Source organism: Rhineura floridana, chromosome 2 (assembly GCF_030035675.1).
Source record: "Rhineura floridana isolate rRhiFlo1 chromosome 2, rRhiFlo1.hap2, whole genome shotgun sequence".
NCBI lineage: Eukaryota > Metazoa > Chordata > Lepidosauria > Squamata > Rhineuridae > Rhineura > Rhineura floridana.
This window is the reverse complement of record NC_084481.1, coordinates 216,868,357-217,011,469: the sequence shown is the minus strand read 5'-3', so window position 1 is coordinate 217,011,469 and position 143,113 is coordinate 216,868,357. Positions and strand designations below refer to the sequence as shown.

At 41.9% G+C, this 143,113-nt stretch overlaps 5 protein-coding genes, 1 long non-coding RNA gene and 1 other non-coding gene across 28 annotated transcripts in view; 4 read left to right on the top strand and 3 right to left on the bottom strand.

The window, feature by feature from the left end:
• ANKRD9 (ankyrin repeat domain 9) overlaps positions 1–3,837 on the top strand; it is a 12,697-nt gene extending 8,860 nt beyond the window's left edge. For 2 of the 3 annotated variants that reach the window (XR_009760774.1, XR_009760775.1), the window contains exons 1-2: positions 1–499; positions 2,717–2,792. The exon at positions 1–499 is cut by the window's left edge and continues 5,562 nt beyond it. Coding sequence is in view for 1 of the 3 variants with exons in the window: in XM_061612203.1 (XP_061468187.1) it covers positions 2,801–3,688 (888 nt within the window). In the remaining 2 variants the exon portion in view is untranslated. Of the gene's footprint in view, positions 500–2,716 lie in introns of all 3 variants that reach the window. The other variant, XM_061612203.1, reaches the window with a different exon arrangement.
• Positions 3,838–8,092: 4,255 nt separating this feature from the next.
• LOC133378436 (uncharacterized) lies at positions 8,093–13,240 on the top strand. Its single transcript, XR_009761027.1, has 3 exons — positions 8,093–8,228; positions 10,268–10,317; positions 12,846–13,240. It is a non-coding gene; the product is annotated as an uncharacterized LOC133378436 (long non-coding RNA).
• A 13,056-nt stretch (positions 13,241–26,296) lies between these two features.
• Positions 26,297–93,707, bottom strand: TECPR2 (tectonin beta-propeller repeat containing 2). Of its 4 annotated transcripts, none has more exons than XM_061612190.1 (21): positions 93,445–93,707; positions 88,150–88,217; positions 84,292–84,565; positions 82,720–82,848; positions 82,103–82,234; positions 81,342–81,499; positions 79,887–80,199; positions 77,801–77,933; positions 75,709–76,197; positions 71,903–72,879; positions 70,457–70,640; positions 69,186–69,359; positions 66,131–66,311; positions 62,074–62,215; positions 59,117–59,357; positions 56,212–56,301; positions 51,611–51,844; positions 42,260–42,408; positions 31,354–31,495; positions 29,702–29,851; positions 26,297–28,461 (listed from the first exon to the last, which is right to left on the bottom strand). In XM_061612190.1, exons 3-21 carry the CDS (start codon positions 84,517–84,519, stop codon positions 28,304–28,306), a joined length of 4,404 nt encoding a protein of 1,467 aa, XP_061468174.1. In that variant the 5' UTR covers positions 84,520–84,565; positions 88,150–88,217; positions 93,445–93,707; the 3' UTR covers positions 26,297–28,303. The 4 variants fall into 4 exon arrangements, with proteins under 4 accessions (XP_061468174.1, XP_061468177.1, XP_061468176.1 ...); XM_061612193.1 differs by having other exon boundaries at positions 84,292–84,539; XM_061612192.1 differs by lacking the exon at positions 88,150–88,217.
• On the top strand, positions 93,450–100,961 carry CINP (cyclin dependent kinase 2 interacting protein). Of its 3 annotated transcripts, none has more exons than XM_061612201.1 (5): positions 93,450–93,649; positions 95,014–95,173; positions 95,393–95,519; positions 99,832–99,952; positions 100,610–100,961. In XM_061612201.1, the coding sequence occupies exons 1-5, from the start codon at positions 93,643–93,645 to the stop codon at positions 100,810–100,812; spliced, it is 618 nt and encodes a 205-aa protein (XP_061468185.1). In that variant the 5' UTR covers positions 93,450–93,642; the 3' UTR covers positions 100,813–100,961. The 3 variants fall into 3 exon arrangements, with proteins under 3 accessions (XP_061468185.1, XP_061468183.1, XP_061468186.1); XM_061612199.1 differs by lacking the exon at positions 93,450–93,649 and adding an exon at positions 93,682–93,848; XM_061612202.1 differs by lacking the exon at positions 93,450–93,649 and adding an exon at positions 94,755–94,823.
• Positions 100,610–116,050, bottom strand: ZNF839 (zinc finger protein 839). 6 transcript variants are annotated; one of them, XM_061612196.1, is made up of 9 exons: positions 115,474–115,735; positions 113,554–113,617; positions 112,373–113,284; positions 111,090–111,320; positions 108,029–108,121; positions 107,242–107,385; positions 106,654–106,791; positions 104,877–104,997; positions 100,610–103,070 (listed from the first exon to the last, which is right to left on the bottom strand). In XM_061612196.1, exons 1-9 carry the CDS (start codon positions 115,653–115,655, stop codon positions 102,637–102,639), a joined length of 2,319 nt encoding a protein of 772 aa, XP_061468180.1. In that variant the 5' UTR covers positions 115,656–115,735; the 3' UTR covers positions 100,610–102,636. The 6 variants fall into 6 exon arrangements, 5 of the variants coding, with proteins under 5 accessions (XP_061468180.1, XP_061468181.1, XP_061468178.1 ...); XM_061612197.1 differs by having other exon boundaries at positions 112,373–113,281; XM_061612194.1 differs by lacking the exon at positions 113,554–113,617 and having other exon boundaries at positions 115,474–116,049.
• A 188-nt stretch (positions 116,051–116,238) lies between these two features.
• Positions 116,239–140,075, top strand: MOK (MOK protein kinase). 10 transcript variants are annotated; one of them, XM_061612179.1, is made up of 14 exons: positions 116,239–116,366; positions 117,218–117,314; positions 117,832–117,932; positions 122,957–123,071; positions 125,077–125,166; positions 126,811–126,881; positions 131,563–131,641; positions 133,446–133,494; positions 134,052–134,230; positions 134,689–134,790; positions 136,400–136,573; positions 137,033–137,144; positions 139,074–139,277; positions 139,361–140,075. In XM_061612179.1, exons 3-14 carry the CDS (start codon positions 117,887–117,889, stop codon positions 139,439–139,441), a joined length of 1,302 nt encoding a protein of 433 aa, XP_061468163.1. In that variant the 5' UTR covers positions 116,239–116,366; positions 117,218–117,314; positions 117,832–117,886; the 3' UTR covers positions 139,442–140,075. The 10 variants fall into 10 exon arrangements, with proteins under 10 accessions (XP_061468163.1, XP_061468165.1, XP_061468173.1 ...); XM_061612181.1 differs by having other exon boundaries at positions 116,239–116,713; XM_061612189.1 differs by lacking the exon at positions 139,074–139,277 and having other exon boundaries at positions 137,033–137,140.
• TRNAI-AAU (transfer RNA isoleucine (anticodon AAU)) lies at positions 116,792–116,865 on the bottom strand. The gene has a single exon. It is a non-coding gene; the product is annotated as a tRNA-Ile (tRNA).
• Positions 140,076–143,113: the final 3,038 nt, after the last annotated feature.

The following is a 143,113-nucleotide window of genomic DNA, read 5'->3' as shown; positions in this document are numbered from 1 at the left end:
AAACCATAACACTATGCTGCAGAGGTGGTCCTGGGCCCTACAGGACTATCAAGTGGACTTCCAGTTCATAAAAGGCAAGGACAGTGTACTGGCTGATGGACTTTCCAGGCAAGTGGCTGGGACTGCAGTGACGTGACCAGACAGAGGAACAAAGAAAGACATTTTCCCCATAGAGACTTTTATTTGTTAACTTGACGTATAAATCCTGGAACAGGAATTATACTCTGCTGTTGTTTAAGGGGGGGGGAAATGTGATGTTCCTATATTAATGTATATATGGTAAGTGTTGGTTGTTTAGAAGATACATGGTAAATGGAGTGAAAGAGGGGGAGTGAATGGGCAGTAGAATGCGAGATGATTGGCTGAGTGTTTAAAATGGCTGAATGTATAAAAGGAAGAGTGAGAGTGGAATCTGGGGGGGAGAGAAACCATAAGAGAGAGCAGTCCGGACTGGTGGAGTCCCTGGTGGTGCCTAGAGACAGGCAGTAACCACGAGCAGGTAGGAACCTGACAGGGAGAGCCAGGGAAGGACGCATCACAAGGAACCCTTTCCCCTTCCCAAATTCCTCTACAACTGGATGTCCTGATGATAAAGGGTCAGGGCCGTAGCTCAGTAGTAGGGCATCTACTTTGCTTGCAGAAGGTCCCCGGTTCAGTCCTCAACATCTCCAGGTAGGGTTAGGAGAGACCCCTGGCCTGAAATCCTTAAGAGCTGCCTCCAGTCAGCGCAGGCCAGTGGTTCCCAAACTATTTTCCTATGGACCACTTGAAAATTGCCCAGGGTCTTGCGGGCCACTTAATGATTTTCCTTCCTGCTGTAGCTGTTCTAGATGCTGTATGGTTTTTAGTTGTATTTTTATTGTTTCTAACATAGAAATAAAGTGTATAGAATTCAAATTGTAATGCAATAAAAATACAGTATAAGAGATAAAAGAAGCAATAGAAATACAGTTAAAGATCAACATGAATATTTAATACCTGCATGCCACAGACCACCTGAATGTAGCTCACAGACCACTGGTGGTCCATGGACCACAGTCTGGGAACCCCTGGAAAATATTGAGCCAGAGGGACCAACGGTGTGACTCTGTGTGAGACAGTTTCATACCTACCTCCATAGACACATTGCCCTTTAGTGGAGGAGCATCTACAAAGGGCTGTAGCTCAAGTACAGAGCATCTGCTTTGTATGCAGAAGGCCCCAGGTTCAATCCTCGGCATCTCTAGGTAAGGCTAGAAAAGACTCCCTGTCTGAAACCCTGGGGAGCCACTGCCCGTCAGTGTAGACAGTACTGAGCTAGATAGACCAAGGGTCTGAATCGATGTAAGGCTTGTGCCTGGCATTGCTCAGGAATGCTAAGAAATAAAAAAAAATCAGTGCACTTTTGATATAAGCAGTAATGTAGTAGCAAATTCAGAAGTGCAGGATCCCTTCATGACAGTTGCAGCCACACTCCCTACTCCCCCCCTTTTTTTTACAGCTGGGTTGAGAATTAGATCCTTGTTAATGCCTTCTCCCACAACAACCATCGCTAAGAGCCAATCAGCATGAAAGGGGAGAGCGTTAGCTGCTGAAAAGACTCTTTTAAGTGGCTAACACACTCCCCTTTCATGTTGATTGGCTGATCAGATGCTGAAGATATAGGGACCCTGCTGAGACCCTACCACCCCCACCCCCCGACCCTGCCTGTCAATATCCCTGGATAAAAGCAGTAGTGTAGTGGCAAATTCAGAAATTCAGGGTCCCTTCATGATAGTCACAACTATGCCCCCTTACTAAGATTATACAACCTTCTAAACTTGTAGAATAATCTGGCCAGGCTGGAATACTGCTTTCTGCTTCTCTATCGCTCTCACCATTTGACTGTCCTTTCTCACTGTCAGAGATATTGCTTGAATTACTGAATTCAATGTCTACACATTTATCTCCTGGTACTACCAAACTGCTTGATGATGTAATTGGGATGCTATCCTCAGGATTCACTTCCTCTTCTTCTGCAGTTACAGGATTCTCACTCTCCACAACCTGTGTTGGCATTTTGAAATTGGAATTAAGGCTTGCTTGCAATTCACAATCATTGGGACCCTTTTCAGTGGCTGACACACTCCCTTTTCATGCTGATTGGCTCATAAGATGCTGGAGGCAGAGGGATCCTGCTGGGACCTGTCTCCCAAAAAAGGAAAGGGTCTAAGACTCCCCCGGACCCTGGACAATTACACCTCTGGATATAAATGTTTAAAATCAATGCATGTTTGAAAGGTTCAGTCCGCCATCTTGATTCAAAATGGTGCCCAACTGTATCCAATCTTAGATGAAAATCTGCTCCTTGGTCTCAGGAACCATCATGAAAAAATCGGTTACAGTACCTTAAGATGTGTCCAAATGCATAGTGAACAAACAACTTTCCAAAATATATGGTAGATGAGGAGACAGAAAGAGAATGGCTTGTCTAAGGCTAGCTAGTACATGGCAAAGGTGAGATTTGAACTAGAGATTTGCAGATTCATGTCTCAGTCTCTTAGCCACTACGCTACATCAGCTCTATGGAACTTCATTAGAGAGTGGGAAGGTGAAGACTAGTGAATTCTAGTGTTTGCACAAAGCTTTGATGAGAATTGCATGATGGACACAGAGAGGTTGGCTAAGGAGGAATGTCTGCGTGGGCAGCCCCTTTAATTGTGTATGTGTTTAAACTATGGTTGTTTTTCTTTCCCAGCATTCCCTTTGCTCTCGGATCTTCATGAAGAAACGGTTTGGTAGCCAAGAGGGGAGCCATCTTCCTTGAAACGCAACCTCAGCGATGCCCTGGAACATCAAATGGTTGAACAGCTACAGCAGCCACGGCTCCCAGTCCCGGAAGCAATGCAAGAAATCCTCCTTTGCCTTCTACCAAGCAGTGAGGGACCAGCTGCCTGTGTGGCTCTTGGAGGACATGCGGCGCATGGAGGCTTTCCATTGGCAAGAAGGAGGTCAAGTCAGCACCTACTCGCCTTCTGAGGCCCTTCTGTATGCCTTGGTGCACAACCACCAGCCTTACGCCCGTTACCTGCTGAGCACGTTTCCGAAAAGTGCCCTGGCCATCCCCAGCCTTCACTTCAGCTGCTGCCATTCATCGGCACCCCACCTGGCCATGGCTGTCCGGTACAACCGCGTCCATATTCTTTTGGAGATTTTGAAGGCCATCAGAGACTTCCCGGTGAGCGATCGGGCCAGCTATTTGGACCGCAGAGGGTGCAGCCGAGTGGAAGGCGGCAAGACTGCCCTCCATGTGGCTTGTGAACTGGCGAGGCCTGAGTGCTTGCTTTTGTTGCTGGGCCATGGGGCCTCACCCTGCCTCATTGACTGCACTGGGAACACACCCTTAGACCTCCTCTTGCAGCAGATCTGGGAGAGCTCGGCGTCAAATCTGTGCACCAAGCTGCTCCTCCTGGACTCCCTGTTCCTCTTCACGCCTCAGGGCTTCCCTTTGGCAATGAAACAGCAGCTGCTGGACGACCCAGAGCAATGGCAGGACCTTTTGGGTAAGAACAGGTTCCAGTGGCTGGCAGGCTTAGCTCCCTCTTCCCTCTTTGTTCGATCGATGCAAGTCTTAATTGGGACCATTTCGCCAGATCAGTTCCCAGAGGCACTAGAGGACCTGCCTTTGCCACACTTCTTGAAGCCTTTGGACCTGAAACTGAAGAGTTAAGAATTTTTTTCCTAGAGACCTCTTTCCCCTACAGTCCCTGCTTGTGTGATGAAAATAGGTTTTGGCTCTTGTGTGATGAACTGATGTGTTTAACGTAAAAACTGTGTGGGAGAGGCATTGGTTTCCATTAGAACTTGTTTTTAAAAAGACTCTTGACTGTGGCATTGTGTTTTATTTAAATGTTGTTGGGGCCGGGTGGAATACCTACAGCACACACTAAAGAAAATGTTTTGCTTTAAAGCAAGGATGGGGAGCTGGTGGCCCTCCAGATGTTCATGGACTCCCAACTCCCATCAGCCCCAGCCAACGTAGTCAAAGTCCAGCAATATCTGGAGGGCTACAGATTCCTCACCGTTGGCTGAGAGCATCACTTAGATGTTCAGAACTGTGTTGCTGGACTCCAATTCCCATTATCCCCAGCCCACTGGCCATTCTGGATAGGGCTGATGGAGTGTTAACAACATAAAGGGTACCATGTTGGCTGTCCCTGAAAAGTGAAAATTAAGCATTGTAAGGAATGAGAGCTGTTGCAGCCTATACTTAAGTGTTCCATCCTTTTCGGCTCTAGGTTCCTCTTCTCTTAGACTCAAAAATTGGTACCTCACAAAACTAGTAAAACCTTATAGTGATTTCCATGGCAAATTAACAAAAATTATTTGGATTAGCTTTGCACAATCCTTTCCGCCCTTATCCTTGAAGGATGAGGCCGTCAGTGGCTACTAGTCACGATGGCTATATTGCCTCCAATATCAGAGGCAGCATGCCTCCCAAACACCATTTGCTGGAGGCCATGAATGAGGAGAGGGCCGTTTTGCTCATGTCCTGCATGTGGGCTTCCCACAGATACCTAGTTGGCCAGTGTGAGAACCAAATGGGACCTTGCTCTGATCCCACAGGGATTATGGTTTTGCCAGCAGATCACTACCTATAACAGCGTCCTTTACCTTTAAAAACAACAACATGGAATTGAATATAGTTTTAAACATAGACACAGGAACATGGAATGCATTCCAAAGAGGGAGAACACAGAGGAATATTTATGTCACATCATAACACGGTTGTTAAATTATTATAAATAACTGCTCTGCCTGGTCCCTTTCATTCTTTTTTCTCTTTCCTTCTCTCTTTACATTCTAGTACACTGAGAGGAAAAAACAGGTCCATTTGCTGTTACAAGAGTTACTACTTTCTTTGTCTTCACTAATGTGAATAGCAGCATGGTCCCAAGCAAAGCGAAGTGTACTTAGGATATGGAACATGGGATGCTGCATTGCACAATTGATCCAGCTATCTCAGTATTGCTCACTGTTTCTATTCCGATTACCATTGGCCCTCATATAGGACTCTTTCCCAGCCAGTGCAGGATAATGTGGGATATTGTACCTGGGACCTTTTGCATGCAAAGCATGTGTTCTGCCACTGAATTATGGGCAACTGAAATCAGTGGAACAGAGAGACAAGTGCTGTCATTCCAACTCAACACGGAGGCATCTGCCAGGGATAGATAATGAGCAGTAGCGCCTTTTAGATGTCCAGAGGCGTACTAAATCCAGTGCCTGGCAGTCCCTCCCTCCTGAACAGCTGCTTGGCAGTATCACTCATATTTTGACCAATGAAGTCCCGGCAGTTGGATCAAGCCAGGAGCTTCATGTGCAATATTCATTTGCATGTGTGGTTCATCGTCCAAGTAGAGAGAGGTGGGGGGAAAAGGCACTAGAGAAGCCAACAAGTCTGTAATGGTTAAAGAGTAGCATATTAGCCGATCTGCTAGTCTGAAGACACTATCACAGAACAGGATGGAAGAGAAGTGCCACACCCCTACCAAACTGTAACATGGTTTCTCCTTCCTAAGAAAGTTTGCGAGATGCACCAAGGTAATCCAGGTGCAAAGATATGAAGCTTAACACTTTCACAAACCTGGATGATTTTGCCCTGGTGAAAGCAGAGCTTTCTAATGTTGGTTTGCTTTGACCTTCAGTAAGGACCATAGTATTGGCACTTGAACACTCGAACTGTGCTATATAAATGCTGATTGTCAGTGATTCCTTGTTTCCCCATGCAAGGAAGATTAAGGCTGGATCCTTACAGCACAGATATGGAACCTGTGGCTCTCTAGATATTGTTAGACCTAAGCCCCATCATCTTTGACCACTGGCCCTGCTGGCTGGGACTAATGAGGACTGGAGTCCAATAACCCCTGGAAGGCCACAAGTTCCTCACCTCTGCCTTACAGGATTGAATGATTTCGCTTTGAATCATTGCCTAGACCAGAGATGGTGGATCTGTGGGCCCTCTGATGTTGGACTACAACTGCTACAGGTCCTGGACAACATAGTTAGTGGTCAGGGATGATAAGAACTGTACATCAGGAGGACCACAGGTTCCTCACCCCTGGCCTGGAAAGTCTGCAATTCCTCCTCCTCCACTGTGCAAATATTTTTACTATTATTGATAAGATTTATATTCCCCAGCCCCTTTCTTATATCATGGACCTCTGCCAGCATATGTAAGTTCCTTGGGTGGTTTCCCATCCATGTACTGACCAGATCCAGACTTACTTAGCTTCACCAAGGCTGCTGAATCATATATCTTCAGACTGTACCAAAAACGTATGAAATTGCATCTGTTAAGATTCTTGCTATATAAATATTAAAGACAGGGACGTCTGGCCCTGGACAGAATTACTGATGGATCCTGGTTCTTAGCAACTGGTTGCTACTTATCTGTGGTTCTTTTCCTTGGACCAAGGACTGAATTGGGGACACATTGGATAAAACATTGCAGAAAAAATGATTCTCTTTTTTTCATGGCAGGCTCCTTTAACTGCTACCTGGGAAGCAGAAATTCAGGTGAAGATTTTCCATTCTGCATGCTGGAAAAACCATGCTGAATTTCTGCTTCTTATGCAGCTCTTGAAGGCACAGGAACTCTGCCAGGGAAAAAACCCAACAACCTACAGGAAAAATACACAATTTCTCTATTTTAGCCCAGAGCTGACTAGTACTTTGCAGACTTTTGATAAACAAACAAAAATGTAGGTTGGTAAATAGCTGTATGCGTCTGGGTGATTCAGTGAAACTGTCTCCCAAAACCCTTCTGAAAACTGCTGAAAAAACTTGCCAGCTGACCAGAAAAATAAACAGTCTGGGCTGCTTTTGTGTCTTCAATGGCAGCTTGATGTGCAAAGCTTCGCATATGAGTTTCTGTACAACACAAGAGAGAAACAGTCATCACCTCCTGCTTTCTGCATATCAAGCTGAGAAGGTGGGGATGGACCATAGTTTAGTGGCTTTCTATACAGATGGTTGCAGGTTCAGTGGCAGGCGTCTCCAGTTAAAATGGTTTGTTTCCTTACTTAATTTATTATTCACTTGCCACATAAGGCGTCTCCAGGCAAATTACAAAGTATTAAGAGCATAAAGCATAATATAAAGTAAAAAAAATACAATACAATAAAAGCAATAACCCATGCATAATCCAATAAGCCACACAAAACAAAAACAAAAGTCAGATCCATAAAACATCATTATCATTGATAGACAGCAAAATCATCATAATCCATCAAAAGGCTAGGAGAAGAGATAAGTTTATGATGTTAATTATGGAGCCAGACAGGCCCGGTTCCAGGTGAGGCACTGGCCAATGGCCTAGGAGCTTAAGAGAGGCCCCTCACTGGCCCCAGTCCAGCCTCACCGGCAAATTCAGCTTGTGGATGTTACAATATCAAATATTATATATGTATTTTGCCTGTAAAAAAATGCCAGAAAAGGAATTGTGAAATCAGATTACAGTAATACCTCAGTTAATAAAGAAGATGCGTTCCTGGACAATACTTCATTAACAGAAACTTTGGTACCAGAGACAGGAATAACATAGAAAGAATAGAGATAGGTTCCTATACCCACTCACAGGTGATGGGGCAGCTTCAACAGGCGCTTTAAAGTGTGCCTGCCTGGCACATCTCCCTCCCCCCTCCTTCTCCTCTTCCTCTGAATTCTATTGGATCTTTCCCTCCCCAGCCCTGGGAGAAAGCAATAGATCTCTTTAATGCAAAGCAAACACACAGCCTGGTCAGTTTCACCTTAAAGCAGAGACACAGGTTTGAATATTTATCCATAGCAAAGCAAAGCTGGTCAGTTTCACCTTTAAAAAAAGCCTTCCTTAAAAGGAGCTTCTTCCTGGAGGATATGTTAACTGAGGTATTACTGTATAGTAGAGAAAGGCTAGGTTAATGCTAGACCGGTGGAAGTGGTGTACCCATTCAGTGATTAAGAAATGCATTCATCATTTCAAAAGTTCAAAATTTTGTGTAGTTTTTCGTTGACAATAGGGGGTTGCCATATCAGTCAAGATTTATTTTACTTTAAAGGGGTGGAGCCAAGAGGGAGGAGGAGTGTGGTTTGAGGAGATAAGGAAGGGGAGAAGGGGCCTACTGCCTATGCGCAATGGTCTCCAGAAACTTGGAACTGGCCCTGGGCTGCCAGGCAGACCTCACAGGAGAGAGCACTTCACAAGCGGGGAGCCACTGGCCAAGCTGCAGGTGATGGTAAAATCCTCTACCTAAAACCCTGGATAGCTTCTTCCAGTTGGAGCAGACTGTACTAGGTGCTAGATGCACAAAAAGGATGTCCTGGTATAAGGTAGCTGCTTAGGTGGAGGGCTGTCATGCAAGCTCCTCCAGCTGAAATCCCCTCTTGTACACAACAGTTAAAAGTGCAGAAACCCCATCCTCTTTACATCTGACCACTCTCTGTGTCCTAAGCAGCTGTTGAAGGCACAGATGCTGGTGGCTTGATGATGCTGGTGACCCATTTCAGAGTACAATCCGATTTGCTAATAGTTTCCCCTCCTCCATTTCTGACAAGCAAACCAGCCAAGCAAGAAAACCTGATAAATAGGAACAAATGTCAGATAATCATGGCTAAATTCCCTATCCTCATCAGCTTCAGAGGGCTGTGGGAGAAAATACTTTTTTAAAAAAATGTGGACAGGATAATTGGCTGAGGCTCATCAGAGAGTGATAATCAGATTTTTAAAAAAACTGCAGAAAGCTGACTCTTGAAAGGTGCAGGCAGGCTTTCTCCTGCGTGGCATTTCCACTTTATAGCTCTCCTCTGCCAAGGCCCATCTAGAGTCATTCAAGGCACAGGGTTTCCTAGCAATTAGAAACTGTTCTTCGAAGTGGATTAAATATTGATTTGAGAGAACAGTTTTCTGTAACCACCTCATGATTTTCCTCCAAACCAGGTTGCAGGTTGAGAAGATCAGTTTTGAATACTCTCATATATTTTAAAAAAATAATCATGCAAGAAAAAAACCTGTGCACATCAGGGAGCAATGTTCTAGTTCAGCCCAGTCCCCTTGGGCTAGTTTTCTACTTTCATGGAGTTTGTTTTGGACTGTAAAAATGACCCCTCCCTGCAACTGAAGTGGTGTAGTCCATTCTTCCTCTTCCCAATTCTTTCACTTCATTCTGCTGCCTAAGCCATAACCATCACATCTTGTGGCAAGTCCACAAATTAATTTGGCATAAAGTGGAGAAGCACTTCTGTTTGGCTTTCCTGAGTGACCCTACTGCCAGTCAACTTTAATTATCTATGTGTGGTGTAGTGGTTAAGGTGTTGGACTACAACCTGGGAGACCTGGCACAGAGATGAGCAGCACTGATTGTGTCAGCAGATCAACGTGCTGGCAACATGTTAGAAAGCTGCCTTATATTGAGGCAGACCAATGGTCCACCTAGCTTTTTGCAGAAAGCACCTTGGACAGCTCCTTGAATGTTTGGATTAAAACTCGGAGCGGATTCACTGCTCCACTAACACTGGAGCCACCAGTCATGTGTGTGTGAATGAGAGAGGGAGGGGGGAAAGAACAGTGTTTCTGAGAGGAATTCACTGGACAGTTTATTTTATTTTTATTTATTTGACAAAAATTATTTACCACTGGATTGTAAATAGAAAACTCTTAAGTAGTTTACAAAAAAGAAAAGAGGTGGAAAAACAGCAAGAATTGTTCAAATAAAGGCCTGCTTCTCACATTAAATATTAAGAATTTACATCATTGTGTTTGAAGCAGTAGCTCAGCATATCTATGAAAGGTGTTTTGTAGAGACTAAGGCCGCATCTGCACTATACATTAAAAGCCTATCCTGGCTTTAAACAGTCCTGGCCTCCCCCAAAGAATCCTGAGAGCTGTAGTTTTTGAAGGCTGCTGAAAGCTGCTAAGAGCCCCCTATTCCACTCAGTAGTGTAGTGGAAAATTCAGAAGTGCAAGGTCTCTGCATGGTAGTCATGCCATGCCCCCTCACAGCTCAGTCCCCTCACTCTCTTGCTTGCTCTCCCTCATTATCTCCACACTCCTCAGTCCTTCCGGCATGTGTCTTCTCCCACAACAACATAGATCCCTGGGAGCCAATCAGCATGAAAGGGGAGTGTTAGCTACTGAGAAGAGTCTTCTCAGTGGCTGACTCTTCTCCTTTCACTCTGATTGGCTCCAATCTGCATGAAAGGACAAGGAAGCATGTTAGAAAATTATTCTCAGTGGCTAACATACTCTCCTTTAATGTTGATTGGCTCGTAGGATGCTGGAGACATAGGGACTTGGCTGGGACTCTTCCTGCTCTCCAAAAGGTAAAGGGTCTAAGACCCCCTGAAACACCAGATAACTACACCTGATTCCCCTAAATGTGCTGCTTTTCTCAGAGTGGTTTTAATGGTCAATCTCCTTTCTCAGGAAACTCTGAGAATTGCAGCTCTTTGAGGAAAATACATGTCTCTTAACAACTCTCAGCAATGTTGACAAACTACAGTGCCCAGGATTCTTTGGAGGATTTCCTGATTCTTTAAAGTGGTATCACACTCCTTTAAATGTACGGTGCAAATGTGGTCTAACTAAGCCTTGAAGCCTCTTGCTCAAATCCCAGCTCATGCCAAACCCACTATTTTTCCTAAACTTGATGCAAAAGCTAAACAATTATTTGGAGGTCATTTATGAATCCAACAACAATTCAACCATAAACACATACACACAGAGAGATCTAGATTACTGGTTTCAGGGGGAAAAATAGCATTCAGTGTTAATCCTACTCAGAGCAGACCCATAGAAGTTAAAAGACATGACTAAGCTAGATTCATTAACTTCAAAGGCAATGATGTTTTCTTCCAAACGGCCACATTTACCAGCCCCACAGTAGAAGCAGTACATTAAAAAATATAAGTGGGCAAAAAGGCTCATATACAGCAGGCAGAATCAGTGTTGATACAAGACTGCTTTCTGCTACCTTCTTGGACTCAAGGCTGGGCACTGCACCAGACATCCTGGGTAGGGTTGCCAGGTTCAGGTCCTGAGACTGATCCTGTAACTTTAGGAGAAGATGAAAGTCACCCAAGTGCAGGTGTTCTTGCAACACTGTAATGGGAAAAACCACAAGGTGGAATTCTCCCTTCCCCCTGCACAACTTTTAAAGATACAGAAGACCTCTTGGTTGCCAGGCCCAGCCTCCAAGAGGTCTTCTGTATCTTTAAAAGTTGTCCAGGGGGAAGGGAGAATTCTACTTTGTGGTTTTTCCCATTATAGTGTTGTAAGAACACCTGCACTTGCCTGACTTTCTTTTCTTCTAAAGATACAGGATCAGTCTCAGGACCTGAACCTGGCAACCCTAATCCTGGAGCAGCTGCTAGGTCCCCACTCCCTCCAGCAGGGTGCCACCACAGATCCTCCGTTTAATCCCCACCCGCAAGCCTGGCACTCAGAGCAGTGTCAAGTGGCTGAGTCTAGCCATAATTTTAATTTCCCATTTTAAGTGTACAGTCCAGTGGTTTTTGTGTTATTTAATGGAATGTATTCTTCAAAAGTTACAGATGTTTAGATCCACACTTTAACTTGCACCAGCCATTTCTTGCAAAATCAGCATAATCAGATGTTGCCCTTTACCTAGGAAACAGAAAGTAACTGCCAAAAGAGATCCTGTCTGTTCTTTGGAAAGAGTTGCAAAAAGGGAAGTACCCAGAGCACAGATGCTCTTTATGACAACTCTCAGAGCCACGCCCCTTCTAAGACTATACAAGAGAAATACACTTATGACCAGTGCAGACACTACGGCTTAAATACAAAGTCAGCTTTTTTTTCTCAACTCCACCCTTCCTGTATTGCTTAACATCCACCCTGATAAAGAGTTCTGGTAGACTCAAAAGCCTGCTCACTATTTTGTGACATTTGGTTGGCCATAGTAAAGGAGCTTTTGAATGTCTCCAAAATCAAGGTGGCAGTTTAATTCTCAGCCATGCATGCTAATGGAGCCTTCCTTTTCCTCTGCTTAATTGATTGGGTGAGTTTCTCTCTGATTATTTATTTGGCAGGCAGAGGACTGGCAAACAGCTCCTGTCCCTGTTGTGAAATAAGTGGTGGTGCTTCCTCTCTGCTTCACTTCACTACTGGAAATACCTTGAGAAAGGGCTGTAAACTTGAAACACATCAAGCAATTTAAAAACCATCATTCAAAAGCCAGTTTTCTACAGAAGCTTTGGATTTTTATCACTTGTTTTGCCCGTTTTTCTGGACAACAACTTCAGCATTATACCAGGGGTGGGGAACCTTTGGATGCTGTTGGAGTCCAACTCCCATCAGTCACCCCCAGCCATCATGGGTGGGGGGGATGATGGGGGGGAAATAAGGAGGCGTGAATGGAGTGGGGGTGAGTAGGAAGGAAAGTGCTGGGGGAGTGAGGGGGTGGGGGGGTAGGAAGGTGCTGGGGGAGTGCCATCACAAAGGCCTGCCCTGTGATGTTACTGAGGCCTGCCCCTGAAATCTCAGGGTTTGAGATGCTGGTAACCTGACAACCCTAATTGGAGTTTTAATCCAACAACATCTGGAGGGCCACAGGATGCCCATCCCTGCATTACAGTTGAATCCAAAACATAATTGAACTAACAGTTATCCCCCCCCCAATTCCTTGTTAATAACTCGAATTCATGATTGCTTTGGAAAATGCTGACTGCCAGACATTTTGAACAAGAGGCCTACTGTTCAAATACGGGGTATTGCCTCACAAGCAACAATGTCGTTTCCTAACTCTTGACAACATGCCCAAATCGGGCCTTTCACGGAGGTCAGTGCTCCTGGCACTTCAGTCATTGCCATCATTCTGGCCTTTCTGCAGGGGTCTGCTGAGAAAAAGAAAGAGCCTACTAATGCCCATTATACAGGAGCTGTCATGCTTAATAAAGCAATGTGGGATTGCTAGGTCAACCAAACGAATAGGCAGCAAGGTTGGATTCCAAAAATGGCAATCGCAGAACAGAAGAAAAAAAAGAAAAGATCCTGTTTACCTGCAAAAAGGAAAGAAGGGAAGAAAACTTGTTTTGAATCAAAATTCATTAAGAGTATGTTGAGATCCTGTTTTCAATAAATTCAGCCCTGGGATATATGAAGTATATAAAGAAGACAGTTACTCTGACCATGTGCAAAGTGTCTTGACTTCACCATTGAGTAATGATCAAACTGTGCACACGCAGGAGTAGGCAGACGTTTTGCATCAAGTATAGACTGGATGATTTACTTATTTAACAGGATTTATATACTGCTTAATCCTCAAAACCTCAAAGCAATTTACACAAAATATAAAATATACATTAACGTTATACCAATAAAACCAGATATTAAAAACAAATTAGCCAACAGTTTAAAATATATTCTTTGTAAAAAAGTAATAATAAAACATGTCAGATGTACATGTCTGGGTAGGCTTGAACAAAAAGGTCTTTAGCAGGTGCCAAAAACAGTGCAGTGAAGGCAGGGTCCTGCCTAATATCAATGGGCAGGGAGTTCCATAATCTGTGATTCATTCCTATCAGACCCTTTTTGGATTTGGAGCAAAAATTAACATTAGTGTTAGAGAACAATACATTTTGGTTCTGTCCCTTGTATAAATATTGAGGGCATTTTGAAAATCCAGTTCCAAACCAAATGGGTGGAGGCTGGAAGGCAGTAAACAGGGAACTGCAAATCCCTTTACATCCATGACAAACCAGGAAGCCCCCTCCTGGATCAGACTGAAGATCATTTTGGTCCACGGAGTCTAGCGTCAGGATTGAGACAGACAAATTGGTTTAAAGAGAACAGTCCAGTTAGCACCACATCTGGTTGTGCCCACACACTATACTACCTATATTCCAGCCTGTGTCAACCTGAGGAAGGTCCTAGAACTGCTCTAGAATTAGCCACACAATCAACTTGCTCCTGTGACATTTTGCAATAGTTTCTATGCAGTCTGGGTGATGTGGGTCACGTGGTTCTGACCTTGCTTGACTGAGAAATATTCAGCTCAGCTGATTTCAGAAAGCAGTTATCTTTCTAGGCCAAGAGGCATTGCATCATTCTTCTCCTATCATAATCGCAGACAAAAAAAAATGCAGCAAAGCATTGAGATTAACTGGCAGGCACAGAGGGCAGGATATGTCAACATGGACTTGGAGTTTAGACATGCATTAACCCACTGAAATCACCAGTCACTGAAATCACTGAAAACATTGAAACCACACTAAGATGTTTAGCACTGGAATCCTGTACCCAAAGTGAATTCTGTACATGCATATGAATCACTTCCCATGCGGCAGAGGCAGTATGCTTCCAAATACCAGTTGCCGGCAGCCACAAGAGGGGAGAATGCTTTTGCACTCAGGTCCTGCTTACAGGTTTCCCATGGGCAACTGGTTGGCCACTGTGAGAACAGGATGCTGGACTAGGCTATTGGCCTGATCCAGCAAAGCTCTTATCATCTTCTTATGAGGCATCCTGCAGTGATTTACAATATGACCACACATATATAAAATAGTTACATATATAAAATCAGTTAAAACTATATATATATATATAGTTTGAAACAACAACAGTGCACACATAAAATCAATTCAAATCCAAGACAGAAAGCAGCAGGGATAAATATTTTAGAAGGTTTGTTGAAATAAGGTCTTCAGCAGGTTCTGAAAAGACAATAGAAGAGGCACCTGTCTGATATGGAATGGGATGGAGTTCCAAAGGGTAAGTGCTTCCCATTGTCCAGATGTGCATCTTGATCGTGTGGAACCCCTATGCATGAGCATGGACCATGCATGGATATCAGAGGGTGGGGCTAGCATAGCCATGTGATGTCAGGGCTGAGGCCTCAGCATAGGCTTGCTCCTTCTATGTTTAGGGCTGTAGCTCAGAGGTAGAACATCTACTTTGCATGCAGAAGGTCCCAGGTTCAATCACTGTCATCCCCAGACAGAGCTGGAAAGGGGTCCCCTGTCTGAAATCCTTCAGAGCTGCTGCCAGTCAGTGTCAACATGGCTGAGCTAGATGGACCATTGGTGTGACTCAGTATAAGGCAGCTTCCTGTGTTCCGTGTGAAAAGGGCTACAACTGACACAGAATGCCACCATGTAAATTGACTTTGTCTAGAAGAGACTACCATTGTTTAAGAAAAAAAGTGAAAGATCATTGAGAGAGGCATAACTTTCAATGGTATACCCCAGAGATAGCCCAAGAGATTTTGATGCCTGGGGGGGGGGAACACAACAAAATGGTACCTGCCCATGGTGGTAAAAATGTAATAATAAACTAACAGGCATTTTACTAGCATTTAAAAATGCTCTCACTGTGCCTGATGGCCAGGCCAGGCATTGGTATGCACACATTTCTTTTGTCAGTTTGGGCCATACAGGTCTTGTAGGGTTCTTAAACAAAATAAAAGACCCTGCAAAACCTGTTTATTAAATATAAATGTAGGATGAGTGGACACCACAAGGAGTAATCCTTCTTCAACTACCCTCAGTTCTTAGGGGGGGAAATTACTGCCTCTAGTCTTATTAAGTTCTCTGATTCTTCAGTGTGTTTTTCTGGGAAGACACATAACTTAGTTTGGCTTTTGGCAGAGCCATAATCACTTAAAAATAAAATCGCCATCCTGGCATTTGGATACCTCATGCCTTCTATTTTCACTAGGGGCCCCAACTGTTATTTTGTGTGCGTGTGATATTCTGCAACATGCCATGGATGCAAGAATAGCACATTAGTGATGGATTTATGCTGGACCGTCCATACACCATTTAGCTACATTAGTAGTTGTGTGATGCTTCCCCAGAGTTACTGCATTATTGCCATCAGGAGGAGCAACAGAAGCAGGACACACGCACAAAAGACACTGGGACATTTGTGGTATGGAAGGTTACAAGATTTTAGCAGGAAATTATGGGATTTGCCTCAAAGCAGAATGTCTACCTCAGAACTTTTGCAGGTATAAACAGTACTTGAAAGCAATAACCAGCCTGATACCATAATGAGCAAAAATAATTGGGAAAGCACATGAAAAAGAATGTTTCAAGGGTGCCTAGGACATAATGCCTTGATATTCATGTATCTGTCTGTAAAGCCTGAGCTGTACAGGCAATATAGACGTATTTATTTATTTATTAAATTTATTGGTTGCCCATCTGGTTGGTTGTCCAGCCACTCTTGGCGACGCACAACATAAAAACATACAGTTCACATTAGAGCCTTAAAATTCCAACAATAATACTAAAATCTAACCCACCCCAAAGGCCTGCCTGAAGAGCCAGGTTTTCAGGGTCTGGCGGAAGCTCATCATGGAGGGGGCATGGCGGATGTCATTTGGGAGGGAACTCCATAGAGTGGGTGCCACGATTGAAAAAGCCCTCTCCCTAGTTCTCACCAGCTGTTTTAACTGGTGGGACAGAGAGAAGGTCTTTTGAGGCTGATTTTGTTGGGCGGCAACATTGATGATGCTGGAGGCACTCTTTCAGATAGACTGGGCCGAAACCGTACAGGGTATAGACTTATCGCATCAGTCACAATCCTTACAACTGAAGGTGTGAAGCCAGCAGTTAGTTACACAAGAAATTACACTGTTTGCATCATGTTTGTGTGCATGCAATAGTCCAGCCAGCTGGGAAGCCAGTTTGTTCTGGTCACCGATTGCACCTATGAGAAACCTGTCTCGTACAAGTACAAACACGCAGTATTGTACAAACACATAGTCTTAATCAAACACATACTCTCTAGTCATACTTGTTTAGTAACTACAAGTCCCACCCCCGAAAGGCAAACTAGATGTGATGGTGACAGACCTGTGCGTCTAAATCATGTCACTGTCTATTTTCTTGATGGTGGAGGAATGAGGGCAATTTAAATTTTAGTATAGGTCAGCAGGAGGGGCTTCTAAATAATCCCCCTACCCATGCTTTCCCCTTACAATTTCTCCCCAGCCATTTTTCTTCCGGAAGAAAAAGTAATTGGTGGGGGTGAGGTAGAAAGAGAAACAAAATGGACAGGGAGTACACCCCTCTTCCTGGTGCTCTATAGGAAACAAGCATGGCCACCATTATGACTTTTGATTCTTGCCACTATAAACTGTAGCTTGCCCTTCAGTTTCAGGTTGGCTCTGTGTACTTGTACATGCAGACTTATCTCTCTACAAGAATCAGTGCAGGTTTTTCTGTTCTGGGACAAACCGTGCTCACCTACACCTTTGCTGACACAGCTATCTGGCTCTGTCTGAATACAGTTCCAGTGCATATTTTTCCCCTTCCCACATATGTCAGGCAGCCTCTAGTTTGTTGTCGTTGTTTTTTTAAAAAAAACTTTTTCAGGTGCCCAACAATTTTCGAGTTAAATGTTTATTTGATATCATTTTAAAAAGCCATTTCCTCCATTTTAAAAAATGAAACTTTTTCCATTTTAAACACTGCTGGGAGGGGGAGGCTGTCATTGCTAGGAGGGCATGCAGTGCCAACCACTGGATTGCTACAAGGGCCAGTCAGTCAGCACTCTGTCTGCATACCTTCATTCTGCTGGAAACAGGAAGAACCTATCGCTCCTGGATTGCATTCAGTTTGGAAGTGGGTAAGTTTGTTCCAAAAGAGATAAGTAAGGATCCAGAGTAGGTTGACTACGGAATGGTCTGATTTAGCGTAAGGCAGATCAGTTATATTTGTTGGTATGCAGACCTGTCAGATATATTTATTTCATTTATATCCTGCTTTTCCTAAAGGAGTCCAAGGCAGCATTTATGGGTCTCTCCACACCCCCAATTTATCCTCACAACAACCCCGTGCAGTAAGTTAGATTGAGAGATGGTGACTGGCCCAAACTCTCCCTGTGAGTTTCATGGCAGAGTGAAGATTTGAACCTGGGTTCACTGCCTCACAAATGTACCTATGAATGTACTGCACCAGCTGTATTTTGCAGGGCATGACAATACATGCCATCTGCACCACGCCCTGTAAGGAGTCCTGATTAGCGTTCCACAGGAGAAGTAATGCCTCATTAGAGAGGAACTTGCCTTTCTACAAATGTTTTCATGATTTATGGAAATAAATGGTATTTACTTCTTTTCTTTCTTTTTTTGAAATATTGTTATGCATACTACACTTCCCTGAGTGGTGAGACGTTGCAGGGGCATAGCATATTGTTAATCTAGGCTTGGTTTTAGGGAAGGGCTCTAGGTCAGTGGTAGAGCACCTGCTTTGCATGCAGAAGGTCCCAGAAGCAATCCCAGCATCTCCAGGTAGGGCTGGGAAAAACTAGTCTGAAACCCTGGAAAGCCGCTGCCAGTCAGTGTGGACAATACTGTGCTAGATGGAACAATGCTCTGACTTGGTATAAAGCAGCTTCCCATGTGCCTTTGAAAGGAAGGACCACTGACTTATGATGTTTTGCAACATTTGAATCTATTCACAAATACAGTATACAGGTTGAGCACAGATGGAGGCAGGCTACTTAAATACTCCCAACATCAAATCCCCCCCACACACATACATTAGATCAAAGACAGGCACATATTTCATATTTTTCTGCTGTTTCCCATTATCACTTGAACATCTCAGGCCATCACAATTCCTTGGAAAAGTCTAAAACTCTTGCAAGGTATTTCCTTAAGCCAGGGATGTGAACCTGTGGTCCTGCAGCTGTTGTCAGACTATACCTCCCATAATCCCTGACCATTGGCCATGCTGGTTGGGACTGATAGGAGTTAGAATTCCTGCAACACCTGGAAGGCCCAACTCACCATCCCTGCCTTGAGGCATCTCCATCCACAATGATAAGCCTCCGCCCATACAAATGAGTGCAGAGTGCACCATGCAAGGGGGGTGCGGAGGGTGTCAACAAGAGAGTGGGCCTTTCTTGGTGGTAGCTCCTGTCTATGGAATGCTTTCCTCAGGGAGACACGTCTGGCTCCAGGCTAAGACCTTTCTATTCATTAACCAGCTCTTTGGTTAATGTTGCCTCCTGCAACGGTGCTCATCCTTCAGTGGGGTGAGTAGGACTTGGTCCTTATTAATGTATTGCTGGATGAGTATTTTATGGATTTTGTATTGTCACTGGTTTTTTTAAATTGTTTTTATGTAATGTATGTTATTTTGTCAAGTCACTTTGAGTCTTTTTATTGTATAAAGTGTCTGATAAATGAAATAAATGATGATGATAAGCCTGTTCAAATTAATCAGATGGAAAACCTGTAACAATTTGATTGGGATCAGATGAAATACACTCTAACCATGCTCAGAGGCCTCTTCACTATTGTTACTTGACATGTTCTAGGGCTGAGTCCTGGGACTGAAAACAGGATGTGGGACTATGCTCTGTTGAGCCCAAGCGAAACCTTAGCTCTGCTCTTCTACTTTATTTATTCAGAATAAATTACGTTATAGTTTACAGCTTGATTGTTAAGGGTTTCAGGATTCATAGCACTGAGCAGCACAGAATTCAGGGTGTGCTAGTAATAGAATGTTTGCTGGCAAAGGATTTGCATGGCTGCTGTCCTTCCACACTATACATCACACCAAAGTGCGCTGCATTTATGCTCCAGCTGGGTGGTAGGAAGTAGCGCAACAGCCTTGAGAAATCTTGAGTCAATGTAATCTGCGGCCCTTTGTCTTGAAGTCAAAAGATTCCTTCCCTGCCTCCCATTTTGGCATGGATGCGTTAGAAACAGTTGCCCAGATACCAGCAAAATCTTGTAGAGTGTTTCCATGCGCATGGTGAAAAAACATGCAAAGAAAGACCGCATTCAGCACTGGACTGCCCTTGGAGTGTGATCTCACTTAACCTCAAATGAGCTTTACAGGCCCATGAGCCTGTGTTGGTGCTCAGATGAGAGACTGCCAGGGAGCAAGAAAAGCTTGTGGGGGATGACTCAGAGGTTCTGCTTCCTGCTGCTGTTGAAGGAGACTCTCTTTTAATGGGAGAAAAGCTCTCAGCCGCAGCACAAGAAAGGTCTCCTGGAGAAGGTTGATTTTACAAGTAACTGGTAGAGATGACAGATCCAAATATGAAGCACTGAATGCTCTGTGTAGTTCAGTGTTAAAACATCTGCCCTGCATGCAAAAGGTCCCAGGTTCGACTCCTGCCTGAAACTCTTGGGCTGATTAATCAGGCATTCAGGGTATCTTTTTAGCTTATAAAAACACTTTGAATCAATTTGTAGAAGTGTCAGTTGACTAAATAGTACAGCCCTACTAAGAATCAAAGTTAACCGGTGTTATCAAAAATTGGACAAGAAAACAGAAGGGCCCAGGCTTCTGTGATAGATGAAGATGTTGCACATTTATTGAGCGTCTATTAAGATGCTTCCCCACTAGTGCTGTGTGGAACATTTCTGGTGCCTCTTGTATGGACCTTTCTTTGGGCTCCAAGACTGACTTTGAGCATTCAGCATGCACCAACCACTGAAACTTGGATCATCCTATGCTGTGCTTTTAAAGTGAAAACTGAGTGTCTATTGCCCGGAGCAGGAACCTGACAGCTTACAAGGAACAAGCTCCTGTATGAAACAGAAACATATACACAGACACACAGTTTTTGTCCATTGGCACACTCAGGGCAGGACTTTGGAGCAGAAGTACAAGCCCCTAGTCAGCAGAAGGGCCCCCCAAACACAGCAAGGCTGGGTTATTCATTCATTTATTTATTAAATTAATCCCTCACCCTTCTTCCCAGAAGGAGCCCAGGGCGGCAAACAAAAACACTAAAAGTGCTCTAAAACATCTTAAAAATATAAGACTTTAAAACATATTAAAACAAAACATCTCTAGAAACATATTAAAACAAAACATCTTAAAAACATATTTACAAAAATCTTTAAAAACATATTAAAAAGCAACTCCCACAGACACAGACTGGGATAAGGTCTTTACTGAAAAGGCTTGTTGAAAGAGGAACACTTCAAATAATTAAAACAATACATATTGCCATCTAAAGAGCCCTACACAACATGAGATCGGTAAATCCAGAGTCTAAAACAAGAGTGGAGAATCTCAGGCCTTGCACTTTTTACTGCAGTCTATTGCATTGGAAATGATGGGACCTGCAATTTCATCTATCAGTCACCATTAATAATGTTTCCACAGGCTCGAGAAACTAATATAAAATGGCAGCTACTACATCTCCAAACAGCTAATCTGATGAGATCCTTTTTCCTGGGAAACTATAGTAGTACATCATATAGCCAAATAAATCTCAGAAGGCATAAATCAGTAATTTCAGGGAGAGAAAGAATCTGCTTTGAGCTCTGCCAAGACGAGCAGCCAATCTTGGTAGGACTTGGCGCCATAATTCAATCGGCGTGAGAGATGAAAAGCCAAATTGTATGTGCAGTTCTTATCTACAAACTAAGGTAGGTAGAAGCCACTGGAAAATGAATAAAGGAAGCAGGTGAAGTCATCTATAGTACCTACTGTACAAATCAGCCAGTGTTGTGCCTGAGGCTCTCATAGTTTTCTGTTGCAATTCCACATCAAACACTACATTACCGTCTCAAGATTGCGCAGCATATTATATAGAAGTAGTAGAAGATAGCTGAAACCTGTATTGCACATTTTAGACAGCAGTTGGGAAGTCATTATGTTGGAGGCTCACGGGTGTGCTAGCTTTCTATATGCAGGGAGGGTTATTTTTTAAAAAAATGTGGGAGAACATTCAAAAATGTAACAAACACATGCACCCTGCCACGGTAGTACAGTCAAGAAATCTGCCACAGACTACCACATTGAATGTAGTGGTTAGAACAGCTATCAGTGTCCTGAACTCTTAAATCTGTTTGGTGAATCATAGTGTTGGAATAGGCAAATGTCGCATGTTCCCTTTAAGGGATATTTGGGGAAATATCCCATGTACCTGTTTTACCATGATGTAACTTCCTAATGGGTGGGGTTACTTACCTGACTTCCTCCTCCTTTGGCCTGGGGGATTTTTGAATATTCTCCATTGTTGATCTTCCTACCTTTGAGAGAGGCCGCATGGCATGATGCTCTCTGCTAAGAGCATCAATACAAACACCAAGATGGACTGAGACTTCTGTATTTTCTTTCTTCTAAGCTAGAGCCTATGTTCTTAACATATGAGGTCGTAAGTAAACATTCTTTTCTTTTACCTAAAAGATTGTGTCTGTTGTTTATATAGAGAAAGGTGGGGCTGGTTTATTCTCATTCTGCTGCTTGTATTTTTACAATCTCTGCTAAGAAATAGGACCAACCAAATTAGTTCCTATTTCTCTCTGGTATTTTTATAATACTGAACACATAGTAGAGTTGGAAGGGGCCTATAAGGCCATCAAGTCCAACCCGTTGCTTGATGCAAAAAATGTTTATGAACATGCTTCACTTACTGTGCGTGTGGGTTGCCGTTGACCTACCTTGTCCTTTGCTAATCTGAACCTGGAGCCCATCAGGAGGGACACAGGCTCCCCAGCATTGCAGTAGTTCAGCCTTTTCGAACTGGGATCCACAAGGCTTTGGGGGATCCACTTAATTTTTACTGTACATATTGTATGGTGGTAGCATGAGGCTGCAACTCAGTAGCAGGTCTTCCTGACCCACTAGCTAAAGGGCAATGAAAGCTGTACCCAGAGGAACTGTAAGAGTGATACAGAATGAGCTGCAAGGGGAAAGAGGAATTGGTTAACTTCGCCCCCCCAGTGCCCCATCTCATCCCTCCAGCATGAGAGTCCAGCATCTAGATTCCAACTCTTTTGTCTTCAAAGCTGACTGATAATAAAGCTGAAGAATATCTGCAGGTTCCTTTCTTCCTTAAGAGTGGAGCAGATTTAACATATCCTATACCTGATTCCTCTTTATTTACAATGGGTTGAAACCTAAGGGACCCCTCGTCTGATGGAGGAAGGCATTTTTTGGAGCTAACCCAATATTTTGATGTTTCCAGCTTGAGTTCGCAAAGCCAGTGTGGCGTAATGGTTAGGGTGTTGGACTATGGCCTGGGAGACCAGGGTTCGAATCCCCGCTCACCTCACTAGGTGACCTTGGGGCAGCCAGTCTCTCAGCCTAACCTACCTCACAGGGCTGTTGTGAGAATCAAATGGGGAGGGGAGAACCATCATGAGCTCCTTGGAGGAAAGCTGGGATAAGAATGTAAGAAAATAATAATAATAATAATCAGTCTGCTGTGAATCTGGAGAACAGTAAAGGTGATGGTGTATGGAAATACAATACGGCAAATGGATTTTTGATCTGTTTTATGTCTAAAGTAGAGATTCTACAGAACTTATAGAAATCCTTTCATTAGATAATACAATGCCAAGACAGTAGGTCAGAGACAGGGAACTTCTGTGCTCCTCACCCCCGATGATGCTGGACTACAACTCTCATCATCTCTGGCCACTGCCCATGCTGCCTAGGCCTGATGGGAGTTAGAGTCCAACATCATCTGCTGCGCCAAAGTTTCCCCATCCTTGCAGTAGACAGACATTTCACAAGCAGCTTCTCCATAAGCAGGAATGGAAGTGCTTCTTTTTTCCTGAAATCTATCTACTCAAAAGAAAATTTCCCCAAGGAAGCAGAGCAGCTATCTGCTCACCTGACCTTTCTTGCTCCCCAAACTGAGAACAAGGATCTGCCATCAACACTATATTTAAACATCTGTTCTTTGCCTGTGACAAAAAGCTTCCTTTCTGCGAGTTTATTTGCAAAGGTATACATGGCTGGGAGATGTTTAAAGCCATTATTAATTCACTTTACAGTTATAGTAACAGTGTTGGCCTCATTAGATATTAATGTGACTGCAATTATTAAGCAGCATTCGTACAAGATTGATTGTACTTCAGGCACTCAATTGCCATTTCTCCTATTCAATCCCGGCCCCCGCCAAACCCTCTGGCTTCTTCCTTTGTAACATTGCTGAAATTCACTCTTTTCCAACTGTTCCCTCCCCTCCAACATCGCGAAACAGAGGAGGTTCATTCTGCACAATACAGGAAACAGAGCTTTAGTGCGGCGGCACCTGCCCTGTGGAATTCCCTCCCCTTAAATATTAGGCAGGCGCCATCTCTGCTGTTTTCGGCGCCCTTTGAGGACTTTCCTCTTTCAACAAGCCTTTTAAGTTGAGACCTATCCCAATCAGTGTCTCTGTTAGAATTGCTTTTTAATATATATATTTTTAACAGTATGTTTTTAACCCTTTTTAAAAGACATTTTTAAAGCTTTTTTTGTTTGTTTTTAATGTTGTTTTGTTTTTAATGTGTTTTGGGGTTTGTTTTTGTGATGTTTTAAAGTGTTTTTAGCATTTTTGTTTGCCGCCCTGGGCTCCTGCTGGGACGAAGGGTGGGATATAAATCAAATTAATAATAATAATAATAATAATAATAATAATAATAGTAATAATAATAGTAATAATAATAATAATGTAATTGAATCCCTAGGGTCCTTTGGTTATCTATACACCCTGATTACAGTTGGCACCACAAATGTAGAGATGTTCTCCCCTAGACAGAGGATCAAATTGCAATGCTTCTTTTTCTTCAAGTATCTCCAAATATTTTGTATCAAAAGTGAAATGCTACTTAAGCAGATAAAACAGGGAAGCCTACATCTCCCCTGTATTCCAGCCCCCAAATGTGTCTTTTTTCAGACACAGCTTAAATAGCTGCATTAGGAGGAAGATACAGAAGAGTCTCATACAACATGGACTGGAAACGTATAGCCCTCTGGGCATTGTTGAACTTCAGCACCCATCATTCCCGACCACTGGCCATGCTGGCTGGGACTGATGGGATTTGGAGTCCAGCAGCATCTGGAGAGGTTCCCTAGCCCTGCCATACAAGAATGACTGAGCCCTTGTGACACAGGCACAACAGAATCTTTGGCCCATGCTCAATTTGAATTGGCCATATGGCCTTATTTCAAGTATGCAGAAGAAACAATAACTTTAGACTAGCAACCTGCGGCTGCACCTTCCACACGGTTAGTAAGGGTTTACAAGTTGTCATTCAGAAAGCTTGCCTTCCCATGAATGTATCTGCAAATCACGGGCTTACAACATCCTCAAAGGATATACAGAATGACAAAGTTAGATTCAGAACGGGAGTAGCATAAAATATGTAGACTCCCCATTAAGTGCAGATGGTTTGCTTATGTAGAATTGGGCACCTGTTTTTTTGGTTTTTGTTTAAGGAGAGGCACATGGAAAGGAGAGCCACCAATTCAGAGTGCTTTTTTAAAGAGATACTCATCTAATTCTACATAGGCATGTATTTTGTACTAGAAATGCACATTCAAGCATGCAAAGTTTTTTTGAAGGGCCATGAAAATATCTGATAAGTTTTCAGAATAGCTTTTGAGTAGGGGTGGTTCACCTGTGACCCTCCAGATACTGCTGAACTACAACTCCCATCAGACCCAACCAGCATGGCCAATGACCAGATATGATGAAAACTGCAGTTTAGCAACATCTAGAGGGCCATGTGTTAGCTGTCCCCATCTTAGTAGACTGGGAAGCTGGAATTCCATTATGGAAAGGGACACATAGGCCTCCCAAAGGTTCTAGGTATTCCTATGTCTGGGCACATAAGCATCCTATCCGCTGGATCTAAACATACAGTAAGTTACAGGTAATCCAGAATAAGGTGTCGGCATGAAACCTGGAGAGGCTATTTTAAATACAGTGAACGTCATCTTTTTACTTGTTTCCTTGATTCAGATTCTTAGTAGTTTTAAAATTGCAAATCATTGCAGTGATGCTTCAACATTAGATGCCCTGGGCTCCTACTGGGAGGAAGAGCAGGGTAGAAATCTAATAAAAAAAATGAAATTAAATTAAAAACATTAATTAAAAAAGAGCTGGGTTTCTCAGGATTCTGAAAGCTCTCAAGGTAGAAACACACTCGCTGTTCTGCCAGTTCCAGTGTATCTCCACCTCTCTCTTCTGAAAACAGAGGCACATGACTCACTAGTCAAACCCTGCCCCTTTTTACTCTAAAACCTGGTGGGAGCAGCTTGAGTGCATTTTTTTTAAAAAAAATCAGCTTCAAAGAGATTTTGCAACTGATAGGCAGATCAACCCATTCCCCCTCCAGGTGTGGCTAGTGGAAACGCTTTGGGGTAGGTGACGAGTGTGTTCACAGTGTTAGACTGCAACAAAGTGTGGTCGGTTTCCAACTTATCTTTGAGTGCCTGGCTTATTGCAGTCTCACGCACTTTCTTTTGCTTCAATGAACATGATCATGCCCCACAAAAATCATCTAGTAACCTTATATTACCTTTAAAACATCCAAATGTAAAATTGTTTAAGAAAAAAGAGTTTATTGCACTTATCTGAAAGCACAACAGAAAAGAAAACCCTCACACAAAGGTGACAAGAAACTAAAGACAGTAAACATTTCAGATTGTTAGATGAAACAACATTTAAAAAAAAATCTCACTGGCTTAAAGGGGCTGCCAACACCAGCTAGTGTTAATGAACAAAGAAAAGTGCACTATTGTACAGAATACAAACAACTAGCAAGCCAAGCCATTATCATTAGGTCTTTTTTAAAAAAGTGTAATGTATGTATATATTTTTAACAATGTCATTTATTTTCAGTATTGTAATATGAACACCTGGTTTTTGGCCAGGAGGAGTGCAAAACAGTGCTATTCCCACCCTCCAGAAGTTCTCAACTTCAGAGTAGTGTCTTGGACAATTTTGATGTTTTACTTGCCAGTGGGGCTCCACAAACAGCTCAAGTGAACCGGGTAAACTTCAGTAGCTGAGTTGGTTACAAATCCAGTGGCAGACTAAAAAAAGAAATTCTGAGGCTGGCTCCATATATAGATGCAGAGATCAAGCAAAACAGATCAGCTCTCAGAGGGAAACAAATACGACCTCTTAGTCACCCTAAACTGAAAGAGAAGAACCAAGCACTAATTATGCAAGTGCTTGTTGCAAAACAGGTATGTATGGTGACCAAAGTTAGCTCTTGATACACAGAGGCTCTGTATTCTTGGCATGCATTGGTTCTCCCCATAATCTACCAGAGGGTAGCTTAAGAAGAAAAACAAAAAAACATGTTCCTTGACCTGTGCGCCTTGGGTTTCCAAGCTTCTCCACTACCCCGATCCCCTGTTGGAAGCTGGCTCATCTGCAGATTCCTTAGCAGCTGTTTAAAAAATCCCAAAGATGCCTCTGTTCCTCAAATAAATAAAAGAACAGGACAAACTTTTCCCATCTAAGCCACTGGAATTAAGACCTCTCTTATAGGATTTTTTTAAAAAAGGAAATTAGTCTTTATGAAATACAAACTACAGTGGTTAGTAAATTATCCAGTTAAGCACCTCTGCTGTAAACATCTCAAATGTAAAACATTGCAAGATTTAGCTAATATAGCTAAAAAGACTACCATTCTGAAAACCTGATGAATACCACAGAGTCTCTTATGAGATAAATTCCTCTCTTTATTATCACTTTGTTTTCATTCTAAATTGTTGGTACAAAAATGGAAATTCAGTCTCCTCTGGTTACAGGCACAGTTCAGTCAGGCCAAGTGCAGTGCTAAATAGCACCCACAGAGCCACCTTCCTCTTATTAGCTTGACAACCTCTTACAAGAACATTCTGTCTAACTCCCTCATGGGATCTGTGAAACAAACACCATTAATGTCCTGGGGTTATGTATAAAGGGAAACTGGTGTCTGGATAAAGACTGGGACAAATCCAAACTCTTCAGCAATGTGTGAAATTTGCTTTTTAACCCATCACAGAGCAAAAGGTTTAGTGGAACCCTGAAAGTTATGATGAAAATGGTCCCAAGAGATTTTAAACTCAATACCAAACAGTGCATCATTGAGTTGGCTTCCGACTGAGAAGTGTTATCTTGTTTTGTTCCTTTCAGTGAAGGGCAAACTGAAATGTGATCTGCATCCACACTGCACCCATTTTCTCCTACTCAGTGTAAAAGTACAAGAAGTGAAAAATGTATTTCTGCTGTTGAGATACAGCCTAGGTAAGAGACATCCTTCCCAATGTTGTACAGGTATTAGTTTGCATGCTAGAGCAAAATAGTTTTGTTGCTAATGAGGTTAAATTGACACGTTATATTTAAAAAACGTACAGCTACAATAAAGACAAGTTTAACGTTTCCTTGAAGTCACATTGCCCATCTTACCCAAGAGATACCGAGACAAGACACCTCACTACACAGTTTGGGGGCTATGTGACACGTCAGTTTTTTAAATACCAAAGTGCGACTGTTGCCAAATGTCTGTGGCTCTAAAAGCCTGACAGCATGTAACAGGATTCCCAAGTGTGTTTTCTTGTTATTTTGCTATTTTGTTGCTCCAGAGCCGTGAGGCCCTCATATTACTTCCCACTCATCTTCAAAATCGTCTGAGTGAAATGACATAGAAGCATCACCGTGTTTCTGCAAGGCGTGAGAATGGTGGAACGTCTTTGTAAGACGCTGAAGGAGGTATCCTGAAGGACCAACGGCCCACAGGTCATCTAGAGGAGTAGCTGAGGAATGAAAAAAGTTGCCAGATTCAGTTTTAGAGTGCTAACAGGCAGGCTGTTAGCCAAGAAGCCCATTCCATCCACTGCTACAATACCCAACAGTACTGCCTGCTTTCCTTTACTATATAACCTATACCAGCCTTTGGGTCCCCAGATATTGCTGGACTACAATTCCCATCGTTCCTGACCATTGGCCATGCTGGCTGTGGCTGAAGGGAGTTGTAGTCCAACAACATCTAGGGACCAACTCCCATCAGCCACAGCCAGCATGGTGAATGGTCAGGAATGATGGGAATTGTAGTCCAGCAGTATCTGGGAACCCAAAGGTTGGGAAAAGCTGACCTATAAGGGCCTATTTGAAACAGAAAAGGTTCAGTTGTTCAGCTGAAGGCAAAATGGCATGGGCATTTGGTTGATAATATCACTTTCCATATGAACTGGTATTTGATTCTTCATGTCTGTTAGCAGCGAGTGACCCATAAGCTAAACACCAAGCAGCCAGGGCAAAGGTCAGCTAGCCTGCTGTCCCAACAGCACTTCTGTAACCCCTTCAGTTGTGCATAAAGGAGAAGGACAAAGACAGACTTATACTGGGTGCTGCCTCTAAGTCGGGGTGGGGAACCTTATTCAGACTGAGGGCCGTGTTCCTTTCTGGGCAGCATTCCAAGGGCTACATGCCAGCGGCGGGCGGGGCCAGAGGCAAAAGTGGATGAAGCAACACGTGTAACTCTTACCTTTGCACAGTTGGCTACTTTCTACACACATCCCTTTCTGTCCTCCATCCATCCAAACAAGAAGTGTTATCAGAGTTAAAGAGCACATGTCAGTCAGGCAAAAACAATGAGGATGTGATGCAGGGCCAGTGAGGGGTGTGGCCTGGGGTAGTTTCAAAGGTCAGATCCAGAGGCCTAAAGGGCCACAATTGGCCCCTGGTCCAGAGGTTTCCCACCCCTGTTCTAAGCAATAGCTTGGATTCCCCTCCTTCTGCTCTCTAGTAAGCTCTCTGCAAGGCTGTTCGTGAAAGCTCTGTGTTCATCTAAAGCCCTGTTTAAGAATCTCTAGAACAGGAGATTCCACACTTAAACAGATATTAGGCTCCTCCTTAGATGTGCGGCCTTGCGAAGATAAAAGCTAAACTGATTAAAAAAGCCAGCATGCTTCACCTTTCAAATACTGAACTAACAATTCCTTCTACAGGTCCCATAAAACCACAGAGCAGTTTTAAAAAAGAAAAACCACTTGCCTGCCAAACAGGAAACATTCCCTGGAATCTTCTTCCAATAATCTCCTGCGGGATTTTTATCTGTGATGCCGTACCGGCGTGCTATGTCCCCACTGAGACACCGTGCCCAAACAGTCCTTGTGCTTATTGCCAGCTGACATGCCTGGAGCCCTAAACCCAAAGACATGGGAAGGATATGCTTGGTCAAAGTATTTAGAAATGGGCACATACACTGTGACATTTCCCACTACTTGCAATTTCACAGGAAAGAAGAAACATTAAATATTTCTCAATAAAAGAAATGAAAACAAAAAAACAACCCAAACCCTAAAGAGCTACATTAGCTCTTATATTTATTTATCATATTTGTATCCTTTTCTGTAAGGCAGACTGCCCCAAACCTAGTGCCCTCCGTATGCTTTGGACTATAGTTCTCATAACCCCTGGCCATTGGCCATGCTGGGTCTGTAGTCCACCAACATCTAGAGGAGCACCAGGATGGGGAAGGCTGCTGTAGGGTTTTATTTAAAAAGTATTGAGATGGTGTACATAAGAGATGGGGAGCCTTTGTCCTGACCAATGTTGCTGGGACTCCAACATGGAGGGGAGCAAGGCTGAGCCCAATGGTGGAGAGGACACCGCCTGGTCTAGGAACTATGAAGTGCAGCTCAGGGAAGAGCAGGTGTTTCACAGAGCTGAAAGGGAGGCCATTGAGTCAAACCCTCCACCCCGAGAATGCAACCACAGCATCCCTGATGGGTGGCTGTCCAGCCTTTGCTTAAGCATCACCAGTGAAGGAGAGCCCACCACCAACTCCTGAGGCAGCCTGGTCCACTGCCAAGCAGCTCTTTCCGCTAGGAAGTCTCTCCTAAGGTTTTGCCAAAATCTGTTTCCCCGGAACTTCCACCCATTTGCTCTAACCCAGCCCTCTGGAGCAACAGAGACCAAGCCTGCCCCATCTTCTGCATGGCAGCCCTTCAGGTATTTGAAGACTGTTTTCATGTCTTCCCTTAATCGTCTCTTCTTCAGGCTACACATACCTCCTTGTGTTTGTCAAAGTATGCCAAGCATAAGACCTTAGGAATCCTACTGGATCAGAACAAAGGTTCTTCTAGTCTAGCTACCTGCTTCCCACAGTGGCCAATCAGGTGATTTCAGGAAGCCACAAACAGGGCATGAAGGCCATAGCCCTCTCCCACTGTTGACCCCGAGAAGGTGGTTTTCAGTGGCATATTGCCTCTGTCCCTATCCCATATATTCCACATGACTAGTAGCCACTGACAGACTAGACTAGCTTTCCCCAACTTAGCGCCCTCTAGATGTTGCTGGACTGCAGCTCCCATCAGCCTGGCCAACGGTCAAAGGATGTTGGGAGTTCAGAGTCCAACAACATCTGGAGGGCATCAAGGTGGGCTACGCTTACCCCCTGTGTGAATTTGTCTAAGCCACTTTTAAAGCCACCTAGCCTAGTGGCCATCACTCCACCTTGCAGCAGTGAGTTCCTTATGCACCGTATTGAGATTTGGCTGTGTGTGGGAGACAGAGATGCTTTCAAAGACTTGAATTTAAATAGCAACAAAAAGACCGACAACAAAATCAGCTGAAAATCAGAGAGAGACTGAGCTTCAATGATGTTTCAACAGCATCCGAATGTGCACGTTGAGTATTCCCACCTGGAACCTGTTCCCAATCTGTGCCTACAGGCATCTCCTCTGAAATCCCAGTGCGTACATGAACGTTGCATTTGTTGTCAATCGCCCACAGGCTCTGATCGTTAGGACTTGAGTACACGCTGACCAAGTTGACTCCGACTGGCTAGAAAAGATAATACAACAGTTTATGTTATCGTACGCCATTTGGCACAGATCCTCACTTACGGATCATTGCTGACTAAAGCGGAGGGAGGGAATTAAAGACAACCCTCGGAGGAGTGGAGAGAAAGTGCTGAATGTGCACGGCAGGCAAAAGCGCTTTAGAAAAAGTAACATTTGATCAGCTCTCAGAAGGCAAAGAAACACCCCTACCATGCGGGCTCAACTTGAGTTGGGTTTCTCCAAAACCAAATTATGTAATGATATTTATATGGAACCTCTATTTTAAATTTGAAATCTGAATTCAGTGCCACCCTTCCACCAGTGATAACAGTAAGCAAATTTGTCATGCAAAGAGAAATCTGCTAAGTGAGAGACTGAAAAGTCATGTTCCTTTTCCTCCAACCCATGTCTGTCTATCTCTCTCACACACACAGATGCAGAAAGTTTTAATTTTTCATGAATGCATCTTCTAGAAGTTTCCCATCATGCTTCAATTTAAATATCAAATAATGCACAATATGTCCATGCACACATCCCTTGCTATTTGCAATATTCGTGATTTTTGCTTCTTTGAACTCTCTTGTCATTTCTAAAATATAGAAAGTCCTGGCATTTATGCTCTGAAGTAAAAAAAAACCAACTCATCCAAATATTCCCATTCTGGGTAACTCCATTTGCATTCTGTATTTTAGCCTTCAGGGAAATTGCCATTAGTGGGAGAATGGATGCTGAGCACGTTAGAAGCTAAAGAATCTCATCTATTTAGGGAAGCTTGGTGGCTTTCCATCACAACTAGAATCCGATCAGAGTATTTTGAGTGGGGGTGAAGCACTCTCTTCCAACTCAGGCTGGCAAGTGACCCCCAAGAGATTCCCCTTCCCTTGTACTGTGAGATTTGAGTCACTTACATGAGCCACAAGACCAGTGCCCAACCCACGCTCTGGCTGGGTGATCTCTGCCCCTCTTTGCATTAAGCAAGAACTTGCCTCTACCCCATTACTTTGGCATTGCCAGGCTGGCAGCAGTATGCAAGTCTTCCTGAATTCTGCCCTTGCTTGGGCGGCTCCCTGAGAGCAACATCAGACCACATTTTGAACTGAGCAGGGAAAATTGGCTTCCCTTCTTGGCTTATGGCATGCTGTAATTGCAGAGAAGCTAAATGAATTCTTTGCATCTGTCTTCACAGTGGAAGATATAGGGCAGATCCCTGAACCTGAACTAACATTTGCAGGAAGGGATTCTGAGGAACTGAGACAAATAGTGGTAACGAGAGAGGAAGTTCTAAGCTTAATGGACAATATAAAAACTGACAAATCACCGGGCCCGGATGGCATCCACCCGAGAGTTCTCAAAGAACTCAAATGTGAAATTGCTGATCTGCTAACTAAAATATGTAACTTGTCCCTTGGGTCCTCCTCCGTGCCTGAGGATTGGAAAGTGGCAAATGTAACGCCAATCTTCAAAAAGGGATCCAGAGGGGATCCCGGAAATTACAGGCCAGTTAGCTTAATTTCTGTCCCTGGAAAACTGGTAGAAAGTAGTATTAAAGCTAGATTAACTAAGCACATAGAAGAACAAGCCTTGCTGAAGCAGAGCCAGCATGGCTTCTGCAAGGGAAAGTCCTGTCTCAGTAACCTATTAGAATTCTTTGAGAGTGTCAACAAGCATATAGATAGAGGTGATCCAGTGGACATAGTGTACTTAGACTTTCAAAAAGCGTTTGACAAGGTACCTCACCAAAGGCTTCTGAGGAAGCTTAGCAGTCATGGAATAAGAGGAGAGGTCCTCTTGTGGATAAGGAATTGGTTAAGAAGCAGAAAGCAGAGAGTAGGAATAAACGGACAGTTCTCCCAATGGAGGGCTGTAGAAAGTGGAGTCCCTCAAGGATCGGTATTGGGACCTGTACTTTTCAACTTGTTCATTAATGACCTAGAATTAGGAGTGAGCAGTGAAGTGGCCAAGTTTGCTGACGACACTAAATTGTTCAGGGTTGTTAAAACAAAAAGGGATTGCGAAGAGCTCCAAAAAGACCTCTCCAAACTGAGTGAATGGGCGGAAAAATGGCAAATGCAATTCAATATAAACAAGTGTAAAATTATGCATATTGGAGCAAAAAATCTTAATTTCACATATACGCTCATGGGGTCTGAACTGGCGGTGACCGACCAGGAGAGAGACCTCGGGTTGTAGTGGACAGCACGATGAAAATGTCGACCCAGTGTGCGGCAGCTGTGAAAAAGGCAAATTCCATGCTAGCGATAATTAGGAAAGGTATTGAAAATAAAACAGCCGATATCATAATGCCGTTGCATAAATCTATGGTGCGGCCGCATTTGGAATACTGTGTACAGTTCTGGTCGCCTCATCTCAAAAAGGATATTATAGAGTTGGAAAAGGTTCAGAAGAGGGCAACCAGAATGATCAAGGGGATGGAGCGACTCCCTTACGAGGAAAGGTTGCAGCATTTGGGGCTTTTTAGTTTAGAGAAAAGGCGGGTCACAGGAGACATGATAGAAGTGTATAAAATTATGCATGGCCTTGAGAAAGTGGATAGAGAAAAGTTCTTCTCCCTCTCTCATAATACTAGAACTCGTGGACATTCAAAGAAGCTGAATGTTGGAAGATTCAGGACAGACAAAAGGAAGTACTTCTTTACTCAGCGCATAGTTAAACTATGGAATTTGCTCCCACAAGATGCAGTAATGGCCACCAGCTTGGATGGCTTTAAAAGAAGATTAGACAAATTCATGGAGGACAGGGCTATCAATGGCTACTAGCCATGATGGCTGTGCTCTGCCACCCTAGTCAGAGGCAGCATGCTTCTGAAAACCAGTTGCCGGAAGCCTCAGGAGGGGAGAGTGTTCTTGCACTCGGGTCCTGCTTGCGGGCTTCCCCCAGGCACCTGGTTGGCCACTGTGAGAACAGGATGCTGGACTAGATGGGCCACTGGCCTGATCCAGCGGGCTCTTCTTATGTTCTTATGTAATTAGAAGGCGATTATGGATAGGTGGTTTTCGCATAAGGATGGGGAACCCTTTTCAGCCCGAGGGCTGCATTCCCTCAGGGGGGAGGGGACACCTACCAACGTGGGTGGCGCTGGAAAAAGTTGGGGGCTGGGAAGGGATGCGATAACTTTACGCAACAGGCTAAACTCCAGACACACAAAACCCCAGAGTTTTCTACAGACATGGACCTCTCTCCAGGCAAGCCAGAGGCATTACAGGACACATTCCAGCCAGTGTGGTGTAGTGGTTAAGGTGCTGGACTACGACCTGGGAGACCAGGGTTCGAATCCCCACACAGCCATGAAGCTCACTGGGTGACCTTGGCCCAGTCACTGCCTCTCAGCCTCAGAGGAAGGCAATGGTAAACCCCCTCTGAATGCTGCTTACCATGAAAACCCTATTCGTAGGGTTACCGTAAGTCGGGATCGACTTGAAGGCAGTCCATTTCTATTTCAAAAAACACTTTCAAAGAGGGTGCAGAGCAGGGCCAGCGGGAAACATGGCCTTGGGAGAGGTATTGGCCTAGTGAAAGTATCTGGCTCTCCGCCTGTTTTAGCAGGTGACATGGTTTAAATCAGCCTTTCCCAACTAGTGGGCCGCCAGATGTTGTTGGACCACAATTCCCATCTTTCCTGACCATTGGCAATGCTGGCATCTCTCTAAAGGACAGACAGCTTGGTTCTATTCATCAACATCTTATGTGGAAACGCATAATTTCTTATCACTTCATAGCACACACAGTAAGCTGGACTGATAGAGAGACAGCAAGCAAGTTGCTGCACGTAGCTGGTTGAGCAGGATTAATTCATATATGCATCTCTGGGGTATCATGCCCCCCCCCACTGCCTCGAGCCACTGCATGCTTGCATTTGAATTGTGAAATTTTATTTATTTATTATTTGATTTATATCCCGCCCTTCCTCCCAGCAGGAGCCCAGGGCAGCAAATCCCCCTAACCTATACTGTCAAGAGGAACTGCCTTGAAATACACCAACAGGTATGAAAACAGAGGTGAAGGAAGAGTTCCTGGTTCTTCTCCTCACAACACTTTACTAGCTACCTTGTGATTTCAAATGCCTGGACCCTGCCTTTCTATTGGATTGGGGTGCTTAAGCCTTCCCTGGTTCACCATTTCCCACCCTGCACCCCCACCCAATGCTTTTCTCCCAGGTGGGTCTCTGGAGCTATGTTTTCATCACAACCTCCCCCCCCAACTGATTTTAATGTCTTCTACCTCCTCCCCCATTCCATCTTAAGGCTGCAACCAGATGCAGACCCAACGACTACAATATCAGTCGTTATCCTCCCGCCCTGCCCCAAGTGCTGCATTTACCATCTAAACTGATTTAAGACTTCTGGAGATCTCAAAAGCTTGCACGCTATTTTATGATATTTTGCTTGGCCTAATAACAATATTGCTTTGAGATTTTTCTAATGGGTCAAACACAGCAACCTTTACTTTTTGTCCTCCTTCTGCTGTTGCTCCCCTACGCAATCATCTCATCTCAACGTGCAAGTGGGAGACCAGAATTCAAATCCCCACTCGGCCATGACGCTCACAAGGGTCAATGCCTCCCAGCTTAGCCTACCTCACAGGCTCATTGTGAGGATCAAATGGGGAGGGGAGGGAACAGTACATGCCACCTTGAGCTTCTTGGAGGAAAGGCGGGATATAAATGCAATAAATAAATAAATAAAACTAAATCAAACATAGTGTCAGCCAGACCCTTTTAACTCCAAGGCTGAGTTTTCAAGGCTCAGAGTTACGTGGTTGTGTAAACAGCACCTCTGAGTTGTTTGGGTTTATCTTAGCCCTGTAGCCACATCAAGCACTGTGGAGCTCTTTGCCCATGACGTGCTATAATTCAGGCATCTGATGAAGCGGTCTTTAGCTCACCAAAGCCACAAGAACACACTAGGTGCCGCATGACTCCCGTTATTTATGCTATAAACTTAGGTGTTCACAAGCAGGATCCTATTGTTCCAAACTTTGAATGATGGCTTAGAGATCCTTTCCAGCCTTCAATTAGCCACTCATTTCTAGCAGACATATTATGAAAACACGGCTGGAGGATGAAACAGATGTGAGCAAACAAGAGAAAGAAACAGCAGTAAAATATGGATGGTACAAGCAAGATGAGTTAGATCAAAAGACTATTTGCAATGCTACAAACGGGGGCTATATTGGAAATCACTTGAGAAGGGAGCTATGAGGAGGGCCCATCACTCACCTTTATCTTGCAATCTCATTTTACAGACTTCATTCCCAAAAGTACAACTCAGTGCCCTGAGGAAAAGTTAGTGGAGCAAGTCTGAACATGTGCTTAGACAGACATGTGTGTGTCCTCTTAAAACCCTGAAACAGATCTACACTCTGTTCTGTTGCATGTGGGTTATCTACCCACTCCACTAAAATAAAAAAATTGCCAATATATTGCTTTGACTTAAAGGCAATTTTATAGTACCTGATCTTTTTTACCCAACTCTTTAGCTGAAAAGGACTCCCAAAATGGATGACAAAGATAAATATCAGATCTGCAATATAAAAGACATGATACAAAAGGAAAAGGGGTTAGGAGGGAGGAGGAAAAACAAACAAACGCAGGCACTAGTGCTCCTTCTGGCAAGGAGGGGTGAAACAAACTCCCTATAGCTGCTCCTCTCTGGCCAATGGACAGGTCCAGGTTGGTCTTCTCTCTACCATGATGCGCTTCCTGGGAGGTAGCGGGAGCAGCCTCTTTATAGCCCTTGGTCTTGTGCTCAGTGACAAATAGCAGAATGTGCTTCCCTTCAGCTCCACAATCCCAGGGAAGATTTTGGTATGATGCACATTCGTCTGCTTGCAGCACTCATATATTTAAGCAACCACAGAGACTTGTGCATGTTCTGAAGCACTTGATACAACTGTATGAACATGTTTGGAACTGTCCAGCATCTGAATGGGAAAACACTTGGAAACTCTGTGCACTCTGATCTTCGAAGCAAGAAGGGGCAGGATGCACACCTAACGCAGAGACATTGCAGGCTGCCTTATATGAGGTCAGACTATTTGTCCATCTAGCCCAGTACTGTCTACTTTGACTGGCAGCAGCTCTTCAGGTTCTCAACAGATAGAGGCCTTTCCCATCACTTGTTACCTGATCCTTTCCACTAGAGATGCCAAATATTGCACATGGGATCTTCTGCATGCAATGCTTGTGATCTGCCACTGATCTATGCTGCCCCATCCCTATTAACAAATTGTATTCTTCTGTTATAGGCTAATCTGATAGAAACTGTCCTACTTAAGGCAGGATCCTGTCTTGTGACCACATTGTATATGAGATCCATGAAAAGGATGCCCCATTTTGCTTTGTGTTTTGAAGATCAACACAGTTGGGGAGATTCCGGTCAGCACTGCAGTGCTAGGGGGAAAGAAGAATTTTATGTGTGTGTCCCCCACATGCCTTTGATGCTATTGGGCAAGTTGCAATTTGCCCAGTTAAGGCAGAAAATATAGGTGCACATGAGGCAAGTGAGCCCCTGAGAAAACAGAGGCAAGTCACAAAAGAATATTTTCATAGATGCAGTTCTCTCCTGCAGCACTAGATAGTGTGTATTTCCTGACTTATTTATTTATTACTTGAATTTATATCCCACGTTTCCATATAAATATGTCCAAAGTGGCTTACAATAGCACAAAATGCAAATCACTACATCAATAGCAATCACTTCGAAAACATAACAATAGTTTGAAATCATTTCAAGACATAACAATCCAACAATAACTTCAACTGATTATCTAAATATTATCACTTTTAAAGTCATCATAAAACAAGACTTAAGTCAGCACTGAAAGACAAAAAGAAAAAAATGGATTGGATCCAAAGATAAATTAATTTAAGGAGCCCATGGAAGGAAAGTCTTCTGTCCCCTCCTTACCCCAGCAGCTCTTGCAGACCCATCCCACATTGTTCAAGATCCCCCCCCCAATTCTCTGGAGATGCTTTGGGGGAGGGCTGCAAGTAACTGTGCGTGTGGGGGGGAATAAAGGGACGAGAAACCTGCCTTCTGTGAACTTCTTTGTTAAACTCATTTTATTATCCAAGCCCATATAAGAAGAAATATCTTCAAAAAGTTGAAATGCCCATATTAAGAAAGATTGCAAGAGGGTGAGGGAATCAATCCTGATCAGATATCCCATTAAAAATGAACTGGGAACAAAACACATAGCAAACATTTAACGAGATAAGATTCTCCCAAGCCTCTGACAGACACAGGTTACTTGAATTTCTGAAGGGGGGGGGAGGAGAAAGGACTTAATTCTATCCAGTTGTTGTCATGTGCCTTCAAGTCAATTTTGACTTATGGTGACCATATGAATCAGCGACCTCCAGTAGCGTCTGTTATAAACCACCCTGTTCAGATCTTGTAAGTTCAGGTCTGTGGTTTCCTTTATGGAATCAATTCATCTCTTGTTTGGCCTTCCTCTTTTTCTACTCCCTTCTTTTTTCCCCAGCATTATGGTCTTTTCTAGTGAGTCATGTCTTCTCATGATGTGTCCAAAGTATGATAATCTCAGTTTCATCATTTTAGCTTCTAATGATAGTTCTGTTTTAATTTGTTCTAACACCCAATTATTTGTCTTTTTCACAGTCCATGGTATGAGCAAAGCTCTCCTCCAACACCACATTTTAAATGAGTTGATTTTTCTCTTATCCGCTTTTTGCACTGTCCAACTTTCACATCCATACATAGAGATCGGGAATACCATGGTCTGAATGATCCTGACTTTAGTGTTCAGCGATACATCTTTGCATTTGGGGACCTTTTCTAAAACGTACCCTAACATGCAGAGTTCAGTACTGTGTTAGCAATATTGATCAAACCTGGTATTTATAAGATGCACAAAAACTGATCTACATGGTAAAGGACAGAGATGCTATTGTACTGAACAAAAATAAAGAGTTACTTTTTAGATGCTCAAATGCAGGAGCAGAAAACAGACTTTCAATCCGAAAACAGAGATTTTAAAAAGTAGTTAAAGTAAAAAGGCATTCCGACAGCTTATTTATAACTTTTAGAAGAGCGGAATAGAACAGGCTACATTTTCATAAACAACTGTTCAATATTTTAACAGCTCCCCCGTCTGTCATTTTGCTGACCACTGTTCTTAGCTCAGCAGACAGCAAAACAGAATGGTAAAACAGGCAATCTGCTTTCACATGAGAGACATCAAGAGTCATCCCTCAAGCTGCAGAGAGGACACGATGAAAGGAACATGTGCACATTTATCAGTTATTAGTCAGCATTTAAACACCACAGATTACTAGCCAGGCTCAGATTCACAATGAGAGGTAAGATTTAGTTACTCAAAACACTAGTGAAAATACAAGGAAGGCGATGCTATTTTAGGTTGCAGATTTATTATCTGTATCAATCCTGACATAAGCAGTGTTACCCTAGAATTCTGGAGCATTACACAAGCGGCGTAGCTACAGATGAAAATGCAGCCGCTCTCAGGTGAACTTGTTGACTCATGAGTTCTGGGGAATGGCAAATTATTCGATCCCACCGGAGGATCAGACTGCTCTACCTCACTAATGGCAGTGACTATATTTTAAGAGCAGGTTTGTACCTTAAGCCAATAAAAACCTTGGCTTTACCTCTCTCCCACTCCTCCTGCCTGCTTTGTGCTATCTCTTATTTTGCCATTGCTATGAATATAATGTAACCTAACCTGCTAGGTCAAGTTAATGAGGTGCAGCTAAGAACATGCTAATCAGGATTCTGAAACGCTCATCGAATGGCTTGCTTTGAAGTCCCTCATCTGCTCACATCTGCTGGCCGAAAGCTAGATTTGTGCCAGTTTTCAGGGTGGTTTTTTCTCTTTTCTTTACAGAGGCAAGATAAAGTTATACTTTCACATTTTCTTGAAATATAGTGAAATATAATATAGTGGAATTCTTCCAGATACTATTATATAACCGTCTCTGGAGGGGGAAAAAAAGTTTGAATTCTTTGCTCTTTAAGATAAACCATATTAAGTTCGTGTTGTTGATGTTTGGCAAGAAAGAAAGGATTTCCAGTTTGAAAAAAAGGGACATCAAGTCAGGAAAGGAAAACCAAGTGTTCCCTCTGGAAAATATTATTAATATCATTTTCATCTTCAGCTATAAAGGCCAGTTTTCCCCATTATAGGCTATGCTGGACTCAAGTTTAATTTTACTCTTTTTCTAGGGTACTCAGTGCATGAAAACAGACTTCCTGATGGGTGTGCTGTGAGCATTTCCTAGGGAACCCCCTTCAAAAGAAACTCTCTGGTCACATTCATACCATACATTTAAAGCCCATGGCTTTCCTCAAAGAATCCTGGGAAATGTAAGTTGTTAAGGCTGCTGGGAACCGTAGTTCTGTGATGGGTAAACTACAGTTCCCAGAATTCTTTGGGAGAAGCCATGTGCTTTAAATCTATGGTGTGGATGTGACCTCTAGTATTTATTGTTCCAGGAAGTGTAATGCACACACAATCGCCACTTTCCTACCACAACATCAGCAGGCTATGAAAGCCAGGTATTCCATCACAGCTCCATAACTGGGGTGGCAGGGGTGGTGTTTTGCTTGGGCTAACTTCCTCCCCAAAGGCACACACTTAACTTCCTCCCTTCTGCTTTGATCTTTTTATACCTCACTGAGGCAATGGTGACTTTCAATAGCAGATGTCTGTCGACTCTGCTTAAATACTTCCAACAAAGGAGGATCCAGAACCTCTACAGTCAGTCTGTGCCACTTTCAAACAGTTCATGCCATTAGGAAGTTCCTCCTGTTTAGCCAAAATCTGCTCTCCTGCAATTTCTACCCACTGCTTTTCATCCTACCATCTACAGCAGATGTACAGAACCTTTTGGCCCTCCAGATGTTCTTGGACTACAACTTCCATCAGCCCCAGCAAGCAGGGTCAATGGCCAGGAATGATGGGAGTTGTAGTTCAGCAACATCTGGAGAGCCGGATTCCTCAGACTTAATCTAGAGCAACAGAGAACAAGTCTGTTCTGTCTTGTGCATGACAGCCAGATATCTGAAGCAGCCTATCATCTCTCCCCTTAATCTTCTCTTCTCCTGCTTGTGCTACAAATTTCATTCTGATAGCACAATCTTTAATGGGATTATCAGGTTAAACAACAACAAAAGGACAGCTTAGAAGCAGAATGCTGAACAGATGAGTTAAACCACGTTGCACTTTGCACAGCCCAAAAATTCAGTGAAGAGAGAGTGAGACCTTTCACACAGCTTAGGACTTACAAAACTCTCCAGGTTGTATCTAATATTAGTCATACTCAGAGCAGACCCACTGAAATTAGTGGACATGACTAACTTATGTCCATTAATTTCAATGGGTCTACTCTGGGCAGAACCTAGCTGCATAGAACAACCCTCTGCTTAAGATCCTTGGTAAGTGTGACACTCTATTATAGTAAGTTTTCACAACTTTTATAGATGAAGTTGCAAAGATTTTTTTTTAATTAAGCAACAGCTGAAAATATACTTTGAGATGTCCTCCCCAACACAGTATGTCCTACCCAATACAGTTGTCAGGGCTGTACCAACACTTCCAAATCCGTAATCATCTTAAGTCCATAAGTGAATCCTCCTTCCCCGTCCTTAGGATTCAAGGATGTGAGACTCTTCTCTTGCTATTACTGTACAAAAAGCTCTAGGAACTTTTCATGTCAAAAGGCACATGGATTAGTGGGTGAATTAAAACTGGGCTGCTCTTTTACCTGAACTGGTGGCTCAATCATGATCCATGCAGGCAGCATTAAACTTGGGTTCAGAGGCTGAGTTCCAACCCGGAAGTAGATACCACCACAGCTGTCACAGGCCCAGATGTGCTGATTTCCACATGCCAGACTTTTAAGGTTCACAGCACCTGATTAAAAAAAGAGAGACAGACAGACATTCAGCTAGTGAAACAATCATATTCAATTCTGATTGATGACACCAGTTAGGTTCAAACTACAAAGCTGCTGTATTTTTTGCTTCATAAACGAGCTTCAGGTGGACAGGATTTAGAAGAGGGAGACACTGGTGTGCAGAGCGGGCTGGTGGAGGGGGCTGCTGCTCCAATAAAGAACCAGACCCTCTCATGGACCCTTCAAAGTACAAAGAAAAACAATGAGACATCCAATTACTCGTTTACATGTAATTTGGGCCTCAGAATTAACAAGTGGAAGGGATGGTCTGACTATTGTACTGTTATCTTTCACGCTCTGCATGGAAAAAGTCAGGTGGAAGAATAGGGAAATGTGAGGAAAGGACCAAGGGGGGAGGGAAGAGAAACAGAGAGATGCATAGGACTCAGATGGGCTTGGAAGTTGTGGTACCCAAAAGCATGGGAAGCTGGGGCAGAAAGGGAAAGTGGAGATCCAGTCAGAGGAAATTGAAGCAGGGCCTTCAGCCACAACAGTGGATGCAAGGAATCAGGAGAGGCAGAACTTTTTAAGTTGTTTTTAAATTGTGTTTTTAAATTGTTTTTTTTTTAAATGTGTTTTTAAATTTGTATATTTATTTTTAATGTTTTTAATTGCTGTAAACTGCCCAGAGAGCTTCGGCTATGGGATGGTATATAAATTCAATAAATAAATAAACTGAGACAGAAGTACCCATGTGAGGCCACGGTAAGACACGCCCAGGGTGACCTCAAAGGCTGCCAAGGTTTTTGCCCTCAAAAAGAAAATATTAAAGCTCTCTTAACACAATACAACCCAATTGCTGTGTTTGGATGTCACAATAAACTATGGTCTATCCTGACAAGAATGAGGGGGCAGGTTCACAATCGTCACAAAAGCCAGCAAAGCAACACTCTAGCATAGTTCTAAAGAAGAACTGGTTGCTGCTGAGCTGGATTTGGTTTGGAAGCTTCTATGTCTATTAAAAAACAGTCATGTGCGGATGCACTGTGGTTTCACTGCTCAAGATACATACATTTGTACAATGGCTCAAATGCAGGGCTAGAATGGTACCAACTCAACCCAAAATGCCTAGAGCAGGCACAGCAATGGCCCGTGATCAAGAGATAAACTAGCTGCATATAAATATGGTAGAAAAAACAGGACTTAAGGTACTGGCTTCACTGAAATAAACGGGGAGTTAGGAAAGTCCAACTGTGGCTGGCTTTGGGCATAAGGTAAAACTATTGTTTAATTTTACATGTTCTCCACCCTACAGTGCAATCATGAGGAGATTAAAAACCTTCATTTCTGTTTTTAACTAACAACGCTTTGTCGACATGTACAAACTCAGGACTACGGTCTTAACTATGGTTTAGAGTAACAAGCCAAACCAAGGCTTGAAGTTGGCTCCTACTGAGAGGAAGGGCAGGATATAAATCTAATTATAACAACAACAGTAATAACAACAACAACAATAATAATTTCCCTGAACCACCATCAAGCTAACCAGTTTGTCCAGGTTTGCTCGTAGTGGCAAATGACAGCTAGTTGAAAAGGAAAGATTTCCTTTCTCTTCCTCATGGCCTAAACCTCATGAACAGAATGCTAAACAACAGCTGAGTGCTACATCCAAACCTAATCTATATCTGGAGTGCACCTAGCTGCAGGTGCAGGCCTTTTGAGGTTGCATGGAGAGCCCCTCACCATTTGCATCAGTGGAGAGGACTCTATACCTGCAGAGATATTCACACATGAAATGTTCTTCTCCATTAAAGTGGATAGGAAAGCTCCTTGTGTTGGTTCAGATTACCTCCTCAATTAGTAGAGCAAGAGCGGGGAACCTTTCTTCTGTCAAGGCTGCATTACTTCATATTGGGGAGGCTGCATATTCTCTTTCTCTTGTTCCATCTCCAACTCCAACCCCCCCTTCCCCCGGCTTCCTCTCTACCCAGGAGGCTGCCTGAGGGAGGGACAGATTGCTTTTGCCAGAGGTCTGAACTGATTGCTTTCAGAGGGCTCCCCCATTGCTGCTGCTTCCACTGTCCCATCTGTTTCGGCTACCCGTCTCCTTCTCTCCTTCCAGTCTTCCTCATATCAAAATTAGGCCAATGGCTACTTGCAGCCCTGGGATAAAAGATATAGGTTGTTGTTCTGACCAAAGATGCAGAACAAACGTGGTTGCAGAACAGACATAGGCCTGAACTTCATGACCGACATCCTGCACACCATCCAGGAAATAAGACAGATTTATTTGTCTACTGAACTTCCTGTTAGAGCGGTACGACAAGGGAACCAATGACCTGGGGGGGGGGGGGATCTCCAACACGAAAGGCATTCAAAGCCACCTGTCAGGTATACTTTAACTTGGATTCCTGCACTGAGCAGGGGATTGGACTCAATGGCCTTATAGGCCCCTTCCAACTCTACTATTCTATGATTTGGAGCAATGCTTGTGAAGATTTTACACATCTGACCTTTGTGCAAATGTTAGACCCGTGCACAGATTTTTGCAGAGCCTGAATGCAAGACAGGCATGCCTAGTGGGCGAGGAGGTGCCATTTATCCACCCCTTGCTTCCCACGTGTAGCCACTACTTGGGAAAATTCACCTGAATGGAACTATTTACACAAAAGGGGGCCATGCATGCCACAGAGAGCGTATAGAACATTTCACTATATTAACAATATAAAATGAATATTAAAATCAACAAATAGTAGAAAAATGAACTTCCCAGGAGGATCCCTCCGCCTGTGCTGCCTCTGAGACGGGCTCCCGTCTTGGATGAAACTTATCCAGTTTTAAATTCAGTCAGAAGGGTTTTTTCTGACTGGGGATGATTTCTTCCGGATAAGGAAGAAGCGTGAGATCTGCCACATAGTTTTGTTTTGATTGTTGGAGCCTGGAATTCGTCAGAATTGTCTGTCTTCCAGCAGTTCAGACAGAGCGAAGATTTTATGCTAGCTCAGCTGGATAAGTGACCCGTTTTTTTTTAACGGACTAGCAGGCAAACCTCCTGTCTACATTTATCATTTTCTTATCTATATAGCTAAAGAGACTTGTCAAAGTAACAGCAATTAAGATAACCTAGATGAGGTAAGACTTTCCTTCTTTATTTACGGAACTACGGGGGAAGAAAATATAAATAGCTTATCTTTTTTTTTTTTTTTATTGCAAAAAGCTGACATGGAAAATTGCGTTTTAAAGATTACAACGGATGAGAGCTTTCTGATTGGGAGAGATAAGAAATCTTTTTGATTTACAAGACTTTTGTGTAATATATATAAGGGACTATTTTTTCTGATCTACTTTTTTGTTGTTGTTGACAAATCTGCTCATTCTCTCTGCTACTAGTTATTTGAACGCTGTGAACTAAAAGCTGTTTTTGCACTTCTGGACATTTAAGAGATAAGGACTGTCTAGCGTGTGACGTTAGTTGGTTGGAAAGATTAACTCCTTTGTAACTGGATAAAGAAATAAACTGCTCTTTGCTTGGGACATTGAAAATTGAAGGAGTTTTGTTCTTTTGGTTTTAAGAATGGCAATTAAGAAGATCATGGATGTACAAGAAGGGACTTTATTTCTAGACATGCTTCAGAAAATAATGGATGGGATTAACTCAATAAAACAAGAACTGAGAAATAATAGACAAGCGTGGAGAACTGAATTTCATGAAATGAGACAGGAGCTGAAAGAAACTCAGGATTCTATGAGAAAGGAGAATAAAGATAGATCTGGAAAACAAAAAAAGGATGAAAGAGAAATTAAAGGCAAGGTTCAATCTATGGAGATTGGCTTAAATATGGACATGAAAAAAGATTTGGATTTCCTGGTTGTGACAGATCCTGGAGATAAATATTACAGTTTGGAATACAGCGCTGTCTCTGAAGGAATTGAAGAGATTGGAGATAAAGATATTATCGGTTCAAAAAAATTCCTGGACTGGAAGGATTTGATGGAACTTGAAATGGAGAAAGTTAATAGAATTAATCCCTGTTTTGTGTCAATGGAAAAACCTTCAAGAAATGTACTAGCGTATCATGTGGAAAAGAGGAGCAGAGATGCGGCTTTGAAACAATACTTCAGTGTTACGTTTGGATTTGATGGTAAGAAAATATCTGTGATGGAGGAAATTCCTATCAGACTTTTATTATATGACTATGACAGCAAGATTTTTGGGTGCGTAAAGATGGAAGATGGACCCAATATGGATAATGACAGAAGAGCGATTTGAAACTACTGGACTCAGTAGATTTGATGAGTTGGATTAATTGACATGTTTATTTAGAAAAAAAAATTGATTGACATATATCTCAAGGATTGGAAACTTCTCTTTGACTTTTTGTGGAAGATTAAAATGATATGATGTTAATGAGATTTGAAACCAACTAAGATAACTGCTGGAGGAAGGTGATTTTATAATCTATTAAGAGATAGGTCTGTTATATATTATAGATTTATAGTTGAATTATAGTGTTTTGAAATTACTGGATTTAGTAGATTTGATGAGCTGGATTAATTGGCATGTTTATTTAGAAAAAAAATTGATTGATATATATCTCAAGGATTGGAAACTTCTCTTTGACTTTTTGTGGAATATTAAAATGATATGATGTTAATGAGATTTGAAACCAACTAAGATAACCGCTGGAGGAAGGTGATTTTATAATCTATTAAGAGATAGGTTTGTTATATATTATAGATTTATAGCTGAACTATGACAAATCGGAAGTCAATATTTTTATATATATGTATTTTTTTTGTATTGTATTAGTTATTGATTTGTGTTGTTTTCTTTTTGTATTATTTTGGTTTTGAAAATTAGAATAAAAATTAATTGGAAAAAAAAAAACAAATAGTAGAAAAATGTAAGATTAGCAAGTCTTCTTTATGGAAACTTCATAGGACACAAAGTATTCTACAAATCACTTATATTTAAAATGATGATTTTGAAAGAGGAATGGGGGGAGCCCATGTGACATAACTGGACGACAATTCTATATATAGAGATGCAAGTTTTCACATGACCTCAAGTGAACTATCCCTGGGAGTTGGTCATGCTTACAGACCAGGCCTATAAATACATGTTAGTGCTTAACATTCCAAATGTTACTAGCAAACAGCGGTTGCCGGTCAGATCTACCGAATATTTCAAGGTTAGCCCGCTTTCATTCCTAGTAAGCAATGCAAACAAGATATTCTTTTCCAAAAGGATTGTACCGTCACGATAGTATTTTTATTTTCAGCCAAACAGCAGAATCAAAACGTTGCTGCTTTCCTGAGGACTGAAATAGAAAGTGTAAAGCTGTGAAATAATTCTCTCATGTCATTAGTCAGTCATCCGCCCACGGAGTATTTGTTCCTAGAAACTTCAGTCATGTTATTTACATTGAAAAAGGTGCTTTAAAAAAGAAGGAAAGAACACCTCGAGTTTCTAAACTGAGATCAACATCATTAGGTCTAGTGCTTCTATATTCTGTAATACTTTGGGAGGGCGAACACTGCATACCAATACAATGGCCAACAATGCAGTTATGCAGCACACAAATAGTATTCTGGCAAGATGCTGAACTTGAAAAAACAAACCACCCACACACCAAAGAGGATCTCACTGTTTAACAGAATGTTCTGCGCTGTGACGGGGATGGCCTATTACCAGATACAGCATTCCTGTTAAGAAAGGAAAGCCTAAATGTTAACTTGTATTAAAAATGGTAAGCTATGAATTTGTTCTGGCAAAAAGGTGCGTTTGTGCCCCATAATTCACAGGCAAAACTCCCTACAATCTGCCACTCTTGTCATTCTTTAGGAACTTTAGCATGCAACTGTAGCTTAACATTTTCAAATATTACAGAATTGGAAGTGGCATTGTACACTAAGCAAAAGCAACAAAAGCAAGGGTTTTTCTAGATTTCTTGCAGAGACCTCATTCACATGTCATGGTAAGCCCAACAACGGCTTCCTGTACAAGCTCAAGAGGAGTGTTTACAGCTGCTTTGCTGCTCCTCAGTCTATTTTACTCCCGTGCTGGGCTAAGCCAATGTTTGGCTAAGCGTGTTGACCAAAACCAGATTTGTGGTTAAGCTCTCTCTCCTCACTAACCACAAGCTGTAGCCAAGAATAAATCTTGGCTATAGCTTGTGGTTCCAGATAACACACTAAGCCAGCGGTGTGGGAGGAAAATAGACCATGGAGGAGCAAAGTAGCCACAAACTCCCCTCCAGGAGCCCACATGTTTGTGCAGTCCTGGTAAATCATAGTTTGGCTTACTGTGATGTCCAAACTGGGCCACTGAGAAACTTTGAAATGCCATTTGCTGCAGGATACCCTGGCTGGCCAGAGGCCAATAAAGATTACTCCAATCAGAGGCCGACAAATGAGAGAAGCCATTGCTACTCTTTCTTCTGCTAGCTTGTTTTGTACATTTCTGTGAGTGGGCGCAAAAACAAAGCCTGCACCCTTCCTTCTCCTTAAATATGGCCATGGCAGGATGTCAGTCCTTTCCCATCACCATCATAGCACTTCTTAAAGGAAAGTCACTGTGCTGCAGGTGTGCCGGAGAAAGGTAAGAAACCCAAGAAAATATAAACTGAATAAAGTAATAGATCTGAAGGAACAGAGAGAAGGTACACCTTAACTAGCAAGCAAGCAAGAAAACAAATCAGTGTGGGGTAGAGAATTCTGTGGAAAACTGAAATGGGAGTGGAAATTGCCACAATTCATATGCAATTTGTCTAAAGTCAAAGGAAATTATGAAAGTGAATATGAGTGGTATACACTATTGTTTTTTCGGTCAGCAAGCATTACGTAAATAATTACATTATTTTCTGCAATTTGTTTTGCATTTCTTTTTCACTGAAATCACATAATTAATTATCATTGTTTTGGCCACAGCAGAGTGAAATGAATAACGTAAGTTTTAGCAAAAGCCAAACTGCATCAGAACGGAAACAGCACTGAATGTGACTAACACAGGACAAGACAGAAATCACTGTCTCCTTACATCCCTACTGAGGAAAAAACCTTTCAGGAAAAAAATCTGCAATGTTGCTCTTGTAGTGGGCAAAAGACCTTAGTGAGAAAGCACCCACCTCATCTATCTAGACACAGGACAATGGCAAAACCTCCCCACTCAAGATGAGGGTCATGAGTGCCAGCTCCTGGCCTTGAGACTAGAAACTTCAGCGCTTGTGGAAAAATTCACATGTGCGCCAAACACAGCGACCACAAAGAAGAAAACAGGAGAGGGGAAGCCCAAAATAGGATGTTAAAGTATTGGAACTCTCCTAGATTATTCTCGCATAATTTCTTCTTGAATTTTGTGTCCATTTTAGCTCTGTTACATAAGACTTGCCTGGCTCAAAATAATGGCAGGAGTGGAGAGGGGGGAATCATCACCATAATTCTGCTGCTCCTCTGGGTTGACATTCAGAGGGACTATTTAAAATGAAGCCTTATTACTCCTCCCAGCACAAACATACTGGATTGCAGTGGCTTCAGTGCTCGATGGCTCAGCTGTTGGTTTTGATCTAACGAATCATCAGGGCTCTCTGGACAAGGATTCACATATCACCTGCATTGCTGGCACTTATTTGTATGTACAGCACAATCTGATACCCAAAGGTGCACTTCTTACATAACATTTTCAGCTTTTTTTTTTAAAACTCCACCTTGGTTTTTTTCCCTTTAATCAAGGCTGATGCTAATTGCTCACCCATAGAAACAAACCTTTCTGCTTTCTTGGACACTGCCAAAGCCAATTCTACTTTGTTTTAAGAATGTCGGAACGTAACAGCACAGCCCTCATCAAGTCAAATGCTGTGCTTCAGACTGTACAGAGCTGAAGTTTAAAAACTTATTGGTCCACTCTGTTAATCCTCTTACTTGCTAATGCCATGTCATCAGGAGTTACTTGTTTTGAGCTTGTTTTCCAGAGTGCCCATTTACAGTAGAAACGGTTTAAAAAAAAGAAAAAGGATGGTAACTTCAGACAGTTTCCATTTCAATACACTGTAGCTCATAGCCCTGCAATGGATATTGGTGGGCAGGCCACATGGACGTGGGAAGTACCATGCTGCTGACCCTTCCCAACTGTTCTCCCCTGTTTTATCACAGCTGGAGCGGTGTGGAATGGAGCCACAGGGAAGTGGCCGACATCCCACTCCTGTGTGGGCCAGAACAGCATTATTTTCTTACATACCTTGGCCCTGCAGGGCAAGGATGGAGAGCCTGTGGCTCTCCAGATGTTGCTGGACTCCCAGCCCTCATCAGCATCAGGCAGCATGGCCAAAGGTCAAGGATGATGGGAGCTGGGGTCCAACAGCATCTGGAGGGTCACTTCCTTGCTGTAGGGCTGGGGGGAGGGACTTTTTGGCTCCATGGGCCACATTCCATTTGACAGGAGGGCAAAGTTGTTCACATGTCAAAATCCCTTCTGCTTCCCCTTTCCAAGTCTTTGCCATCGGGGACTTAAAGGGGGGAGGCTTGCAAAAGGCTTTGAGATAGTCTCCGTGCTCTCATTTGAGCGAATGGGAGGGCAGGAGCTGTCTTATTCCCTTTGCAAAACCCTCTTTGAAGCAGCTTGCAGGGAGCTTTTGCAAGGGGCTTTAATCCCCACTCAGTTGATGAGCAGAGGTTAAATCCTGCTGCTTTGGCTGTGTGATCTTGTTCCCTGCTTGGAACAGGACTGTGCAGCCAATGCAGGAGTAAACCCTGCCTTCCTGCTCATCAGCTGACATCACTAGTGATGTCAGCTGATGGGCGTGGTTTGGAGAAAATGGACTCGGGGCCAAACTGCACCCCCTGGGGGCCATGACTGGTCTGGAGGTTCTCTATCCCTGGGTGTCCATACAAGGGACTCTGTCAAACAGCACATCACATCTTGCTACTTTGGTACTTTTATTCCTCTTTTTAAAAATCCAGATAATTTTTTGTCCATTCAGAAAAATCAGTCAAGTAAAATTTGTTTTCAGTTCTTTGCCCTACCCTTTATGTGGGACTATGATGGCAAGAATTCAGTAAAACAAAGCTACAAAAAGTTGTCCACATTTAGTGCTTTATCCATACGTTTCAAGTGTCAGAACAATTTCATGTGTTCAAATACCCATGCAGAGGAAATGCTACTTGTCAGTCTGTATTTCAGCTGGAATCTGTTTTTACCTGAAGAGCATGTAGGAGCCTTACCTAACTGAGCAAGGTCCAATTTGGTCCAGTGCATCCCAGTTGGGCAATTTGGTGAAAGTGTCCTTATGAAGACCCGTCCCAGGTGATCCAGGCTCCATATGGCATCCTGGCAGGCTGAATAATATTCCATTTCACCATCAGGCGGTAGTTGAACCGTGGAAGGATGGAATTGCGGATTTTGATCACTGACGCAAAACAGGTCTTTGCTACTTTGGCACAGCCATAGAAAGCTTCCTGTGAGAAGGACAAGGCTTCCATTGTTAAATCTGTTTTTCCAGAAACCTCCACTGTTACAAAATCATTCAGTGTTTAGGCGTTTATGGAAAAAGGAAGTGAAAATAGTATTCAAATAAGCTTAAAACCCTAGATTAAATACAGTTAGTAAGTACTATTATTAGTACTATTTCTTTTGTGTGCTCAATTCAGTTCACATACACCAGACATGGTGAACTTCAGGGCCAGGGGCCGAATGCAGCCTCTCCATATGGCCCTTGGAACTCTCCTTAGGCCACACCCCCTCTCCCTGGGCCACACTCCTTACTGGCCTGCTATGCAACTGGATATATTTTTTTTTTGCTGGAATGCACCTTTGAGCTCTGATAATGCCTCTTGCATGCCTAGATGTAGGATAGAGGAGTGTGTTGAATATGTGCAGAAACTAGCCTACTGAACAAGGGAAGAGTCACACCTGTTGCTCCATCTACTTTTGCCTCTGGCCTGGCCCACAGGTCGTACGGCCCTCAGAAGGTTGCCCAGAAATGAATGTGGCTCACAGTTTGAAAAAGGTTCCCCACCTCTAGCATACATTATCTCAGAAAGCACTAAAACAGCCCTGTTAGGCAGACTAGAATTATCCCCCTTATTGCAGGTGGAAGTTTGAGACTGACTGAATGAATGAATAAAATTTATTAAGGTCAAAGACCAGCATAGAAGTTCGAGACTGAAAAATAGTTGCTTCAGAATGTAAGAGTCCTGCTGGATCAAACCAAAGGCCTATTAAAGTGCAATATCCTGCTTCAGTGGCCAACTAGATGTCCCCAGAAAGCCCAGAAGCAGGACATGAAGAAATAGCCTTTTTCTGCTGTACTGCTGCTCCCTAGTAACTGGGATTCAGGGGCATGCTGCTTTTGATCCTGGAGGTAATATAGAGCCATTATGTATTTATTTTATATTCCACCCTTCCTCCCAGTAGGAGCCCAGGGCGGCAAACCAAAGCACTAAAAACACTTTAAATCATCATAAAAACACAGACTTTAAAATATATTAAAACAAAATGACTAGTAACCATTGATAGCCTTATCCATGAATTTGTGCTTTATCTCCTTTTCATGCTACCTAAGTTCATGGCTATCACCACATCTTGGGGTAGTCAGTTCCATAGTTAAGCTATGTGCTGTGTGAGATAGTACTTCTTTTTGTCTCTCTTGAATCTCACGCCATTCACCTTCAGTGGATGACCACACTGGGTTCTAGCATTATAAGAGAGGGAGAAAAGCTTCCCTGTAGTCAACTTCACAACATACATAATTTTTATAAACCTCTATCCTGACCTGCCCCCCCCCCAATTACTTGGCTTTATTCTAAAAACTAAAACAAGATCTAAATATTCACTTTTCCTCATAGGGGAATTGCTCCAGCTCTCTGCCTGGCAAAAGTAATGCAGCGATCATGTGTCTGAGCAGAGATCTGAACTGGGGACTTCTGGAACAGCTATTTCTTTTAGCTAACACACCACACCCAACTCTCACCTTTAGGACCGCATTTATTTTTATGCCTAAGAACAGAATCAAGTTGCTGTTTCCAGCATCGCTCTGCCGCAGGACAAAACAGAACACCCTTAATTAGAAAAAAAAAAGGTAAGGGGAAAATAAGAGCCCTTTGAACACTTTAGTGTGGCAGCATCTACCCTTTGGAACTCCCACCCATTACAAATCAGACAGACACAACCTCTATTGCCATTTTAGTGCCTATTGAAGACCTGCCCCTTTCAACACACCTTTTAAGGGGAGATTTTTATCCCACCCTGTATCTGTATTAGATCTGAAATTGTTTTTATATATGGAATTATTTTGTTTTTAATATATGGAATTGTTTCATATATGTTTTTATTTAGTTGGGGGAAAGGCCATAGCTCAGTAGTAGAGCATCTGCCTTGCATGCAGAAGATCTCATGTTCAATCCCTGGCATCTCCAGGCAGGAGTCTCTCAAATCCTGGAGAGCTGCTGCCAGTCAGTGTAGACAATATTGAGCTTGATGGACCAATGGTCTGACTTGGTATTAAGGGAGCTTCCTATGATGTTTCATAGGTAATGATTCATAATGGAAATAAATCATTTTAAAAAAATTAGAATTCCTTTCTGTTAACAAACTAAAAGATTTAAGATCTAACTAGAAGAGGTGATGGAAGACCAGCACCCTACAACACTGACATGCAGTGGGGCAGATGATTTGATTAGGAGGAACAAGGAAGAGTGTTCAGCTAAACCTGACTCCGGCCCACATATTTTCTCCAAAAACTGCCTCCTCCCAGCAGCTTTTCACTTGGTGTAGCTCATTTCTGGTATTGGAGTTCAGGCTAAAGAAAAAGGAGTTTTGGGGAGGCACTTTCAGGTAGAAAAGCATAGGTGGTGGTTGGGTTGAGTACCCTCTTCTTGAGTGTCAATTCTCTGCTTTAAAACTGCCCCCCCAAGCCACCTTTACCTTTTCAGCATTATTCACACTCTAACATGTTATGCCTAGTTAGACTATAAGGGGCTATATTACTGTCTTTGGAAAACATTTCAGGAATATCTATTATTTAAATTTGTATGCCACTTTCCCATATAAATACGCTTGAAGTGTTTTCCAATAGATAAAAAATGCAAATCAACACATCAGTATGTTACTATAAATACTAAACCATTTCAAAACATAACGACTGAACAAATCACTCAATTTCATTATACTATATGAACATCATAACATTTAAAGTTATCACAAAACAACCAATCCATCAATTAAAAGTATCAATTAGTGGCAAATATAATAGACATTCCAGTGCTATTACATGTCAATAATATAACCAGCAGCCCCTTCAAGGCAGTACTATATTAAATGGTACAAAAAATCACGAAGTGTATAAAATTTTTATAGAGGCTAACATTTTTTTTAAAGTGCACACAGTTCCTAGCAGCTTGATCATATATTACAAACCACATAGGAATGAATAAATCTATGCTATAAAGTGCATAAAGACTATATATAGAGGCTAAAAGTTATCATAGCAGCTTGATCACTTATTACTCATTTTATGATGATGATTAGCTGGGTTGTGAGAATGCATAAAGAACGCATATCATAGCAGCTTTTGGGACTGAAAGGTAAGGTGCAGTTTTTTAAAATTTAATAATGAAAAGAACGATTTCATCTCATGCTGCAATCTTTCTACAAGACCATTTACTGGACACACGCTTTGCATGCAGAAGGTCCCAGGTTTAATCCCCAGCATCTCCAGGCAGCGGTGGGAGAGACTCCCTGCCTGAAACCCTGCAGAGTTGCTGCCACTTACTGTTGACAGTACTGGGCTGGATGGACCAATGGGTCTGACTCAGTATAAAGCAGCTTCCTAAGTTCCTGAATTAGCTAGGTACTCTGACATTAGCACTGCTCTAAAATGATCTGCAATCCTAACCCTCAGATCCACTGGCTGAAGGGAGATGGGATGGAGTGGAGATGTTTCTCCACCGGTGCCCCCGCATCTGACACAGAGGCCCTGCGATGTCTGCAGAAAGCTCTGTGGGTGTAGACCTACTGCTGGAAGTATGTCCATCCACCAGCAGTAACCAGGGTTAATATTCCAACACAAGGCTTTCTGGTGGTGGGGTGGAGGCACAGCAGCTGCAGCCTTGGACCTCCGGTTCCCAAGTCTCTGTTCACCTGAGAGATGCCAGGACTGGGCCCATTATCTGTGCCAGACTGGAAGTGCTGTAATCCCGCTCCCAGCCGGTTTTAATAGCAGGAGGGAGAGAATTAAAAAACATGCACAAAAATGGTCAGGGCAGAAAGGAAACACGTCCCTCTCCTGCCCTGACTGCTGCAAGGCAACAGGGCTTTGGAAGTGGTGGACCAACCCTCCCATCCCACTCAGAAATGAAACATTGCTACCGCCCGGATAGAGCACCACCGTAAATACCATATAGAAATATGGACACCTGAAAATTAAGGATACACACTTTGTTTAGCATTTAATGCATTTAATATTGGAAGGGGATACCGAAAATAAATTGCAAAACTTTAATCCATAAATTTAGTTAATTGTTTGTGAACCTTAAATGTTGTTTCCAAGTTAATGATGATTTATGGGACTATACAGGATGGGCTGTGTGCTTTTTATTACCACGAGCAGAGCAAAGGCTACCACTGAAGTCAGGAATTGTTCAGTTTTGTATTTCCTTTCTGTTTGGTATGTATAAAGGTCTTTAGCACCAAAAACTTAAAAAGAAAACCCTGACCAATATTGCTCAACAGATATATCAATGTATCTGCAAAGAGCTTGTATCTGTCTCCAGGCTATCAGAAAATGCACCATACACTCCCAAGGCAGTGACAAGGCAGACTTTACCTTCTTTTGCTGGAGCTGCGGAAGCCAACACAAAAGCCCATTTTGTGGCTGAAGCAGTGCCACGAGGCACAACGTTATTCCAATATGTACCTGGAGAAGGAGAAGAATAGCATTAGCCTGGATGCAGCCACCACCACCAACGCAATCAATTTTGTCCCAAACTCCTTAGTTCTCTTGACATTTCAGTTCCAAGTTCATATTCCGTGCATTGTGGAATATGACTTCCATTCTCACTCAGATAACAAAAACTGCTATGGACAGGGAGGGAAGTTGCCATTCACAGCGATGATTCCTAAAAAGAGATTCCTCAGAATCTAGTGTGAACAACTATTCCATTCCCCCCGCCACAAAAACTGATTCACAAAGTGCACACAGTTCCTAGCAGCTTCATCATGTATTACAAACCACATAGCAATGAATAAATCTATGCTATAAAGTGCATAAAGACTGTATAGAGGCTAAAAGTTAAAGTGCTGACATATCATAGCAGCTTCATCACTTATTACTCATTTTATTGTGATGATTAGCTGGGTTGGGACAGTGCATAAAGAATTACTTATTTTTAACTGTTTTATCAATAATTGTAATGTCTTTTGTAAAGTGCTTAGATTTTTTTTACAACTGTGCTGTATAAATTTTAATAAATAAAAATAAAAAAAAATGATGAAAGATGAGACAGTGGAAACCAAGAGCACAGAAGTTTATGATTCCCTTGTTTTGTTCTGGGCGTAAGAGACAAAATAGAACCCAACTGTGTGTGAAGATCATCGAATAACACACAAATAAAGGCTACAGACTGCTGGGGGAGCAGGAGGAGAATGAAAAATTCTGAGAGTAGAAATCCAAATTCTGCACTCAGAACACATACAAAACTACAGGCTTTTTTCTCTTCAAGATTTACTTTGAGATATAAAGGAAGAAAGACAGCCAGTGTGATGTAGCGGTTAAGGTGCTGGACTACGACCTGGGAGACCAGGGTTCGAATCCCCACACAGCCATGAAGCTCACTGGGCGACCTTGGGCCAGTCACTGCCTCTCACCCTCACAGGAAGGCAATGGTAAAAACCCCTCTGAATACTGCTTACCATAAGAACATAAGAAGAGCCTGCTGGATCAGGCCAGTGGCCCATCTAGTCCAGCATCCTGTTCTCACAGTGGCCAACCAGGTGCCTGGGGGAAGCCCGCAAGCAGGACCCGAGTGCAAGAACACTCTCCCCTCCTGAGGCTTCTGGCAACTGGTTTTCAGAAGCATGCTGCCTCTGACTAGGGTGGCACAGCACAGCCATCACGGCTAGTAGCCATTGATAGCCCTGTCCTCCATGAATTTGTCTAATCTTCTTTTAAAGCCATCCAAGCTGGTGGCCATTACTGCATCTTGTGGGAGCAAATTCCATAGTTTAACTATGTGCTGAATAAAGAAGTACTTCCTTTTGTCTGTCCTGAATCTTCAACATTCAGCTTCTTTGAATGTCCACGAGTTCTAGTATTATGAGAGAGGGAGAAGAACTTTTCTCTATCCACTTTCTCAATGCCATGCATAATTTGATACACTTCTATCATGTCTCCTCTGACCCGCCTTTTCTCTAAACTAAAAAGCCCCAAATGCTGCAACCTTTCCTCGTAAGGGAGTCGCTCCATCCCCTTGATCATTCTGGTTGCCCTCTTCTGAACCTTTTCCAACTCTAGAATATCCTTTTTGAGATGAGGCGACCAGAACTGTACACAGTATTCCAAATGCGGCCGCACCATAGATTTATACAACGGCATTATGATATCGGCTGTTTTATTTTCAATACCTTTCCTAATTATCGCTAGCATGGAATTTGCGTTTTTCACAGCTGCCGCACACTGGGTTGACATTTTCATCGTGCTGTCCACTACAACCCCGAGGTCTCTCTCCTGGTCGGTCACCGCCAGTTCAGACCCCATGAGCGTATATGTGAAATTCAGATTTTTTGCTCCAATATGCATAATTTTACATGAAAACCCTATTCATGGGGTCTCCATAAGTCAGGATCGACTTGAAGGCAGTCCATTTCCATTTTTCAAGGCAGAAAAGAGGGGACACACCGATTGGTACTTGGGCACTGTACTGTGTATACATTACAAAAATAGGTAGGAAAACACATTGGGCTCATGGGGAAGGTGCAGAAAGTTAGAAGCATCCCTACTGACTACTAGGAGGCTCTTTTAAGTAGCCTCCATGAGACTACAGAGTCAACCATTTTCCCCTCGCAAAACCTCCAGTTCTGAAAAACCAAAGCAACTCCTGGTCTGGTGGGAAAGAAATGCCATTCATAAGAAATTTATACCATGGATTGAAAATCTGAAACATGCCAGGGAAGGAGCAATGGGGTATGCATGCCTCGTTATGGTACTGAGCAGGGGTGAGGACCCTAGGGACGTCCAGACGTTCCTACATCTCCCATCATCCCTGACCACTGGCTTTGCTGGAGGCAGCTGACGCAAGTTGTGGTCCAGCAGTATCAGGAGGGTCACAGGTTCCTCACCCCTGGTATAGAATTACTACTATTATTAAGATTTATATCCTGCCCTTCCTCCCAGGGTGGCAAACAAAAGCACTAGAATCAGGTTCTGCACTTGTACCTGACTCCCCTATGTGATCTGTTGCCTCTTCCCCATAAAAGGGATTGGGGGGGAAACCACACCCAAACACAGAGTGGTGTATGCACAGCAGCTTAACCTGGAATGGCACAATTGCCAAAGAAGTTGACCACTGTTGTAATTTTACAATACAAGTACAAATCACTGTGGGCATTTCTGGGAATTTTCTATTATTAAAGTAACTGGTATGAACAGAAACATATTGTTGTGCTGTGAAATATGTGCACATTTAGCTGGCTTTGCTTTTGCAAGCAAACACCAGCTACAAAAACGCACCTACCTACTAGGCTTCCCTTCGCTACGTGAAACTCGTTTTTCCCGGAGGAGATCCAGACGCCACTACTGTTGACAGCAAGAAGACTCGGCTGACACTGAAGCTGCTGTGACCGGAAAGCCGTGCGGAGCTTGTCTGCCACCTTCTCGACAGGGGCCTGGGCCACCGTGGCAACTGTCTGGGTTGCCTGGATTATGGTCTGGAAAAGGCTGCTCTGGTCGAACACTACATAATCTGTAATGCTTACCTAGGGAAAAATATACCAAGGGGGCGAGTTCAGTTGAAGAGAAACTGAGGACCAGACTAAGCACCCATCTAGTCCAGCATTGTTTCTACCATTCACACCCTTTGGAGGCATGAAAAGAGAATACCACCACAGGCACAATCCCAACAACAATCCATGAGATTTGTGAGTCTCATTGATTTCAACAGGAGAGAATTCTCCATTTGAAATCAATGAGACTTTAAGTGCTTCACTTTGGCTACATCACCTCCAATAAAAGGAATGAAAGAGGAAGGAGCAGGGTCTTGTTTGGCAAAGGGTAATGGTTGGGTGGGGAGACTTCCAAGATTCATCACACTATTGGGTAGGGTGCCCGTTCTTCTCCAAACTCTGGAAAGGTATGATAATACTCTCCAACTCTGGGCTTCCCAAGGTTAAATGATGCACTTGCCAATGGCAATCTGATGCCTGCATTTATGGACTCTTGCTTTTTAACCTCTTGAGCTTTGCTCATTGCCGAGTTAATTTTGTGCTTAGGATGGAGCCTGGCTTCCAGTGAAAAGGCCAGCATGTGGGGCAAAACAGATTTCCAGTCTGTACTAACCCTGTATCGATTTGATATTTCACTGAACATCAGGAAAAGCTTCCTAACTGTTAGAACGGTACGGCAGTGGAACCAATGACCAAGGGAGGGTGGTGGGCTCTCCAGCACTAGAGGCATTCAAGAGGCAGCTGGACAGCCACTTGTTGGGGATGCTTTAAGATAGATTCCTGCATTAAGCAGGGGGTTGGACTTGATGGCCTTGTAGCCCCCTTCCAACTCTATAATTCTATGAAAACAAAGGAAGCTGCCGTACCCTACATGAGACCATTGGCCTGTCCAGCTCAGTATTCTCTACACTGCCTGGTAGTTGCTCCCTAGGCAGGGGTCTCTCTCAGCCCTGCCTGGAAATGTCAGGGATTGAACCTGGGGCCTTCTGCATACAAAAAAGATGCTCACCTACTATGGCCCTTCCCACATATTTGTAGTTAGTCTGGCTACTGGCAACAAGCTGGTGGGTGGGGTGGCACTTTATGCAATAATGAGTTCTGCTTACTTCACACTTGAAGCTGTTTTTAGTTTTACGCTTCAGAACTAAAGATGTGACAAGCAAACAAACTACTAGATCCCCCATTTGGCATGTTAACCATAAAACTAAACGGCTCTGAAATATCCCAGCAAAAGGATGTGTAGATTAATGGCCCTTTGAGCATCGCAACGAGGAACCTCAATTCCTTTGACAGGATTGAATGTCATATCACAGACAAGCAGTCCAAGCTGCTTTTGGGAGATAGTATGCACAGAACAGGTGGAAATGTTTGTGTGTGTGTAAATTCTACATATGTAAAAAAAAAATTCCAAGAAACAGGAAAGATACTCTATAAAGGGAAAGCAGTAACATTCATCTCGTTCCTCAACCAGAGCTATGTGTTTCAGCACATAGTTAATGGAGATCTGTTTCTTTTTCTCTGCCTGCGCAGTTCAAATTCTTTATCCAGCTCCACACAAAACAAACACCACAGACTGAATTAGTATCAGAATTCGGTCTGTGGTGTTCGTTTTGTGTGGAGCTGGATAAAGAATTTGAACTGCGCAGGCAGAGAAAAAGAAACAGATCTCCATTGCTCCTGAGGAAGGATTACTCCGAAACGCGTTGAGCCTCAATAAATTTACCAAGCACCAGAGCCTGCCTCTCTTTTGTGTCCATTACGTGGTGCTTTTCCCTTTTGTTTCTGCTAGCACATGGTTAGCAGCGTAAAATGGGATTCTTCATCTTTCTTTTTTTGCGCTTTGGTGGCTTTCATGGAATCAAAACAAGAAAGGCTCCCTCCCTTGTGTTTGGGAACTAATTTATAAGGCGATTAGTCACCTTTAAAGCCATGTTTGTGGCAGTTTTCTACTAGGATCCCTGCAAAACCAGTAACATAATTTACCAGTGATAAGCCAGGATTAGTAAACATGAGAAGTGGTCTGATGCACTGTCAAAGCACTGTTTCATCAAGACAGCAGCGCAGTTCACACATAATGCTAAGTCAAACCATGGCTTAGTATGAGTGCCAAGCTCCTGGAGAGGAGGCAGTGGCTGCTTTGCTCCTTTCCAGTCCTGCTGCTGCACCGCTGTGAGTTAAACAAAGCTTAGAATGTTGTCTGAACCCAGGGTTGTGGTTTATCTCTTGCAGACATACCATGAGACACACCGTGAGCCATAAATCGAGACAAACAATGAATGTTTCCAGCTCTCTGACACTGGAGGCATTCAAGAGGCAGCTGGACAGCCATCTGTCAGGAATGCTTTGATTTGGATTCCTGCATTGAGCAGGGGGGTGGACTTGATGGCCTTATAGGCCCCTTCCAACTCTATTATTCTATGTGGGTTCGGAAGACATGCTAAGCCAAACCATGGCTTAACTCACAGCAGTACAATAGGAGGTAGTAGCAGCAGCAGTATTGGAAGAAGAGCAAAGCAGCTATGATCTCCCTTCTGGGAGTCTGTGCATTTGTGCTAAACCACAGCTTGGTGTCATGTGCTATTTCGGACAGTATCTAGTGGTTCTTCAGGGTCTCAGGCAGAGACCTTTCTCAGAACTGAGATGCTTTGGCTCTGATTGTATCTAGGACCTTATCCATGTAAATTGCATGTTTTTATCATCTAACCAGGGCCCCCTTTACATTTACTGAAAGTAGAATAGAAATGCCTACTTGCCACCAGTGGTTATCATCCCCTTGCGGTTTCTTTGAAACAACACCCGTTCTGAACCATAGATTCCCATGGATGTCTAAAACCCATATGGTCTGCTGGTCTCCAAGAGTAACACACACTGGCTCTAGAGCTTGCATTTCGCTGCAAAAATAAACAAAACACATTTACACCCAAGTGTTTCCATCCTCCCCAAAGATACAATCTGTACTATGTCCAGCTAACTTTCCTGATCTACTTATTTACAGCTCAGTGAATTTAAGTTATATCTGTTCAGTACAATGTTATTGTTTTAGCCTTGCACACCTCTCTGTATTTGCAGCCAGGCCCCACTGAATGAAATGGAATGGGACTTGGATAACCACAAATGGAAGTCCCACTGATTTCAACAGGATATAGCTGTACTGAACTAACGCTTGATTGGGCCATCACCTGACTCAAAAGATGTAAAAGGAGATACTACTTAGTGCCAACTAGGTATAGAGAACTGCTAAACTTAACATTTTAGCTAAAAAGAAATATAAGGTAAGATAGAAAACTAATCAAACTGCTAAAATATTCAGCTTCAGAGCAACCAGTACAATCAGCTGCACAATCTTTATAAATTCTCTTGATGAAGAGAATGCATGCAGATTGGCTCATTTTGTATAATTTCGGATCCCAGATTCTGCTTCTTAATGCAAGATCTGTAAATAGGAAATCTGTGATTATTCAAGATCTTATTTTGGATGAACAAGCTGATTTATTATGCATTACCGAAACCTGGTTAGAGGAGGCTGGCGGAGTGAACTTGATTAGTCTCTGCCCGCCTGGCTTTTTGGCCTTACATCAACCCAGACTTGAGGATCCTGGAGGTGGAGTAGCAATAATATACAGAGAGACTATCTCTCTGACTAGAGTGCCGTTTCCATCTCTCCCTGGGTTTGAAGACCTTAGTCTAAAATCTGGCAGCCAGGATGGTTTGGCAATTTTATTGATCTATCGCTCCCCATGTTGCTCTATGACCGCCTTGCAGGAGCTATCGAAGTTGATTTTGGAACTAATGTTGGTGTCCCCTAACCTGTTAGTATTGGGAGATTTCAACATTCATGTCAATTCCTCTTTATATGGTGCGGCCCGTGATTTTATGACGACTATGACCACCTTGGGATTATCTCAATTAATTAAGGAACCCACACATAGAGCTGGTCATACTCTTGATCTTGTTTTTTATACTGGCCCGGATGAAGAGGACTTGGCACTTAGTGATTTATCTAGTCGCCCATTACTTTGGACAGATCACTATTTGATTAAATTTAAAATACCACCATTACATACTCCTTTTAGAGGAAAGAATCCTTTAAAAATGATTCGCCCAAAAAGGTTATTAAATCCAATTGTTTTCTTATCTACTGCTGAAAAAAATTTTGTTCCTCGAACTAGTGACTCCATTGTTGATTTAGTAGATTCTTGGAATAATACAATGTCCAGGACTATAGATGCTATTGCCCCTTTACGTCCACTTACTCACTCTCGATCTAAGGTGGCCCCATGGTTTTCTAAGGAATTGGCAGATATGAAACGGACTTACAGGGGCTTAGAGCGTCGTTGGCTGAAGACACGGAGCCTTTTTGACCAACCTCAGGCCAAGAACTTTTTGAAGCATTATATGACATCTAGATCTACGGCACAAAGAGCCTTTTTCTCGGCTGCCATTTCGTCTGCCGACAGCCGACCAAAAGAACTCTTCCGGGTGGTTAAGGACTTGCTTAATCAAGACCAACATAAGCCGAATTTCGATCATTCTGCCTCCCGTTGTCAAGAACTAGCCACATATTTTAGTACTAAAGTTGCCCAGATTCGTTCTGATCTTGATACTAATAATGTTGTAATCGATGCTATGCCCTCTACTACAGTTACTATCTGCTCTTCCACTTTAGACTCATTTCAGCTCATCCATCCCGCTGATATAGATAATCTTTTGGAAGGGATGAGACCCACCACGTGTTCACTGGACCCATGTCCCTCCTGGATTATAAAACAGTCCAGAAAGGGACTCGCAGACCGGATCAGTGAGGTGATCAATGCTTCCCTCCAACAAGGCCACCTTCCAGGCAGCCTAAAGGAAGCAATTGTCATTCCCTTATTAAAAAAGCCTTCTTTGAACCCTTCCAGTTTAGATAGTTTCCGTCCCGTGTCCAACTTACCTTTTTAAAGTAAAATTATTGAGAAAGTGGTGGCCTCTCAGCTCCAGAGTTTCCTGGAGCTGACAGATTACTACGACTCATCTCAATCTGGTTTTAGGCTGGGTCATGGAACTGAGACCGTATTGGTGGCCTTAGTGGATGACCTCCGGAGAGAGTTAGACAAGGGGAAAGTTTCTTTGTTAGTCCTTCTTGATCTTTCAGCAGCGTTTGACACGATCGACCATGACATTCTCTTGGGCCGCCTCTCCGAGATGGGCTTACGAGGCACTGTTTTTCAGTGGCTCCGCTCTTTCTTGGAGGGCAGATCACAGAGAGTACTATTTGGGGATTTTAGCTCTGATCCCTGGCCGTTGTCATGCGGAGTACCACAAGGCTCAGTGCTTTCACCGATGCTGTTTAACATTTACATGAAACCGCTGGGAGAGATCATCCGGAGGTTTGGAATTCGGTTTCACCAATATGCTGATGACACCCAGCTTTATTTTTCCTTCCCTCCGGATATGAAAGATGCCATCCTTCCTTTAAATAATTGCCTAACAGCAGTTAAGACCTGGATGACACAGAATAAGCTGAAATTGAACCCAGATAAAACAGAGGTGCTGGTGGTTGGGCACCGAACCAAGTTGGAAATAGGGAATGTACCGTTATTAGACGGAGTTTTACTCCCTTTAAAGACCCAGGTTCGTAGTTTGGGTGTCCTTCTGGATTCGGCCTTGACTTTGGAGGCCCATGTCTTAGCAACTTCCAGAAGTGCCTTTGCCCGCCTAAAATTGGTTCGCCAATTGCGCCCTTTTCTGGAACTCTCTGACCTAACCATGGTTACCCATGCCTTGGTTACGTCTAAGTTAGACTATTGTAACTCGCTTTATACTGGACTTCCCCTTAAAATACTTCGTCAACTGAAATTAGTCCAAAGAGCGGCTGCCAGGATGTTAATAGGAGCAGGTTGGCAAGTTCACACTACTCCGCTCCTAAAACAACTACACTGGCTTCCAATTTCTTATCGAGTTCAGTTTAAAATCCTGGTTTTAACGTTTAGAGCTTTATCTGGTTCAGGCCCTAGTTATCTTTCAAATCATATTTCGTTTTATGAGCCTGCTCGTTCTTTAAGATCTTCATTAGACCCCGGCCTTAATATTCCTTCTTTTTCCCAAATTCATTGGACTGGTATTAGGAATAGATCGTTTTCGGTGGTAGCACCAACTCTTTGGAATTCTCTTCCGCAGGAAATTCGTTCTTCCCCCTCTTTAATTAGTTTTCGTCGCCAAGTTAAGACCTTTTTATTTCGGTTAGCTTTTGAATTGTAATGTGAGAGATAATTTTTTTTTTTTTTATATATTGTATATTGCATAATGTGTTTGCACTATGTTATTGTTTTGGCCGCTTAGAATTCTTTGGAACTGAAGCGGGATATAAACTTTTTAAATAAATAAATAAATAAATACACAGGCAGCAGAGTCAGCTTTTCCTTGGAACAGAATTTGTATTTGCCTGGGTACAGGATTTTAGTCTATTTATTTTCATTGAAAACACATACACACAGCTCTGAATATTACTAAAAACTTCTTGAACTTTGTAACTATTCACTGCAACACCACAACATAAATTTACAGCTGTATTAAGCTGTGCAATAATAAATGTCAGCTGGCACAACTTCCTCTGTTAATTCATGGGGATTTTTCTCCTCTGTACAGTTAAGTGTCATTTTTCTGCAATACAACATAAGGCCAATGAAATCCACTGCCCTGATTAGGAAACTGGCCTTGTCATATGGTGGAATATGTTCCCTAAACATCTGCAAGTTCAAACGAAGATGTTGCAAAATCAAGGAAAAACTATCACAGAACAATGTTTAATCAGTAAGTTTGCTTACCTGATGACATCGCATTTCCACTGCTCCCCTTCAGGGCAGAAGCTGCTTACACCCTCACGGTACAGAAGTGCACGTTGCTCAGTCAATGCCCAGACAACATTGTTTCTGGCTGTAACCTGTGCTAGCGGATGCGGACAGTCCACCTTCACTGCTCTGGCACAGGGACGATCCACATTTAAGCCTTTAAATAAAATAATATAGAGTAGAAATTAATGGCATTTACTCTGTTTTTACTCTTATGGTGCTCACTTTAAGGGTTTATTTTTATCTGTTTTCTGAGGAGTTTGAAACTTAATAGAGGAAGGATGCAGTCTCTCTTTATGGTGATATCTTTATACTCTGGCAGTGCTTTTAGCTCACAGTAAGCTTCTTCAACACATTTCTCTGTGTCCAGTTGAAACACTGGTTTCAATAACCTGAGTCATTATGTAACCTGGCAAGAGGGGAGTGAAGGGGGAAGAGATGGTACTCCTATCCAGAGCAGTGAGTAGGATATGGTTGGGGGGATGGGGAGGTTTCCGGATGGCTACGGACCATACCTCCCTCTGATCCTCCATCCACTGTGCAGGTACTTTGTGGCCAAGCAACTGAGTCAATTCCACCTTAAGATGTTTTCAAAGTGTGCTGTTGTGTTTTTCCTTTTCTGGGGATTTTATTGTTTCATTCGGCATCACAGCTCTTTTGTTTCATTGTCTGTTTTTATATACTGTATTCATTATCTTTATTTGACCATTACTACACTAACAAAGTGCACTAGATAAAAATGATACCTTTATAGTTGCCATTATTCACTAGAAAAGACAATAATGCTGGGAAATAGTGGAATGCTACGGTATGATCTAGTACTGCTTTGCCCAGAGTTAAAAGTGTAGTGTCTGAATGTGGCGTATTAGTCTTATAACCTTAATCTTAACAAGTATATAAATGGGGAGTTGTTCAGCTACACCAGCTACCAGCTGGAAGCCTATGGGCCAAGATTAGCATCCATGTGGTTGCTACATCAGCACTGAGAGATGTTGCCCAAGCAGCTGCCTCCTAAACGGAGGCTGAGGTTAAAAGGCTGCATAAACCTAATCTCTGTATTAGAAAAGGAGAAGACGAAAAGGAAACTGCAGAAACAAAAGCGGGTAGCTAATGCAGGCTCCTAGGTTCAAATCTTCTCTTCAGCTGCAAACTCACTATGTGTCCTGTGATGAGCCACTAATTGAAAACAGGGGGAGAACACAGGCCTCCTTGCAGCTCTGCTGCAAGAATTACTAATACAGGAATACCCCGCTGTACGGACCTTCCCTTTACGGACACTCGCAAGTACCTTACAGTAGCACCATTCTCGTTTATGTACTTCGTTTCGCAAGAACGGACACTTAACCTTTGGTTGTAGCCTGTTCTTTCGGTGGGGGGTGGAAAGAGACGCAATCGCAATCGAGAGGCACGGCAGCGCAGCAGCAGAGGCTTTAGCGCGGGGCTTTGAGGCTCCGCATGAAGGAGAGGTGGCACAGTGGCGGCGGAAGTGAAAAAAGGTAGTGCTTCATTTTAAGTACATTTTCGGTTTACGTACTCGCTCTGGACCCATTGCGTACGTTAATGCGGGGTATTCCTGTATACCCAAGGGGCTTTGAAAAAGCATGGCACAAATGATTAACATAGGCCAGTGAAGCCTAATCTGTGGTCCAGGTGTTGCTGGACCACAACACCCATATCCTTGACCATTGGCTATGCTGGCTGAGGCTGATGGGAGTATAACAGTTTATGAAAGGTCATGGATTAGCCATTAATTTTTCCTAATGTTCTGTACCTCAGCCTCCTCAAGGATCAGGCTAACCTGCACAGAGCAGACCAGCAGCCAAGAGAGTGTGAATATCACAATGAGAGTATCTCAGAGGAACTAAGACTGGGGTTCCCAAACTGTGGTCCGTGCTCTACAAGCTTCATTTAGGTAGCCTGTGGCACGTCGGCATTAAAGTATTCATACTGATTTTAAATGTCTTTGTATTGATTTTTTAAAATTTCTTAAATACTGTATTTTATTGTATTAGAATAATCCGAATACAATATGAATAGAAGCAATACAAATGCAATTTAAAAAATCATGCAGTACCTCGCACACTACATTACAATCGCTGTTACAGGCAGAAAAATGATTAAATGGTCCACCAGGACCCTTAGCAATTTCCAAGGGTCCGTGGGGAAAAAAGTTTGGGAACATCTGCTCTAAGAGACAGGGATGCAATCTACTCTGTTCCTGAATTATTCAGCACTGGCACCAAAGCTTACCAACTGTGATATCACTGGCTGCCTCTTGGAGATTTGTTTACTTATTTACGATACAATACCCCAGGTGATGGCAATAATCCCACAAAGGAATTTAAACAATGACTGCCTAAATGCAGATTAAAGGAAACTCTGTTGAGAGTCATAAATTCTCATGTCAGGAAAACACTGAGGAATCTTCTGTGTGCGTGTGCGTGTGTGCTGCACCTCATAACGCATGGGCATCACTCGGTGGAGGGGCAGTTGATCCTCCCCCGGATGACCAATAATCCCCAGAATTCCAGCTTTCATTTTTTTTAAAAAAGAGCATTTGTAGAATTTGAGATACAAAGCAAAATATCCACACACCATTCTTCTCATTTTTTATGAGAAACTAACCTGCTCCTCTACTTTCAGGGCTATACTTTGTCCACGCTGCCTGGTAATATTCCTGCAAACTATTAAACAACCTGTTTTTAATATTGAATTTTAAATTGTTGTAACCTACCCTGGGACCTCAGGGTAAAGGACAGGTGAGAAATCAAATTAACAACAATAACGATGATGACAATGTCATCATTCTGCATGAGTTGTAACTACACCCCACAATATTTCCAACACATTGTTAGGAGAAGACTGGCAACGGTGGTAAGATTTCTTTCAGAGAAAAAGGTCTACCTCACCTCGTCCCCTCATTGAGAATCCCCTGGTAAGCTTGCAAGGAAACACATGGATCCCCAAAATGTACTTTGCAAAAAAAAAATTGACACCACTCTACAAGAAGAAAAACAACCAACTGAGGTACCTGTCTGCAGATACAGTTCACCGTTTGTTCGTATAATCCAGGCAGTGTCATCGCTCAAAGAGACAAACGCCGTCTGGGGCAAAGCTTCGTACCAGTGACGTTTTCCTTTTATTGTTACTTTTCCACAGGCAAAGGCTTTATTGGTTTTTTGTTCAATCTTCCAGAGAAGAGTCCCTGAGGAAGGAGCCTCACATTAATACAGTGAATCACATTTAGAGCAAGGTTTTTACACGCTCCAACTTTGTTCTTTAGTTACAGTTGGTTTTAAAACCTGAAAGACCTACTTTCACCATGAATGCTTCTCTCATGTTTTAAAACCTTCTGACACTCTTTGTTTTAAATTTCTGAGATTTTAAGGTTCTGAGGTTTAATTCATGTTTTGAATTTTGTGCATTGCATATTGTTAGATGGTGAAAAGCGGAATATAAAATTTTAAAACCAGTGAACACTAGCATGTCAGAGGCAGGCAATCTTTCTTCAAAGATGCTTCTTTTCTTTGTGCAGAGATGTTACTCCTCCCCCTCCCCCACGTCGCTACCCAGAGAAATGTTCAAATATGCACCCTAACCAGCCCATATGGAGCCTACAGATGGAACACTATAGGGAAGCTTGACCACGTTTCCATGAAATGCAATGAGAAGGCCTTCCATGTTCAGCCTATTGTTTCTTCTGGTTTTCTACTAATGCAACTGTCTTTAGGCCTGGTCCCAAACTTCATTTTGGATTCTAGAAGGGCCATAGCTCACCGACAGATCATCTGCTTTGCATGCAGAAGGCCCAAGGTTCAATCTTCGGTATCTCCAGGTGGGGCTAGGAGAGACTCCAGCCTGAAATCCTGGAGAGCCACTGCCAGTCAGTGTAGACAATATTGAGCTAGATGGACCAATGGCCTGACTTGGTATAAGGCAGCTTCCTATGTTGCCTTCCTCACCATGAAGTGCATTTGTTCTGCTATCAACTTTGGTAAATTGCTCATAATGATATTAAGGGTCAGACACTGATCTTGTGTGCTGTAAGAATTATCTTGGTATGCAAAAATAAAAACAAGATTTAAGTAAACGAAGAGAAGCAATGAGGCTTTTGCAGCATGACGTAAGCCATTTTTCCAACCAAGTACAGAAGGAATAACAACAGGTATTCCGCACCAGTCCTGCTCAGAGTAGACCCACTGCAGTTGTCATGATTAACTTCATTAATTTCAGTGGGTCTATTCCATGTAGGGATTTGGTTGAATACAACCACATATTAATAAGAATACAAGGCTAACCAACCTGAAGGAGAGACTGCCACCTGCTGGACATTGTCTTCAAACTTCTGCCAGCGTAGACCAGCACTAGGTAAAGCACTACAGTACAGGCCACCCTTGTAATCCAGGCACCAGATGTATTTATCAGAGACAACCAGGCTCAGTATTCCATAGCCAGGCCCTGCATAGCCCATCCAGCTTTCTGCAAACTAAAGACTGGAGAGTCAGAATGAGGGGAGGTATCTTTACTAATTTGAGAAATCTGTTAAATTTCAGAAAAGGAAAAAAGTGTATTTTTTTGGTTCCACTCAACGTAGTTCTAAGGCGAATGTTTTGTCAGCACAAGGATTTCTCTATGCGCACTGGGTGACCTTGGGCCAGTCACTGCCTCTCAGCCTCAGAGGGAGGCAATGATAAACCTCCTCTGAATACCGCTTACCATGAAAACCCTATTCATAGGGTCGCCATAAGTCAGAATCGACTTGAAGGCAGTCCATTTCCATCACCAAGCTTGGTACCCATTTCAATCGTATGGATAGGATTTCAGGATAGCCTCATGGCCAGGAAGAGACTGCAAATTCCTGCTCACAGTATGATGGGTCCTAGCAGTGAATCCAAGAGCATGACTCTTGTGCTGATGGGAGCCAGATAAAATCTGAAAGTGTATGGATGCTTTCTGCCAAAGGTTCAAAAATGGTATAACGAATTTAACTGGCCAAGAAAAAGAGACAAGTGCTCTTCGCTACACTAAATGTCCAAGCAATCATCTTGTCCTTCATACCTACGACCTCCAATGTCTGAGGACTCTCTTCCTACTTCCGTAAACAAAACTTAGCAATGTGCCAGCTCACAGGAGACTGGCTCCAATATCGCAAACAATGTGCTTCACTTAAAAGATGCAACGCAACTTTATTTGTGGATTGGATTCAGAGAAGCATGAGTGGAGTTCAATTTGCACAGTATGGCTTCCCTGCTTCCTGGTGCAGCTGCTTATGCCCCGCCCCCCGGAAAAAATCTCTTGCAGGTTGCAGGCAGCGGTGGCTGCTCTGTTAGGGTGAATGGGGAGCTGCCCCACCAACTTCAGTCTGCTCTCAGCCAGCCCCTTCCTGCCTGCCCTCTAACTTACAACTAGTCCAGGCGGCTAGCACCATCTATCAATTTCCTCCTCTATAGTCTCAGTGTTGCCTTTGTAGAACTCAGCATGGAGGAGGATTGGGACAAAACTAAAACTAGCTGGCTCCGCCTGTCATTGGCTCTGGCTCCAGCTACTGTCTGGGCTCCTTGCCTTCCGCCCCACCTGTCCAATGGGTACCAGCCACACTGGTTGCAGGGAACCTTTGGGAACAGTGTGATTATGGGGTGGGGGCTGCAGCAGAAATGAGGGAGTCTGTGGAAAAGGAGGAGGCTAGCAGGAGTGCAAGTACCTTCGGCTCATGCTAGGGACCTTCTCGTGTGTGTCGCAAGCACATACCTGATCGGACTTTAAAAGCGCCCCTTCCTCTCTGCTTGTTCTGACTTTTTCCTGGGGGGGAAAGCAGCCCCCAGCTTCTGTCACACTAGTCTCTGAGGATGAGTAAGGCAAGCCATGCCCATAGATATCCTCTTCATCACTCGATGCAGATCTCTCAGCTCTCACATCGCAGGTGTTGCTTATCCGTTCACTGCCAGTGTTGGCGCTGGGTTTAGCTTTCAGTGGATCCCTGAAGCCCTGTCCAGGTAACAGACTCTCTTGGAGGGACACCTCTTCTTTAAAAAGGGGATTTGAGAGGATCGGCTCCATTAGAGGAAGCTGCTTCTTCTGTTCTGTGTGGGTTTCAGCTCCCGCATCCTGACCAAATGGTTCCCCAGCACTAGAGCTGGTTTTCACATTTTCAGACACCCCTTTCTCAGGGCTTGTCTCCTCCACAGAATCTAAAGTACACAGCAGATCTAATTTATCTAAAGTGTCCTCCGTTTTACATGGGAGAAGGCAAGACTCTTCATCTTGGGCTAGTGGTTTTGACTCGACTTCACTCCGCTCAGATGTAGGGCTCCAATGACGTTCAACGTCATCACTAACTGCTTTGTCTTCTGCAAGAAAAAATGGGGAACTGGAAGCCAAGGAGTTCATAGGAGGTGATGTGCCAGCTTCACTCTCACCGTTAGAAAGTTTCAGGAGTTCAGGTGCATCCTCATCCTCTGGGGTCAGAGCAGCTACTAACTCTGGAGACTGAAGTACACTGAATGTTTCCGAGTCATTCTCTTCCTGCAGGGCATTTTGGGATTCTGCATTGAATAGGCTTTCCTGGTCTGCAGAACTCGTGCTTAAGCAGCCCACAATACTGCTCATCAGGCTAGACTCCATGGAGGAAGAACCTGCATTTACGGACTGAGGGCTATCAGCAAAGTCTCGATGCTCACAACACGGAGTGCTTTCCAGAGAGCTAAGATTTTTCCTGGTCCCATTTTCTAAGCTCGCACATCGTTGAGAAAGATGAGAGTGTGACAGACATAGGTCGGGGGGGGGAAGAAAGAGAAAAGACGCTTATTAATTAAGGGAATGCCATTTTAGGGCCAACTGAAAACAAGAAAACATTTCTTTGAAGCCGTGGTTAATACTGAATTTGACCAACCAGAAATACGTTGACAGATGAACCAGCCTACTTTAATGGTGGGGAACCTCCGACCCACAGGCTTAATCAGGCCTGCCAGGCCTTGCCATTTGGCCCAGGACATGGTTTGGCTCAAACCATGCCTGCATGTGCACCATGTGACATCATATGATGTTGGACACAGGACAGGTAAGGACGCAACACCAAATTCAAACAGAAGAACCAGGAGCACATTTTTAGTGCCCTACCGATTCTTTTCTTTCTTTTTTCCTAGCTGCTGCTTGAATCTGGTGTTTTCAGCACTTGGTGCCTTTCCCTGCCAGCCTGTGCAGCGACAGAAAAAGGTGACAAATTCAAGCTGGGAAGGAAGAACTCTTCCTGGGCCGGTGCAATTTGAATCCAAAGCATGGCTGCAAATGAAAAATTAGGAACACACTACCAAGTCTTCCTTTGTACCTGCAGGCTTAAATTTGATTCGCCTGATGTCAGATAAACAGCCCCCATGGAAGGTGTGCCAGTTCTGGATCCAACTCTCTGGCCGGATCCAGTTCTCCACCCCTGGCCTATATATATGCACTATAATGATATAAAACCTAACTGAAGATGTTGTCCAGGACCTCAGGCTTCTTGCAATTACAGAGGCCAGACATTAAACTTGGGACCTTCTACTTTAGGGATAGGGAACTTGTGGCCCTCCAGATGTTGCTAGACCCCAGGGCCCATCATCCCTGACCACTGGCTAGGTTGGCTGTGATCGATGGGAATTGGGAGCCCAAAAATATGTAGAGGGCCAGAGATTCCCCGCCTGTGTTCTGCAGGCATAGCGTTTCCCAGTGAGCAATGACACTCTTAAGGAGAACATCAATGCAAGCTGAATTGGTGTGTTGTAGTAGCTAAGAGATTGAGCTATGAATTGTGACATTCGTGGCTTTGAATGCTACTTCTGCCACTCTGTCAGAAGGGAAAGTCACTCTCTCAGCCTCCGTCTCCCCCATCTCCAACAGGGAGACAGCAACACTGGCCTGCTTTGCAGGGTTGTTACAAGGACTGCAAAATGTTGAATGTTCCAAAGTGCTCCTATGTAAATTGCTTCTCATCATCATTACACACCAGTCAAACATGATATCTTATCTGCTCAGGGTACTTGATTCTGTGCCTGAAGATTGCAGGTCTGAGTGTTACACCTTTGGCCTGGAGACAGCTACCCAGTGTAAAAAGGTACCGGTCTCTACCACTGAGCAAAGCCATAAGTGCAGCGTAGGTGCCACATGTCAAAAAGACACAAGACTCCTGAATATGGCAGCTGCAAAGGGCCAACCAGCGAAAGCTTTCCCTAACCTGTTAAGGTAGATTTGGGGTTTTGCAAAAGACAATCCAGTTCTATTGATGTAAGTGGGAATAACACAGCTTGAATCCAAGTAGCCCATCCACATATGCCAGAATCCAAAGAACATATGTTTGCACTGTGTGGAGAGCATATGGTACTGACTCCCCCCCAGTCAATCTCTTAGTCTTATTCATGATAAAGGTAGACATGAATCCACTCTGAAATGTAAAGTTGCCCATTTGCTACCGGGCTAAGTTCAAGGTTCTAGTTTTGGTGTACACAGCCCTATACAGTTTGGGACCAGGATACCTGAAAGACCGTCTTACCCCTTATATACCCAGTTGATCACTGCGCTCTGCAGGTGAGGGCCTGTTGCAGATACCATCTTATCAGGTTTGTTCTGCACAATATTGGAAAGGGACCTTAAGTGTGGCAGCACCTACCCTGTGGAATTCCCTCCCCTTGAATATTAGGCAGGCGCCATCTCTGCTATCTTTTCCATGCCTTTGGAAGACTTTCCTCTTTCAACAAGCCTTTTAAGTTGAGACCTATCCCAGTCTGCGTCTGTGTTGGAATTGCTTTTAATATCTTTTTTAAAAAACAATATGTTTTTTTAAACTCTTTTTAAAAGATGCTTTTAAAGCTTTTAAAAAAATGTTTTTAAAGTTGTTTTGTTTTAATGTATTTTAAAGTCTGTTTTTATGATGTTTTGATGTGTTTTTAGCACTTTTGCTTGCCGCCCTGGGCTCCTGCTGGAAGGGCGGGATATAAATCAAATAATAAATAAATAATAAATAATAAAGTTTAACAAGAGACCAAATTTGCTTTCATTAATGTACATAAGTGTATTTGTATGGGGTAAATGTCAAAAGAGGGCATTAAAAATATTAGAATAACTAAAACTAACTGCTGAAGATCTTACTTTTTCAACACGCCTGTAAGTGCAGATTTTTTATCCCCATCTGTATCTGTATTGGTTCAAACTGTTTTAATTGTTAAATTGCCTCAAGATATTTTATAGGAAGTGAATCATACATTTCTTTTCCAGCAAGCCTTTTAAGTGGAGTTCTTTATCCTAGTCTGCATTTGTACTGGAACTATTTTTAGCTGTGTTTATTGTATAGATTTTTTTAAATTAAGTTCGTACTGTTTTTAATAATTATTTTATGAAGTTAATATTTTATATACAGAACTGTTTAATTTTTTTTACACTTTTCTTGTTTTATAGTTGGAAATTGTTTTTTAATTGCATGCAATTGTTGATAATTGTATATTTAATTGTTGTAATCCACCCTGGGATCTTAAAGTAAAGGGCAGGTAAGAAATCTAATAAATAAAGGAAATAAATAAAATATTTACCAGGTCTTTTCTTTTTCCTCTTTTTCACTTTGATCGGTTTGACAATCAGTTCCTGATTGAAATCTTCAGAGCTGATCACACTGAACCGCTGAAAAGAAGAAAGCTGACAGCCTTTCTGTACCTCGAATGAGGCTTGATCTCTATTGGTCAAGAAACTGCAGCTGCTGTCCACTGAATTCATGGAGCTGCTCCTGCTCCTTGGTTCACTTGCTACTGAGGAGCCTCTTCTTCTTGGGTCAGTGCTCAAGTCCCCTAGTCCATTAAAGCTCTGAGAGCGAATTCTCTCCGTCAGCAGCGCTACTTCCAGGTCAGCTCTAGCTACGGCACCATTTTTATCACCAGGAGTTTGGGACAAAGGGAAGCTATTTGGTTTTTGGTTGGCTTCTGGAGAAGGATCAGATGACACAGACGTAATGACTGAGTGTGGGCTCTGTAGTTTGGGGCTCAAATCGGACAATGGGCTCATCAGTTTTCCATTCATATCTGAAACTGGAACACACAGAATGACATTAGGGGGCAATTAATTGCTCTTAGTTCAGGGCTAAAAAATAAGGGGAACATGATAGCAGCCTAGAAAAGTGTGAATAGGGCTGAAACTGGGTTTCTCTCTCTCTCCATTTCTTGTAATATTAGAAATTGGGGTCACTTAGTGAAATTCATGAATGGTAGATTCAAAAAAGACAGAACACATAATTAATCCAGAGAACTGCCTGTTGCAAGACATAACAATGGGTGCTAGCTCAGACAGAATTGTTCACAGTATTTGAAATGCAGCCACACTGTAGATTTATAACACATCATTATGATATCAGCAGTTTTATTTTCAATACCTTTCCTAATGATCCTTAAGCATGGAATTTGCCTTTTTCATAGCTGCTGCACACTGGGTCAACATATTCATTGAGCTATCCACTACTACCAAAATCTTGTTCCTGGTCAGTCATCACCAGTTCAGACCCCATGACCGTATACAATGCATGAAATTAAGATGTTTTTGCTCCAATATGCATAACTTTACACTTGTTTACATTGAATTGCATTTGCCATTTTAATGCCCATTCACTCAGTTTAGAGAGGTCCTTTTGGAGTGCTTCACAATCCCTTTTTTTTAAAACCACTCTGAACAATTCAATATCATCAGCAAACGTAGCCACCTCACTGCTCACCCCTAACTCTAGATTGTTTATGAACAAGTTAAAAAACACAGGTCCCAATACCGATCCTTGGAGGACTCCACTTAATGCGTTCCTTCACCGGGAGAACTGTCTACTTACTCTCTCTGCTTCCAACTACTTAACCCATTCCTGATCTACAAGAGGATCTCACCAATCAAGCAGGGTTCTCAAGTTTGCATAATATTCAAAGAAAAAGGTACTCTGATGCATGTTTTTTCAAGATAGATTGATCTTGAAAAACACATGCATCAAATTACCTTTTCCAAAGTACAGTAACAAGAAATAATTGAAGTAAAGCGATACCAGGGAAGCATCAATATCTCACTAGAAGAATACAAAGTTTTCTCAAGGGCCACAGAATCTGACAAAAAGGTCAGATAAATCTGAAACATGTTGTACTACCTGATTTTTTTTAAAAAAAGCTGTGCCTTACTAAAAGCCATTCTGCAAGGATTAATTCATTGTGACACATGAGAGCAATCTTGCCTGACTACCAAGCAGTGAACAAAGCCATTTCCACATTGCCATAAGGCTGGTTCGAAAGCTTTGTTTCAATGGGAATTATGCCCATTTGTCAATAGGTATCTGGCTGTTGAGAGAGACTTGTGAGCGGTTGAAAGTTGTTTATATTCTTGGCTCCCAAATGTATCCTGATATGCTACATCAGGTTAATTAGGACAGCATCCTGTCTTATGACATTTTACCATCAAGATAGTCCCAGTATTTGCCCCCAAGCACCTGGTTATAGCCTTCCAACAGATAACCTGTTACTAGACAAGATGGCCCTAAATATGATCAATAGACCTACTGTTACATGGGTGAGACAGTCAACTGAATCCACTCAAAGAAAACAGGAATGCTCACCACCCCAACACTTCACATTTGCTATAAAGCTTAGTACGTTTGTGGATGCAAACCTATTGACACCAATCCTTCTGGTCTGCTCGAGATTCTAATGATATCTCTGTCTCCCTTTAAGAGAAAAATTTCAGTTTCTGTACAAGACACAGACACAATATCGCCAGATCCTTCCAAACTTCCAATCATGGTCTGCGAAAACAAGAAAAGATAAAAAATAAGCTACGAACGTGCCAAGAAGCATTTTAGGATGCAAACACCACTTCAGAGGTCTGATTGTATTTTTGGCAAGCAACCATTATAAAGTCAAATCAAGGCGCCAAACAACAGTCCTGAAAGAAGGAAAGCACTAATGTAGGCTTGGGGAAGAGAATGATTCATGTAAAACTTGGCTAAGAACAGAGAATAGAAATGGGTTATAAATATTTTAGAAATTTAGCTCTGTTGTGACAATTCACTCTTGGCCAGAGAAATGTAGTGTCAGACTGCATTCACAAACAAATCCAAATCCCAAAATAGCAAAAAACTAGCAGGAACAACTAATGAAGGAAGTCTGATACGATAAATGGAAAGGGGGAAAAATACACTGAGTGTGGTGGAAATTCAGACATGCAAGTAGAGATGTGAAGGCCTGGGGAAAAAAAATTCAGGAAAAAACAAACAGGTTTTCTTTATTTTTCCCCCCAAGGCTTTTTGTTTGTTTTTCTGAAAAATTGAAAATCTTTGAAGCTTGTTTCAATATGGACAAACCCTTGATTTTTAGAAGTGCATGATAAATATGATGACAAATATGAAAAATCAGAAGAAGCAGAAATTGGTAGTGATAGCTCAGAAAATGAGGCTGATTAAATTTCATGTAGTATTCATTGAGTCTTGGTGTGCCCCTCCCTCGCTTTCTCAGTTCTTTTTATGGAAATGAAATGTTTTATGACTGCGACGGACTGGAGGACACATAATAACCTTCAGAAGGCACAATAATTCTCTTTTTTTCTTACTATAACGTTGATGGTTTCTCCTGTTTTTATTGTTTTTGCTGGCTTCGCATAAACAGGCAAAATAAAAAAGATGGTAGGTTCAGTAGACTAACAGCTCCATTTGTAACAAAATAAAATAAAACTTAAAAAGTAAATTCAATTTGTATTTATTGTCTGACTAAACTGTACTTTCAATATACATTTAATATAATATTTTAAAGACAGAATGTGGAAGTGTGAGTGTGTGTAATTCCAACCCTGGCCTTAGCTCTTGGCATGCTGTAGGTCAGTGATTCTCAAACGGTGCGCCCTAAGAGGTGGCTAGGTGTGCCTCAAATATGATGAAAGTATATTTTAAAAATGAGAAGAAACCCATTTGTATAGGGTAAGTAATAGTTTTCTATAGTTTATTTTTATTCATAGTTTAAAATATATTAATATATTTTTAATTTTGTACACGAAGTGCGCCAGAAATGTTTTATATGTTTTACAGTGCGCCGCGAACCAAAAAAGATTGAGAACCACTGCTGTATGCAGTGGTCTTTAAACTGTTCTGGAAACTCCTCGGGCTCTTGGGAAGCTTATCAGGAGTTCCTCAGTGAGATCAGTAACGGCGGTCCAGCTTCTCTGAAATACAGGATGCCCATCACTGCACAAACATGCAACTGCTGAAGAGTATTGGGGGTGCTTTCTGGTATCATTTTGAGCACATGCTCTAGAATCTCTCTGCAATATGTGGCGGTTCTACGGCAGACATGTCAATATGGAAAGTGTCTCACTGCTTTATCATAAGCAATTATACGCATCGAAAGCATGTTAAGATAGAAACATAGGAAGTTGCCGTATAGAGAGTTAGACCATTTGTACATCTCGCTCAGTGACTTACAGCAGCTCTTTAGGACCTTTCCCATCACCAGTTACATGATCCTTTGAACTGGAGATATCAGGGACTGAACCTGAGACCTACTGTATACAAAACATGTGCTGTACCACTGAGCTGTGGTCCAAAAGACTGAGATGCAGAAATAGTCAAAGCCAAAACCTTTGTGCAGATCAGATGGTTTTAACAGTAGTCTTTATATTAATATCATGTAACTGTTCCAGGAGAAAAGGCCACCAATGTGTCTGCTTAAAATGCTGTAGCAGAAACACAGCAGTTGGTTTGACTCACCTGGTTTACCGTGTCTATTAAATAGATGCTATATTCATTCCAGCTCAGCACCCATCCTTCCTGGAAAAAACAGGAAATGAGTCCAAGCTGCCTGTCTGGGAAATTATAGCTGCTCTTGCTAAAGGGTTCCACTCGGGGATATAATTCAAAAGGCTTCATTCCAGCAGGAAATACATCTTTCAAAATAAATGTGGCCTGGACAGTCCCATGAACATCTGATTTCCAAAGACGAATCCCAGGCCTTGCAGCAAACAGCATTAGACCACTTTGCTTACACAGTCCAGGTATAAAACACGCTCCAAGTTTACCGGCACTAAAAAAAGCAAAAGAACGATCAGACTAAATCATTGTATTTAGGGGCAGGGTGAGGTGGGTGGGAAGACCACCAAGGCTAAAACTATTTAGTCTCTAAGTTCAAATGGATAAAACTTTGCTAAACAACCTTTGCAAGTGAAAACATGGTTCTTACAAGTAAATAATTGTAGCATATTTATAATTACTGATTTGCAATACATGAGAATGAAGAATATGGGGTGGGAACCAAAGGGCTCTGCATGGTCCACCATGCATACTCCAGAGATTTTTTCCATTTCCCTGTTCCTGCTGCAGCCCTTTGTGTCCCCATAAAAGCTGTTCTGGGAGTGGGGTCAAGAGATTTTCCAGAGCAAAGTACAATGCAGCAATGGGAACAACTGACAACACCACTGTGTGCACATGGGAAAGCACTGACTCTAGCGAGCTAAATTCAGGGTTCTGGTGTACAAAGCCCTGTACAGCTTGGGACCAGGATACCTGAAAGATCATCTTACCCCTTATATACCCAGCCGATCACTAAGCTCTGCAGGTGAGGGCCTCCTGCAGATACCATCTTATCAGGAGGTCTGTGGACCTTTAGTGTAGTGGCACCTACCCTTTGGAACTCCCTCCCCTTAAATATTAGACAGGCGCTATCTTTTTGGCATCTACTGAAGACATTCATCTTTCAACATGCCTTTTAAGTAGAGACCTTATCCCAGCCTGCTGGAATTGCTTAAGATGTTTTTAAAGCCTTTTTAAAAAAAAGATATTTTTGAAGATGTTTTGTTTTAAGATGTTTTTAAAGATGTTTTGTTGTAATATATTTTAATGTCTGTTTTTATGATGTTTTATATTGTTTTTAGTGTTTTTGTTTGCCGCCCTGGGCTCCTATTGGGAGGAAAAAAATGAAATGGAGACTGCCTTTAAGTCGATTCTGACTTGTGGCGACCCTATGAATAGGGTTTTCATGGTAAGCGGTATTCAGAGTGAGTTTACCATTGCCTCCCTCTGAGGCTGTGAGGCAGTGACTGGCCCAAAATGGTGTACAAGATAAAAACTGAACACACAAACACAAAGAAATCAATTGAACAAACTCTAAAAGCAATAAAACCATCTAGCAGTAAGCTATTTGCTTGCACCAAAATTTAGCAGGTTTACTTTTTTCTGGGTTGGGTTCCAACTTGCTTGACAGATTTTTCTTCAGTATAAAACAGTAGACTTCGCTGTAAAGTGGAGACCAGCAACACTTTCTGGCTATAATCTAGCTGCACAACTGAAGATGGCTCTTCCAGTACCAAACTGGAGTTGCAAAGACCCTGGAAAGACAAAGTGAATATAGAATTCTATAATTTTTCAAGTTACACTGTCTAAACTTGCTGTGCTAACTTGTGTTAAAGCTGATTTACCTAGCCCTTGACCATCTGATAGGCATCCACTAGAATTTGTATCAAAGAGTTCGTGTCACATCATTTTGGAGTGTTCTGTCTTCCTTGAGAGATTTCTCCAAGTGAAAATCTCAAGTCTGAAAGCTGGACAACGTTCAAGGCCACCACCTGACTCCATGACTGAGCAGCAATGTGAACTTAGGTCTTACAAATCAAACACCACCACTTACAGGGACCTGAGTAAATAAAAGCTTTGGGGGAAACATAACAACTACAAATTGTGATGGGGGAGAGGGCACAAAGAATCCCTCAATAAATGCCATCTCACTGAAGTGCGATCAGCAGCCAGAATTTGTACACAACTGCTCCTTTGCATATGTACTTATGGCATGCTAGTGCCATCATCCCTACATCTATATCTTAACTACTTGCCTCCAATCTTAATCTATAGGGAAAGTTTTGATATCTGTTTTGAATATCTGTGTCCCGGGTATCAAGTCTGGAAACCAACGTTCTGGGCAGACAGCTACTGACCTGATCTAAATCCAAAGCAGAATAAACTATTTTCCCCTTGTCATCTCCAGAGAACAATTTCATTCCGTTGGGACTCCATGCCAAGGCTGTGATGCTATTTTTGTGGACACCAGACACGTTAAACCTCCGAAGCTGCAAAGAAAAGACACCCAGTGAACTTACAAGAGAGACCAAGGGGAGGACCTGCAGCGAGTTCACTCACTGGTCTAGCTTTCCCAATGTCATGCCTCTCTGTTAGTGATGCTACTTCATTTTAATACGCCGTGTGCTTCCAGACCAATCTGCTGTGTAAGCAGGGATGTAACAAGAAACAAAAAGCCCGAATATGACACTATAACATATTCACAAGGTGTTTTATTAAGTACAGATTTTCCTGGCTGTCGTAATAAAGAGACACAGGAAGCTGCCTTATACCAAGTTGGACCTTTGCTCGATACTGGTCTACACTGGCTGGCAGTAGCTCTTCAGCGTTTCAGACAAGGGGACATCCCCAGCTCTACCTGGAGATGCCAGGGATTGAACCTTCTGCATACACAGCAGATGCTCTGCCACTGAGCTACAGTGGAATTGCACAATTCATGTGAAAAGCGCAAGTTTTCGCCTAGTTTGGCTCTTACTTGTTTGTTTCTCCCAGGCAACGAAGAGACAAGTTGAAAAATAGCAATCTTGCCCGAAGCTGTTCCAACAGCAACAAGATCATCAAAGCAGCTCAAGAGTTTCACAACAGTAATAGACTCATTTTTCCCCTGGTACAAGAAACACAAAATGACAATTGTAAATCAAGAACGCAATTTATTTGTTGCAGCTGTAACAAAAAACAAGATACCTGAAGGGGAGTTTCACCCCACATTTGCCTTCCCTCACCACTCGCTGACCTTGAGATCCAGAAAGGCAGATTTGCTCTGTGTTTTCCCACCATTTAAGTTCAAGCATGCAGGGACCAGGATCAGAGCCTTCCACATGATCCGGCCTGTGGAACCTGCAGCCTGAGAAGGCTCAGATGGGAGGTCTTTGGATGCTTTCCAGCGCTGGCTGAACTGAGGCTGAAAAGGGAGTGTTCCAGGGGAGTGGCGGGGACTCACCTCTATTCCAAACTCCATTCAGCTTGGTTATGTGATCGGGCAATCCAGCAGAAGTTACACTGCCAAAAAGGGTGGTATAAGTCAAACGCATTTTAAAAGCTTGTTTTCCCTCTGCTAGGCTCTGGTTGGCTCAGCTGGCAGTAGCCCCGTTCTTGAATGGAGTTTAGAACAGGGGTAAATTACACTGGCATAATTTACCCTAGTATAAGTAACACTGGCTTATTATAGTCTGGCTTGCACTGCCCGTCATTTGTTTTTCAAACACTGTCTTTTTTGGTGCCGCTTTTGGCATTTTTGGTAAGTTTTACAGATGAATTATGATAGCGTTGGTTATTGTTTCAAATACAATATTATTATTATAACATTACTACTGAACATCTTGATATATTGCTATTTGACTCTGCAATGTATTACCTTATTATTGTTATTACTAGAGGCCTTTTTATTAATAGTTGTAGAAATGTTATGATATGTAATACGGATTATCGTATACCATTTCTGAGGTGTCCCATCTTTTAGTGTGGCAGCACTTATCCTTTGGAAGTCCCTTCCTGTTGATATTAGACAAGTGCCCTCACTATACTGTTTTAGACGCCTGCTGAAAACTTTTATATTTCATCAAGTTTACCCAAACATATAATTGAGTTATCTATGCTTGTTTTTAAAAAGTTGCTGATTTTATTCATCTCTGATTGATTATGTATATTTGTATTTTTTTAAAACAGTTTTGTGGATTTTAGCCATGTTTTGCTGATAATTTTAGGCACACACCTTAGAGATTTTTGTGACTATGCATATCCCTCTAAGTAAATAAAATGCCAATTATTGTATTATTTAACGTCACATTGATATTATGATTTTGCTATCCTTAGGGTATGAAACTGCTGTTGAACTGTGATATGCCGATGCTGAGGGAGATAAAATAATTAAAGGCCACATACAGTTGGTGACTCTTAACCTAACTTTAGCAGCCTTTCCCCTGCCAAGTGAACTCTGCTGCTTTACATTTCAGCAAATTTCAAGATGCTAACATTGACACAACCCAAGGCAGAGGCCTCAAATGTCCTGAAAAAAATGAAGATGTGCTGTTTAAGTGTTCGTTCTTACCTCAAAATTGTATTTTTTCATCTGGTTCAAATGCCTGCAGTATAAATACAGCATCCCAATACTGCTGCCCACAGCGATGTAGTCCTCATTAGTGTCGAGCGCAGTGAGGTATACCACAATAGAACGAAATCCCTTTTGGATCTTTGTAGGAATGGCATTGAGAAGATAGTACAAGGGGCAGAACTCCTTGAAGGTAAATGATGGAGTCACTGATGCCATGACAAACATCTGTATGTGCTACCTACAGGCTGGAAAAGATAAGCTTCATGTATTCCTGAAGCCCATGAAAACAAGGACAATTTTTGTCAAGTGCTAGCCTTAGCATCCATACAACTGGGAGTACATACAATGCTGGCAAACAAAAGTTTTGGTATTTTTAACTTACTACATCACTGATTTGAAAGTAGCTGGCTGAGCATAATGTTCATATAACATTTTGCATCCCAAAACCTAGAAAAATACGGTGTGGCTTCCTTTTCATGTATGACAAGGAGACTTTTTAACTTAGGAGAAGGAGATGCAAAGTAATTTGTTGCAAATGTTTAATCTAGCTCACCTTCTCCATCATATATATCAGGGTATCCAATGTGGTACCCTCTAGATGTTGTAGACCACTGGTTCCCAAACATTTTTCCCATGGATCACTTAAAGATTTTTTTCTGCCTGTTGTAGCAATCCTAGATGCTGTACAATTTTAATTGCATTTTTGGAATGCAAATTATAATATTATAAAATGCAATATAAGAAATAAAAGAAGCAATAAAAATATACAAATAAAAATCATACAGCATTTAGCACAGCGTATTAGGATTGCATTCTATGGAATACAAATTATAATACTATAAAATACAATATAAAAAAATAAAAGAAGCAATAAAAATACAATTAAACATCAATATGAATATTTAATATGGACATACCACGGACCACCTGAATGAAGCTCACAGACCACTGGCAGCCCATGGACCACAGTTTGGGAAATGCTGATTTATTCTATCTACTACTGGCATACTTCAGTGGTAGCCACGAAGTCTAACATCTACTGTATGTGCACCGTGAAAACCTCTTGGTGCGTTATGAAGTTGCCTTGAGTGTACAAAATAATGCACAACCTGAGTGCAGTTCATGATGAATAAAGACTGCCAGCTGTCATTTACATGCACTTGTACACACAGGGAAACATGGAAGATTCAGCCATAGAATTAGGCCAGCATTAAAAGTCACAGTGACTGTCCTGCCAATTTCAACACCCGGTTCTCATGTGACAGTCATCTTGAGCAACCAAGACTGCATGTACTAAGTTCTGATAATAAAGTGCACTTAAGAGTCTTTAGATCCTTCTGTTTCAGGAGCGAAAAGCTCTTTGGAACTGCTCATGGTAAACAAACACACCAGCTCAATTTATAGGGAACCTATTATAATTAATCGATTGAGCTACCTTATAGCACTTTTGTCAAGACTTCTGAGTTTGCATGAAATGCTCCAAAATACTAAATACTGTTATAATGATAAATATAGGATCATTGTTTAAAAACATAGACACTGAAGTATAAGAAGAGCCATGCTAGGTCAGGCCGAAGGCCCATCTAGCCCAGCACTCCCGTTCGCACAATGGCCAACGAGATATCTACAAGAAGCCTGCTAGCAGGAAATTAGTGTTGTAGCACTCTCCCCATTTGTGATTTCTAGCAACTGATTTTCAGAAGTATACCACCTCTGATAGTGGAGCTGGAATATAGTCATCATAGCTATAATTATTAACACGTTGCGAAGCTGATACGCACCTCTTTTTCCAAAACAGTGTATTGGTAGCAAAAAATACCCGTTTACAGCTAAGGTTACACTAAACTTTACAGGCTTTTTTTCAAAATGGAATATTATACTCATGTCAGAACAAAAGGCAAAGATATAGGGCAGATCCCTGAACCTGAACTAACATTTTCAGGAAGGGATTCTGAGGAACTAAGACAAATAGTGGTAACGAGAGAGGAAGTTCTAAGCTTAATGGACAATATAAAAACTGACAAATCACCGGGCCCGGATGGCATCCACCCGAGAGTTCTCAAAGAACTCAAAGGTGAAATTGCTGATCTGCTAACTAAAATATGTAACTTGTCCCTCGGGTCCTCCTCCGTGCCTGAGGACTGGAAAGTGGCAAATGTAACGCCAATCTTCTAAAAGGGATCCAGAGGGGATCCCGGAAATTACAGGCCAGTTAGCTTAACTTCTGTCCCTGGAAAACTGGTAGAAAGTAGTATTAAAGCTAGATTAACTAAGCACATAGAAGAACAAGCCTTGCTGAAGCAGAGCCAGCATGGCTTCTGCAAGGGAAAGTCCTGTCTCAGTAACCTATTAGAATTCTTTGAGAGTGTCAACAAGCATATAGATAGAGGTGATCCAGTGGACATAGTGTACTTAGACTTTCAAAAAGCGTTTGACAAGGTACCTCACCAAAGACTTCTGTGGAACCTTAGCAGTCATGGAGTAAGAGAAGAGGTCCTCTTGTGGATAAGGAATTGGTTAAGAAGCAGAAAGCAGAGAGTAGGAATAAATGGACAGTTCTCCCAATGGAGGGCTGTAGAAAGTGGAGTCCCTCAAGGATCGGTATTGGGACCTGTACTTTTCAACTTGTTCATTAATGACCTAGAATTAGGAGTGAGCAGTGAAATGGCCAAGTTTGCTGATGACACTAAATTGTTCAGGGTTGTTAAAACAAAAAGGGATTGCGAAGAGCTCCAAAAAGACCTCTCCAAACTGAGTGAATGGGCAGAAAAATGGCAAATGCAATTCAATATAAACAAGTGTAAAATTATGCATATTGGAGCAAAAAATCTTAATTTCACATATACGCTCATGGGGTCTGAACTGGCGGTGACCGACCAGGAGAGAGACCTCGGGGTTGTAGTGGACAGCACGATGAAAATGTCAACCCAGTGTGCGGCAGCTGTGAAAAACGCAAATTCCATGCTAGCGATAATTAGGAAAGGTATTGAAAATAAAACAGCCGATATCATAATGCCGTTGTATAAATCTATGGTGCGGCCGCATTTGGAATACTGTGTACAGTTCTGGTTGCCTCATCTCAAAAAGGATATTATAGAGTTAGAAAAGGTTCAGAAGAGGGCAACCAGAATGATCAAGGGGATGGAGCGACTCCCTTACGAGGAAAGGTTGCAGCATTTGGGGCTTTTTAGTTTAGAGAAAAGGCGGGTCAGAGGAGACATGATAGAAGTGTATAAAATTATGCATGGCATTGAGAAAGTGGATAGAGAAAAGTTCTTCTCCCTCTCTCATAATACTAGAACTCGTGGACATTCAAAGAAGCTGAATGTTGGAAGATTCAGGACAGACAAAAGGAAGTACTTCTTTACTCAGCGCATAGTTAAACTATGGAATTTGCTCCCACAAGATGCAGTAATGGCCACCAGCTTGGACGGCTTTAAAAGAAGATTAGACAAATTCATGGAGGACAGGGCTATCAATGGCTACTAGCCATGATGGCTGTGCTGTGCCACCCTAGTCAGAGGCAGCATGCTTCTGAAAACCAGTTGCCGGAAGCTTCAGGAGGGGAGAGTGTTCTTGCACTCGGGTCCTGCTTGCGGGCTTCCCCCAGGCACCTGGTTGGCCACTGTGAGAACAGGATGCTGGACTAGATGGGCCACTGGCCTGATCCAGCAGGCTCTTCTTATGTTCTTATATGTGCACTCACTCTGCTAGTTTTCCATCAGAGAGTCCTCAGGCTTCAAGGGACCACAAGTTCATCACATCCAATTCCCTACCCTAAGGCAGGATACATCTTTGTTGCAGAAAATACATTAGGAAATTATGGATGTTATCCTCCTGCAGAAGCAACAGTACCTTAAATAAGGAAGCCATGAAATCAGTTCTGAAGTCAGCAGCCTGTGCTTTACCTTCACATCGTTTTGCTTTTTAAACAAACAAACAAAAACCAGGTCACAAGAATTTTTCAAAAGCACAAATTTGTTACAAATAATGGATTTCTCCAAGGAAGAATTCAACAAGCACCAGACAGAATAGAGAAAGAGGTAAACAGCTAAAGTACACAGGGCTAGAAGGCATATGAAGTCTACAGCCAAAAGGAGACCACCACACTCAGTTGTACCAATGGATCTAAAATACATAACCCAGATATTAAGAGGCTTGCTACTTTCCTACCTACAGATGCTTAGGAGGGAGAAGCTTCTCAGAGTATGTGTTTGCCTCAAGACTCAAGCAGCTGATAAGGATGGATACTGCAATATTAATTCAGCAAAGCAAGCAACAGGGATAAGAGTTCCTTAAAAAGATATTCATTCCCCTCCCCAAAACACACACTTTAATCCCTGCTAAAGAAAGCAGCTCTAGTGTTTATTCTTTGTTAAGGACACAGACAGGAAAACATACAGTGCCTTGCAAAAGTAATCAGACCCAACCAATGCTCTCATATTACTGAATTACAAATGGTACATTGTAATTTCATTCTGAAACACTGAAACTTAAAATCAATTATTGAAAGGTGACATTGGTTTTATGTTGGGAAATGTTTGTAAGAAACATAAAAAACTGAAGCATGTCGCTTGCATAAGTATTTATCCCACACACATTAATATTTGGTAGAACCACCTTTTGTTGCCATAACAGCTTTAAGTCTTTTGGGGTAGATATGTACCAGCTTTACACACTGTGTCAGAAGGATTTTGGCCCATTTTCATTGGCAGATTTGCTCCAGGTCATTCAGGTTGGTTGGACGTCGCTTGTGGACCGCAATTTTCAAAGAGCACCACAGATTCTCAAGGGATTGAGATCAGGATTTTGACTGGGCCACTGTAGGACATTCACCTTTTTGTTTTTGAGCCATGCCAATGTTGCTTTGGCCTTGTGCTTGGGATCATTGTCCTACTGAAAAGTGAATTTCCTCCCAAGCTTCAGTTTTGTAGTGAACTGAAGCAGGTTCTCTTGCAGTATTTCCCTGTATTTTGCTCCGTCCATTCTTCCTTCAATTTTAATAAGACGCTCAGTCCCTGCTGATAAGAAGCATTCCCACAGCATGCTGCTGTCACCGCCATACTTCATTGTAGGGATGGTGTGTCTTGAGACATGGGCAGTGTTAGGTTGGCACCACACATCGTGCTTTGAGTTATGCCCAAAAAGTTCTACTTTGGTCTCATCTGACCACAAAACCATTTCCCACATCGCAGCTGGGGCATTCTCATGCTTTCTGGCAAACTCCAGACATGCTTTCAGATGGTACTTTTTGAGTAATGTCTTCTTTTTTGCCACCCTCCCATATAGGCCAGTGCTATGCAGAGCTCTTGATATGGTTGACTGGTGCACCATTACTCTACTCCCAGCCACTGAACTCTGTAGCTCCTTCAAAGTGATTGTTCGCCTCTCTGTGGCTTCTCTCACAAGTCTCCTTCTTGTTTGAGCGCTAAGTTTTGAGCGACAGCCTTTTCTTGGCAATGCCTGGGTGGTGTGATGTAGCTTCCACTTCCTGATTATTGATCCAACTGCACTCACTGGGATACCCAAACACTTGGATATCATTTTGTACCCTTTTCCTAATCTATGTATTTGTATTACATTATCTCTCACTTCTGTGGAATGCTCTTTGGTCTTCATTTTCCTTCAGCTCCACAGCCTGTCCAATGATCCTTCAACAGTGGGGGTTTTATCCTGACAGTGTGACAGCAACTGTAATGGTTCACATGTGGAGGCCAATGGTAAAGTAATTGTGTCCTTGATAGGACAATTTCTTTCATCTGTGTAAACTTGTAGCTTCCACAGCACAGGGGTTGAATATTTATGCAAGCAACATGGTTCAGTTTTTTGTTTCTTACAAACATTTCCCAACATAAACCCAAAGTCCCCTTACAATAATTGATTCTGAGTTTGTGTTTCAAAATAAAATATCACACAGAACAAAATTACAATGTATCATTTGTAATTCAGTAATATGAGAGGATTGGTCAGAGTCGGATTACTTTTGCAAGGCACTGTAAGTCTAGAAGGAAGAAAGAAAAGATTAAAGGGAGAGAGAAATTTTCTTGATGGATTTTTGGTCATCTTTTTCATTGCAGAATGACAATTCTAATCCACGAGTGATAAAGGAAGAATAAGAGAGCGGGTAAATTATTCTACCACCTCCTTCTACAAAACCACACTTTTAATATATTTATTTATAAATATTTGTATACCACTATTTCATTTAAAAAAACATCAAAATGGTTTACAACCGACTTCCGGGAAGGATTGCTTCGCTTGTGCCTGCCTCTGAGACGAGCTCTCGTCTCAGAGGAAGCTTTTTCAGTTTTAAAACCAGTCAAAGGGTTTTTTTTGACTGGTAAAAACTTTCTCCCAGGCAAGGGAGAAACGAAGAGATCATCCACAAGCTTCGTTGTGTTTGTTGGGGGACTTGAATTCATTCCTTATCATTTGGCTTAAATTGCTGCAGTAAAAGAGATTTGTTAAAAGAATCAGCAGTTAAGAATCCCTGGGTGAGTTATAACTTTTCTCTTTTATACACGAAATTAAGGCGGAAAGAAATCGAAATAGCTTATCTTTGTTTTTATTGCAAAAAGCTGGCCTGGAATTGAGCATTTTAAAGATACAAACGGATGAGAGATATCTAATCTGAGGAGAAATTTTTTGATTTATATGAACTTTTGAGTATTATATGTCTGGGACTATTTTTTCTGGTCTACTTCATTTTGACGAATCTGCTTGTTCTTTATGCCACTAACTATTTGGATGCTGTGAACTAAATTTGTTTTGCATTCTTGGACACATAAGAGATAAGGCAGTTTGTGCTGTCTACATTATGATGTCATCTGGTTTGGAATATTAACTCCTTTGTTGCTGGAAAAAGAAATAAATTGCTCTCTGCTTGGGAATAGTGCTTTATTGGAAATTGAAGGGTTTTTTTTCTTCTTGGTTTTAAAAATGACAATTAAGAAAGTGGCTGAGACCCTGGAAGTAAATATGTTTCAGAAAATAATGGATGAGATTGAGATAACGAAACAAAAACTGAGACATGGCAAACAAGAGATGAAAATTGAATTTGGCAAAATGAAGCAGGAGCTGAAAGAAATAGGGGATTTTATGAGAGAGGAGGTTGATGAGATCAAAGATATAATTAGACAAGCAATAGAAGAAGAAAGAAAAATTAAAGGGAAGATGCAAGTCCTGGAGATTGGAACAGATATATCAAATGTGGAACTGGAAAAAGATTTGGAGTTTATGGACCTTAGAGATAAAGATTACTGTTTGGAATTCAGCGTTGTCCCTGAAGAAATTTATGAAGATATCAGAGATAAAGCTATCAATGTTTCAAAAAAATTTCTGGACTGGAATGATGTGATGGAGCTTGAAATAGAGAAAATCTATAGAATTAATTACAGATATGTGACAATGGAAAAACTCTCAAGAGATGTGCTAGTGCATTTCGTAAAAAAGAGGAACAGTGATATGACTTTACAACAACATTTCAGTAACACATTCAGAATTGATGGCAAGGAAATATTTGTGAGGAAGGAAATTCCCATCAGACTCTTATTATATGACTATGACAGCAAGATCATTATGGATGCAAGGATGGAAGATGGAATTAACACTGATAATGGAAGAATGGCTATTGAAACTACTGGACCTAGCAGACTTGATGAGATGGATTAATCGACATGTTTATTTGGAGAAAAATCGATGGATATATTTCTCAAGGACTGGAAACCTCTCTTTGACTTTTTGCGGAAAGAATAAAGTGATGTTAATGAGATTTGATGATTAATTAAGATAACTACGGAGGAAAGTGATTTTGTAATATATTAAGAGACAGGTTTGTTATATACTATAGACCTATAACTGATCTGCGACAAATCGGAAGTCAACATTTTATTTTATTGTATTAGTTATTAATTTGTTTTTTTGTTTTGTTTTGTTTTGTTTTTTGAAACTTTGAATAAAAATTAATGATAAAAAAAATGGTTTACAACCAATCAAAAACCATACAATAAAAACCATTAAAAATACAGTAAAAAATGCCAACTATTGTGAAAAGGTATCTTCTTAATTGCCTGCTTAAGCCTGGCAGAACAGAAAGGTTTTCAGCAGACGTTTAAAGGTTAAAACAGAAGGCACCTGCTGAATGTCTGTTGGCAGAGCATTACAGAGAACTGGGCTGATAATACTGACTTTGTGATTTTGTGTTTATGTTAAATGGGCCTCGCCATCTCTAAGAAAAACCAGTGCTGCTCCTGCAGATGATCTCAGTGACTGAGCTGGGACAGAAGAGTTCAGGTGGGCCCTAAAATACCCTGGACCTAAGTTGTTCAGGGCTTTGTAAATTAATACAAGTACCTTTAACCTGGCTCAGTAGCAGATGGGGAGCCAAGGCAGGTGCTTTAAGAGGGGTGTCACATGTTGCAGACCATGCACCTCCAACAGCATTCTGGCTGCCACATTTTGCACTAGCAAAATTTTTTAAAATCCAGATTAGATTATTCCAAAGTAATCATTCTAATCTAGCTCCATACTGAGAATCAATAACACTGCTGGGAAGCCCTACTATTCAATCTTTTAACTTATCTGAGTGTAGAGTACAAACGGATGACCAAAACAGATCAAACTAACCAGCACTCACAGATTCTAAACAGGCACATTTTGCCTCCGATTCCAAATATGCATACCAGTTCCACAAACAGAAATGTGCAAACTAGCAATATTTTCTGTGCATGCCATCTGATGGGCATTTAAGAGAAAGGACAGTGATTGGGGCAGACGTATCATGGAGACCGACCAACCACAGCTTAGCTTTAGCCAAAGCTCTCTAGGACTGAGCTTTCCCTTGACACGCATTTTCAGAGCCAGGGCGCTGAAAATACGTGAAGAAATAAAGAGTTTTCCTGATTGTATGCAGAGTGTTTATCAAGCTTAGAAGCCCCGAGGCGGCGCCTCCCATTTTTTTTTGGAAGTTAACCACTCTGGGGAGGAAGACGCGCCTGAAGCTGGGAATCCCGTCCCAAATCTAAGGGAGAGATGGAGCGCAGGCTGCAGGCAGTGGGAGCTCTCCAGAGGCACCAACCCATCACCCCCAGCAACGCGCTTCGAGCTGCTCGCTCGCTCCCGCCAGGCTAGGCCGCAAGGTACCTATCTCACCTCAGTAGGGACCGGAACCCCTCATGGCTAGCTCTCGCTTCACCTCGCCTCGCTCCCAGGCCCACCAGCGCTGGGAAGGGAAAGCCAACGCTGAGCGCTGGGGCGGCTTAGCTGGGCGGGGCCGGACGTGAGCGCACTTCCGAGGGGAAGGAGCGGCTTAGACGGAGGACTTGCGTCTGTGGCGGAGGCCTGGCAAGGATGGCTGGTGAGTGTTTCCAGGGGCAGCTAGAGGGAGAGGAGAGCGGCCTGCGGCGCCTCTTTCTAGGCCGAGGCGGGGCTTCTGATATTGGGCCGCAGAGGGTTGAATAGGCAGGGGCGAGTCCTAGTGGTCATGCTGATTCGTGGTTTACTTACAAGTGATTATTTACCACGTATAACCACCGCCAGTTTTTTTTTAAAAAAAGGTATCTCGAGCCTGCTACCATTTTCAGGCCTTTGTGGGGAGATGCTGGCGATTCGCGTGTGAATAAAGATGGTACTTGTTGTTATGTGCCCTCAAGTCGATTACGACTTATGGCGACCCTAAGGTGGTACTTAAGAGAGCCTCAAGGTAGTACGTGGGAAGGGATGGTCCCCCAGTAATATTTTATTTGTTTAAACTATTTCTATCCGCCCTTCTATCCTTCAATAGGGCACTCAGGGCGGCTCACATGCACAATAAAAACACAAAAAACGTTAAAATAGAGAAAAATACATAAGATACAGTTGAGAAATATAGGGGAGTGATATTAAAAGGGTTAGGCAGTAATATTGCTAGGCGGTAAATTTTAGTCGGACAAGATCAATAATTCACGCAATGCATTATTACCTTACAGCAGAGGTGGGGAACCTTTGCCACCCTCCACATTGGTGGACTGCAATTCCCATCACCCCAGATGATTGGCAATGCTGGTGGGAGTTGGGAGTCCAACATCTGAAGGACCGCAGGTTCCCCAATCTTGACACTTGTTTAAATGGATTTAAAAGGGAGTCTTCTCAGGGTCAAGCCTTCACAAAACAACAGATAGAACTTTGGGCAGAGTATGAAGCAGTGGGTGGATAAATGGGTGCTGTAGAGATGCAGCATTAGACCACCAAAAATCACCTTAGGAAAGGTATCACCAATTTGTTAAGGCTGTCTTCACTGCCAGAACTGAAGGAGCCAAACAAATGTTAACTGGAAGAGAGATCAAGTTGTGGGGAGTATTACTGTCTTCATACTCTGCTTGTGGTCTAGCTGGAAACATCTGGTTGTTCACTGGAGGAAGCAAAATTAGATGGAGCTTGAGTCGTCCATCAGGGTTTTTCTTGTGTTCCATAGCAATTCAAATAAAGGACTAGGATACATCACTGGAGTATGCAGCATTCACAGTGCAAATTCTATACATTTTAGCTTGGAGGTAAGTTCCATTAATTTCAAGGGACTTCGAGTTTCAGCACATGCTTTTTGTGAAGTCTGCACTAGCAATTCTTGGCTCAAGAACTGGGCCATAGTAGTTATTCTGATTAACATAGAGTACAATTCATATGCAAGACAGTTTTGACAACTAGGTAAAGTTTTCCTCTTCCGGTTTTAATTTTTGTGTTTAGCTAAAAGTTTGACCCCCAAGACACCTGTGTTATCTATCAGTGCAAGAAAAATTAAAGATAATGCAGCAGACTGGCATAATTTAATGATGAAATGGGAGACTCTGAATGACAAGGGTTTTACTACTGCCACCAACATCGTGAACATCAAAATCACCACAGAGTAAGTATTTTGAAAAGCTTGCTTATGGTTCCTGTACAAAGGTCCTTTGTCATCAAACTAGCAATTAATTAAATCTGTATGATGCAAACTTAAGAAGTAACAGCTTATCTTACATTACATACTTATCAAAGATGCCCCTATAATAGGCAGCAAGGAGTACAGAGTTGCAGGACTGGAGTAAAGCTCCTATTATGTACAATGAAGGATATTTTTCTTTAGGTGTAAAGGCAGCAAGTTGGAAATAGAGCATGATAATACTACATCTGAGTCTGAAAGACAGCCACTTGAGTACAATATAGAATTGGAGGCGTGCTGTATAGAACTACTCGGGATCTTCGAAGACATGGTAATCTTCTTTGCTTTTCAGTGCATTTTCTATTTCCACATTCCTCATCTTCTAGGAAAGGAGAGGCCATAGTCCTTTTCAGTAACTTTTTACATGACAACTCAAGACAACATTCTTTCACAGGAGCGCAAAAGAGGTGTTAAAGAGTGTTTAATTAGCCTTATTCCATCTTGTTTAAAATAGCTCTGAGAGACAGTAAAAATCTTTCTGCAGACAGTTACTTGCAGTGCCTGACTCTTTAATTAGGAATCTGAATAAAATCACCTGTGAACCAAGGTCAAAAGTGTCCAGCTATTTCAAAACAAATTCCTTACAACTGAGGATTTTTCAGTTGGATGAGGCCTGGAAGCTGCCACCCTGTCTCTGGACCCTGATTCGCCACCTCATTGCTATGGGCCTATTCTTTAGGAAGCCCAGTGTTCAAGCTGTGTGTTTTAACTGGTCCTAATAGCTGAATTGGTATGACGATATAAAGCTGGTCAAAGGTGAGACCTGGGATGTGGTCTGACCGGCCCATTTGGACTCTTGTTAGCTGGAATACCTCAGTAAGGCTTTAATAGCATTTAGATGCAGGTATAGCTCAGCTTTACTATTTTGTAGTGCTATATTCCTTTATGCAATTGCTCTGATTGGCTTTTATTACTGCGTTGAGATTCTTTTATCATTTGGTGGCCCCCGCTCTAAAAATCTTCCAAAACAAGGTCCTTCCACAGATCATCTATGGGGCGGCAATATGGGGCTGGTTGATTCCCTACTTCTCCTCTCTAGAAGCTATCCAAAACAACTTTCTTAGACAGCTTTTGTGCCTACCCCCTGGTACACCTCCTGCGCTTATGAGAGCTGAAGTGGGTCTCCTTCCTGTCAGCGCCCGAATTCATGAATCCTTGTTGGCATACTGGACTTCTCTAACAAATGCACCATTCAAGATCTTGGTGAAGGCTTGTTTTGAGATGATTGTAGAGGACAGACTGTGGAACCCAAAATTTCAGGCGATCCACCTACACTATCATATTCCAATACAGTCGACACTTTTACTGAGTAAGATTAAAATCCGAGAGCAGATGGAGCGTCACTGTATATGGATGGACAGATTGGCAATCTCTAATTCCAAGTTCTCGAGCTGGTTTGGGCTATATAAAGTAGAACATATAAGGGCAAATTACTTGTCACTCCCCCTACCGGCTCATTTACGATATGCTTTCACAGCCTTGAGATTCCAGACAATGCCAAGTGCTTTTGTGTCTGGCCGCCACCTACAGATCCCGCGGGATCAGCGGTTATGTATATGTCATACCGGAAAGGTGGAAGATCTCCCTCGTTATTTATTGGATTGTCCTCTTTACACCCACCCAAGAACCAAGTTTCTTGATACTCTAATTAATCGCCATGGCTCTGGACGGGTGGACCAAATTGTTCCCTTCCTTCTAGCTGACACCGATTATTGGGTCACCTATTGGGTGGCACACTTTGCCCTTGCGGCTCAAAAGCTGAGGGCCAAGTATTCATTAGACCTGGGATCTTAGGAACATTAGACGCCGTTCTTAGGAACATCTGATGAAGCTCACATAGTTTTATTTGTTTTAGCTTTTAAATCTTTTTGATGGTTTTATAGCCAAAGTGTGGTTTTTTAACTATTTGCATGTATGTTGTGATGGCCTATGGTCTGGCAATAAACTTGATTGATAATATTAGACACAACACCAATACAAAAAACAACTAGGTTTTAGAAACTGAGTAAGAGCACATTGCAATGTAACTATAGTAAAACATTTAGGGACAGTGATGCTGAGAACAATATGCAAAACTTTCTTGTTGAAGTCAATGAGGTTGAGTCCTTAGCTTTGTAAAATATTTACTGCGTAATAGACTTCCTTTCATAATCTTACAAAAATGCTTGATAAACAAGCAGAAAAACTTTCTAAATGGTAGGTTCACAATACACCTTTTCAGAGACAAAATAAATACCTCACGGTGTGTTTAATTCCGCCTTGAGGGTCCCTCTTTCTAGCCTTCTTCCTTACCTTTAGATTTTTCTACCTTGGACAATCAAGGGATTTAAAAAAAAAAAAACAACCCTGGCTGCTACACAAAAAACAAAGTGATTGGAATAGGGGAAAGCATTTAAGATCTTTTTCTGGCTGCTGGATTAATTTTTTTTTCTGCCCAGAAACCCTGAGAAGGCTTCATGCTGAACTGCCCACATAGGGAAAATCAGAAATTAGACCTGAGTTACAGACAATTTGGTCAGCCAGCTAACTGTAGTATATGTAGCAGTGTTTCTATCTCTCTAGGCCTTTTTTCATCCTTTGCTGTCAAGTACTAAAGAAAAAGAAAAACTAGCCACTGTTTATCAGTACAGTAGGGCCCCGCTTCTCAGCATTCCACTAATACGGCATCAGCAGGGTGATCAGCTGGAGCAGGGGCTTGAGCTCCCCTTACTCCAGCTGATCTCGCCAGAGGAGGGGAACAGCTGATCTTCTCCTCTTCTGGCATGATCAGACTCCCGCGCTCCAGCTGATTGTGCCGGAGGAGGGGAAGAGCAGCTGCAGCACGCTCCAGCTGATCTTCTCTTCCAGCGTGATCAGACCCCTGTGCTCCAGCTGATCCTGCTGGAGGAGGGGAAGATCAGCTGTAGCGCACTACAGCTGATCTTCTCCTCCGGCACAATCAGTGGGTTGGGTTCCAGATCCCTGTGCTACAGCTGATCTTCTCCTCCGGCACAATCAGCGGGTTAGGTTCCAGAACCCCACGCTATAGCTGATCCGCTTTTCGGCGGGGGTCTGAAACCTAACCTGCTGTATGAGTGGGGTCCTACTGTACACTAAGTACTTTGAAAGAGTAGAAGGGTAACTTAAGGTAGGTATTTTTTCAGATCACTTTAAGCTGTTTATTTCACCCTTTCACAATAAGCACCCAATCCTGCTCTACTCATCATAATAACCGCAAAATAAATAAACTCTTACTACTTACTGCAGGCAAAAAACATGCTTCTTTGTTGCTGATTGGATAGAGAACACAAATGAAACAAACTGAAAAGCAAAGGAAAGTCCAATGGGTAGTCTAACTCTAGCCCATAATACAAAGTCCTAATACTTAACTCTTCAAGGGTCATGGTTTTTTCAGGATAATTTAAATAATTATTGGGTGACTGTGATCATGAAAAATCCACCCTATCAGGAAATGTCTTGAGTGAGATTTTTGGGGGCTCTTCCAGATGAACCTTTTGTTGTGCCCTGCCTTATCCACTGAATTTTTCAGAGGGTGCTATTTTTAAAACAAGTTGTCATTCTCTGTCATGTCACACATTAAAAACAACCCCCCCAAAAAAATCAGGGGGGCATTGCCCCCATTTGGCACACCCTGATATAGGGCTGACCTGGTGAGTAGGTTTATAATCTCTCAATTCTGAATGGAAATGGACTGCCTTCAAGTCGATCCAGACTTATGGTCACTCTATGAATAGGGTTTTCATGGTAAGCGGTATTCACAGGGGGGTTACCATTGTCTCCCCGAGGCTAGTCCTCCCCAGCTAGCTAGGGCCTGCTCAGCTTGCCACAGCTGCACAAGCCAGCCCCCTTCCTTGTCCACAACTGCCAGCTGGGGGGCAACTGGGCTGCTTGGGACTATGCAGCTTGCCCACAGCTGCACAGGTGGCAGGTCACGTAACCCCTGAGCCACTCACTGTGAGGGTGATCTTTAGCTGGACCTTTACACCCAGGAGACACGAGCGGGGATTTGAACTCAGAGACGCTGGACTCCCAGCCAGGCTGTCCTCCCCACTGAGGACTCCCAGCACATACCAGCTGATAGCTCTCAGTTCTCCTGGAGGGTAAATCCAGTGGTGCCTTTTGGCCTGCTCGCTATCTAAGGCTTGCCCACAGTGAGTGCTTTATTGGCTCTTGTGGTCAAATCTTGAGGCTGACCTAATTGAGCAGTCAACCAGATTTACAATTAATCTCTTCCGTACAGGTTATTCAGAATGGGAAACTGAAGCTATTCTTAATATCTATTGTGCAAGATGCCCTTTGTGAACCTCTAATTTAGTCCAGTACCGACTGAACATCTTAACCAGTGATTTGTCTCTAACCCAGTTCTTCATTTTTGAAACAAACATTCCCCACCTCTGACATTTCTGAGCTGTTGAAACTATGGATTAAGTAGCCCACAGATGCAACATAATAGTCTACTCAGAAATGTCACACTGAATTTAAAGGGACTTAATTAGATAGGTAGGGTTAGGATTGCTGTCTTGGTTAATAAATACTAGCTTCTTAAACAGACATTTAAGATTTTCTGTCTTAAACTTTATTAGAAAAAAGTACATCAGAAAATGGAAAAATTATGTTCAACAACTAAAGGGATCTGTGAATTAGAAGCATATCACGGAGATCGCAAGATGCCATTTTTCCACACATGGCCCACTCCTTATTTCTGTAAGTAAATTCTTCCTTTTTGAAATGCTTATTTCTTTCTCAGGCATATTTGAAAATACTCAAAATACAATCAAGCAATGAAATTTAGCTCATATTGGTTGAATTGCAATTCTGCCAGGCAAGTATGGCTTTCGAGGAAGAATGTTTCATGACACCATACAACTACAGTTCTCAGGATTCCATGAATTGAAACTAGGATGGTTACTTTAAAATTTCACAGTGGGGCAAGTATGGAGGTTGAGAGATAGAAGACTTGTTAAATTACATAATTATAAAAAGCTGATGTGGTTTGAAAATTATAGGTAAGCAATGCAGCTATTGTGTAATGCGTTCAGAAAAATGGAATATAAAAGAAGAGAATTGGAGCCCTTCTCAGACCCTCTCAATTATGACTTCGTCCAATTGAAGAAGAGTATGCATGAAGGTGCTAGCTCTAACCCCATCCTCCTCCTCATACTGCATACGATCCCTACACAAACTGTCTGCAGCGGGAAAGCCTCCTGGAGACTTCTATGCATTTTGAAGGCCTGGGGAAAACCAGGCTTTCAAAATGTGCCAGAGCATCCACAAGTACAGGATGCTGTTAAAGCCATGTTCAGCATGCCTGAATAAGACAATAATTGCAGCGCTACTTGATTTTTTATTCTTCCATTTCAGATGAAGTTTCTGTGAAGCTCTTAGACATGTACTCAAAGGAACTAAAACTCAAGCAAACCATTGTGCAAGAGATTGCTCATACTGCTGACCAAGATCTCCTGATGGTCTACTTGTCGTCATGGTTATACCAGCCCTACATAGAGAACACCAACAAAGTACTGCTAGAAAGTATGCTCTTGGAAACAGGACACAGGCTGGTCTAACCTTCATAGTTATGTTAAGATCACCTTAGAGTTGTATTAACATTAAGTCTTGAACTATTGTTAATACATGGTTTAAACAGTATTTTATTAATTTAATTTTTGTATTGTATTTAGTTCTAGCTTTTTAATAAAATACAACTTTGGTGTTTTTTTGTCTGTCTACCATGCCTTTGGGGCTAGCAGGCTGCATAGGGGCTTACATTAATGCAGAACAAAAACAATTCCAAAACAAAGACTCAGTATCTTTAAAGATCTGCTTTCACAATATTTCCATATTCAGTGAAAATCCCTGTTCTACAGCCTGAGATTTGAACAACAACATATGAACAACATATCATCTTAGGACAGCTGTAGCTAGATCTCTCTGAATGCGATGACAAAAGCTAGATCATGAATAAGGGGAGCACGTTCTCTAATATTAATGTCTGGCTCTACCCTGGTGATAGGCCCCTCCCCTATTTCTGTTGCTAGTCCACATCCTCTGCATGACAGCACATAAAGCAACTAATGGATTTCAGAAACTGTTACAAAAACGAAGCAGTAGTGACTAGGTCTTACATATAGCAACAAACATGAAAGAAACCTGCTTCCTGCTATTTTCAGCATCCCAACTGCCAAACCAAAAGGTACCAAAAGCTAGTAGGCAATTCTACCCGGGGGGGGGGGAATACAACACTGGGCAAAAGCTTCATGTTACTATTTCTGCTCAGGTTGTGGCCAGAGCCATATATCTTTCAAAAATTGCATCTACTCTGGGAAATCTACATCTTTTGCACAGCCACACTAAAGTCTACTACTCTGTAGACCAGGGAGGTTGGATTACTCTCTGAGTCAGGGCAGTCCATTGCTGCCAGAGGGCCATAAAATATTTAAATATGAAAGTGACCTATTTACCAGATTTGTTGTGAATTGACACAAACCCTCTAAAGTACTTTAGCAAATTAAAAAGTCCTTCACCTCATAACCGACTGCAATACAGCTACATCTCTGTTTATACTTACCACCTTTGAGCAGGTGCTATGTTCAAAGCATTAACCAAGACAGACCAAGATGTCAAGGACTGCATACATTGCACCTTGAATCTGAACTAGATGAACCATCAATTATATTTTTATTTTCAACATTTAGTTTTTAAAATTGAAGGCTTCCACAGACTTAAATTTCATAAAATGTTTACTTTTCTTACTAATTAGGTAGCTCTCCGTCTTACAGTCTAGTTAAAAAGCAATGCAACTTTGCCTAATAAATTCTACTAAAAGATAAATCAGCTTGGTTAAACAGTGCAGTTAACCACAAACTGGGAAAGTAATTCCATCTAATCTTCGGAATTGTTGGTTGTAATGTGTACAAACCTAAATTAATAATAAATTAGTAAATTAAGATTTGATATGGAAAATACAAATTCAAGAAATCTTTAAAATGCCTCTACAACTGTTTTTATAATGGCTTCATTTTTGTTTTCATCAGTGTGTGCAACACTGTTAAAAGTGCTTCCATAATTTCCAAAGAACTTGAAGGTGACTGTGCATAGTAGTATCAATTTGTGTTACAGCAAAGGTTGAGAAAGACAGCAGCACAAGAATGAGGCAAAACCTGAATGGTTTCATGTCTGTAGAGAAGTTTGTGGCTCATCTATAATCTCATTTTCCCACTATTTCTCCAGTTTCTAACCTAGTTCAGTCCTTTTTTAAATGAATTGTTAATGAGTTTTCTAAGCTTGTACAGGAAAAACCCTCTCCTTGACACCCAAATGGATGAGCTACTGCCATGTTACTAATTTGGGAAGATTTTGTTTACCTAATCAAAGTTCTTAGGATGTTCATACTATGTTAATAGAGAAGTCCTCACTTCCTCCTCCAAAGGTTCTTGACATTTTTCATCATGAGTGTTTTCTTCATGCATTGACAAGGCAGGATTCTGATTAGATGTTTCAGATGCTATGGAATTACAAAACTCAGGCACACTTAGGTTGCTTGCTGCGTTACAAGTTGAGTTTGCTGATACCAGCTTTTCTTGTGAACTTTCTGCACTGACAAGTGGCAGTCTTTCACCCCATGAGGGTAAGCTGGCTGAACAATTCAACTTTGATATACTTGAAAGTTGCAAGGTCTCAAGCTTCACTTGCATGAACTGATTGTGTAAAACCATATCTGCTCTCTCATTTGAAACTTCCACTTCAAGTGATTCATGGTGTTCCTTTTGCTGTAATGTATTTCCAGAGAAAATGTTCCCCACACAGTTCTGTTCTGGAACAACACCTAAACAATTTAAGTAAAAAACACAAAAACTTAAATTTACATACATGCTCTTAAAAACAGACAAAATGTAAAGTATTTTGATAAGAGAGTATCAGCTAGATGATGTTGGCATTGTTACACCTAAAAAAAAAAAAGCTGTTTTAACTAATACTAAACATTAAATAGTAGGATTGATCGTTTATAACTGAAAAGCTTCCAACTGGGTTGAAAAAACAACCTGACCAGCAGTGTTGCATTTAGCCCTTGAAGTAGCCCTGTCATGGAACATTTACCAATGGCAAAGTCTATGTGTGCATGCAGGTGGGGCAGGATTCAGCACTTGCATTGGACCCGAGTTGAAACACTAGTTACATGACCTCGATGTATAGTTTTTAGTGCAATTATAACACTCCTCAGACTGGAAGGTATGTCACAGGGCATAAGCAAGAAAGTGCAAGAGCAAGGATGGTGGTTTTCATTTCTGGCTGAATCCTTTTGTGCCACACTGAATTTTGCTCTTGAGGCTCTATGTCTTCAGGACTGGCTCTTTAGGCAGCTTAAGGAGCTACAGTGGGGGTGGAGGGGGCCACAATGTTCTTATGGAGCATGAGATTCTGTTTAACAGCAGCTACTCCCCACTCCAAAAATCATATTGAAAACTTCTGAAAGTCTCACTTCAGTTTCAAAAGCCATTCGCTTGGACTGATGCAAGGGGTTCGGTGGACAGTCTCAGGCACCTGCCTCACAGCAGCTTCCACAGGCACCTATGTTCCTTCTGTCTGGACACAGTGGGAATTAGGAGGCAGTATCTAGTAAAAGGCCTACAAATGGCATCTTGCCAAAAGCTCCCCACAACCCAAGGCCAACCCTATTTATGAAGTTAGTCCTGTTTATAAATGTGGCCTCCTCTATGCATACGATTTTGGGCAACTGTCCTTCTCCCCACATGGATGCCTAGAAAAACCACATCCTTTAAAAAGGCACATGCAGCAATACGGCAGTGAAAGCTAACACAATAAGGGAAAGAAATTAGCGTATTTTCAAGTGACAAATGCAAATACAGTTTTGGTTGCCTTTATACAAAAACTCCCCTAGTTGAAGACACAAGGCCATAAGATGCCCACACACCTCTCGTTTCAGTAATCCAAATTCAAAGTAGCCACAGAGCTAAACATAGAAACGACACTTTTTACAAGATGTTATGTGCCATCAAGTCAACTACGACTTATGGCGACCCTATGAATCAGTGACCTCCAACAGCATCTGTCGTCAACCACCCTGTTCAGATCTTCTAAGTTCAGGTCTGTGGCTTCCTTTATGGAATCAATCCATCTCTTGTTTGGCCTTCCTCTTTTTCTACTCCCTTCTAATTTTCCCAGCATTATTGCCTTTTCTAGTGAATCATGTCTTCTCATGATGTGTCCAAAGCATGATAACTTCAGTTTCATCATTTTAGCTTCAAGTGATAGTTCTGGTTTAATTTGTTCTAACATCCAATTATTTGTCTTTCATATATCAAATCCCTACTGAAGACAAAAAGCTTGTTGGGCAGCCTGGCCTAACTTACAGAATTGTGAAGATAAAATGGAAAAGCCATGCATTAAGATCCCTGATAGGAAGGGAAGATACAAATGCAACCGGTATTGCATAAACAGTAGTAAAGATGTATGAAATTTTTACATGATCAGACGCATATTTAAACAAGTCCCCCCCAACACGATTTTTAGACTTACATCAGTACATTTTAAGGTTGTTATGGTACCCTTCCAGCTTTTTTCACATAATGTTATTCTTCAGGATAGAATGGAGATACTAGAATTCACATACCACCACCTTCATATGTAGGACATCTTTCCTTTATTTCACTATTATCTGAATTGATATTCACATTCTCCAACAGATTTTCTGCTCTGATCTTTTTTGCAAATGGCAACATTTCATCAGAACTCTGTTGACAGAAAGAAGAGAGAGTTTGGAAAGAAAATAAACTTATTGACGTATTTATTAGGGATCAATTTTTTAGTTTTTATAATTATTCTAATATTTCAAAAAGTATTACTTCTCATTTGGCAGCACTTTGTGCTACATAAGAATCCAAATTAAAAAAAATGTGTTTGATTTGCTTTATTCTAGACCAATTTTACATGAAGGTAGAATTATTTATTTATTTTATTTATTTAAAATATTTCTATCCCACCCTTCTACCCTACAATAGGGCACTCAGGGCAGCTACAATAAAATCGCACACATATATAATAAAATACACAATAAAACATTAAAAATTACAGTAAATTAAAATGTATAAAATACTATTAAAATACATAAAATGCATTATGCATACACATACAAACATAAAACATGTATATACGTGCATACACATATAAGGTAAGAATAAAAGAATTTAAAAGATAAAAAACTTAAAACAGTGTCAGGCTGACCCGTCAGTCCCAACCAAAGGCTCTCCAGAACAAAATAGTTTTTACAAGTTTCCAGAAGACCATCAGGGAGGGAGCAAAGTGGGCTTCTTGGGGCAGGGAATTCCAAAGTCTGGGAGCCACTATTGAAAAGGCTCTCTCCCGTGTGCCTGACAATCTAACTTCTTTCATTCCAGGCACGCAGAGGGGACAAGAGGTAGATGATCTTAAATCCAGATTAGGAACATATGGGCGTAAGCAGTCCCTTAAATATATTGGTCCAAGGCCATTTAGGGCTTTAAATTCAAAACCAGCACTTTGAATTGGGCTCAGAAACAAATTGGGAGCCAGTGGAGTCGATAAAGCACAGAGGTGATATGCTCCCTGCACCGTGCTCCAGTTAACTTTCTGGCTGCTGCATTTTGGACCAACTGTAGTTTCCGAATTGTTTTCAAAGGCAGCCCCACATAGAGTGCGCTACAATAATCGAGCCCTGATGTCACCAGTGCATGTCACCGTGGCAAAGTCAGCTGCTTCCAGGAACGGATGCAGCTGGTAGACCATTTTGAGATGGCCAAAAGCACCCCTGGCTACCGCAGCCACCTGATATTCCAGCAGCAGGGCAGGATCCAGAAGAACTCCCAGATTGCGGACCTGCTCTCTCAAGGAGAGTGGAACCTCATCCAGAAAAGGTTGCAACACTATTACTGGGGCAGTTTTTCCCTTGACCGGCAACACTTCCGTCTTGTCTGGATTAAGTTTCAGTTTGTTCGCCCACATCCAGCCCTTCACAGCCTCCAGGCACCGGTTTAGGATGAGCAGTCCCACCTTGCCATCAGATGGAAGGGAGAGATAGATGCTGAGTGTCATCAGCATATTGATGACATTGCACTCCAAATCTCCGGATGACTTCTCCCAGTGGTTTCATATAAATGTTAAAGAGCATGGGAGACAGAATGAAACCCTGAGGTACCATGTAGGCTGTAGGAAGCAGAACTATGCAAGAACTTATATTTTTATGTAGACACTGGTAAAGTTCAGATTTTCGAGAAAAGAATGTTAGTAGTTTCGTGATATAGGTGACAACACTTATTTTCAGTAAGGTATATTCATTCAGAAAAGCACCATCAAGTTCAATATGTTGCAAGAGTTGGACATATTATTAGTGACAAAATTCACCCATTTCATACCTCAGTTGCTCGTTTCTGTCCCCAAATCTCTGTAAATACATGCTCATTGATAGTTTTAATACACACAGGTGAAGAGTCTATTGCTTGAATCTTTTGCGCTTCAAGACAGCTGCTTGTAATTCCTAGTGATTCAGCCACCTTTAAAAAACAAGTCAGAAGATTTTTGTCCTATACTTGAAGCACACAATTTATTCAATCATGAACTCCATTTTAAGAGTCTTGTTTACAGGAAAAAAAGTCAGCAGTACCTGCTTCAATTATTCTGAGGATGGTCTCCTTGGACCTTCAGGTAAGACTTTGAACACGGTGCTTGTAAATTAGGTCACTTTAGTAGCGAAAGATGTAAGTATTGTTGTGCTCACTTTTTGCACCCAGGTACCAATAGTTGATCATAGCCAATAGGCTGAGAAGCACAATACAGAAGTGCAACCATAAAATTAGATGTACTTAATCTCTGCCTATCAGATCTCCAACATTTGCAATTTATCTTTACTTTCCTTCTTGAAAATGTGCCAGTGGAAGTTTCACTTGTATCCAGTTTGGCTAATGGTTAGCACCCAGATACACAATTGCCCAACATATTGTTACCTTGGGATTTTTTATTTCCAGGGAGTCATTTAATTCAGGATTACTGAAATAGTCTTGGCACATTCTCTTTATTACAGCATGCAGCTCTTCAAATTCCCGGTATACCTCCGGAAACAGTGCTTTTCCTGGGTAATTTTGTTCTACCTGGTTAAAAACAAAAGCTACATAAATATACACATGTTCACAATCACAGACTATAAGCATAGTTCAAGCCCGTTATCATGCAAACAGACAATAGGTGACTATGGTACCTTTTAAATAAAAGGTAGAAAGCACTTTTTGAAACTCTTCAGAGTCCCTCACCTTGACAACATTGTTCATTATGTTAGTGGTTGGGATCAGCAGTGTCGGTCCCTCTGGCTGCCATTGGCTTAAATTGGTCTTATGTTAAACATAGATTAGGTAGGCAGGCTGCAGATGTCTAAGAAAACTCTACGCAACAGAGGCTGAGTTTCCAGGTCCATGAAGGTTATGTTAAATTAAAAACTGTAAATCCTGTCTACCTATTACCAGAAAAAATATCTTACTGGGATCACTTACTAGTCTATATTTCCATGAAGAGTGAAATAAAGAAATGTAACCTTTCCATAAACTATGACTTGGAGCGGGACAGGGAAAGTGAAGTGTCTCACTTTTTCAATCTTCCGCCATGCAATTCCTTGTGCCCCCTTGTAATCTGGTTTCACCCAATTTTTGTTCGTACCAACATGAGAGAGACTAGTTAAAATAGTTTGGTTAAATGCACATAATAATAAAATAAATATTAAGATTTCAACGTCTATTTTACCTTCATCAGTAGGAATTCAAATACAGTAACAAGTGTTGTAAAGCGTGGAACAGCCAGCTCCATGAAGTCTTCATTGGCACATTGCTGAATCCGCTATTAAAAGATGATAATAATTTCTTTAGAGAATTCATAAAGTCTCATTGCTAAAATGCCAAGTCTAAATACATGAAAATGGATAAAGAATGCATGAAATGCATACAATTTATCATAGAAGACAGATACAGCGCCTTGCAAAAGTAAATCAGACCCTTGACTAATGTTCTCGTATTACTGAATTACAAATGGTACATTGTAATTTTATTCTGTATACTTCATTTTGAAACACTGAAACTCAAAATCAATTATTGTAAGGTGACATTGGTTTAAGTATTCAACCCACACACATTAATATTTGGTAGAACCGCCTTTTGCTGCAATACAACTTTAAGTCTTTTGAAGTAGGTATGTACCAGCTTTGCACAGCGTTGGAGGGATTTTGGCCCATTCTTCTTAGCAGATTTGCTCCAAGTCGTTCAGGTTGGTTGGACGTTGCTTGTGGACCGCAATTTTCAAAGAGCGCCATAGATTCTCAATGGCACTGAGATCAGAATTTTGACTGGGCCACTGTAGGACATTCACCTTTTTGTTTTTGAGCCATGCCAATGTTGCTTTGGCCTTGTGCTTGGGATCACTGTCTTGCTGAAAAGTGAATTTCCTTCCAAGCTTGTTTTTCAGTAGACTGAAGCAGATTCTCTTGCAGTATTTCCCTGTATTTTGCTCCATCCATTTTAACAAGATGCCCACGCCCTGCTGATTAGAAGCATCCCCACATCATGCTGCTGCCACCACCATACTTCACTGTAGAGATGGTGTGTCTTGAGACATGGGCAGTGTTAGGTTTGTGTCACACATAGCGCTTTTTTGCCCAAGAAGTTCTACCTTGGTCTCATCTGACCACAAAACCTTTTCCCACATCACAGTAGGGGCACTTTCATGCTTTCTGGCAAACTCCTGACGTGCTTTCAGATGGTACTTTTTGAGTAATGTCTTCTTTTTTGCCACCCTCCCATACAGGCCAGTGTTATGCAGAGCTCTTGATAAGGTTGACTGGTGCACCATTACTCCACTCCCAGCTGCTGAACTCTATAGCTCCTTCAAAGTGATTGCTGGCCTCTCTGTGGCTTCTCTCACAAGTCTCCTTCTTGTCTGAGCGCTAAGTTTTGAGCGACAGCCTTTTCTTGGCAGTACCTGGGTGGTGTGATGTAGCTTCCACTTCCTGATTATTGATCCAACTGTGCTCACTGGGATATCCAAACACTTGGACATCATTCAGCTTCCACAGCACAGGGGTTGAATACTTATACCAGCAACGTGTTTCGATTTTTTATGTTTCTTACAAACATTTCCCAACATAAAACCAATGCCACCTTACAATAATTGATTTTGAGTTTCAGTGTCTCAAAATAAAAAATCATACAGTACAAAATTACAATGTACCATTTGTAATTCAGTAATGTGAGAGCATTGGTCAGGGGTTTGATTACTTTTGTAAGGCACTGTATGCTTTGTAAGTTCACTGTATGAACTGGTGGTGACTGACCAGGAATGAGACCTTGAGGGCTTAGTGGATAGCTCAATGAAGATGTCAACTCAAGTGTGCAGCAGCTGTGAAAAAGGCAAATTTCTTGCTAGGGATCATTAGGAAAGGTATTGAAAATAAAACTGCCAATATCATAATGCCATTGTGTACATCTATGGTGTAATTAAGTAATATGAGAGCATGGGTCAGGGGTCTGATTACTTTTGCAAGGCACTGTAAATCAAATCACTGAGAAATATCAATGTCAGGAGATAGTTCTCATAATCATTACCAGCATAAGTACAATTTAAAAATCCCTAGTGGTTATGCCTAAGGGCAACCGCACACAAAATTCTTCCTAGATGAAGATGATTGAAACAAATGTAGAAAACATGAATATTATGTGTGAAGCACACACTACTGGATTATTTTGCCCACGGGCAGACATGTTGAACTCTGCTGAAGTTTTCAAAAAGGCTTCCAAAGCCTCCTTTACTACATGAATGGCTAGCTACTAAGCAGAATATTAGCTGGAAGATTCTCAAAGGAAAAATACTAATGCTGTCACCCAATAACTAATAAATTATTATATCTGCATAAATGGTCATATACGTGTAAGTAGCTTTGATAAGAAAAGCACCCTTGTTCTTAGATGATGCATGCCACATGTCATACCCTTAGAAACATTCCTTCTTTTGTGTGTGTGTGCGCGTGAGAACAGCTCTTCCAAAAGAGTGATGGCCATTTGCTGTTTTTATATTTACATCCCTAAAATTATTTTTAATATGTACTGCCCATTCGGGGGACCTTTTCAAGCTATCAAAGATTTTAAATTGATTTGTCTGCCTTTACCAACCTTTGGGTCTCCAGATGATGTTGGACTACAACTCCCATCAGCACATGGCCAATGGTCAGGAATGATGGGAATTGTAGTCCATCAACATCTAAAGACCCAAAGGTTGGGAAATACTGGTCTAAGTGACTGATCAACTAAGACAAGAATGGGGAACCTATGTCAGTCTGAGGGCAGCATTTCCTCATGAGAAAACTTCTGGGAGCCATGTACTAGTGGTGGTTGGGGACAGAACAATGGTTGCAGTTCTTATATTTGTAGAGTAGGATCTCTTTCCAGCCACATAAAAGTCAGAGGTTTCTACACTTTTCCACCCCACAACCGCTGTATCCAAGCAAGCAAGGTATTATTAAAGTTCAATGACACATTCCAGCCAGGCAAAGTCACTCAAGGAGGGTGTGGAGCAGGACTTGGTGAATGGTGAAGCCTGGAAGAGAATCCAGAGGGCCAGACAGAATGGCCTGGAGGGTTTCCCACTTCTGAACTAAGTTCACAATCCTAAACACATTTACCAAGCAGAAAGTCCCACCAACCTCAATGGGACTCAATTCTGAGTAAAGATGCTTAGGATTGCATTGTAGGTATTGCAGTCTATAGGGCAAATTATCACTAGACAAATAAGCATGAAAGATTGTGAAAAGGAACCATACCTCTTTTAGTCTAGCTTTCCTTCTAAATATATTGTGGTGCTCTGCTGACATATTATTAAGTGACTTGGAAGAGAACTGACCGGGTCTGCTAAATCTTCCAGAATACCTTGATCTTTCAGTTGTCTTTGTTTGGCCATGCCTTTTTAGTTGTCTGGGTCTTCCAGGACCTAAATGCATTAAATGGGTGTTTTGATGTTCTGCTATCTTTCCATCTTCTGCAGATGTATAAGGCTTTAAAAAAAAGATAAGAAAAATCCTCTGAAAAGTTTTCTCTTTATATATTCATTTTTCAGTTTGAAATAACTGTACTAACATGATCCAAAACCATCAGCATTAAAAGGCACATATGCTTCCCACATCTCGCCTCAAGGCAAGGAAGACAGCAAATTTCCTTTCTGAAACTACATTATGCCTGCCTGCTCCCTAGATACACTGCAACATGATGCCATATCATCATTGGTAGAGCTTGCTGCTAAATTGTGCTGTTTTAGAAATTATATTGATATAACCCAGTCCACTTACCAAAACAAGTAATATCTACATTTTGACATAGCAAGGAGTGTGGATGGGGCAACAAGGCAAAATGGTGATGCCTCAGGGACCTCCCCAGCCTTCTTTCCTGTTGCAGCTGCCAAGCAGCAGTTTTCATCTGCTACTGACGAGGGAAGTTCAAGATGAATCTTGCAGACTCATAGGAGGAAGCAACGATTACTAGCAAAACTTTTCCAATTTACCTCAGCTATCCAATAATCATGTCCAATAATTCACAGTAATTTATAACCTTTTAAGACATACATGTAGCTAATAAAGTATTATTTTCATTTGGTTACTGTCCATTTACATCATACGCCATTCATTAGAATGATTTTTGTATGGTATGCCTTTATCTCAGATTCTCCATTAAATACTTAAACATTACCAGCGGCCTCTATCCCAAGCAAACCTCCTCTCTAAATGCACGGATAAAAGCTGTATATGGCTCTTTCCATCCTTTCTAACTTGAATGAGTTCCTAGGTTTTTAGGTTTGAAGAGTCAACAGTGCAGCCGTTCAACTATTTCAGCAATGCCATTCTATGAGGTCTGGGGGAGCACTGATTGTATAGAGTTTTGCTGTCCGTTACCTGTACTGAAATAATTAAATGTCAGAACTCTTGTCCAAGCTCAAAGCACACGGAGGTGGCAAAGGGAGATGCAGCTTACACTGGAAAGGGGGGTGGGGAAGAGATGAGTGGAACAGTGAGTGATCACTCCCTGGATAAATTGAAATACAAAAAAAAATTACCTGTTGCCTACTCTTTGTCAGAAGATTTTTTTCCAAGTCTACAGCTAGTCCGCTTTCATTTATTAAAGTGACAGTAACTGGTGGTGGTGAAACTGTCTGATGTGCACTTTTACCACTTGCCTTCCCTTTACACTCCAGCAATGCCACCCTATGAGGCCAATTTATGGAGGAAGATTGTGGAGATTCTTCCTTCCCATGATCTGGGTTAAGTTTATAATGCCGTGCTAATCCTCCTTTTCCTATGTAGGATTTTTTACAACTTTGGCATTTAAACAATTTTGGCTTCAGGTCATAATTCAGGGGACCAAATAATGAGCACACTTCCTTCTCCTTGTCACCATCATCTTCCACACTCAGCTCAGAATAGTCATCAGAACCAGACTGGTGACAATCAGCCAAGTCTTCAGTTTTAATGAATTTGTAATCCTTAGCTTTATATTTGGGAGGCCGTGAAATCCGCCCAGAACGTGTTTTCACTTTTAGAGATTTTTTAACTCTATGATGTTTGTTTTTCTTCTCATGGTTTATAAGTGAGTTTACTGAACAAGCGGAGTTATTTCGAGAGTCTTTTGCAGCTACTGTAACAGATTTGTTTTTCTGTCTATTGAATAGTCCCTGTGTTATCTTGCCTACAGATACCTGTCCAAGAGAATGTAAAGGTCTCTGCAGAAGCAGCTGAAGTGCAGGTTCAGAAGAATTATATAACAAAAATTGATCTGGCCCAGTTCCTGTAACAGACTGTATCTGAATAACTTGTGGATTAATAAGGTTGAGTCCTAAAATCCTGGAATTCTTCTCAAGTGGCTGATTCACAGTTACATTATTGGATTCAACTGCTGCAAGAGATAGTTGTAACCTTTCTTTTGCTTCTGTTTGCTCAGGCTGTACTTGGATACAGATGGTTTCCAACTGCTTTAAGAAAAAAGAAATTTTGTTTAAGCTCATTCTCATAAGGTTTTCTATATGCTTTTGAACATCAGATCGATCCAGATCACCACACTTGTCTAAAAAAACTCAGTACTATTAGAATGTTCTCTTTTATTTTAAAGCTAATTAGTCTCATGTACACAAGCAACATCACTTGGGGGTGGTAGGAAAGCAGCTATTGCTATTCATGCAATTATATTTTGGCTGCTGCAAGAGGAAAGTCAGATGAAGGGTGCAGTCTTAATCACACTTACTTGCAAGGAAATCCCACTGAAATAAAGGACTTTAGTCCAAGAAAATACATTTAGGATGATTGGTCTGAAAGACAATACAAATCTCTATGTAGCATAACTGATTTTTAAAAAGACTCTAGCTCACATGCTCTTTACATTACTATTGTTATTGTTGTATCAAGTTTTGGGGAGCAATGACAGGAGAGGGCTATTGTCTTCATGACTTGCTTGTGGGCTTCCCAAAGGTATTTGGTGGCCATTGTGGGCAACAGAAAACTAGACTAGATGTACCTTTGGCCTAATCCAGCAGACTTCTTGTACCTTTAATATTTATCAGTTACAAGAATGGAAACAGGCCTAAGACTGTGTGACTTGGTACCCTTCTGTAAAATAAAGCAAGCCCTTCACAGCCTTGCAGGCGTTAAAACTGGAGCATAAGAAAGCCTCAGTACTTTCTCTTTGTACTAACACTTGATCTGAGTACTATGCAGCATGCACGCTTGCCAATGATGTGGAAACTTTACACTTCAGAAACCTAAAGACAAAGGCTGAATGCAGATACTGCACACAAGAAGCAGAAATATCAAAGTTTATGAAGCATGGCCAATTCCTACATCCAATGATCCAAATATGGTAACTTTTGGAAAAGTATGGCTCAACAGATAGGAGGCACTCATGTATACCTGCCCAACAACTACTTCAACCTATATTAATGTGTGTACATACACATATCCTGCTACAATCTTCTTGGTCTACTTCATTCCTGACAAATGAGTTAATCTAAGGGCTCAAGTTCACACAAAGCGTTCAATGCCTGAGGACCACAGCCTCAAACAATGCCTTACAGTGTTTGAATGTATCACAGAGAAAGAACATTCACTTCACTGAATGGCACCTCAAAAGTACAGTCAGTTCACACATTCAATTTTTACAATAAGTGAACAGTAGTCAAGTGTAGAGTGCTCAGGTGATGCACATGCAACACAGTAACTAGTCCAGAGTGCCACTTGAGTTTTGCATAAAGTGGTTGCAATGCCACAACCACTATCGAGCTGTAACCCTGAAATAAGCAGCATGCATTATGTTGACTTAAACAAACCTGTTATTTATAGGTAATAAATTATACAGCACCAAAGAACATAGTGTTTTATGACGTTTCATAAAAAGAAAATACAGATCCAGCCCCCCCCCCCCGTTTGCAATCTAAGAGTGAAGAGGACAAAAAAGGAAAAGAAAAAAGAGACAAGGGTAGCAAGGGATGAATGCACACACTTAAGGGTAGTTAGGCTTAGTTACAGTTAGGAATGAGGATTAAGATAAAGGCTTTATAAACAAAAAATACATTTCAGTATTGACCATGTAGTCTCAACTACTAATTGACCTGCTGTTGTTAAGCTAGTAAATAGTCTAGAAAGGTCAGCTGATGTTCCATTAATGGGAGCTAATGGTTAGATTATTCCTGATAGCTGGGAATCTGCATTTTTGTATGGTATACCCATCAGTGTGGAGAAGGTGCCAAATGGAGCAGACATTTGGGCAACGTTAGAATGGACACAAACGTGGGCATTTACAATAAAGAGTACACACACCCTGAAAATAGTTGGAACTGGGGGTTGAGATTTGGAGGGAGCAATGTCCAACTTGCTTTCTGAGATCTGCTTCCACACAGGAGTGCCTGTGTGCCTTACACTATTATTATAACGTACAAGGTGCAGCAAATATTATAAAGGACCACAAGTATCCAGTACCCTGGCTCATTCAAAGGAAACAACCCGATACAGGTGGTCCCCGAAGTTATTCACTGTCAGGTGACGTAGGGGATCACGTACCCTTATATTAAAATATACTTGCGGCAACCCCTATATACCACTCAGGGATCAGCCATCCTCCAATCCCCCCTGGACTCAGGGAAAATCTTCAAGAAGCCCCGTAAACTTATACCTTGGGCGGAGGAAGCCTGTTGGGGGCAACAACCGCCGCAGATTTGCCCTGCTGGAGAGCGACCCGCTGGGCAACATTCTGCAGCTGCTGCGCCGCGGTGTACAGGATACCAGACACCGCCACAGGCCCCGAAACCGAGGCAGAAGTCGCCGAACTGAAACCCCGAACCGGGATCTCGGCATCAGACACTAGGAGGCCGTTGTCCTGGGCTGGCGGCGAAGAGGCCCCGTTCCCTTGCGACAGTACGGCAACCTCGCCGATACGCTGGTCTGCAGATATCTCGGCGACTGCCCTCCTCTCCTGCTTCCCAAGGGGCGGCCGAGGCGCTTCATCCATCGACTTCCGAGGCTCTTTTCCTGTCACAGCCCCCAGAGGCTGGTTCAACTCTCTGCAGCCCAACTCAGCTGCCAGCGCAGGCAATTTTTTGTTTATCTGTGGGTATACAACAGTCCCGGAGGAAGGTACCTCCAGCCCAAAACCCGTAACCTCAGCAACAGCCTCCTTTCCTTCAGAACCCGCCATCTTAGTTAGCAGTTCTGTGAAGGACACGGTTGGAAAACACACTAAGCCCCGCCCCTGCCGTGTGCACGTGAGGAACGACCGACTTCGGACCAATAGGGATATTTCGCAAGCCTCGGCTGCTTACCTTGCGTCATTAGACTGGGGGGGGGCGAGATGGAGGGAGAAAAAGAGGTAAAACGTGACAGTGGAAGCCGAACTGGGACAAATTGGTTCTCAATGTGTTTTGCAATGCCCTGGAATCCCGCTGCCTTCCCGAACTCCTCGTGCATTATGGCGCCGCTCATTTCGCAGCATTCCTTAAAGCGAACTCGGGGCAGTCCGGATTTCGGGCAAATACAAATAAATAAAGGCATAAGTGGACTACGGAGACGGTGTGTTTTGTGTGTATTATCAGGGAGCACCTTTTTTTAATGGAAGCTATTGCTAAAGTCAGCGTAAAAACACCGTGGAGATGAAACGGGTTAAAAAATGAGTATACTGACTTGATTTGGCTTGCTTAGTGAGCTGTTGTAATGTCTTTAGAGATATGCTATGCACAAGCGTTCCGCAAGAAGCATAGAAGGTTTTACTTTTACTTATCCATGGAGCCAAGATTTCTTTTGTTGTTGTTATTGGAAAGATAGTTTTATTTTTCGTTCAAGCATTTTTCGCAAGAATCCTGAATATCGCATAATCGTCGCCATTTTTCTTTTTGTAAAACGAACAAATTAGCTTTCATGTAAGCGTTTAATGAATCATTTGTTTAGTTTTGCAATAGACGAATTCAATTTTACTGAAAAATAAAACTTCCTTATTATGGCCCGTACGGGGATCGAACCCGCGACCTTGGCGTTATTAGCACCACGCTCTAACCAACTGAGCTAACCGGCCACTTGTTAATACTCCTGCTTTCACTTTGTTTCTGCTGCTCACAAAGTGAATTCCTGCAAACCATTAATAACTGCATTTCTGTAGTACATTTCGGTTCTTTAAATCACAAATGTATTTTTAAAAATGTAAAACAAAGCAGATCTACATGTTGTTCAATGTGATCTCTTTGTCAGAGTGTGAAAGTTTGTAACTGATTACCAAAACGGACTACTGAAAAGGTACTTCGTTGAATGCATGTCTGTCAAATGACTTTAATTATTATTGTCTGTAGACGCAACACTACGCTGTTGTTTTTTATACCTACAGAAAAGGGATAAGGACAAACTGTGTAAAAGTTTATTGATTTTCACAGGTAGAGACAGCTCCGAATACTGGGTTTTCAGACTCTGTTACACAGAATCCACATTGTCTCAACACGTGGAGCAGATGCACAGATCTAGCAAACTGAGGTATAGTATTGGAGCTACAGTTATTCAGATGACATACCTGCAATCCCAATCCGGTACTGAAAGCGATAATTTATGTAGAAGCGATTCAACTAGCATGTTAATTTGTTGCTGTTGCAAATGTCACGTTAGCTCCCATTCCAAAATAACTAATTTGTAATATGTTTTTTGTTCATATAGCTCATTTTCAAAATAACTATATTTTGTTAACTATTTGTTGTTGTTATGTGCCCTCAAGTCGATTACGATTTATGGCGACCCTATGAATCAGCGACCTCCAGTAGCACCTGTCATGAGATTTTGTAAATTCAGGTCTGTGGCTGCCTTTATGGAATCAATCCATCTCGTTTGGTCTTCCTCTTTTTACTCCCTTCAGTTTTTCCCAGGATTCTTGTCTTTTCTAGTGAATCATGTCTTCTCATGTGTCCAAAGTATGATGACCTCAGTTTCATCATTTTAGCTTCTAATGGTAGTTCTGGTTTAATTTGTTCTAACACCCAATTATTTGTCTTTTTTGCAGTCCGTGGTAAAAACTATACTTAAGCGCAAACAGATGTGCCTTTATAGTGCAGAAGATGCTTACGCGGAAGCAAGCCCAACTGAGTTTAGTAAAACTTCTAGGTCAGTGTGCATACGACTGTAGCCTAAGAATAGTTGTTAATCTGGTACATATGCAGCCAAAGCGTATATATGCTTACTCGGAGGTATGCTACTGTGTCCAGTGGGTTCTTATTTTCAGGTAAGTATGCATAGGACTGCAGCCTTACAGTGGAATTGTGGACGTGGGGGGGAGGTCGACTGGACTGACTCCCTGGTAAGTGAGCCCTTAACTGCGCATGAGCAAAAGGACGACGCAAGAGAGGGAGGGAGGCTTCTTCCGGCGGAGACTGGGAATGCGCACAGAAGAGAAAGGGCTTGAGAAAGAGCTGGCAGTACGCATGCGCGGCTAGGAAGCCCGCAATCATGAAACCCAGTCTGTGCTTGCCGCAGTCAATAAGAGAGGGCGGAGGTTAGCCACTGCGCTTGCGCCGCTCTGAGGGCGGGGTTGACATGGTCGTGCTCCTGGGTTGAGGGAGCTTGGCGCTCTGGGGTTGCCAGGGTGACGGGGATACAACATGGCGCGCTGACAGATTCTGGCGTGGGGAGGGGGGGCTGGCGCTGCAGAGAGGACTCGCGTCCTCTTCGCCCCCTCCCCACCGCCCAACGCGGAGGGGACTCGCGGGAAAAGCGAGCGAAGGATGAACAGTAAGACAGAGGCGGCGGCGGTAGTCGCCGCACGATAGGGGCCACGCGATGGGGAGGGGGCGGCCTCGTGTAGCAGCAAATCTCACGGTGGCATGGGAAGGAGCGGGGTGGCGCTCCTTAATGTGGACCGGGAGGCTGATGGATGGAGGGGGGTTAACAGAATGTCTCTCTGTGTGTGTCACGTGTGCGTATATATTGTGTTTATATGTATGTGTATATAAGCAAACATACACACACAGAGCACTTCAGACAAGTTTGTTCTAGCTCCTGGAAGGATGCAGTCAGTCACTAACGCCGTATATTTATTATCTATCAAAACAGAGATAGTAAATTCCTGTCGCAAGATGTTTCGTCTTTTATATCCCGCTTGAGTTTATCTGGGTGAGTGGAGGGAATAAGTGTTGTATGCAGAATAAGAGAGGGGAGGAAAACCCAGTGGGAATGGTGGGGAAGGTGATGAAAGAGAGGTGTTAAGATCTTCTTCCCTCACCTATTCCTTCTGCTCCTTCTCCTGCTCTTCCTGCCCACCGCAAATGACAGGAGTTCATCCTCCAACAGGGCAGCCCTGCCCTACAACCAATTTGGGATTCCAGCAAGGAAGGCTGAGTTGGGAGGGAGTTTTGGATCCTGGCTGTGTGGGAGGGGGAAAAGGCTGGCACCCTCTCTGCAAAGTGGGGGAAGTCTATGGGAATTTGAGAGGAAATCCAGGAGAAATTATTAAAAACCAATCAAAGGAGAGTTGTGGTAACAGGAGTTGACACTTCAATTGATTAGTATCCCTGGCTGCATTTTTCAGGCTTTGGACAAAGATTGTCAGTGGTTCTTGCCTTACAAAGACTAATCCCCTTTCTGTTTTGTTATAGGTATCCTATTCAGTTTTACTGTTCAATAACTGGGATGTGTTTTGGTCTTTGCATGTTACCTTCAGTACTTACTATGTTAACTTGGTTTACCCAATAGTTTCTCTCATCTCAGGTGTATATGAACCAGAGCTTGGAAAAGTTACTTTTTTGAACTACAACTCCTATCAGCCCAATCCAGTGGCCATGCTGGATGGGGCTGATGGGAGTTGTAGTTCAAAAAAGTAACTTCCAAGCTCTGATATGAACACTTACCATCTTTTCAAACCACCTCTTGCATCTGGTGAATGACGTGGCATTGCCTGTGAAAGTTCATGCCATGATAATAATTCCGACTGCAATTTATCATAAATGCACTTCCTAAAGAGTGATCTGATCCATGCTTACTCAAAACACAGTTGGATGGGTTTTTATTTCACACATGTATGAAGCACAAGCCTTATGTAAAGGCTGGGAAACCTATGGCCCTCCAGATGTTGCTGAAGCCCAACTCTCACTATATCTAGCCAGCATAGGCAATGGCCAGGATGATGGAAGTTGTAGACCATCATCCTCTGGAAGGCCACAGGTTCCTCCTTGCTGCCATTCTTTGCTGTAGCTTCCACTGAAATAATTGGAGTTGTCAAGTATACATATCTATGGAAGCAACAGCTGTGTTGTAGCTCTAAAATAGAAGCAAGGAGAGCGATTGGTAATTCTGGAGGAGTGAGAGCACATGCTTTTGCATGCATACTGTCCCAGGTACAGTCTTCATCATGTCTGCTTATTAGGTATTGGGTACCAAGGCTGAGAAAGAACTTGGCTTAAGATCTTGACAGATCTAGACAAACAACACTAAATGAATTGGTGGTCTGATTCCTTATCAAGCAGTAAGATTTATTGTAAACAGAGATATCTACTTGCCGGGGGTTGTTAATACAACAGATGCTTGTCATGACTGTGCTATCTACCTCATTCTTAGTAATCTTTGTTCTATTTGAACTGGAGATTGGCCCGGTTGTCATGTGCTTTGCAGCTATTGGATATGTAGCTATTGGATATGTAGCTATTGGCCATGACACTTCCTGTTTAGAAGCACCTTTAGGTGAGGAGTAGAGAACCTGTGTCGCTCCAGATGTTGTTGTACTCTTAATTCCCATCAGCCCCAGCAAGTATGGCCAGTGGTTTGGGATGATAGGAGTTTTAGTCCAACAACATTTGGAAGGCCACAGGTTCCCCACCCCTATTTTAGATTTGAGTGCACAGTTTGTCTTCTGCATGTTCAGACTAGTGGCTTAAGTGCATGTCTACAGGCTATCACTGGCATACAGTTATGAGCCAATGCTCTGTATGGGTTGCAGTCACTTGGAGCTGCCTTTCTAACTCAGGAGCAATTTATGCCTTCCTCATTCCTCCCTATTGTGACTAGGAAAGAATGGCAGTAGTGTATATAGCAGTTGTAGGGAATGTTTGGCCCTCAAGATGCTGCTGAATTACATCTCCCATCTTTCCTGCCCATTGGATATGCTTGCTGGGACTGATGCAGCTGTAGTTCAGCAACATCTAGAGGGCCAAAGGTTCCCCACATCTGGTATACAGGAACATGGGTGTACCTTCTTCCTTCAGTCCTAATTGGGAAGTGGTGGGGGAAGAGACGTATGTGATTGTATTAGGGATGCTGTTGGGTCAGGAACAGAGATTCAGAAAAAGGTCAGGGCACCAGGGATTACGTAGGGGAGCCATAGGAAGGTGGTAGGAGGTCATGTGATAGTGCTGTGCAGCAGTTGCAAGATGAAGTGTGGATGAGAGGGCAAGATGTGGAATGGGTGCAATATCTGGAATGCTAAGGATATGCATATATGAATTCCTATATGCTAAATAGGGACAGTATGATGCTGAGTAAGTATTCACCAGTATGTTGGTGTAAAAAAGTTTAGATCGAGTTAAAAAATAAATAAAAAAGGGCCTTGTCCTGTAGCATTATACTAAGTCCTTCCCTTCCTCCTGCTGGGAGAAAGGGCAGGATATAAATCAAATAATAAATAAATAAAACACCAAAATCAGCTATGCTGATTTTGCATGTGACTGGGCTGGTTTGCCTTTATGTTCACCCTGACCTTTCTCTCTGTAGCCTCTGTTAATTCTGCCTAGCCTAAAAGGTGATTAAGTACTAGTCCATAGAATCGTCTGAGAGCTCACAGTGCTATTAACATTTCTGAAAAGCAAAGCACCACCTGAATGGGAGATTGTCTAGAAGCCCATAAGAGCAAGTTTGTAAATTGAATGTATATTTAGGTGCGCCTAATCCCCACTTCGAGCTGAAGGGGTGGGTTGTGATTTATGTTGCGTATTTGTATAACTGCACATGTTCATGTGATTGCTTTGTTGCATTATAGTGCAACTATACAGGTGGTCATTTCTGCCCTCTGATTTATTTACTTTTTCAAATCTGAGGATGGGAGAAAAATGGCATAGAATATCTCACTGCTTTGGAAATATGGAACTCAAGAGCCTCAAGATCTACTTGTTTGAGCTGAAATAAACTGTACAATAAACAAACCCACATATAGAAGTTTCCTCCAATAAAAAAGAATGCCAATGTGGAAAGAACTTCTTTTTCGTTACAGCTAGCAGCAATCTGAAGAAGTTAGCCAGTGGAGAATTCTAGAAGCAGTTGCTGTAGAGGTGATATGTATGGGAGAAGACTAAACCAAATTAGAGAGGACAGAGGTATACAGGAGACAATCAAAGTTAGAATTGACTCAGTGTGCAGATACTTAACAGAAGGATGAAGAATGGTGGAAAGAGTGATCAATATGATAGGAAGAGGGATGCTGTTTATGTGGGGTCAGCTCAGGCATTTCCAGGGTAGATGGATTGTTGGATTAATGCTTGTGGGTAGATAGCCTTATGGGTGTATACTGTCACAAGTGAGTAAAACTCTCTAACATATAGATTACAGATATTGCTACAGCAGTGATGACACAGCTCACATGCTACATTTCATGGGAGGGTTTCCATGAGTGTAAAAACAGGTAGTCTAATGGCTGAACAGACATGAATTTAAACAATCTAGTGCCTAATCTTGTCTGTTGCTTGTTTCTGGTGCTCTTTTACAGCAAACCTGGATTTCTGAAAACTAAACTGATACTTACTTGATTAACATTTTCACCCCATAAACAACTGTGGGGGAAAATGACTATCCTACACTTGGCTTAATAAGAATCATATATGCAGTTAAGCAAAGAAAAGCTTCCAGTTGCTTCATTTTACAAAAGTGTTATAGCAGACGCAATTCAAGCAAGATAGAACTTCTCTCACTGTCCATAAATAACAGCTGTACTTCCATAATCTTTATATAGTGAAGAGGGATTTAAACCTTAGTTTTTGAGATACAATGATGATATGAGAGTTGGTTGGAAAGGTTCAGTTTGTTGAATTTATGGGCAGGAAATGTGTGCCATTTGAATAAATAAGTCATAACTGTGGATGTGCCTAAGGATATTAAATGTGTCATCTATCATGAAATCTAATTTTCTTTTTAAATGTTTACATTTTTAGAATACAAAACAATTGGTAAAATTGGCGAGGGAACATTTTCTGATGTTCTGAAGGTACAAAGTTTAAAAGATGGGCAATATTATGCATGTAAACAAATGAAACAGCATTTTGAAAGGTAGGTACAAGTGCCTTTTGATTTTTTTCTTAATTTCAATAGTTAAGCATTGGCTTAATACTCATTATCAAAGTCTGATTTAAAAATGGATTCTGAATATTTACAAATGCAATAAAAATATGGATGTCTTGAACAAAGACTCATAACTTTACAGTCACTACATATCTCGATAATGGGCTTGACTAAGCTAACCAAATTTGCCCCCTTGATCCTGATGTTCTTTAAAAATAGAACACCAGAGACCATCGGCACTGATACATTAAGGTCTGCTTTGAGGCCCCTTCTCCAGATGCCCACCACCAACAGAGGCCTAGCAGGTGATGACTGGAGATAGGCCCTCTCTGTGGTAGAACCCCAGCTTTGAAATTTCTTCCAGAAATAGTTCCCATACTGCCCTATAAGCCACTTTCAAAACTTGGGGAAACATCATGAGGACTAGAAGCTGTTGCCAGTAGAGTGAACCATTCAATGTCCCCGTGTGCTTATCCAAGCCTGTGCCTCATAGGGCTATGTAGATCACAGTCTGTTTGCATGGCCTAATCCATAGACTGTACACAGCAAGATGAAGAGAAGGATGAAGTGTTTACTCTTCTGGGGCCATGGTTGATTTATTAATAAATATAGTCTAAACATTGTAGCCTGATAGAGGTGATCCAGTGGACATAGTGTACTTAGATTTTCAAAAAGCTTTTGACAAGGTACCTCACCAAAGACTTCTGAGGAAGCTTAGCAGTCATAGAATAAGAGAAGAGGTCCTCTTGTGGATAAGGAATTGGTTAAGAAGCAGAAAGCAGAGAGTAGGAATAAACGGACAGTTCTCCCAATGGAGGGCTGTAGAAAGTGGAGTCCCTCAAGGATCGGTATTGGGACCTGTACTTTTCAACTTGTTCATTAATGACCTAGAATTAGGAGTGAGCAGTGAAGTGGCCAAGTTTGCTGATGATACTAAATTGTTCAGGGTTGTTAAAACAAAAAGGGATTGCGAAGAGCTCCAAAAAGACCTCTCCAAACTGAGTGAATGGGCGAAAAAATGGCAAATGCAATTCAATATAAACAAGTGTAAAATTATGCATATTGGAGCAAAAAATCTGAATTTCACATATACGCTGATGGGGTCTGAACTGGTGGTGACCGACCAGGAGAGAGACCTCGGGGTTGTAGTGGACAGCACGATGAACATGTCGACCCAGTGTGCGGCAGCTGTGAAAAAGGCAAATTCCATGCTAGCGATAATTAGGAAAGGTACTGAAAATAAAACAGCCGATATCATAATCCCGTTGTATAAATCTATGGTGCGGCCGCATTTGGAATACTGTGTACAGTTCTGGTCGCCTCATCTCAAAAAGGATATTCTAGAGTTGGAAAAGGTTCAGAAGAGGGCAACCAGAATGATCAAGGGGATGGAGCGACTCCCTTACGAGGAAAGGTTGCAGCATTTGGGGCTTTTTAGTTTAGAGAAAAGGCGGGTCAGAGGAGACATGATAGAAGTGTATAAAATTATGCATGGCATTGAGAAAGTGGATAGAGAAAAGTTTTTCTTCCTCTCTCATAATACTAGAACTTGTGGACATTCAAAGAAGCTGAATGCTGGAAGATTCAGGACAGACAAAAGGAAGTACTTCTTTACTCAGCGCATAGTTAAACTATGGAATTTGCTCCCACAAGATGCAGTAATGGCCACCAGTTTGGATGCCTTTAAAAGATTAGACAAATTCATGGAGGACAGGGCTATCAATGGCTACTAGCCACCCTAGTCAGAGGCAGTATGTTTCTGAAAACCAGTTGCCGGAAGCCTCAGGAGGGGAGAGTGTTCTTGCACTCAGGTCCTGCTTGCAGGCTTCCCCCAGGCACCTGGTTGGCCACTGTGAGAACAGGATGCTGGACTAGATGGGCCACTGGCCTGATACTAGATGGGCCACTGGCCTGATACTAGATGGGCCACTGGCCTGATCCAGCAGGCTCTTATGTTCTTATGTTCTTATGATATTTCAATTTTCCCCCCAAGTATTGACCATGTGAACAATCTGAGAGAGATACAAGCTCTAAGGCGACTGAATCCACATCCAAATATCCTTACGTTGCATGAAGTGATCTAGTAAGTACTACATCATTTCTGTCCCCGTCCCTCTATGTACCCTGCATACTCTTCACTAAAGATTATATGGAGGTGCTTAATCACCATGTCATTTGCCAGCAAGTCAACTCCTCTATTTTCCTGTGGCATAATGAGATTCTGCTTTTTCCTATACCTCTACTCCCAGAATGGTAGCACGTGCCCTCATGTTGGGAAGTGGGGCTGGTGGGACTGATGGGGCTACTTATCTCTCCCTTGTAAGGCTGAGTGATATACCTAACTAATGCCACTGATCCACTGATGGCATGAATACTGAAAATCTGTGTATACAAGTTCTAAAGAACAAATTGGCTTTATTCCATCTTCATCAACGTTCTCTAGTAGTGTATGTAATGGCTACACCAACTGTACAAAAAAAATTCAGTTAGGGACTCAAGAACTGAAGCCATTGAGGATAATTTATTATAAAAAGGCCATCTTCTGCCACCTGACCAATAATGGGTTACAGAGGGTCAGGCAATAGCAAAACATTTTTCAGACTGTTGTATGATACTGATACAAAGTAACAGTTTAGTGTCTTTTTACATTCAGAACTTTTGTGAGAGACTTAAGCTCCTTTTATAGTTATTTACTAGAACTTCACCTACTTTGCTACCTAAACTTTCTACTCTTATCATGAAATGCAGCTATAAAAACATTTCTTTTAATCTAAAAAAGGAACATTTGAGCAAAACTTGTACTATCACTGTTTTGCTCTACCTTAAACTGGGATAATATGCAGGGTCCTATTCTGTAGTCTAAGCCAAGGTGGCTTCCCTATGGGGAACTGCCACAGTCAAAGCACACAAGTCCCAGGTTTGATCCCTGATGTCTCCAGTTTACAGCTCTTGGATAACAAGGGTGGGAAAGATCTACTGTACCTGATAATCTAGAGAGCTGTTGCCTGTCAGAGAAGATAACACTAAGCTAGAAGGACTTGTGGTCAGGTGGAGTTTCGTACTTGCAAATTGAAACTGATAATCAAATAATTTTGGCCTTTGACAATGCTAATAATCATATACTGTTAGGAAACTGGATGGCTTTTTCATCAGAGGATTTGGCACTCTTGTTGTTTCCCTGGAAAGAATAAGCACTGGTTCTAATTAAACTATCACATCTTAAGATGCAGCAGAGTTGTTTTTGCATCTTGTGCTTATATGGACATTCAGGGTTGTAAGCAATGGTCCACACATATAGTTTTGCTAGTGTAATGGGACTTCCATTTCCCCTTCCCCCATACACACCCAACTCTCAAGAGCTGAGTTTGAGGGCACATAGTGGGACTGGAGGGGACAACAGAATAAGAACTTGGTTGCACACATGGAAGTCCATTGAGGCAGTGGAGCTACAGTGTTGGATATGACCCACAGAAGGGGTTTCTTGGCTCATCTATGACTGCTCTACTTCACTGCATTTTCACTTTTATTTTACACTAACTTGAATGCTTGCAAAGGCTGGTTTAAAAAAAACACCTGAGACTGGAAAGCAATCAAATAAAATAATCCAATAATAGTAAAGCCAGCCTTTTTACATATGTGAACACCTCTCATCCCCCGAATAATTACCTAAGTTACTTTTCTCCTTTCTTACATGTAATTAAGTGAAAACAAACTTTTCTTCCTTCAGTGACAAGAAAGCTGGTGCTGTTGCATTAATATGTGAACTTATGGATATGAACATTTATGAACTGATCAAAGGTATGTGGACTGTGCCAGTACAGGAAAACGTCTTGTGTTTAGATGCTGTTTATTCACTTATGTAAAAAACTCTGTGGCTCTCTGTTGTTGGACTCTATCTCCCATCAGCCCCAGGCAGCATAGCCAATTGTCAGGGATGGCAGTTGTAGTCCAACAACATCTGGAGAGGCATAGGTTCCCAATCCTAATTGTGAAGTAGGCCATTACTACAATCTTGAATATCACGTTTTTCTGGAACCACAAAATTCTCTTACATGGACATAAAAAGTCATTTTCTAGAAGTACTCCACTAGGTGAAGGCAGAGAGAGGTTTTGAATTACAGAGATGACACCTCCATATAATTACAGATATTGAAGGAAAATACCTACCTGAAGGTGCTGGAAAGGAAGGAGTAGGTGGGAAGAACAGGATAGAAAGGAAACAGAAGTCAGTGATTGTGTTAAGTCTGCTCTGTAATTAAGAGCCCTGCTATAGAACATGTGCATGGAAAGAAATCCTATCCAGCTCCCACTCATTTTTTAAAAATTTATGATTCAAAACAACTGACTGGCTGTGATTAGAAAGCCATGATCTTGTTTCGGTGAAGTTGAGAAATTAACACTGATGTCTTGTCTTGACATTTCTTTGTCTACATAGAATGCCAGGTCCTTTGGTTGTCCTCTATCTAGACAGAATGACCTGGATCCAAATGGCTGTCCATGTGTGTGTATGAGAATCAGAATTTACCATCTACCTCCTTTCCACTGTATTCTCTTGCATACTCCAGACAGCTATTCCTGAAGATTGGATAACCTCTAACCTTCTAGAGCAACATTAGATAGCTTCCAATTTACCTTTAGTCCTTTCTACCACAAGTGGAACCACTTTCCACTCTGGGGCCTGTTTGGCCTATATTCTTTATAAAATATAGTTCAGTGTTTAAGGAAGTAGCATGGTGACTTTTTTATGAAAATAGCTGGACATTGCTATGAGCAGTAAGTAAGTTTGATTAAGTGGATCCTCACATGCTAACTCTACCATCTTCTCTAGACCAACTTAAGTTCATCTTAAGTCTTAGGAACACGTAACTATTAGAATTCAACATAAGCATTCAGGATGGTCTTGCCTAGTACCGAATAAGACTACATATAAATGCAAATATTTAAAAGTAATTTAAGGTAATTTAAATAGGTTTGACAGGCTTATGCAGGCAAATCAGCAGGGATTACAGAATGTAGAACCCCTCTAACCTAAAAAGGCATACCTTTCCGCACAAGCTACTTTCTATAGATGTAGTTAAGTTCTTCAGTGCCTTTATTATATTTGGCCTTGAGTTGCTACAGGCAACAGGTTTTCTTGTTTGTATTGATTTTCTGTGTGATATTAGGTAGTAAGGACTCATTGAGTTGATCTAGCAGAGAACCCTAACAGATGGAGGGGGGTAACTTGCCAGTTTCCCCCTCCTTTCTGCATCATTGATAATTTGTACCAGGAGGTTGGGAGACTCTCTGGAATAGCATGGGGAGTGATGGGGCAGGGGGAGAAAAGAAAGGGAATCTGCCAGAGTTGTCTGTCTTCCTTTTGTTAGCTGAAGCCTTCTGCTTAAACAACCTTGGGCCCCTTGCTATATGTATCATATAGGGTTGCCAGGTTCAGGACCTGAGACTGATACTGTATCTTTAGGAGAAGAGAAAGTCAGCCAAGTGCAGGTGTTCTTGCAACCCTGTAATGGGAAAAACCACAAGGTGGAATTCTCCCTTCCCCCTGCACAACTTTTAAAGATACAGAAGACCTCTTGGTTGCCAGGCCCAGCCTCCAGGAGGTCTTCTGTATCTTTAAAAGTTGTGCAGGGGGAAGGGAGAATTCCACCTTGTGGTTTTTCCCATTACAGGGTTGCAAGAACACCTGCACTTGGCTGACTTTCTCTTCTCCTAAAGATACAGTATCAGTCTCAGGTCCTGAACCTGGCAACCACTGCTTTGTTAGAAGGTGTGGGTTTCTTTGTATTTAAATTGTTAAAGAGTGAAAGGTTTTGCAAGCTGCAGCTCTGTTTCCTTCAGAGATGACAGTGGGCTGGTTCACATATTCATGTTCAGCATTTGATGACTATAACACCTAATGTCTCACCTGTATGAATAGCCATCTTGGACAGTTGCTTTCATTGCTCCTTATGTCACCTTAGACACAATGCGTTTCAGTGGAGACAGCTCACGCTAGTACAAGCTGAATGTGAATCCATATTCTGTTTGTAGATGTAAAGTAAAATAACATATGCAGATATATGTATGAACTGGCACGTAGCATGGAAAGGTGGTGGGAGATGTCCTCTCCATTTGATAACCCTTTTGAGAGGAGTGCCATAGGGGGCCAATCTGAATTCTGTCTTGAATCTGAAAAGTGAACAAACTGCAGAATATGTAGCTTAACAATTGTTGTAGGGCTTTAGTATCATTTGTTTGGATGGGTTGTAAGAACTGGAATAGTCTACTGCATTTGATCATTAAATTAGCAAAAAAAGAAAAAAATGATAGTACAATAGAAGCAATAATTAGAATGGAAATAGTTTTCTAATGGCCATAGCTGCTCAGGGACAACAGTGAGTAAGAAGGCAGATTGATTCAGTCATCTAGAAGGCACTTAGATAAGCAATTAAGGCTTATGAGAATTTGACTGGTGCATAGATTTTACATGATGAACGTTCTGAAAGTGTCTGCAAAAAGGGACAATATTATGAGAAGAGACCTATGGCACAATTTATATATATTTAAAATTATCTTCACCAAATGTCTGGCTGCTCAGCTCCTTCATGAACTCATGGCTCATTTGATGGCAATGTGTAAAAGTCACCTTGCACTTTTCTTTTACTTTTGAATAGTTGAAGGTGACACGCCCATTGCCTAAGAAGTTGGCGTACTACATTGTAAGTTGAATTCAGACTAAATCATGTTTTTAGTTCCGCTTATTTCTATGAGACTAAAGCATGAGTAGCTTAGTCTGCATCCAACCCTATGGATGTTTACTACTGAGCATTAGATTGGTTATTCTAGGAATTGTAATGTTACCCCCCCTTTGAATACATAGGTACGTCGGGGCATTTATTCACACCTGTCCTCTCAAATAGCTATAGCTTACTCAAGCAGTAACTTAAGAAGTATTTATTCACATTGTAAATACAGTGAGGAGTAAATTAGTCTTGGTTGCATCACCATGTCAGTGCTACCTGAAATGAAGCAATGTACTGCTATTTGAGAAAGGAGATTAAAAACATCTCCATATATGATATAATACTTATTGGACTTCAGGCCATGAAAAACGTTATTGATTTATTTATTTATTTATTCGACTTATTAGTCGCATATCTGGCTGAATTGTCAGCCACTCTAAGCGACGTACAAAGCAGAACATGCAAACATCAAAACATTAAGAGACTAACAATAAAAACTAACAATAACGGAAAAGCTAAAAAAACAGGAACAGCAAACCAAAAACATTCATCTTCCTGGTAAAGGACAGTCCCCAAACAAATGTCACTAAGAGCAGGGCTGGGGGGCAAGGCAGGTGGAAATACTTGCCCCTTGATGGTCCCAGCACAGTCTCATCCCTGCAGCAGCACAACTCAGCCTGCAGCTCCTCCTGATAAGGCCCAGGCAGAGGGGTGGGGCAAGGCAGGCGGAAATGCTTGCTCCTTGATGGTCCCAGCACAGTCTCATCCCTGCAGCAGCACGACTCAGCCTGCAGCTCCTCCTGATAAGGCCCAGGCAGAGGGGTGGGGCAAGGCAGGTGGAAATGCTTGCCCCTTGATGGTCCCAGCACAGTCTCATCCCTGCAGCCCCAATGGGCATTCCGTTATATCTGTTCTCTAACACTGAAAGCACCCTTTGGAGGGGCTGCTCTGTATGCCATATCAGGACAGGTGGGGTATGTGGAGAGGCTACTATGCAGAACCTGAAGCCTTCCAGATGTTGTTCAACTCTCATCATCCATGATCATTGGCCATACTGGCTGGGATGATGAGAGTTGGGTGTCTTAACAGTCTTTGGAGGGCCACCGGTTCCACATCCTTTGAGTAGGACATTTTGCTCTTCTAAGTTTGCCAATGCTCAGATGCCTTAGTTAGATCACTGTCTCTCATGGCATGTTTTCCATGCCCCAACTATATCATGTAGTTGAACTTGCCACATTTCTGGGACCAAACATCCATCTCATGTATACTACTTTTAAGAGAAATGTCAGCATTGGCCTTAACCTGTAGTTGACCAAAACTTTGGCAAGTGTGTTAATTGTGGTTAAAGTGACTGCCAGTGTTTAACAGTGGTTAAGGCAGAGCAGGAGAGTTGGCTCCCTGTCTGAAACCCTGGAGAGCCACTGCAAGTCTGTGCAGACAGTACTGAGCTAGATGGACCAATGGTCTGACCCAGTATAAGGCAGCTTCCTATATTGGGATATATGTTCAGGAAGACTGCTGATCTCTGAACTGTAATTAAGGACAGAGCCCTGTTACATTTCCATAGTGGTGACAAAGTGTTCTTGCTCACCACTATGGAAAATATGAAGAGAGAACACATTGCCACAGTTCATAGGCAGACCATCTCATAGATGTACTTAAAATTCAGTTAACTGGCAGAAGTGACTGCAAGCTCTTCACCTTAAAGTGAACTTTGTATAAAACTGTTGATGCATTCATTTGACTATTTCCTCTAGGGAGAAAAAAACCATTGCCTGAAAGGAAAATAATGAGTTATATGTACCAGTTATGCAAGTCTCTTGATCACATGCACAGGTAAGGCAGCATTTTTTAATTTCTTTTTTGCAAGTGTACTGTTTGGCTATTTAATTGGGCTGAAATCTGGAGAGCCCAGTGGACGATACAAAGGTACTACTGTGCATGCACAGAGGGGGTTTTGAGGACCAAACTACTCATGATGTTGGTCATATGTTTAAACAAGTGTGGCTGCTTTTATTTTGGAGGAAAAGAAGCTTGGGGCTCCTATCCAGAATGTGCTTTCAGTCTGGTTTCTCACTGGTTTGCTGATGAAAATCTGCTTGCCTTCCAAATGTGCTGATTGCAGTATCCAACACTTTTAAGGGGCTGAAATCAGCCACAAGGGACTGATTTTCAGCAGAGGAAAAAAATGATATAGGACTGCAAAAGGTCATGTACTTCCAAGAGGCTGGGGAAGAGGACTGACCATCATTTCCCTCCCCAGCATTCCTCTTTTGCTGCTGTTTGTCTCCTCTGGAAAAATAAAATCAGCCAAGTTAAGAACAATCATTCAAGCATTTGTTTATTATGTTTTTCTTTGTTCCATCTTTTCTCCCACAGATGCCCAGGGTGGCTTACAATCATCACAAAATAACATTAAAACGATCTTAAGTCACAGTTAAACCATAAAAACACCCTACACATAAAACTACGGTAAACCACTAGCAGCAGACTTTGCATGTAACATCAGTGTAGTTTGGCCTTGATTTTTCTATTCCAGCTGCAGTCTTCTATGCTGCAAATGTTTCTTTTGAGCATTCCTCCAGTCTTCAGGAATGGCTTTTCAGGAGTGGTGATGAGGTGGGTTGGGAATTGGAGTGAGGGGTTTATCTGGAAAGTTCCAATGGGACTTTCTGTATCCCATCCTAGGTGTATAAATTTTGTCGCTAGAGGCCCAGGTGACCTCAGTAGCTAGGAGTGCCTTTTACCAGCTTCTACTGGTAAGATATCTGTGGCCGTTTCTGGACCAGGATAGCCTGACCGCTGTTGTCCATGCATTGGTAACCTCCAGCTGGATTACTGTAATGTGCTGTATGTTGGGCCACCCCTGAGGTTGGTCCGGAAGCTGCAGCTGGTGTCAAATGTGGCAGTGAGACTGCTCCCTGGGGCAGGGTATCACCAACATGTCACCTCACTGCTGAAAGAATTGTGCTGGCTGCCCATGAGCTACTGGACTAAGTTCACGGTTCTAGTTTTGGTGTACAAAGCTCTATACAGCTTGGGACCAGGATACCTGAAAGACCATCTTATCCCTTATATACCCAGTCAATCACTGTGCCCTGCAGGTTATGTACACCGCCCAGAGTGCCCTTGGGCTTAGGGCGGTATATAAATTAAATAAATAAATAAATAAAGGACCTCCTGCAGATACCATTTTATCAGGAAGTCTGTTCTGCACAACGTAGGAAACAAACCTTTAGTGTAGTGGCACCTACCCTTTGGAATTCCCTCCCCTTAAATATTGGACAGGCGCTATCTCTGTTATCTTTTTGGTGCCTACTAAATACCTTCGTCTTTCAACAAGCCTTTTAAGTAGAGACCTTATCCCAGTCTGCATCTGTGTTGGAATTGCTTTTTAATGTTTTTAAACCTTTTTTTAAAAAGACATTTTTTAAGCTTTTAAAAAATGTTTTTAAACATGTTTTGTTTTAATATGTTTTAATGGTTGTTTTGTTTTAATATATTTTAAAGTCTGTTTTTATGATGTTGAAAGTGTTTTTGTTTGCTGCCCTGGGCTTCTACTGGGAGAAAGGGTGGGATATAGATCAGATAAATAAATACAGTACCTACCTACCTTCCTTGAATCCTTCTCTTCCTGCAGGAATGGAATATTTCACAGAGATGTGAAACCAGAAAATATATTAATAAAGGTAAGTAGTCTTGAGTAATTCTACACCAAAAATAACATGTTGGGACTACTTATTCATCATACCAGGACTGTGATTTATAAGTGCATTTTGCTCCAAAGAGAAAAAGAGCACTGTAACTTTTGGATGTGTAAATGCAGATGCTCAGTTTAGGTAAGTGGTAGTATTGTCCCTTGTCCTTTTCCAACTGCTATTGGCAAAGTGTAGTAAGTTACCTTCTATAACCAGGTCAGTCTTTTTGTGACCCGTTTCAAAGCAACAGATTTGTTTTGTTCAATACACCCTGCTTCTGCATTAAGTGCTCTAGCCTATACATATTCTCACCTTTTCCAAAGGCCATAGGCACTGTGTTCAAAATAGTTATGGACTTGAGAGTTCATGCCAATCCCAACCATTACAAATTAATAATCAGATTTCCCTGTTCTCAAATTAAGCACTCAAAGTGGACGTTAACAGGAATTGTTTCATTTAAGCTCTAAGTGGCTAGTTCATTATTTTTAAACATGTTTGATTTTATTTGAATGCCTTCTTATTTGAGATACACAACTATCTTACTGCAGCAGGATCTTCTGAAACTTGGGGATTTTGGATCCTGTAGAAGTATACATTCCAAACAACCCTATACAGAGTACATTTCTACACGCTGGTACAGGGCACCTGAATGTCTTCTCACAGATGGCTACTACAGTTACAAAATGGACATGTGGAGTGCTGGCTGTGTGTTCTACGAAATTGCAAGGTACAGTATCTGAAAGGAATTGATGGGTAGGCTTGTATACATGGTATGAAATAGTCATTGTTGGGTCATGGAAGCAATCCAGATACTGCAGAAAGGTGGAGAACAGCTGAAGCTCTGTGGCAGAATGCATGCCTTTGCATGGAGAAAATTCCAGATTCAGTATCTGGCATTGCTAGTTAAACGCACACTTGAGTCATAGGGAGCTCTTGTCAGTCAGTAAACACTAGTGGGATAGACCTATGGTCTTTCTTAAGGCAGTTTCATGTATTTGACACTGTATCCCCTCAATAATTGTTGCAACTACAAAAAAAAGACTACCAAAGCAGTGTTAAGTTCTTTAGCTTACACAGTTTTAAGATTGAAGGTGGACAGTTTTCCTCACAAGGGAGGAAAAACACTCTCATCCTGGGGTGTTTAATTTTTGGCACTGTCAAACCAATTCCTCATTTTGTTTCTAGTTTCCATCCACTCTTTCCTGGATCTAATGAACTGGACCAAATATCAAAAATCCATGATGTTATAGGTACTCCTCCTAAGAAGACTCTCAATAAGTTCAAGCAGTAAGTACAATTTAAATTCTGAGATTTAATAACACATTCTATATATGATCAGACTTTCCTAAATAAAATGTCATCTTTTAGACAATATTTATGCTATATATCAAGGAACCTGTCTGCTAGTTCATAACTAAAGTAGAGTGTAGACAGCCCACTTCAGAGTTCTGAGCAGTAGTCACGTTACAAATCATGGCATCTCATGAATACATTAGATTGGTCAGCATCTTCTTTTCCATCTAAAAACACCTCTGCAACAGAGCACTAGCAACAATGGCCCAGGAATATCTGTTTTCATCTCCAAGCGTAGAGTGGAGTCTGGAAGCAGCTTGCAGCTGTCCAGCAGAGAAGGTTATGTTTTCATTCCTTTGCCCCACCAGGGATCTCACTCCCCATCCCTATAACACAAGTCACACATCTTTCTACACTAGCATTGTGGTATTTTAAACTGTGATCATGGAGTACCTCCTCAAGCACGGAAAGATCCTGAACCACTATTTAGTTAGTGGCTAAGAGGCTGAGCCAAGAAATCACCACTCATGAACTCATCAGGTTCCCTGGGGCAATCTGCTGTAAGGATTGTTTATGAAATTAATGTACAAGAAGTCCTTTGAACACTCAACATTACTTAAGGACCATCTGAGCCCTTATATCCCAGCCTGATACCTGAGACATCTGGAGGAGTGCTTTTAGTTGTCCCCCATGTTACAGAGGCCTAACTGGCCTCAACCAGAAGTCAGGCATTTATCCAATGCAGAGATCTGGCAGGCATACTCAATTCTGGCTTTCAGGTAGCTCTTGAAGACTTTTTTATGCCAACAGGCCTATGCGGTTGTCTAAAACTTTCCTGACTAGACAGTCATTTTATGATTGATCTGTGTTACTTTTAAAGGTTTTTTAATGTTGTTGTACACTGCCCTGTTTTGTGGGAGGGCGGTATATAAATACTTTTATAAATAAAAATCAATCAATAAATAAAATGCTTTGTAAAATGTTAACTGTGCTGAGAGCTTTCACTGCTGATAGATTTATTTCTGTCCTCCCTGGATTGCGACAGACATCTGAAGATGGAAGGTGTTTGGCTATGATTTCTTCTAGGTAGAACAGGGAGCACTGAATGCAAGCTGTTTTCTTTTCCCCTCCCTATAGAACCTACAACATTTGGGGCTTTTCTCCTGTAAAGCATTTTCAGGCCCTGCTCCTTAGTTGTTTGGGATTGCCTGGCCTGTGGTCTTGCATCTTAACTGTGAGACACTTTGTTGATGAATTGTGTATATGCAGCACCTTTGCTATGAATGATGGTACCTGATTAATCCAGACTCAGCTTCCTCAAGTGCATAGTTAGCCTCATATTTTGAAGAGAACATGGCCCTTCAACTATAGCTTAATTTTTGACTTTTCAAAGAAGTCTTGGCTATTCTCAGCTTAATGAGGTAGGATAGGGGATGTTGGCACTACCTTTGAGATTTTCCACTCTTCAGGGTCTGATAAAGAGTAAAAAGTGTATTTAACTTCCAGGCTTCTATATCAGCTTTATCTCCTTGGAATCACCGCTCTACCCGGTAAGGGTAACATTTTTAACAAGAATGTGTTTTCTTTCACTGGATTAATGCAGGTCGCGAGTGATGAGCTTTGATTTTCCCATCAGAAAGGGGAAAGGAATCTCTCCATTTATGCCTAGTTTGACCAACAAGAGCTTAACTCTTATGTATGCAATGATTCAATATGATCCTGATGAGAGAATCTGTGCTCATGAAGCACTACAGCACCCTTACTTCAGAGAGTTGAGGTAAGTTAAACACTCAGCATAGCTTGATTGTGAACTGAACAATAAGTCTCCACCTACTCAGTCCGAGTTAAAATCAGATCCAGCATTGCACCAGTGGCTGCAACAGGACAACCCTTCCTCTCCCCAGCCTTCTCCAGCCTCCCAGTCTGCTCCAGAGGATCCCCCCAACCACCCAGAGCAGACACTGGGGCCATGTGGGGGGCTGCAAGAAAGGGGAAATGCCATTTATGCACACGACTCCACAATTGGTTATCATCTAGTGGGCTTGAATTAAATTTGCAGCATGTAACCTTAAACCTTGACTGACTTTACTGAGCTTAAGTAATTAATGGATGGATTTTAAATTACTGTTTAGTATAGCTGAAAAACTGATGTTGGTGTGTGGGCTTGACTCTCCAGTTGACACAACTGAATTTCAAGTTTCATAGGTGAGATTTTGTCTGGCTTTGCACTGAACAGGTTGGCAGAGAAACAAGCTTTGACCATACGCAGAAAAATGAGATTAACAGAAAACCCTTCAGAAAGAGAGAGTCTCAGCTTGCATCGTATTTCAAAGGAGGATCAAAGGCAGGTAATCTTTAAAACAATGACTAAATAAACCTGTTTAAGTAATGCCATTTTAACTTGCTAACAGAACAGCCATGTGTCAAATTGGATGATTTGATGAATTGTCCCTGATAGGCAAAATGTGCTTTAGGATTTTTGTATCCAAAGGATCCAAGGCTGTATGGATTTCTGCTGAACATTGACCATTTAAGTGAGACATGTATGATTTGCATATATACTACATATCAGCCTTGTAAATAAGCTCCCAAAAGTTACCAGCCTACAAAAATATTTAGTAAACATGCCAGGGCCTGATACAGGAAGAACAGGGAGTTCCATCCCTCTTTCAGAAACCTGGTGCATTTTTATGCTGAGTATGGAAGTTGGGGGCTTCCCTACTTGGCGACCTGCTTGGTTCTTGGTAGGACATGGAGGGAAGTAGTTTTCTTTCCCTCATTTGTGAGTCTGCTCACCTGCCTGCATAGAATTTCTTGTCAGCAGTTGCTGTCAGGCTAGTGCTTAAACGTAAGACTGCTGTATACTAGGATTTTCAGCTTGGAACAACGCACAGTGTAATGTGGTAGCCCAGCTTTAAATACAGTATTTGGGTCTCTGAGGACTTTGTGACGTTATGAGGACATACATGAACTTATGCTGGAACAGGTTATTCACACATCTATTCTGGGGATGATCTTGGCAGCACGATCATGGTTGCATCCAAGCTCATTAGATCACCCCTGCAAATTGTACATTAATTTTATAGTACTATGAAGTTAGAAGGATCTGGCTCAGCCAGCTACAAGGCCAGTCCCAAGTTAGCAAGTAACCCAAGTAGTCACTTGAGTGAGCGATCATTGGGCCATGGACTTGAATCCAATTCACTAACACCGAAAGAAGATTCTGTGCAATTCAGACAAAACTGTGAAATACAAGCAAGGAACAGAGAACTACTTGTTCTAATATAGGTTTTCCAGGTTCCAGTGACTCACTTGAGCAGGATGAAATGTGCCAGATGAAGAACAAACCTTACATTGAAACCCATGCTAAGCTTCCCTCCCACCATGGAATTCTCAAGACACCAGGTTTAAGTTGCCAATACCACACTTCCTTAGTTTATCCAGTTCTATGTCAAATCTAACCAGTGTTTTGTCTTATTTTTGGATGGATGGAAATGGCCTTCAAGTCGATCCCGACTTATGGTGACCCTACGAATAGGGTTTTCATGGTAAGCGGTATTCAGGGGTGGTTTACCATTGCCTTCCTCTGAGGCTGAGAGGCAGTGACTGGCCCAAGGTCACCCAGTGAGCTTCATGGCTGTGTGGGGATTTGAACCCTGGTCTCCCAGGTCCTAGTCCAACACCTTAACCACTACGCCACACTGGCTCTCATTTGTTTTATTTACATAAAGATATTCCAATGACTGTTCTAGGGAGAAGTTTTAGAAATTAATTCCTTTTAAAAATCTCATACCACCAACAAAAGCTAGATTAAGTCTTAGCTTGTGGCACAGTTGAAATCTTGGTTCTCTTAAAATTAGAGCAGCAAAGAACGCAAACCTATTTTCCTGGTAAGTATCCCACCTTCTAGTATGCACCAGTGTTTTTTTTTTCAATAGCAGCTAAATGCTTGGAGAATTGCCAAAAAACATTACATTTGGCCACTCTTTACAAATACTAGTACTGATGTGGTTGCCACTATCTGTGTTTGCTCCCAGCCTCATCCAAGAACACTGAAAGAGACATCTGCCTATGTATTTGTCTTTCTGATGATGATGTGTTCATATAACACACGAGCAGTACTCTTCAGGAAAAACCATTTTGGTTGTAAATTTTTACATAGACCAGCATAGCAATTTTAACCAATCTAACACAGGTAAATGTAAAACGGTGTCAAGCGTAGTCTGCAGAAAAGATACTACTTTAAGAAAATTGAACTTGTGTTTTTATTTTAAAAGAACTTCCTTAGGAAAGCCCAGGAGAATCCACTGGGATGTCATGGATTTCCCTACACAGTGGAGTTGCCAAAACTGACTGTTCCTGCAGTAACCAACTTGACTTCTTACCCTAATCCTCCATTTCAGTCAGTTTTTACCCTCCCAGCAACCAACGGACAAGTCCAAGTGTTGCAGCCTATAACATATTTTGGGACACATCGCAAGGTAATTCTGCCTTGCTTGTCAGATTATACAATGTTATACAAGTAGATTACAGCCCATTTTAACTTCTGTTGTCTCATCAACAGTCTGAAAGACAGAAGGAATTTAAATCTCCTGTGAAACAGTACCACTTGCCTGCTCTGGAAAAAAGAGGCGGAGGATATTGATGAACTAAGAAATCCCTTGTGCTCTCCAATACTCTTAAAAGGTACACCAACAGCAATAGTGCCTTATCTTCTCAAATGCTGCAGCAAGATGCTACAGGTTTTTTGGTACTTTTCTTTTTAAGAAAAGGAGCCATCTACATACACACCATTTTTGTAACATATTTCAATTTGATTTTTTTAAAGCTCTATATACAATTTTATTTCCTCTTAAGTGGGTCATTTGTTCAATTGTGCTACACTGATAGGAATGAAATTGTTACTGCTTTTATATTAAATACTATATAGTGCTTATTTATGAAGTGTTGAAACTCAATTTGTGTATTTTTGCAAATGTGACTGTAGAAATGTAATCAAAGCAACAGGTAGGTATTTGGTAGTTTCAGAACCTGAGTCTTGTTAGTATCTTCTGGAATATGTTACACCCGATTTGAGTGTAATCTTGTGTAAATATTTTTTTAAATTATGTGGATGGGCAGATTATTTCTGTATTGATTATTCATCGGATTAAGTCAGTCTTGCTGCTGTTCTCAATGTTTTCCTACAGTCTGGAAGTTTGAATGGTGTAAACATGCGTTATGAGTTGAAGTATGATTTGTCATGTGGACGTAGCTCAATACAGTTTGATTTCAAGGAACACATTGCACATTTGTACTAGAGGAGCCAATAGTATTTGAAAGTATATTTTGTGGGGGACCTTGTCTCTGCCAGGGACAATAAATCTTAAAGTTATTTTCAGAATTACCATTTAAAATAAAATAATAAAAATGCCACTTTATCGTAAGATGGGGTTTGAAAAAGACACTCTCAAAGTTTAGCTACACTTTACTTTTCAAAAAAAGAAATCAATTTCTATAACAACCTCTGTAATAAGAAAAGTACTTTGAGTATGACTGGTACAACCAGCTTCAGAAGAGGAAATAGTAATAGAACTTGATCAACGGTGATACACTAAGAGTATAAATAGAGTTATGTCCATCAAAAACATGAGATTCCCACACATTGAGAGAGAAACACCTACCCTAGAATCAGACGGAAGGACACAAGATATATATTTAAAAACCTCAGTAACAGTGGACAGGACGATGGTACTAAAATAGCCAAGACATCACCTTAAAGCTTTGAGGCTCCATTGTGGTTTTGGTTTTTGCAGAAAAGCTACAGGTGTATTCAAGGAGGGCATGTACTAGAACATAGCCATGTAAATTTTATACTATGGAAGAATAAGGGCAATAACTCTTTACATCTAACAGTTTCATCAAAATGCCTTTTACAAGGGCCTTCCAAACTTGTTACAAGCATGAGTGAAAATATATTTAAACAGCATTAGCATTTCACAAGTGTATTGACTGCATTTAAATCCAGAATGTTGAGTGCAATCTAATGGAACAAGTTCCTTTTTTAAAAGATGCATACATCCACTGTTTGGGGGAAATGCAATGTGTCTCAAAGGATTCTAAATATTTTACTCAGACCAATTTTGTGCCAAATTTATGAAAGGATATTAGTTTCAATTGATACTTTAAATGATGCAAGATTAAAGTAAGCCTGGGTATGCATTATACTTGCCCTGTGAACAGCGAACAGGCTCTGAATGCTCTCACCAGGCAGTCAAGGAAATTTAGAGGAGCCTAAACTTGACATAACACTTTGAGCTCTCAGTGGTTAAGCACATGCTTTGCATGTCTATCCTAGGTTCAGTCCCTGGTATTTCCAGTTCAGAAAGTCTCTGGAGGTGAGAAAGACATCTAGCCTGATATTTTGGAGAACTGGTGCTACTCAAAGTAGACAATACTGGGCTGCATGGACAAATAGTCTGACCAAGTCTAAATTGCTCTTGAATAAATAATTACAATAAGTCCTTGCAGCCCATGTTACTGCATGTAATTCCCCCTAACCCAAGCAGATCTTATTGTTGCATCATAAGCTGGTTCTGAAATTTCTGCCATTCCACACAAATTTTGAGGCCGACTTACCTGGCAATTGCTTTTGGGAACGGTAGGGGTAAGTCAAAAGGCTTGCTGCTGCTTTTAGGTATGCATAGGAAAGTAGGATGAATTTAACAATGCAGCACACATGTTCCCTATGCATGTCATTTGTAGCATGCTTCTTTCCTGCATTATAAAGATAATATAACACAAGCAGCCTTGGGTCATATCAGAACAGCTAAAAGGCACAAAAGATAACTCAAGGCTGGACTGGTATATGTTTGCTCAGCATTTACATGCAAGTGTAGAAAATTGTCGGATTTCAGTTTCTAATCGGTTTTCTTTTAAAGTTTCTAACTTGTACAGTTGCAAAGGTCTTAATCTCATAAGCCAGAGGAGTAGCTGCATGTGATTTCCTAGAGTCAAGGCATGGGACTTCTGAGCCCCTCACAGTTGCTTAACTCTATGAGCAACTTCCAAAAGCAGAATGACATTCATCCAAGTGAGCAAAAATATGCAGGTTTCTTCTGATAAAGGAATGTTTTGTCACAGCTGTACTATGGAAGCCTACAGAGTGCAAGGGAAATAGTTACATCCAGAGATCTATCCAGGAATAATGATTTAGCATCTACTTACGAGGAACTGAAGTTTTTATTTTGGAACTGCCATTCTTTTTTAGTTGCCCATAGCCAAGAACCCTAAATACAAGTACAAAGGCTAGCCCAGGATTATCCCCCCCTCCCCTGCCAGCTCTTTACAGAGCTTGCATATAGCACATCACCACCATCTGGAGGAAGGAACTACAGGTTAAGTAAGATCTGGATGGACAAATCATTTGACTCAGTATAAGACAGATTCCTATGTTCTACTTACCGAGGGGTAAGCCCCATTGAATTCAATATGACTTGCTTCTGAGAAGACATGTTTAGGAATTGCACTGTTGCCAAATCATATACAAGATGATGTAGCCAACAGGACATGAAATCACTGCTGAAAGGTTTCTTGCTCTTCCATTTAGTGAAATTGTGGGCATATACATATACAAACCCCTGTGGAAGTTGCACTAGAAGTGGCCATTTACCAATGCCACTTTTTTTGCTAAGAGGATTGCTTTCCAAAAAAAAGGCACATTTATGTATTTTTAAAACATAAGATTTTAAATACTTGGCTGGGACAAACCAAACATCAGGCAGGGAATCTGTTTTTTCTCCCCTTCTCTTTTCAGAATGCTACAGATCATCAAAAAAGGCAGATAAGCTGAAACACATTGTGTTCATTAACCTGAAAGAGTTTGGGTTTTGTTGCTTTGAAATGTAGAAGTTTGGAAGTACCTTAATGCTGCTGTTACCCAATTTCAAACTCAAACTGATTAAAATTGGTCTTGATCACAATCCAGAGAGCTCCTTTGGAAGTGTTGGGGCTTACATGCAGTGCAATATGTATCCACAAACTGTTTTTTAAACGTGCTGTTCAAAAAGCAATTCACTCTGCTGTGAGAAGCAGGGTCCAAAAGATTTAAATCTAGCTGCAGAGTTTTGAATGCAGCAACGTTATTACTAGCTGAGCAATCAGATTTTTTAAAAGAAAATCCTTCAAATATACAAGAAGCTACCTTTGAAGTCCAGAGCATTTAAACAAAGGTATGAATATGCCTAAACATGCTATATAGATTGCAACCTTTGCAGACTGCATTTTATTTTATTTTGTGGGGGTGGGGAACTATTTTGTAACCACAAGTGTTCAGGTC

Excerpts from the sequence above, each read along its gene's own strand:
- TECPR2 (XM_061612190.1), bottom strand. The coding sequence starts at position 84,519 with ATGTTTGTCATGGCATCAGTGACTCCATCATTTACCTTCAAGGAGTTC. Across the intron at positions 81,500-82,102 it reads CTGCTTTGGATTTAGATCAG|GGTCTTTGCAACTCCAGTTT; the intron begins GTCAGTAGCTGT and ends TTGTCTTTCCAG. Across the intron at positions 62,216-66,130 it reads TGGAAATGCGATGTCATCAG|CGAAATGCAAGCTCTAGAGC; the intron begins GTAAGCAAACTT and ends TTATTTTTGCAG.
- CINP (XM_061612199.1), top strand. The coding sequence starts at position 93,776 with ATGCTGATTCGTGGTTTACTTACAAGTGATTATTTACCACGTATAACC. Across the intron at positions 93,849-95,013 it reads CAGTTTTTTTTTAAAAAAAG|CTAAAAGTTTGACCCCCAAG; the intron begins GTATCTCGAGCC and ends TTTTGTGTTTAG. Across the intron at positions 95,174-95,392 it reads AACATCAAAATCACCACAGA|GTGTAAAGGCAGCAAGTTGG; the intron begins GTAAGTATTTTG and ends ATTTTTCTTTAG.
- ZNF839 (XM_061612194.1), bottom strand. The coding sequence starts at position 115,995 with ATGGCGGGTTCTGAAGGAAAGGAGGCTGTTGCTGAGGTTACGGGTTTT. Across the intron at positions 111,321-112,372 it reads TGACAAAGAGTAGGCAACAG|CCTTATACATCTGCAGAAGA; the intron begins GTAATTTTTTTT and ends TTTTTTTTAAAG. Across the intron at positions 106,792-107,241 it reads TGGAAATAAAAAATCCCAAG|GTGGCTGAATCACTAGGAAT; the intron begins GTAACAATATGT and ends TGTTTTTTAAAG.
- MOK (XM_061612179.1), top strand. The coding sequence starts at position 117,887 with ATGCTTACGCGGAAGCAAGCCCAACTGAGTTTAGTAAAACTTCTAG. Across the intron at positions 134,791-136,399 it reads ACTCTCAATAAGTTCAAGCA|GTCGCGAGTGATGAGCTTTG; the intron begins GTAAGTACAATT and ends GGATTAATGCAG. Across the intron at positions 136,574-137,032 it reads CCTTACTTCAGAGAGTTGAG|GTTGGCAGAGAAACAAGCTT; the intron begins GTAAGTTAAACA and ends TGCACTGAACAG.